The sequence below is a fragment of the Grus americana genome, chromosome 5 (genome assembly GCF_028858705.1).
Source record: "Grus americana isolate bGruAme1 chromosome 5, bGruAme1.mat, whole genome shotgun sequence".
NCBI classification, from domain to species: Eukaryota; Metazoa; Chordata; class Aves; order Gruiformes; family Gruidae; genus Grus; species Grus americana.
Genome location: NC_072856.1, coordinates 54,206,403 through 54,350,581, shown reverse-complemented (window position 1 = coordinate 54,350,581; position 144,179 = coordinate 54,206,403). Strand labels below are relative to the sequence as shown.

The following is a 144,179-nucleotide window of genomic DNA, read 5'->3' as shown; positions in this document are numbered from 1 at the left end:
TCTAGCTAAGCATCATAAGCAGATCCTGCCATTTTTTCTGCAGCAAAATTCCCACTAATATCAGGAACTGTCCATAAACCTTACAGACCGTGCAGGAGGCCATGTTGTTCTCCTCCCCTCATTGTCTTATTTTATAGTCACAGGCACTGAGACAGACAGAGATTAAGTGGATTAAACCTACAAATCCAACAAACAAATAGGGGAAAGTGAGAATAAAGATAGATGGATGATAAGTCTCAACATATGCAAAGTATAAATATTAGTTTGTGTGTTGTGTGGCTGTATACCGTCCTGCAGATAGATAACCTTTGCTAAATCTTTTATTCATTGCTTGGGACTGATAAGTGAGATGGGTTGTTGCAAAGGACAGTTCAGTTGACAGCAGGCAAAACATTGTTACAGAGGAGAACTTGGGTGGGATCTAAAAACCACGAGTTATGTTTATTATGTGGCCCATTATGATGAAGCTTTAGAAAAAAAGATATTAATGTGAAGCCTTCTCATTTCAAAATAAGTCTTTGTTCTTGATCGGATCATTTGGATCCCAAAGGGGAAGGAGGGAAAGAAATTTGTGAATTCCTCATCTTGGTGGGATCCTGTCTCTCTCCCTTGGAGTAACAGGCGGGACCTTTGGGACCCAGCCAACATCCGCGCTCAGGAGCTCCTGCCAGTGCACCTCCTCGTTCCGAGCCCCAGGCATGTTCACCACCACATCCTTTACTGCTGGCTGTCCCACCAGCTTGGAACTGCTCTGCAATGGCATAACCACCCAGAGGCACAAACTGACCCTCTCTGAGCTTCAAGTAGCTAAAGTCAAACCTCCGTATTTCAGTGAGTGGACTCAGAACTGCTGTGTGCCAGAGGTCTGGTTGTGAAACTCCCATCTGCAAGGGACAAGGTTTAAAATAAAAGAGAGTTGATGATAACTTTAATTTTTTAAGTCACCAGAAACTCAATGAAGAACAAATTGCTCTGAGTACAGTATGAGAGTAATATAAAGTTTACATACTTACTTTGGAGCACCTAGTTTTGATTGGTGTCAGAAAAAAATATTAGAAGAGATAAGCCACTTCTGTAACTCGGAAAAGTTATTCTTATTTTCACTCCTCTTGTTAAATAGATGCAACCTGATATTGTGCTTTTCACTACTGTTTGAATCCCAGCCAAAAGCAAAAACTCAAAAGAATTTATTTGAGTTGGCCAGAGAAATGAAGAGGAAGTTTCTCTGTTAGAGATAACTTGAGTGACAACGAGAAACGGTGACCATTGGGTATTGGTGGAATTACCAGAGAAGTGCTTGAAAAAGCTTTTTAGCAATCTCAAGCAGTGAGAGTGTGTGTCAGGATTAGAAAAGGACAATAGTAATGTCTCTCCACTGTGAGGAGGAAGAATAATTCAGCAAAGCGTTAGTCTGCGTGTCATATCTAGAAAATATATTTGCTGAAGAGGTCACCTCTGGGACACAGGAATGTCAGAATGACAGGCTGTAGTCAGGATGTTGCAGTTTCACTAGAGGATGTGGGCATCCTGACCTCATCTTTAGACTAAGGGAGATAAAAAAAAGACCTTGAAAAGACATCTTCAGAGTCCCAGGCAAAGGATGGATCTATGTATCATTGTGAAAATGCCTCAGGTTAACTGAAATGATTGCTAAGGAAAAAGTGCTTAAAGTAAAATTTGAAATTGAGATGGGCCCTTGAGGGAACATTATTTACTGTTGTCACAAGATATAGAAGGAGCTCATCAAGAAAATGGGACCTAAAATAATGGACTTTCCTGGCCAAACTGGTTTACAGTAGGGTGACAATAAAGGACATGGCATCCCAAAAGGAGCAGCTAGGCCTAAATCTACACAAATATTCCAGTCTTTGGTGGGTGATGAAAGAAGGGGGAACAGTGTAGAAATGATGTTATTTTAAGAGTATGGGTTTTGCATCTCCGCAGGAAGTCCGGTCCAACACAGGTCCTGCTTTGCAGCCTGAAGAGAGGTGCCAAAGGCCTCGACAGCTGTGGGTTTTCAGACGCAGCCTGCTCTTGGGTCAGGGTGGGTGGGCAAGAGACAGTTGTCCTCGGCTCTGCAGCGAGTGCTCAGCGGTAGAATTCCTGGAGTCCAGGTGTCCCATGCCCCACATTCACCCAGAGCCCTGTTCTGAGTCCCCAGAAGTCTTCAACACATACATACATATACATATATATACACACAAATACATGCATATATATACATGCTGATGCATATGGATGTACATGCTTTCCAGCTCTTCACTTTTCTGACTTGCGAGGCTGGACGTTAAGGGAAGCTATGTGCTATTATGTCAGTATAGAGAACTCCACAGCATAAAATGACATAATTGCTCTTTTGTTCTCTTGCAGAAGGGGTGAGACTTGCTTTTTTTTGCTCTGTGGTCTCTTGCAGATGGGGTGGGACTAAGGGAACCTGGTGTCCTCTAACCACAATGCATGTGAACCCATGATGGTTGACCCTGTGGCCCAGTCCATCACTTGATCATGTTAGTTACTCCTGTTAGGTTTGTGGGTGCAGGCAGCAACTCACTGACACAAGGAGTTTATCCCTCTTTAAGCTGTCTCTATGCTCATGTGTCACTGTACCAACTATTTGAGACATGCACTTGAGCTTTTCCTCACAGCCACAAGAAATATAAATGTTTTATTAAATACTGCTGAGTTTCTCGCTTTGCAAATGACAACTCAGAGATGGCACTAGACTCATTAAACTTCCTGCACAGTGAAAGACATAAACAGAGACTTAGCACTTTTTAGCTGAAATGCAAGAAGACATTAGGAGAACAGCCTTTTTCATATTTTAATAAGAAAGCATACAACAAAAATATTAACTAACTCCATATACTGTTGCTTGAAAGAGGGGGACACTTTCTACTGCCCCATAGAGAGATATTGTGCTGATCTGTGGTGTCCAATGAGTGATATTTGCTTTCTTTTCCTGCTGTAATGATGAATATATAAAGCCCTCTTTGACACATGGGCAGGACTTTTCTGTGCATGAATTCATTCTAAGCGGTTTCAGAGTTTTTGTTTCACCTTGAATAGTTTCTGTCTGAGATCTGATAAACCTTTCTTTAATAAAGATTTTAATAAAGAAAGGGACAGGGAATCTGTTTGTAATCAGCACTTTTGTAATATAACAAATTTAACAAGTATCTGGGTTCTAACTGAATACACCATAACTGCTTGTGAAATTAAGCAAGTCCATTGTGCTTTCCCTTCGATTTCAGAAGTAGCTGTATCTAAGTGGAATGTTTTCTCTTTAGCTTGTAAATAGTCAAGGTATTAAAGTGTGCAAAATGCAAATAGAATTTGCACCATAATATGCTTTAATTTTATTTGACATTAGATTTCAGCTCCTCGTCTTTTCATGATAGCTATTGAAAAGATGTAATTTTATTTTGAAGTCTTAAATTTTACCTTTGGTATGTTCCAATACATGAAATTGAGGAGGGAAAAGTTATAGTGCAGAGTTGTGGACACATGCAAATTAAGTTTTGACTTTGATTATATTTTTTGCACTTGCTATTTGAGATGTGCACTCATTCTATTTTTCTTTCCGGTGAATATTTATCCTGATGGCTATCACTAAATAATTGCTTGGTGTCTAAAGCTCTTTTCATATGACGGGCAATTCAAAACCTTGATCAAGGTCAATTGTTAAGGTGTCGAAATCTGAAAATTTAATCATCACCAAGAGTAAAATGATACTCAGAATTATGCCTTTAAGAAAAGCCACTATTTACCAAGGAAAGTGTTTTTTATATCCAGTGATCATAGTAATTTCTGAAGTGTAGCATCTTAGAATCTGCTTTGACTTATGCACTTGAGAAAATGGTTGGCTATTCATTCACTCGAGAAATTCTGGACAACTAGTCAGAAAAATGGACAAAATCCAGTCTGATCAACAGTAACTCAGGTCTTGTCAACAACTTAGAGAAACTTGGTGCACTAACCACAGTTCAGTCTGCCTCATACGCTTGCAATACACTCCAAGTCCTTGCCCCAAAATTGGCCCCCAACTGAAAACAAGAATTCACGGTCACTTTAGGTAAGACTGGTGTGAAATTATGCTAGCTGGACTGTGGTCTTCTATGGAGCCAGGCTCCCCTCCTAGATCCAGCATCAGCTCATGTAATAGCATCTGGTGATGCCAATAGTTCCTGTGCACCACACAGTTTTAGTTGGTTTGTCTGACAGTTTTTTGAACCCATCTCTGCCATAGCTCAAGATTTCTGATGGCTACTTGCGTGCACAAAATCGGTACACGGGAATCCTGTTTGTAATTACACACAGCAATGAATTTAGACATACGGGTGACTGACTCAATAGCATGCCATGGGGGCTTGTTCAGCTGTATGACAAGACCCTCTGTTTCCAGCTGGGGAGCTGCGCTTCATCCAATAATCATTGTGTTGCACTGGGAGCAGTGCTCCCATCTTTTATGATGTGGTGCCTCACACAAGAGCAGTCACTACAAAATGCACAGGAAGGTCAAATTCCTCGTACAAAAGTGACACATTTGATTGCTGACCCAGGATCTCAAAAACAGCCTAGACCTCACTTGCTTCGGTTGTCATGATGCAAATCCAGTGCTCCATCCTGTGGAAACCTAAGGACTGGCATATCTAGAGGGGGCATATTATTTCAGCAATAAAAAAAGCAATTTGCTAGGCTGGCTAGTCCAGAGCAATCCCCACCACATTTCTGAAATAATCTCAGCTGCTTAGTGAGTGCATCTCAAGTTCTTCACATGCTTTTGTTTACTTTTCTTTGTATTTTTCTTGATTTTTTTAAAAGACATTCTTAGAATCACAGAATCACAGAATAGTTTGGATTGGAAGGGACCTTTAAAGCTCCTATAGTCAAATTTGCCTGCAATGAGCAGGGACATATTCAACTAGATTAGGTTTCTCAAAGCCCTTTCCAGCCTGACTCTGAATGTTTCCAGGGACGAGCCATCTGCCACCTCTCTGGGCAACCTGTTCCAGTATTTCACCACCCTCATCATAAAAAATGTCTTCCTTATATCTGGTTTGAATCTACCCTCTTTTGGTTTAAAACCATAACCCCTTGTCCTGTCACAACAGGCCCTACTAAAAAGACTGTCCTCATCTTTCTTATATGCTCCCTTTAAGTATTTGAAAGGTCTCCCTGGAGCCTTCTCTTCTCCAGGCTGAACAACCCCAACTCTCTCAGCCTTCCCTCATAGGAGAGGTGCTCCAGGCCTCTGATCCATCTTTGTGGCCCTCCTGTGGACTTGCTCTAACAGCTCCATGTCCTTCTTATGTTGGGGGCCCAACAGACTGTGCACTGCCAGTGCCTTTATAACAATAGCACTTACATATTTGTTCCTGGTGCCTAAAGGCCTGCTTCTGGACAAAGACGCAGGGACCCCATTTGCTAGGCACTCTACATGGGAGATCTATATTCAGGTTAGTGGCAAAACAATTGTTGTTAGCACCTTTCAGTCAAAACTGTAGTGACAACCCATGTAAACATACCCGAAACAGATATCTTAGATGCTATGCATAGTCTCGGTAGCATGCAAAACAATCCATTTGCAAAATCTAGCATCACAAATGACACCAAATATTTGAGGAATAAGGTCAATAGCTCTGTGCTGTTGCAACTATTCTGCTGGCAGGTCTTGAGTACAGTAGATTAAAGATTGCTTATTTATATCTGTAGAAACCACCATCACGTCCTGGACTGCAGTGAAAAACACACATTCAATTCAGTAGTAACACATAGAGTAAATACCATTGTGGTGCTTTCAAACTAGAAAAAATATGGAAATTAGATTGTTCTAATGGCATAGAATTAAAAGACAAAAACTTCAACAAACCCCAAACCCCACAAACCTCTATCTTAGAGGTGAAAAGGAGACTTTATTAATTGTAATCACATCTGATCGAACTCCCCATTCAAAGTAGGGCCAATTTTGTTCCTCAATACTTTGTCACATTTTGAAGATCTCCAGGTATGCAGATGCCACAGTGTCTCTGGGCAATACATTTCAGTGTTTTGTGAGGAATTTTTTCTTATATCTAACTGAATTTTCCCTTGCTGCAGCTTATGTTTGTTGACTTTTGTCCTTTTCTGTGCACTTCTGAGAAGACTCTGACTCCATCTCCTTTATAACCCCCCACTATGAAGCTGAAGAAAGCAATTAGATTGTCTCTTAGTCTTCTTTTCTATAGGTTAAATAAATCCACTTCTTTTAGCCTGTCCTTGGACATCATGTGCTCCAGCTTGCTAACCATCCTGGTGGCCCTCCACTGGACTAGTTCCGATGCCCTCCTTGTACTGAGAAGCATCAAATTGGACACAGCACGCTGTGTGTGCAGTCACACTTGTGCCTAACGGAGAGGAATCATCACACCCATTGGCCTGCACACAGCACTCGCCAACGCAGCCCAGTGGGTGGTTATCATTTCTTGCCCTTGCCTCAAACACACCACCGAGGATCTTCTCCTTTGTGCAACATCCCATTAAATATGTATCAAGGGAAGAGGGGAGAAGAAGGAAGGACAGGGAAATACAAGATTTTTTTCAAAATACAACTTCCTCTAAGGACACAAAGGTAGTGCTAGAAAAGAAAGCTGGGTGCAACTCTGAAAGCATCAGATCTCTTCTCTACACAGAAGTATGTTATCTCTGTTTGCAAACGTGGGCTTTAAAAACTGACAAATACTAAATCACGTGACTTGCTCAAAGTCACAAGAGAAATTTATCAAACCGAGAGCCCCAATTACCTTGTTCAGTTCTCAGTTTAGGCTACAAAGTCACCCTTCATTTTAAAGTAATTCCAGTCAGATTATTTGAAATGTTTCTGTGACTGTTTTTTTCTTATTTTCCCACTACTGAAATGTTGCTACAAATACTGTTAGCTTAGAGCCTAAAAACACATCAAGAGCCATGAAAGCCTTTCTTCTGAAAAAAGTGTTTCATTTTCTTTCGGGTTATTTGTTTTTTTTTTTTCCCTTTGGTAGGCATTCAGCCATTTTTACTAGGTCTCTTCTTGCCACCTTAAATTAAATTCATAAAAATGTCAGAACACAAGTGATCAACATTATTTTCTCATGCATACTGTGGTTCTATGGGGAATTTTTCCCCAGATGATGCTATATGAACCTGAGTATTGACAATAAATTTATTGCCTTGTAGAGCTCCAAATGTGTGATGTCTTTTCCTTCACTTTCCTGACTTGACACTTGCAACTTTTTCCCTTTCTGGGAAAATATTGCCACCCACAAAGGACTTTTCTCCATTTAGAATTTCTGTGGTCTCTACCGTAGAAGGGTCATGTAAGGTAAGGCTTCAAGGTGAAGAGTCAGATCAAATCCATAGTAAGAAGCAACAAGAATCATATTTAAGAAAAATAGTCCATTTCCCTTCCTTGATCTTTGATGCATATTTAGTTTTTAGTAACTGAAGTTTGTTGTCATGGCTGTATAAATTGCTATGAAAATAACAGCCATATGACTCTCAGCCTACCAGTGTAAGTACCAAATGTAGAGGTATTAATATGAAAAAATTGGTTTAGCATGCACTATATTGGGGTTTACAAGAATTATTCTATTCTGAAAACAAGACTATAAAAGTGCTTCCAACACTCATGCTTTTATTGCAAGTCTCATGACATTTGGTGTTTTTCCTTAAAATGCCAACTCCTGGAGACATCTCATTACCTGTGATTCTCAGCTTTCACTGAAAAGCAATGCTTTTAGCTCTTATGGTTGCAGAGAAAAACATGCAAGTCTGAGTCTTAAAGACTTAAAAATTAGAAGGCAAAGGTAAAGGCCAAAAAAAATCCAGTTTTTAAGTTAATCTTAATTGTCTTTGGGCCTGACCCAGAACTTCTGAATGTTTGAGGCTGACAGTAGACCTCCTATAAAGTTCATGGATTAATTTTTTTTTAAATTAATTTGAATATATAACTATAAATGTATAACATATAGTTATGACTATAACTACAAAACATAGATACTTAGATCTTTATGTTTGCTGCTCCAGATTTAAGTCCTATATTATTGACTTCAAAGGTGGAAGCCTCCACAAAAATAGAGGTGAGCTAGGGGAACAGGGTATTCATATGGTCAATATAGATTTATGCCATGGAGTATTTCTGTATCTAAGACTATTACATGCGAAAATATTAGCAGAATATTGCATAAGATTATTTTGAGAATTTGAACCTAATCCATGTTTGCAGCACTTATTTTTTAAAACAGGAAAATTCTGAAGTCATACATCACAATAAGAAAAATCTTTTAATTTTGGCTGTGTGTGCAGAGCTGCATAGGAATGGCGAAAGAATGAGTGGGAAGAGGGGATGGGTATAATAGATTCTCTTGAAGGATATTTTGAAATGTTTTAATTCCTTTTCTGTGAAAAGTGATTAGAACCATTTGTGTTAACGAGAGGGTTTACAAGAAAATGAATATGTTAAAAATCTAATTATCTGTTCCTGCAGGACTCATTTTCTGTTCTCTGATAGAGGAATAAAACCAATTCCATGTGCCCAAGGTGGTTTGTCATCCAGCAGGAACTGCAACCAACAAGAAACACAGAAAAGTGCACAGTATGCAAATGATAAACATACAGCAATGTATTTGTCTTCAAATATAAAAATAGTTCGGAAATAACTTTTGATTGGAAAAATTCATAAATTACTACAATGTGTTATTATTTTAACATTTATTCATCCGTACATGTTTATATTTTACCAATCAATATTTAACTGATCTCATGATCCCACCACATTCTATTTATACTTACGTATCTGAATCAGATAAAGTTTTTACAACTATGTGGTAAATTCCAGTCATGCAGTTCTGACTTTTTTGTGATTTGCTTGAAGAAATAAGCAAGCCAAGCAGATGAACTGAAATTAAAAAAAAAAAAAAAGTCTAAGAACAATTTCTTGCTAGAAAATGAGAAATTCAAATATCTGAGTAGAATTGGCTCCAAACAAAATGTATTTCTTCTTTTCTACTAGGGTTTTTCTACCAATATAATTATAGCTTGTTTTTAAAATTGAAGTTGTAGTGTAGGCAGTGCCAAACCAAACAGAGCTGGCTACAGGGTTTTGATCATTTTCTCTGGCCCACACAAAGGCCTACCTACTGTATCTATTCCAATAGTTCCTCAGGGCGAGTCAGAAATGCCGTGTTCATTGTGCTGGTCATTAAGTTTCACAAACATCAATTAGGAAGCAGGCTTTCGCTTCCCCCCACCCCTTTACCTCTTCCCCCAGTCTTAAGCAAAATGGTCAAAGGAAAACAGTAGGAGAAAACTTTCTTTTTTATATATATATATACACACACACACACACATACATGTCCCTGTACATCTATACATTTCAGAAAAGCTATGTTGTGTTTCTGAATCCCCACTCTCTCCTGTATACAAAGGCATTGCCAGATGTGTCGGGGGATCCCAGCACCGCTGGCCGCTGGTGCCAATGAGGATGCACCGTGTGTCAGGCTGCCACCATGGCTCTGCCAAATCCTGCAGTGATGGCAGAAAACAACTTTTCATAATATTTTTTAATATTATCTGTTTGGTGAACCAGGAGGAAGCTCTTTCCCATGCTGGGATTTGACCATGGAGCCTCGGGTCGTGCCAGCTTTCCCTTGCTGGGGCTCAGGGGCTCCAGCACCCCGGGGCCCTTTTGAGGTTCTGCCTGCAGGCTCTGCGTGGAGCATGGCTTGCAGTTACCGCTCACAGGTAGCCACACTTTGGGATCACATTCTTACACAGCCACTTGCATCCACATGCAAGAACTGCTTCTTTATTTCTCTGCTATTTTCCTTCTTTCTCTATTTCTCTGCTTTCCATTTCCCCTTACTTTGTTTTGCACTCTTAATATATTAACGTACTGGGTTTTGCTCTATTAAACTAAACTTTTCAACTAAATTTCCAAGCAGTTAATCCTATTAACTTTTTTATTGGATTTGAAATGGATTTGTCAAGGAAAGAGTTTTGCTGCAATTTATGAATGCACTGTAACGCCTTTAGGAGACAACTGTCTCTGCGTTTGGAACAGGAAATTTTAGATGGAAATTGAGAGAGAATTTGTAAGATTTATTTTCCATTGCTGCAAGCCTTCAAGGGCTCAATCTGAAAAATAGATTATTCCTTTTCTCCTTGTGTCCAGGAGTCAGTGCTATAATTTTTTAATAAAGATCATATAGCCTTGGAAAGCCATTTAACAAGCTTCCTTGGGATATTACAGTGCAAGCAAAGTTCGTCTATGAAAAATTCTTAAATGTGGAAAATAATTTTAAATTTTGGACGGGCCATGGCTCACTTATTTGATTTTTTTTATGAAGTTACAAAATAGATGTTGTCCCCAAATACCCTGATCTGCAATCATTAAACTCAGTCTTGTGTGGAGGCCTGGCACAAATCCTTTGCATCACAGCTTAATAATTTATTTTGCTTGGAAAGTAGCTGTGTTCCTAAACTTGTCCCTATTTAAGTCCAAATGACTTCCATGGGAGCTGTTTTGGGCCCTGCATTTTGTGTGTGACAAAAAAATTGATTCTGCTTTGAATAAACCATGCTGGATCCAGGGCACGGTAGGGCATGGCTGTGTGGGCGTGATGTGAAATGCATTTTTATTCTCAGATAGGGTAGCTGGGAGATGCCTTGAGGTAGACCCCAGCCCCATCACCTACTGCCAGAGGACTGTAAGATCAGGCAAAAAGCAGCCTGGCCACTCCTGGGCAAATGCTTCTTGTTTCCACCCATTTGGGTAGAATTTCCTCGTGGGGAAGCTGTGTGGTGGGTGGCTGCTGGGGTGGGCAGGATGGAGGAGAGGGGGCAGCCAGGTGAATCCCCAGTAGCCCTGTGGCTGTGGGGCAGAGCAGGCTCCAGCCAGGTGGGCACATGGGGTGCTGAGAAGGACCTGTGTGGCCTGCACGAGAGAGCCAGGCACCGTTTAAGGGACCTTCAGGTAAGATCCAACCTCCAAGGTGTCCAAATCCCCACCATGGCCTCCAAAAGGGCTGTGTGCAATGAGCCGATTTACCATTGGTAACACGTTTCTTCATTCCCTGTCCCTTGGGTTGGATTATGTCATCATGCCAGGGCATTAAGCTAGGACTTGTGCATCTAAATTTATTTTGGTTTGGATTTTCTTCTCTTCTAATATTACAGCTTTGCCTCTAGTTTATAAATATTCCATTTAAGGAGCTATTTAGCAGTAACAACATTCCTGAGCTCAGTCCAAGGATTGAGATAATTATGGCTCCCCTTCAAAAATCCATCTCCGCTCCCCCTCCCATGGCCTTCTCTCCCCTGTGGTCAAAGAGACTGAAGATAATAAAGTGCAAAAAACTCCTACCTAAATAAACAGATTAATTAATTAAATACACTGTCTCTGACAGATTAGTAAATCCTAGTCTTGCAATCCTTATTTATGTGAGTCATCCTGCTGAGTGGAAATATTTGTACATGTAATACCCTGATTTTTAAGACTTATATTCAAAACCCATAAAAGACAGGAGTTTTTTTCAGTATCTTCCATAAATGGGAAAAGGAAGAGTGGCAAGTAATCCGTTTTAGCTACTCATTAGCTAATTAAAGCGACTGGTGATAAAGATACTAAAGAAAGTTCCTTGTCTTGCAACCACATAACTGTCACATTAATTTTTCACTTTTGCATCCAAGAAAAAGCGTCTCTTAAAGTATCCTTGGAAAAAAAGCCTTCTCTGTTTATAGACAGCGCAGTTCCACATTCTTGGTATATGGAACACCAAATGTCCTGGGATAGCCAGTGTCCTGGCAGAGAGCCATGCATCTTATTATATGGTAGGAGAGCCAAATTTCCTCCTGCACAGTATGTCTATAAATAAAGTGCTTCTTCCACAAGCAATTAAATGGAAGCATTTTTCCAACCAGCATGCAAATACAGTTTCTGTTTCTTACTGCAAGTAATAGCCAATTTGTGATATTAGTTTAAGGTCAGATTTATTTTAATGATGATATTAAAATGCTTTCTCCTCGGCTTGCAGAGGGATGTAAAAAAAATACACTAAAAACTTTTCCTTAAGGGATATTTCTTCACTTTTAAAGGATCTGGCATAAAGAAGGCATCCTTTAACTGTCGGTGATTAAAGTGTTATATGTATGTCTCAGCAGGAATTTAGTGTTAATTGTTAAAAGTTGCCACTCTAGTCTTGAGACTGCGTCTGAAGCCAGTCTATGACTTCTTTGGGGCATTTATGCAGTTTATTTGCACAGCACCTAGCAAAATAGTCCAATTAATATTTCCTGATGTCTCTAAGGAGGTACTAGAAAATAAATTAATATTATATGATTCTTAATCTAAAATCTGGATATCAGCAAACTGTCATTGAGCTGCTTTTATCAGTCACTTATTCAGAATATATGGTTGTATATTTACGGGACTGAGTAATCATAGAATGGTTTGGGTTGGAAGGGACTCTAGAGATCTTCTAGTTCCAACCCCCATGCCATGGGCAGGGACACCCTCCACTAGACCACGTTGCCCAAAGCCCCATCCAACCTGGCCTTGAACACTTCCAGGGATGGGGCCTCCACAACCTCTCTGGGCAACCTGTTCCAGTGCCTCACCACTCTAACAGTGAAGAATTTCTTCCTAATACCTAAAATAAATCTACCTTCTTTCAGCCTAAAGCCATCACCCCTTGTCCTATCACTCCATGCCCTTTTAAGCAGTCCCTCTCCATCTTTCCTGTAGGCCCCTTCAGGTACTGGAAGGCTGCTATAAGTTCTCCCCAGAGCCTTCTCTTCTCCAGGCTGAACAATCCCAACTCTCTCAGCCTGTCTTCATAGGAGAGGTGCTCCAGCCCTCTGATCATCTTCATGGCCTCCTCTGGACTTGCTCCAACAGCTCCATGTCCTTCTTATGTTGGGGACCCCAGAGCTGAACACAGTACTCCGAGTGGGGTCTCACGAGAGCAGAGTAGGTTGATGAAGTAATGCAGGGAAAAGGTTAGGGCATCTTCATCTGATTGCATTGGTAGCTTAAATTTAGTGGCAATGGTAAGTCTTAGAAGGTGTCTCTGCTTTTCAGTCAGACTGGCATTGTGCCACATCATCTCTTTCATGAGTGAGGACTAAAAGGAAACTAGAATGGTGCCATCCTGTTGAACCTCAAATATTGACAAAATTAGAATAGCCCAATATGCAAAATCTATATTATTACATGAAAGAATTTTTTATAACTAATGGAATGGCTTAGAGACCGTTGGGAGACAAGGGCTCGCTTCTGTTTCCTCCAAATCTCCAGTCATCATCTAGAGTAATTAGATAATGTATTTGCAACTTTCTAGCTTCTTCCTTAGTTTCTCAAGGAGGAAATCTCTATTTCTTTTTTTTTTTTTTTAAAGGAACAGTTTCAAACTTTTCTCTTCAACTTCCTTTCTCCTCCATTATGAAAGCTCTTTGCATACAAATAGTATCTCCCTTACAGAACTACTTCCAGAAGGAAATGCTTGCTGCAGTGACATCCCATATGGTAAAAAAGATGAAGAATTTACAACATTTAATCAGAACTGGAAACTAGATTCCTCGCATTACAACTGGAGGCAGTATTAAAAACAAGAGCTTTGTGAAAATGCTGACTATATTATTGAACAGTAGAAGGAGTTAATATTTTTCTTGGGATTACTTTCTGATGAAAAACAGTATTTTTTAATGAATTTTGATCTAGCGTGTGCAGAATAGTTTCTCTGTAGCTTTGTCCATGCCTCTCACTTTGAATGACAGCCAGAAAGGTGTCATACATAGACCTAAGCAGGGCCATCTTTTCTTAAGACAAGTATGTTCTTAAATAATAAATGATCCTGGCAAGTTGTTTATTACCAGCAGTTAATGATCTGTTTATTAGTTAAAGTCTGTGGCTGTTAACACTCTAACAAATCAGTCCACTCTGTTAAACATCAATTTTGAGTACATTATTGGTATTAACCATACAATGAACTAAAACTGTTGCAGACAGTTGATTTTATTGCTATGGCAGAATTGTATAATAGGAGGCAATGGTGTTTGATAGGATACCAGTGCTCTTGAAAAGAAAAATATATTACGTTACATTTGTTTGTATTGGTTAACAACTGGCTTTTATTCATAGTGAATTTGTATTCTCTTTTCCCAAATGTCTTTCAAGCAGGCTCAGTTTAAAGTCCTTCATTCTGTAATTTCCATGTTTTTAAGACTGTAAGGATTTCTTTTGTTTGCATGCATATAGTTTGGAAAAAAAATTATTTAGTGGGCTTAAAAATTAACTTCTAGAAGATGTGTGGGATTAATTGCTTGCTTTAAAAAAATGCTCAGAAACCAAATACTGCTAACACCACTTGTTTGCCAGAGCAATTGGCACTAGATCAACTGGTTTTCCAGACTAGTTGCAGCTACTGGGAGGAATAGGCAGAGACAGAGTTTGAAGATTCTAGTGTTGGCTCTGCATTAAGCTGTGCTTCACTTACATCATGTTAAAATCCCACAAGTGTCTTCAACAAAATGAAGTTCCAAATGGAAGACCTGGGATATTAGGTGATCTTGATGAGAATACTTGGTCTTGAGCAGAATGGTGCTCTACAAGGTTTTGGCTCTGCCTAGTCCCAAACCATAAAATACACGTATTGCAATTTTGCATCTGATCAGGAAACAAAGCTGTAAAAGTAGGTTCACTCCTAGGGCTCAAGTAATGGTAATAAGTCTGGCAAGGCTGGATAAATAGGTGTGAGAATTACATTCCAACCCACGAATTCAAGAGTTCAAATCTGTTCTTTCAATTTTGGCCCACTTCTCATAAAAGGTAGCTCTGATACTTTCAGCATTTAGAAATAATCCACTGATACATTAGCAGAAAGTAATCCCCAAATGCTTTTTCTCTAAAATGTATAAAAAAATTTTTTTCTGAATCTGCTTGACAACTAAAATATTAGGCTTTTTCCTGTGTTGGATCAATTGAATTGATGCAAATCCTTATATGGGCCCAGTATTATTTCTCTCAGTTCTAAAATGGCTCGTTCTGATTTAATTTGAATCTTTCTTAATTCAGCTGAACTCAACTAAAACAGAGATCAGCGGTTCATAGTGCTCAGCTAGTGCAAAGGTTATCTCCAAACAGCATTTTAAATTAAATCACACTGACTTTATATTGACAATTTGCAATGTGCTTGAGGTAGAACAAATTACTGGGAAACGTGTTGTGCCACCACAACTGTATCTGTAGTCTAAAAGGTCAGTAGAGAACAAGAATTCAGTAACAAAAGTGACACTTTGGACCCTGAACAGCAGGATGTCTAGCAGAGCTTTCTGTAATGGTATTAAAGTGTTTAGCTCTTTTCGTGTTTGCCAACCTATTTACTGCCCTGTTGAAGGAGGAATAGGAGAACCTGTGGTTTACACCCAGTGTCAACAACAAGATAATTTCCCTAAGAGTAAGTATTGCTTTCTTGAGAGTTTTAATTACTCCAGAGGTCCTGTGGTTTTCATCTATCACTGCAATTAGCCAGTTATCCTACAGGAAGGTATTTGCAATGTAATCTGAATTAAAACCTAATCCAACTCCTGTTAAAACCAAAGGTGCTGAAGATTTGCTGAAATTCTCTCGCTGTCAGTTTGGTGCCAGTGTACTTGTTTAGGGTCTTGAGCTTCCCCCCCGGCCCCGCAGCTTACCTGTCACGCAGGGGTCGTCTAACCTAGTTCAGAGCAGTCCTAGAAAACGAAGCGACAACAAAGGGAAAGGAGGCGAGCTCAGCTCTCACCCTTGTTAGGCAGTGGCACAAACTTCCCTACTTGCCTCTGGGACCACCAAATCACATTTTAATCTTGCAAAGCATGTGGAGTTTATAGACCAACGATGTGGAAGTGATCTTAGCTGAAGTCACATCACTCGCTGTAGCCCTTAAGGATTACTGGCTGCATCCGAAAGTTTCTGCAGTTGGCATTCTGAGTCGCTTGATTCACAGGGTGCGGTATAAGCACAGCATGATCACGCAAAGTCAGAATCATCCAAGGAAGAAATTTGTGGTGGTTGCCATTTGAGCTGATTGTTAGTGATATACATTTGAATGCACTGACACTTGCTTCTTGCCTGAAATGTAATGATCACTTCTGTATGTATGTTTATATGTGTTTATATATTAAAGCCCTATGTTGGGTGGCATGAATGTTAAACATGTTTTTCTTCCCTCACCTGAACAGCTTTTACTGCCCCTTGCTCTACCCTGTTTACACAGTGCCACATAGCAGTGAGTGTTTTTAATAGAAAAACCTCTAGATTTGTTTCTGGTAGTACATATTTTTCTTATCAATGTTTGCATCACTATGCAACATAGAGCCAAGTGCCAAAACAATAGACTCTTCCTGTACTTTTCTTTTCCTTCAAGCTGTAAGAGCAAGGCTCCATTTCAATCCCACTAAATGAACACTGTAAATGACACATCAGAGAAAAGCATGTGTTTTACCAGTCAGACTTGAGAGTGTTTGAAATCAGCCCTCAGTTTCAAGTGATAGGTAGAGAGCAGGCAGGCTGGCAGAGCAGAGGGAGGGTAAGGGGGGAGGTGTGTAGGCTGGAGGGGTTACTGTGACTTGAGCAATCCACAGCATACGGAAATACAAAAATTATGTGACTTTTTGTCCTATGGTTCTTTCTCTTTATGAATAGCATCTTTGTTATTGCAGTCACTCTCAGCACAGAATTGTTCCATATCCAGTAAAAAGGCAGAAAATTCAATTGCAGGTTCAGAATTAACGATGTTAAATTTGTAATTGCTAGATTTTCTCTTCTGGATTTTCAGAGAAATTAGACCGGTTCAATCAAGAATGCTTTCAGAATAACTGTATTGGTGGAATTGCTGTGTGTAGGCTAAGCCCTGGATTGCCTGAGAAGAATGAATGCTTCAGTTTTCTTCCTTGAGATCTATTCTTTGAGACTTCACAACATGCAAGTGTGGTATACAGTCCAGAAAACTTAAGACACAAGCTGAAGACTGTCCGTATATCACTCTCTCTTTGAGAACAGAGCAAGCAAATGGCATGCTAAGCTAACGTTTGTGTTAGCCACAGCCAGTTCTGAAGTCATTCTGTGCACAAGTCAGTCAGATTTCTTTCAACATAGCTCTTTCGAGAGCTTGATGTTCATGTTTAAATCATCTTAGAATTAAGAATCCAGTGTTGAGGCCAGAGTATAGGCTAGGGAATATTTGCACAAAATATTTAAAGTTATTCTCTGGTTTCCCTGGATCCTGCTAATGTTTCAACATGGGCCAGTCTCCTTTTGCTGAATTAGGGCAGGCTGAGGTTAGGAAAACCTAAAATTAGTGGGATTTAAACTCTAATTGCTAGACTAAAGCATTAGTCATCTGCTGACTGATGCCTTAAGAGGTCTTTGTAAAGAAAATATTTTACAATCAAAGGAAACCAAAACAGCGCACTACCTACTTTGGACAGACTGAGAATATGTATATTGGGAAAATTTGGGGGTTACAAAGGTTCTGAAAGTTCTCCCAAACTTTTTAAACTTCTGTCTAATGTATATTACAAAATGCAATACACTGGAACTTCACATGACACCCATCACGGGCAATTCCTTAAGGTATGCAAGAGGATAACCTTTCAGATAGATGCCCAAATTAGCAATGAAAACAGGCAGACATTGCTGCCACCAACTGCTGTTTCAAATCCATCTTCGTGCCCTGTTTAAAAGAGCATGTAACCAACATGAAGTTCAAAGGTGTGGAGCAGCAAAACCGACGTACAGACAGTCGCTGTGACAGCTGCTACTGGGCTAAAAGCTGGAGTTCTGAAAAGACCTGGAGTCTCAGTAAGACCTTTGCTACTAAATTGCATGCCTTTCCTTATCTTTAGGTCACTTCTGAACATGAAGTAGTAAAAGCCCACAGCTTACTTTTTAAGGTAAGCCTGATCTGTGAAACTATGGGCTTTCTTTAGGAGCATGCAGTAAGGTAGGGTATAGGTCTGTAACTCACCGTCTTCTTGAAGCTAGCCGTGCAGGTGCTCATGGTACACGTTACGTGATGGCTGAAAGGCTCAAAGTACTCTCAGTACAAAAAGCTTTTCCATGTGCAGATCTAGCGTAGGCCAAGAGTGCGCTATAAATTCATATTCTTCGTGCAGTAACTTTCTAGGTTAGGTCTGTCCCAAAATGCCTTGAGCCCATTGGATATTCCCGACGTGGTAGCTAATGCCTATATACTACCCTGTGGTTAAAGCACAATAAAGAATAGGCCCAAGAAATGCAGATATCCATCCGTCAAGGTTTTGAGCATATTTAATCCTCAAATCAGTTGCTGATGTATGTTGATGTATCCACTGCAAGAGGCAGAGTGGGGAAAAAGTCATTATTCCCTCTCTCTGAGAATACTTTACCAATGGCAAAAGTCATGTAACGATTCATCCTCACTCTCAAAAGCATGTAATGCCATGTCAGCACATAAACAAAGAAGATGTCATTGATAAAACTTCTGAAAAAGGAACTATCCCCGACTTTTGGCTGCTGTATCACATTCTCAGCTCAGTTCCTAGTCCAGAATTATATCTAACTGCACACCACACTGACCTCCTGAAACAGGCATTGGGCCCAGACCATGATCTTGCATATCTTACTAACACTTTGGAACAAATCCATCAAGAAAACTCAGAACTTACATTATCATAAAAGAACAGAGTTTCCTTCCAAACCAAAAGGTTGAAGGCTGGACTGCACGGAAGTAGTGCATAGGAATTAGAAAGGAAGATGGAATCAAAAGGCAAAGTGTCTTATCTTGAAGACATCTGCATATGGAATGAATATTATACAATCCCCAATTATAAAAATTCCTTATCTCATTAGATGAGATTCAAAGATTCAAAAGTATAAGCTGCAAATTATCAACTATAGGGGAACATATATTGCAGGACTTTAAAAATCTAGTCCTGCTTTGGGGGTGGTTAGTTAGGAAGGGAATAGCCATAAATTAATCTAAACTTCAAGATAATAATATCTAATGTTAAAGTTTTCTGAAGACTTTCAGAAAGGTATCAAAATTCTTAAATGTACCAACAATACAAATTAAAAGGGCTTTAGAAATAGTAAAAAAGAAAAACCCCAAGCTTTATAATATCATATAAACATAACTTTCTACTTCTGTCCTCTAGTGGTTTGGGTCTTTCATTCAATTCCGCAAATGACCTTTGCTGTAAATAGACTGTTGGGTTTTTTTCCCCATAATGCATAAATTAGAACTCAAATGGGGATATAGCTGACTGACAGTGATGTGGTTTAATCTAGAGACCTAGATTAAGGTTGAGAGCATTAGTAGGTAAGTATAATAATTCTTCCACCTCAGTTGCTTCACTGGATGATCCTGTTTTATCTGTCTAATGTAACCACTGGTCACTGAAACTGATTATAGTGATATTATTTATTTCATTAGTTCAAAATATCATCTAACCAACGTAGTAATTTTGTAATTCCTTCTGGCACATTTGCCTTGCTTTCTTTAAATCTATTACCCTTCATTATATATTTCTCTACTATAATTATCTGGGGTTTTTTTACCTTTGACTTTCATTTTTAATATAATTTCCTGTATTTTTTAAAAAAACTGTAAACCTTCATGATATGTATCGGGCAAGCTTCACTCAAAAAAAAGTCTATTAAGTTTCAGTTATAAGGTGTTTGGGAATGATAATGTGACTTTTAGCCTGAAGATCCATCTCTCTGTTTTAGTTCCAATCCAAAATCACTGGGAATCACCAAGCAGACTTCCATAGGTGTGGGATCAGGCCCCAGTTCTAGTTCCACTAGAGTAAAAAATGTTAGATTATACTACAGTGATATTCATAAACTCCAAACCTCCTAAAAAAATTAGAAGTTTCAAAAATACATCATGTATACATTACAGAAAACAATGCAATAGCTGTCTTTTGTACAGTTGACTTATTTATTTTTCAAAGCTGACTTTGTTAATCTAACTCCCTAGAAAAGGCTTTTGAGGCTCTTTGCATTCCAAATAAAGGGCTACTTTGGGTGTAATCTCCCAGAGCCTTTTCAGAGAGAGGAGAGGTTCTGGTGGCATTGAGTAGGTACAGTTTATGCTACAAAGAAGAGCTTTAGACAATGTAATAATACTTGTGTAGAATGATAAGTGGTGACCACACACAATTTCTGTGGACTTGATTTGTAGCTGTGTGTGCTCAGGATCTCTTGTGGTTTAAAATCCAGTGGGCTACATGATGATCCAAAAACTTAGTTTGATCATTGGAAAAAGGCAAATCAACAACAGAGGTCTTATATTTGCTTTATGTTTGTAAATCAGGAAAGCAGTCTTTTGCCCTTTTTTAAAAAAAAATAAAAATACTGTACTTATACTAGTATAAAACCTGGTATAGAAAGAGATCTAATAACATAATAATGCTTAACATGAGCACAGTTTATGCACAGTATATGTAGGGATTAGATACACATATATATCTACCTATGCACTGCCATATGTGGGTGTATATATAACATGGGGAATTAGAATTACCCATCCTTACAGAGAAAAACATAAGTACTACAAGGTTTGAGTGAAGCCACCTTGTCTTGGAAGCTTGTAAGCACACTGTTACAGTATGGTTCAGTTTGCAGGAGAAATTTTGGCTGTTGGCTGTAGTGCGATAGAGAGCCATTTCTAAAATGTGGGTTGGTCCTGTGTGTACAGCAGACTACTTCTGCTGTGTCAGCCTCTACAGCACATCCCTTGGCAGGAAAGTTTTTCTTAATGTAGATGTCCAGATCATCCCACTTAACTGAGCTTAAACAGATTTGATCACAATACCTTCGAGTAAAGTATCTCGCTCAGACTGTATTTGATGTTAAGCAAAATTACCAAGTAGCAGAGCATCCTCCTGTTGACTCCTGTAACTGCAGTCAAGGACCCAAAAGGTTTTCCCACTGTCCCCTTGAAAAGCTGCATTATTTTAAAAGATTCTTCTTTTCAACCATCTACAGTTTAGATGTAGATTCCTCAGTTTAGAGGAAAAGCTTTTTTCCTGCTGTGTCACTAATGTTATACCTCTTTGTTTGCCAAGTATGCTGTTTATAGGAATACATATGAAACCTGCAAAAAAACCTCTTTTGCTTTTATTCACATTCATGGAAACCTTTAAGAGATTCTACTTTCTTTGTTAGATTACATCACATCAGACTGAATCCATATCAGCTTTTGAATTGCTGTATCATCTGAATTGTCTACAACAGAACGTGTCTATGTTGACTCATTACAATTCTGAAAAAAAGTCACCTCCAACCACTAACAAAAGGGGTAGTGTATCTTGAGAACTCTGTGTATGACAAACTGACATATACAATAAATATGAATGTTACTACAGTAACAGATTGAAATTATATAGTTCATTTAAACCTTTTTCCAACTTCAGCTTAGTCCCAGCTAAAGCACACAGGAAATAAACACACTGAGCTGTCTGGCACCAGGCAACTATCCAGGTCCTGTTCTGTCTAGCATGGGGCGAGGCTTATCCATCCAATCAACATTAGGCGGTTTATTTATGTGAGACAGATATATTAGTAATAAATGGATTTATTCAGTAGCTTGGTGGATTTATACACGTACAAAATCATTTTAGTTTAAGCAGACTTAAAACTGAGTGACTCCACTACTTTTATGGACTGTATCCTGAAGCCCTTAGCAAGTTCTATTCTCCTCCTCACAAGAGAAAAGGAAAAGAAAAAAAAACACCACCAAAAAACATCACTAATTGAAGCCAATGGGATGCTTGCTGGAGCAAAAACTGCAAAAGACTTAGGAACTGGGGAAATGCAAGTGAACGTGCAGCTAGCTAAGTGGCAATTCAAAGGATTATGGTATATCTATATCTATTTTATGCAATATTCCATATATGAAAATCCGTTTTGATTTTTACAGACCAAGATAGTCTGCAAAAGAGAAACAACTGATAGAATTCAGAAGGGATATCTGGGTTTTCTTTATCACACCTATTGGTACTTTAAACAGATTTTCTTCTAAGGCATTAATTTGCCATGCAAGTCAGTCTGTGCTACGTTGAAGTCTGTTTTCACTGATTCGTTTTTTAGAAAACAAGACAGAGTTCGCTTTAGTGCTATGGTTTACCCATTTCAATCAGATAGCGAGTGGTACATTCTCACCTCATTTGCAGTTTTTAATTCCAATTGGACATTGCTTTTGAAATGTCCCTTCTCTTTCTTCCCCCCCCTTATGCTGCCACTTGAAAGTTGAAATGTAGCAAGAATGTAATGTTAGGTGCCAGTTTTCTGAATTACAGGGTGACTGCTTTAGCTGATACCAAAAAGCAAGTGTCTTTTTATACCGCATAAAAGCCTGAAATGTTTACATATCAAAAGGCTATAGGCCAATTTCTGTCAAAATTATACATGAAGTTAAGCAGTACAAGCAATTTATTTAAACACTAGTCATTGTAGAAAAATTCAAAACCATATGCTCTTTTAGCAGTTTTTCACAAATGCATTTGACCCATGACTTGGCAAGACATGCATGCTTCATAATTTACTCTAAATTTCAAATCCCCTTGACATTTAAATAAAAGATCTTCATTAATAAAGTTTATATGAATGAAAACTTTAGAAGCTGATATTGTTAGTGGGAAGCTTCAGGGAAAAAAATGCGTTTCTGCCTCGTTTTCAAATGACTGACTTTCCTAATCAGTTCAAGAAAAGTTTATTCTGGGAACAAATTACCGTAATTTTGCATTGTATGATTTTTTTTTTTTTTGGGGGGTGGGTGGGTGGTGTGTGAAGTAATGATGCAATCAATTTGAAACAAACGTGGGGAACGCCGAAGGGTGATGGCATCTGTACGTGAGAGATGTGCTGCGAAGCGCCGTTTCCGAGAGGGTTTCGCAGCCGGCGATCCACCAAAAAACTTGGATTCTTCTCAGCTTTACCCCCTCGCGTCGGGCGGGAGCCTCGGCCGGGGTCCTGCCGCCCAAAGAGAGCCCCGGCCGGGCGGGCGGGGGGTGAAGCGCCCCGGGTGCCTCCACCGGGAGGCCCCAGCCGGCGGGACCCCCGCGCCCCGCTGCAGCCCTGGGTGCCGCTCACGCCGACAGGCCGGGCAGAGCCAGCGCCGGGAAGGCGGTGCATTTTGCATCCCCGGAATTATTCCTTAATACCTTAAAATAAAAAAACCGGCCGATTTCTCAACAAGCGCATTTTCATAGACTTGTGTATGGTGATTGCTTTGTATGAAATCGTGTTTGGGTAATAATATTGAAAATCAGTGCAGTGTTTACTTTATTTCATACCTAACAGCTTGTTCAGCCCGGTGCTATACTCCTCTTTAGATCTCTCTTTCAACCCATGCTGTGACTACCCTCCAGTAACAAACAATTGCTTAGCAACACTATGCAGCACAATTTGCTTGCGTTTCATTTGTTATTACAATTTCATCCCGACATTGTGTGACAACTGATTGTTTGTTTAACGCAATTTTACGTTTGCAAAGTTAGCGAAGGGCGGATGTGAAATTAGAAACTCCGAGAGCAGGTTTCGCGAAGCGGGTATCAAAACTGAGGGGTTCACGGCAAGACTTCTAAGATTAAAACAAAACAAAAGAGAACTTCCCCACGGGGGTGACAAGTTATTTGAAATAAAAAAAAAAATCTCTAAAATAGGAATAAAGGTAAGCGCTGCAGCGTGGCGCATCATCCTTCAGCAGAGCCTTCCCGATCGAAAATCGCGTTGGGAAGCCGAGCGCTGGCACAGCCCAGGCGGCGTGTGCCCTGTCGGTGCCGCGGCTGCCCCTGGGGCTGCTGCAGCTCCCCCCTCCCCGCCCCCCCGATGCCCACTTTTGGCCCACGGCGCTGCTTTCACCTGGGAGAAGCCGGCCAGGCGCGAAGATGAAATCCGCAAGTGATGCTAAGCGCCCAAGAAATCGGCCCTGGCGGCGGGTATCCTCACCGCGGGCCTCCGCATCAGCGGGACTTCAGCGAGGTGACTCGGTTCCCGAGGGGCGGCAGTTTGGGGGCAGAGTGCTGTCCCCACCGCCCGCCTTCCTCCCGCGGCCCGTGCTCCGCGGAGCGCCCGGGAGCGGAGCCCCCCGGGAGTCCTGCCCCACGCCGCCGCCCCCGCAGAGCCGCGGCCCGGGCCGGACAGGCGGGGCGCTCCCCGCAGAGGCCCCCCAGGGCACCCACGGAGGAGGTATTCCCCTCCTCGCCGGTGGGAGAGCTGGCCGTGTCCCCGCTCTCGGCATGCCCTCGGGCCTGGCTCTCCCGGGAGCTCCGAGCCCGGCCAGCCCGAAGCCTCGCTCACCGCTGGGAGCTGCAAAGGCCACCGGAGAGATGCTACCGCGCATTGCACCAGAGCCGCTGAGGACATGAACGAGCATCCCGATGGCGGAATTAAGCAGCGCGCTGCTCTGCGTGCAGCGGGGCCGGGCTGCACCCAGGGAATTACTTACCTAAAACCCCCCAACAAACCAGCCCCAAACTGCCCTCGAAATCCAACTCCAAACAAACACATAAACAATCAAAAAATAAAGAAAAAACCTAAGCCAACAAGAACAGAAAAATCCCAAATCGAACAACAAAAAAAGCCCCTCTGTCAAATAGTTTCACTTTACATCAAATTTGCAAAATCTGCACGAAGCTTAGGTCTGAATGCCAAAGGCGGAAAGAAACTGATCGGCAAATAAATTGAAGTAAAGGAAACGATGCTAATAATTAGTCACATCACGATGTATCAATAAACTGAGAATTAAGTCCTGGCGTTCTTTTTCTTTAACGTTCATACGAGTCTTTTGCTAGAAATAGGGTTTTGGTTTAGATCATTCTCAGATGCGGTTTTAAATCCTGGAATATCGAGGACAGGAAGGATAAAGATAAAGTGCGAGTAAGCGCTAACGAGGATATTCTTTGTTGAGGAAAAATAATGTGTTCCTCGTAAACGGACCTTAATGGCTTGTTTTCATTTCATGCCTACAATTTCCTACCTTCTTTGATGGAGAGTTGATGGGGTAAATAGTCTAATCTTATTCAGTTCACCTCCTGTGGATTCCCAGTGACAGTCGTGACAGACGAAGTATTCTGCAAATCACAAGAGCCAGCTACCAAGAGAGCCAACCGTCTTAACAGGAAGAGTTTTAGGGACTTAAAACTGTTCCACTTTAAACTGAGGGAACATGCAAAATATTAAGTTCTCCGTATCATTGAAACTCTATAGGCTTTCTAAGCTAGAAAAGGAAAGTTTCTTCCTTAAAAAGAAAGAAAAAGGCACCAGGATGGATCAGAAATAAATCGGAACACCTACCAGACCCGGGGATTTGAGATGCGGTCTTTAACATTTCCACCTCCTGGCTTGTTTAAAAATAAAAAGTGATACCTGTCTGGATCTGAATCTGTTAAAAAAGTTTACAACATTCACGCGTCCTAGTTCCGCCAGGTGATCTACGAAAAGAAAAAAAAAATTACTTCATTTACTCAGTGAAGACGTTGTTTTTTCACTGCATAAAGCTTAAATCAGAGGAACTCATACTCCTCAATGCCCCTTCAGTTCTCCGAGCCGGGGGACGCAAGATTCAAACCCTGCTACAGTAACACTTGGGGGGGGGGGAGTTGCATGATTGTATCGCAGTTTATTTTTTTTAAAAGTGCTTCTTAACCAATTCGAAGCATAAATAATGAATCTGAGCTTCAGACAGAGGAAATCGCACCCACTAATGTGAACTAACAGCAGCAAAGTAGGTGCATAATAGACAAGGCTAGGAGCTGCTAACCACTTCTGCACAATGGCATTAATAAGATTAACCTGGGCAATTAGCCGGTGCAGCAGAGATCAAGCCTAAATCTGGGGCCTTTCAAAAAAACCCACTAATGGAAAGGATTACGTTAATTTCATTAATTCTCAATACACAGACCCGGGCTCCTTTCACTCCTTTGTGTAACCCCCACCTCTTCCCCACCAAAAAGGGGGAGAAAAAAAAATCAAATCTGGTTTTGTTTGTCATCTGCATATTACCAGGAACTAAATCCAGGATGACGTCGCCTGGGTATAAAAAAGGGAAGAGGTTCAGATGGATTATACTCCGAGCAGCCCTCTGGGTTGAGATCAGTAAACAGGCGAGAGTTGAGGGGGGAAAGTTCCAGGGGTGGATCCTGCGCACACACACACACGCACACACATGCACACGCACACACGCGCGCACAGACACACACGCACACTCTGCCCGCAAGCTGCCCTCGGAAAAAGCTCCGCTCTTTTCGCTCCGATCCCTTTTTAAAATTTCTCCGAAAAGTTTCGATTTCGTGTCTCTGCAGCCTCCCCCCCCACCCCCTCCACCACAACCACCACCACCTACCCTCCCTCCCTCCCCCCGGCCGGTCCCCGCTGCCCTGCCCCGGCACGGTTTGGGGCATGCCTGTGAGCATGTTCAGCATCGACAATATCCTGGCGGCCAGACCTCGCTGCAAGGACTCGGTGCTGCTGCCCCCGAGCGCTGCGCCCGTCGTCTTCCCCAGCCTCCACGGGGACTCGCTCTACGGCAGCGCCTCCGACTACGGCGGATTTTACTCCCGGGCGGTGGCACCCGCCTCCGCGCTGCCGCCGGCGGTCACCGGATCTCGGCTCGGCTACAACAACTACTACTACGGGCAGCTGCATGTACCGGCGTCTCCCGTGGGCCCTTCGTGCTGCGGAGCCGTGCCGCCCCTGGGCGCCCAGCAGTGCTCCTGCGTCCCCCCCGCAGGTAAGGAGTCCCCGCGCGAAGCGTCCCCGCATGGGACGGGGCGGACGGGCTTTCTTTGTTCCCGCAGCCGCGGGGCAGGAGGGGGTGGCGGGGATCTGGCGGCCCGTAGGAGCTCGGGTGGGCGGCGGGAGAGGGGCTTTTTCTGGGGCGGTGGTGTGGGGGGGGGGGGGCAGCAGCGATCTCATGCAAAGCCTGTCGTCGTCTCGTCTGTCTGTCCGTAGGTTACGAGGGCACTGGGTCAGTCCTGATGTCCCCTATTCCCCATCAGATGTTGCCCTACATGAACGTGGGCACTTTGTCCCGGACGGAGCTGCAGTTACTGAACCAGCTGCACTGCAGGCGAAAAAGACGGCATCGGACTATCTTCACTGACGAGCAGCTAGAAGCTCTGGAAAACCTCTTCCAGGAAACGAAATACCCAGACGTGGGCACCAGGGAACAGCTGGCCAGAAGGGTGCACTTAAGAGAGGAAAAAGTGGAGGTATTTGGCTTTCCTTTTCCCCCTTCTATCCTTTCGCATTTAAACGCGCTCGCACTGGATAGAGGTCCCTCCGTGCGGCCCCAGCCCGGCTCCGCCGGCCGCGACGAGCTGGCGGCGGGGAGAGCAACAGGTTTGCAGGAGGGAGAGGGAAAGGGTTTTTTTGGTGGTTTGGTTTTTTGGTTTTATTTTTTTAGGGTTGTCGGGTTTCTTTTTTGTGTGTGTGTATTATTATTTCCAATCGCATTTCTGGGGGCGGCTGGCCGAGCCGATCACACGGCTGCGAGCAAATGTCGAGAGGCGGTCATGCATCCCGAACGCGCTCAGCCTTTCCCACCCGAGCAGCAGCTTTCCCTCCGTCCCAGCGCGGCCGCCGCGCATCAGCCCGCCGCGGCTGCGAGCGGCTCCGGGCGAGGCAGGGCTCGGGCAGGACAGAGGTCATTTTGCGTGTTTGCATATTTCTATTTTTTTTCCCCTAATAATTTAATTTCTTAACGTAACAGGTTTGGTTCAAAAACCGCCGGGCAAAGTGGAGGAGGCAAAAGCGATCGTCTTCGGAGGAGTCAGAAAACGCACAAAAATGGAATAAAGCGTCTAAATCGTCTCCGGAGAAGAGACAAGAGGACGGGAAAAGTGACTTGGACTCCGACAGCTGATACCTCGCAGGGGGGACATTTCCCGTGGACTGTCGGATATGCTCCAGAGGATGCTACTAATCTTGCACAAGCTCTGCCTTGTTGGAGGGGGAAAATATCTGTATATAATGTACAATGCCCCGAGTTGATTTCGTGTAAATAAAATGTGTTGCGGAGGTGTTGCACAGGTAGACGGAGGCGCGTTTGTTCACCCCCGCGCCGCGGTCGAGGGGAGCGGAGAGCGGCGGTGCCCCGCTCCCCGGGCACCAGGGGCGGCCTTGCCGGCGCAGTTACTTATTTAACGAGGTTTCGCGTAGTTTGAGAGCGAGCGGAGGGCAGCGCGCTGCCGGCCGGGCCCGTTGGTCACCCGCTCGCTGCGGGCCGAGAAGCGATGGCGGATCTTTCACCCCCAAGGACAGCGGCGGACGCCCGGCAAGGCCCGGCCCGGCCCCGATGGCAGCGCCCGGGCCAGTCCCGCCGAGGCCGGGGCCGGCCGCGGGTTGCCGGGCTGGCGGGGGGGAGGGGGGGCCGCTGCCTGGAGCAAACCTCCCTCCTCCTCCCGGAGCTCCTCGCTCGGCCGCCCGCGGCGATACCGATCTGTCCGTCCGTCAGGCCCCGCGTCCCGACGGTGCTCCCCTCGGGGACCGCTGGCGGGCAGCCCCCGCCCCACTGCTCCGCCCGTGCCGCCGGCCCAGCCAAGCTGGAGGCGATGCCCTAAAGAAATATTTTGCAGTCAAAGCAAACTCGGCCTCACACTTGTTATTCTGCCTTGTTGCCCTGCGCTTTTCTCTCCCTCGCTCCGCAGTTATGCCTTGTTGAGTTTCCAGAGAGTTTGTCTTTGATCCCTATTTAGAAAAGCTATCGTGCTACATTGGTATTTAAAATTTCTATTAATAAATTTCAGCTATTATAAGATGAATTACGCTTAAGAGGAGGTACGGCCCTCGTGTGCTGCTCCTGGGGATGTTTCAGAGGAAGTTGCTAATGGATGTTTTCCCCCCTTTGAGGCAGCACCTTTGCAATCAGGAAAGCTGTGATAGCCTGATCTCATTTTACTCTTCCCTCTGTAAGGGCCTTGTAAAAGAGACATCTTTTCTCCCAATAAAATTCGCATTCATTTTCCTTATACTTTTTTTTCCTGTGACCCCCCAACTCTTGATGCTTGTCCCTTCGGAGCAGAACGACTGTGGTTTCCCCATGTCATCTTGGTTAGAAAGACCTTTCCCTCTCCTTGTCTATGACTCTATAAATTTAACACAAATGACCTGAAGGTGTAAAGTCAATGCAGATAACCTCTGGCTGGAAATCTTCATGCTGTGCCTTTCATTCAGAAGTTAAGTGGTAGTGAGCTGATTTTCCTTAAGCATGGCCAAAGACGAAACTCACCTGTACTGATTCAGCTCATCTAGCTTAGACAAGAGATTGGTTTATACAAATGTGCTCACCATTGCTTCCAGTGACACTAGAAAGGGTCAAGTGCTGTGTTGCTTGTCCTTGTGCTTTTCCTCCCTCGCCTGATATATCCGGCTTTTTATGGGTGTTGCAGTGTGGTGTTTATTGCAGGTGTTAGTGCGATAGAGCCAATCTCAGTACCTGTCTGCTCAGATAACACTTCCTAATGTACCCGTGTTTCCACATCGATGTGGTATCTCTCTCTGAGCAATCTCTCCCTGTACCAAGACGTAGGAACAGCTGCTGTGGAAGAAATTAAGTGTGGTTTTGTATGAGTCAGTCCTTTAGAGGGCTTACAGTTTCATAGCTACTGCTTTCTCAAAGAAGAAATCTAACCTTGTTCCTTAGTGCAGCGCAGGAGGAAGGGGAAAGGCAAACGGATTCTTCTTCTTGGATATCTCTCACGGTTTGGCTCTACAGAGCTATTGCATTTTCGAGATGCTACCTTGTTGCTGCAGACACATATCCGATCTCTGTAAACTGTATTGAATTACAACCCAGCAACACTGAAAATTAGTTTTCAAATTACTGAAAATTAGTTTTCAAAAGAAGTGTTTTATTATGTTATATGCAGGAAGTCTCACTGAGTGGAATTTTAATGTCATCTCCTCTGTATTTAGTCATTGTTAGGCTTTAAAGTGCATATTTGATTTGTAAATAAAAGCCAGGTCTAAGGATAATATTGCCCAGGATTTTGCAAATGCTTATATATTTTCTTTACTTCCCATGTATAATTATCCTTACTGCCACATTGGGAGCTTGGTAGGGTTTCATTTTGTTTTGTTTTGCATTTTTGTGTGTGGAGTGGTAATTTTGGAAGTCACTATTAAGTATTTTAGCCTGTAAAGTTCAATGTGGGAGTTAAACTGAATCTGGATTTGTAAGGGATGGGCTTTAAATATGTTTCTGATAACCAGTACTAGTTACTAAAGGTTGTAGTCCACATCTTCAAAGATTTTTAGACTTTTCCAATGGAAGCAAGGTGCTCAAGAACCACAGAAGCTCCAGGTCACTGAACGTGCCAATTTATGTATTTATTTAGAACTTTTTGTTTTGTGGAGTGTGGGATGTGACGTAAAAATCAAAACTCTGTGTTTCGAAACATGCATTGTATGCATGGGATTGTGATGAAGTCACCATTGATTGCTTTAAAATCACATTGTACCTTAGTTTGAGTTAATTTTTCAGTTGATTATAAACTCTTGATTACCATGAGCTTGATCTTGCAGTCACTGTTATATGTCCTTAATACTGCATGTAGCTGTAGATCTATTGGAGTTAATAATGTCACTTCAAAATCTAATTGAAAAGCAATTTTAATCCTAACCTAAAAGCTTTAGATTACTTACTAAAAATGGCATTTGTGCCCTTGGACACTAGGAGTATCTATCTAATTCTTTTTCTCACTAGTGTTTGGTGAAAACCTAAAGTCTTCATTCTCCTTCTTTTACACTACAAAATCAGATCCTATGCAGTCTGGAAGATTCTGATAGCTGAAAAGTAGTGAGAAGATGACATCGAAAGGATCAAGAAATTAGAAAACTAAATGATTGAAAGCATGAGGACAATTGTAATAAGATCTCTCATTCACTTGTACTGTTTGGTTGGCATAATCTGTCTCTAGATGTTTCACTGGGGTTTTATTTTAGGAGAATTCCTACATGCCAAAATGCAAATGCCATGTAACAACTTTCATTATTTTCTCTTTCTGTTGGTGCAGCAGGGGAAAGGCAAAGTGAGAGACCTGAGTACGTGCTATGTTCCAGTAGGTTCACTTCTAACAAAGGGGCTTTGAAAGAGTTGGTTGTGGTTGTGTTTGTTAACACTTGTCCAAGAAGTAGACCAAAAGTGGGTTTTTTTAAATTATTTTTTGTTTGTTTGGTTTGTTTTGTCTGTGTCTCGTCCACTGCAATTTACAACCTTGCATCTTGGTGCAAACCCATTCTCAGAAGATTTAATGTGACTGAAAACCCCACTTAACTAGTTCTGAAACATGATACGTGGTTCATGGTACTGATGTACTATCTAGATTTTACAGCGTGAGTTCATTTTTTTGCTGTCTCACTGATTTTATATGAAACGTTGGGCTTCTTTCTTTCTAGATTTCTGTCTGTAGAATGAATCATATTCCTTTCAGATCTCATCAGGGAGATAGGGTGAGGGGAGGATTGTAAGAAGAAACATAAGCTACTTTGGAGGTTCACTGTTGTAACGAAGAATTATTCCAGATAATACTAGGCATTATAAGAGTAATAATTGAATAATTGTACGAAAGGAGCACACACCATACACCAAATAAATCTTCCTGACACCAAGCTGGTTTAGGTTATGAAACTCTCTTGCAAGGGAAAGCTAGGGAGAGCAATGTGTAGTAAGGGGACAATGCAGAAGCTTTCTTCAGTGTAGAGGCAGATTGGGCGATCTGATACAAATCTTCACTGTGCCAGCTGCATTTAGATGGCCAAAATTTATGTTTCTATTTAGTACCCTATTTACCATATTTATTTCTGTAGTCTTGTTGTAATAAGAAATACTGGAAAGCAAAGGTCAGATTTTTTTTTGCTTGACATAAAGTGATTTATTATCAGATGAAAATCTGGACTCTTTTTTTCCTTTCAGTTTTACTAATACTTGAGTGAACTGGTTTTGAGCTTTAACATAATGGGATCCTGGGAATATAAACCATGCAAACTCTTTCTTACACATGACTTGTGAAGCAAACATTTGGATTAGTGGAAGTTATAAAAAAAAATGCAACATTAAGGTGAGTTCATATTTTTTGTGCTCCATCTGCATTTATTGGTTCTCTGGGGTTATACACCATGGAGCATAAATGAACAAAAACCTAAAGAGTTTTTGTTTTGTATTCTACCCCCCTAGGGTTTCATTCCATTTATACTTTATGTTTTCCTACTTTGGAGACCTGGTGAGTCTTGACTAAACCTAGACAGAAAAGTTTAGTCAAATTACTCCGTTTCTCTGGGGTTGCCACTTACTCTGATTTGATTAGAGTCTGTTATACAACGGTAACAGTTGTAACTACAATATGTTAGATTGTAAGCAATTATTACAAACTTTAAAGTGGCCTATCTCTGTAAAGTATCTGGCAACTTTAAATGTAGAAACCTGTATTACAATATTCTGGTTTGTACTGAAACTATCCAAAGCTGGAGAATTCAGATATAAAATCAAAAAAGGCATCAGATTTCTTCCACTTTTTTGTTTTCAGGATAGAATAGATGTCTACAGACAGACAGAGACTATATCCCTCAGGACATACAGCAATACTTAAGGCACAACTGAATGGAATAATATGGAGCAGGAGAAAGGCCAGGAAACTTGTTATAGCTTAACAGTACCTATGCAGTTGAATGATGAAAGTTACTTTACCTCTGTCTTCTAAATGATGTTTGAATAGTGGTGGTTGCATTTCTTTTCTACTCCTTGTCCGGACAGCATGCCTGCTTACCCCGGAGATTTGGAGCTTCACTTCATTACTATACCCCAAAACATCGAAGAAGTTGTAATTGTCCTTTTGCATTATGTCCAGGGAAAGGACCTTCCCCCAGAACTCTGAACTAAGCATTGAATTCCCACCAGAGTCTGCCCGTGTTTGTTAATGTAAGTACAATAATAATAAATCTTTATGCTTTTCTGTCTTTGAGGAGATTTATTCAGTGTTTGCTACTCAGTACTGCAGAGTGCTTTCTTAACATTGTGTGGCTACACCCTGGCAAAAGCGGTGACTTTGGCTATGGAGCCACCTTCCTCTGGGCAAAACCGTCTCCTTCAACGGAGCAGCTGCCTGCAGGGCTTCTGCTCCCCTTTCTGTGCAAGGTGGGTGGATCTGTGGGCATGGCGGAATTAATATGTATTTTTCCTAAGAAAAAACAGATAATTGGGAGCCAGATTCTGATGGCATCATTTCAGTGATCTGGTTTGTAGGGCGGCATCACAAACCGTTGGATCTGCGCTGCAAACTACAGTGCTGGAATAAGTTGCTGAGAACAAGGATGAGAACTGACGCTGGCATCCCTCGTGACTTCAAGGTGTTATGAGTGTAGAAGCTGACTATAACTGTATTTATTTCCTTTATTTAGGGCTTTTGGCAAACTGTCAAAGAACGTAGCTGTGAATTTTCAGAATGATCCTGAGGTGGGGAATTACTGTTACTCCATTTTACTGTTGGAAAAGCTTAGGTACCTGTTCCTCAGGGGGACATGTAGGAAGTCCTTGGCACGGTGTGGGGAAGTAGAAGTGATGCTGTATTTTCAGTGGTGAATTTTAATGCCATCACCATATTTTCCCGTTATCCTTGTGGAAATTTGACTTTCCTGGTGAAAATAAGGCCTTCATGGTTATGCTTTATGTAATTATATATATATTTTCTCTTGGTTCATGAACAAATTACACATATTTTTGCCATGCAAGTGAACTCAAATTGAAGGTTAAATTGATGGAAGATAAGTGAAAATAGGAGCAATACAGTTTTGGTGTATGAAAGATGTATTTTTAAACGCCACAAAAAGAGCCTTGACCTGCTTTGCTTGCACACCCAAAAACTCTTGCTGAGTGTTGCATGCGCAAGGAATGCAGTACCAGCAGAGTGAGCAACTTTCTGTTAAGAGGAGAGAATGGAAAAGACTTCTTTTTATGCCAGATTTTACCCCATAGTGGATAATTACAGCCAAGTTGTAAACCCCTTAAAAGCTATAAGGCACCACTATAATGAAACACATAACTGAAATTTACTGTACATGTGTAGATTGCAAGCTTACTCTTGAATATTTAGTCTTCAACTTCTTAAATTTGTAGTTTCCACAGAGGGCTTATAAGTGCTAGAATTTTGATTAACTGTCTCAAATAAACTACTGCTATTGTTATCACTATAAATCTCCCTAACCTAAGCGCCTTAAGGAGGTTGATATTTTCTGTGGAAACTGTAATGATTTAGAAGGGCATGAACCCAGTACCCTTTATTTGGAGCTTCCTGTCATTATATAGAAAGTCCCAGGCTTCGTTTACATCAGTTATTAGGTATTATTTGTTTAATATTACTTTTTCATTGGTTTTATACTGTGTTTATCATGCACATTTTTAGAACATACTGTATTTTTCTTTTAGTTGGCCTTAATGCTATGGAGACAGCTCTTCACAACAAAACTTACTTGTGGCTCCTTTAGCCTGGCTGAAAGGATAACGTGGAGGCCTCACCCAAAGCCTTTGTGAATTAATGAGGAACTTTTTTCTTGAGCTGGTAATATTTCCCACTTACATTAATGGATGAGGTTATTTTGCAATACATTCAGTGAAGATAGGGTGTTAGTCCCTGGTCAAAAGCGATAATGATTACAATTCTCGAACTGTTCTGCTCTGCCTTGTTTAGCTATAGTGGTCCTTCCCACCTTGTACAGGTGCAGTTTTATTGTAGAAAAGAGCTCGTATTACTAAAGTCACTGCAGTTAGTACTGTTGTTGATGGAATAAGCTTTAAGGATGTATCTGCTTTTCGGGGGCAGTAATATTGTTTACAAGTGTATCATTGACGTAGAAGTAGGTATTTTCCATGCAATGAGGCTTGCCTAGGGTCAGCCTTAGGCTCCCAGACCTTGTGTGAGGCTTATCTCCACCTGCACAAAGGGAAGATAAAAGTTTATTGATACCCATCACACTTGGTCTTAAAGGAACATCTGATTTACCAGATGTTTAAGAAAATCCAGAACAGTGCTCCTGAATTGGAAAGCAGCTGTGCTTTCCTCTGCTCACATATTCATTGGCACAGCTGCTTCAGATATCCGGGCATCTAAATTATTCTGACATCAGAAAAAACACTGAAACGGGGACTGATTATGGCCATATTGCTTATGACCGTTTAATGCTTTGGCTGACTGATCACTGGGAAAACTGTTCAGTCACAGACACATTGCAGTTAAGGAGCAAGTAGAATTCACGTTGAGGACTAAGAGCTAAGACATTAGGTGCTCTAGAGTCATTCTTTCTAGTATCAGTCCCTTTGAAGTAGCTGTCTTAGGAACAGAACCAGTTACCATTTCAGCTTCGCAGTCTCTTCAGATGCACACTGAAAATTTTGGTCTTGGATGGATGTATGTCAGATGACTATGAAATTAAACCAAACAACAACAAACACCCCCCCCCCCAAAAAAAAAAAAAAAAGGAAAAGACTTTATGTTAAATCCAATGTTGAAAATGGCCTTTAAAAGTCCATTAATTTGCATCTTGGCTATTTCTGCAGGCTTTTGCTGTTCTCTTCTCAGTCTCAAGTCTAGGTTCTGTTAAAAATGACTGGACATTTAAATAATGACTAGATACTAGTTTAGAACCAGTCTATTGACCCCACTCAATTTCATTTGCATTTTTTTAATCACTTTTGGCTCAGCACATAGGAGAAACACAGCTGTTCTGGAAAAATGTTGGAGGACATTTTTGGAGAAAGAAGGTCTTGTGATTATGGAATCTGATCTTCACCCCTGGAAGAAGAGCATGTGAATTGTAAGCAGTACTCTTCCAAACTGCATTGCCAAGACACTCTTGGCCCTGGATCAAGAAGAAAGAAGAGCAGGTAAGAGCCACCTCCCCACCTTCCCAAGTCAACACTAGATGTAAACGCAGTGTGTCCGTGAGTGGCTGTGGCTCTTGCTAAGAGAATTTGGCCCACAAATATAGCCAGTAACAGTTATTGAGGGTTCTGGCTAAGGATTAAAACCATTGAAGGTTTGATTGAAATTATGTTTCTACAACTGATGTTTTAAGATTTTTTTTAAAAATAATATGAGATACATTTAATGGGGGGTTTTTTTGAACAAAAAATTGAAATGCGGTTTTGTTTGTATACCGTCATGTGGTTTTGTTTTGGTTTATTTATTTTTATGTCTTTTTACTGGAAGTCATTCCACTGTTGTTGCAGCGTAAGTTGTGAAGACAGGAATTTACATTTGTAAATAACTGAAGCCTTCTGACCCATTTTAGAAATCCTAGTTCTTTCTGATAGCTCATGGTTATACAACTGTGGCATTCAAATGCTGGGGTTCCACATAGACCAATCAATTATCAGGCAGGTCAGGAGACCTGAAGGGTATGGGATGATGCTTATTATAAAACTGAAAACTTCTGAAATCTATCTTTGGTATGGAAGTGTCATTTGTGGAGAAAAAAATCAATGGAAGGTCATGCTGCAGCTAATGATACATGACTTGAAAATTGTATTTGCAAGGACTGAGGTCCTTCTTCACCCATTTCAACAGGTTTGAACCCATACCTGGCAGATACAAATTAGGATCCACTAACAATTATGAAGTGTTTAGAAAACTTGCAAGGCCTAGAGGGTAGTGTTCCAAGCTAAAGCCTTGCTAAGGTAGATGAGCCAGACACTTTTCAGTGAAAAAAATTTACAGCACAAACTGAGAATGAGTAGTACAGTCCAGTGGATAGGACACTAGCATGGAAGTAACAGAAGAGATATTATCCGTAGTTCTGCTGTTGTTAGAAACTCTTGGACGCCTATGGCCTCAGCTAGGCTAGATATGTTTCCATCTGTAAAATGGAAATCATTCAGTATGATATCCATAGATGCCAAGTATTAAGTACTATTTCTCCATCAGAGTATTTTTGAGTGAGCGTTTTCCTCTATTCACTGCAGATAGAGCTGTGGTTTAGGTTGGAAAATAAAAATATTTACATGGATTTCTAATACCAGATCAAAGAGGTTCTTGAGAATGAAAACATTGCAAAATCTGACTTAACCTCAGTAGCCTCACCAGAAGCAGGCTGATGGGTTTGTAATTAGAGCTCACTTTCCCCTCTGACATCTTATTTAAAATCCATCCTGAAGGAGATAAAACAACTTTAGATCTCATCAAGGAGGCATCTGAGCAAGTGTGAGATGCCAAGGAAAGAATAGGTTGGCCCTCTGCCACATGTGCTGCACTTCTAGGAGAGGGACAGTGTACAGGCTGTAGAAGAAGAGACTGCAATAGTAAGAGGGGAATAGAAGCGTATAAATCCATGGGGTTTTTTCACAGTGAGAGCTTGCAGCAGGTTTTTTTTTTCTGAACAGTTTCCAACAAATTGTCAGAGTGATTCAATCTAATGGGATAATTACTTGGAGTGGAGGCAGAAGATTGATCTGCCCTAGCCTGACAATGCAGAAAATGGTTGATGAGTTTGGCAGCCTCTTGATCTGTATCTGGGTGTGATATTTTTACTGGTTCTTGTATTACATATGCCTATATTTGCATTTGCAAGCAGAATAGCTTTTCTTTCAGTATTGTCAGCATCCCATTGAGGGGTCTTACAGCGTGCAGTTATCAAATGTGATTGTAATCACTAATAGCAAGTTAAATGTGATCATTACACATTGTAATTTCATTAATGTGGTGGAATCTTTTCTGGCTTGTCACTTGCTCCTTATCAAAATAAATTATAAGGCCATAATGCTCCACTGTGGTAAGGTGGATAACCACTTCACGGCAGGTGTTGAGCTGAGCTGAAAATTATTGCAACCTCAAAGCAACTATTTGGAACATTGGGTTTTAATCTATTAGTACACTGAATAGTGTCGAGGCTTTGCCCCAAAGCCAACAGTGTGTTTTATCCAAATAAGAGGATTCTTACTACAGGGATAATTCATTATTGACCAGCATTTCCCCCTATCCCCTCCTGCCTCCCAAAGAAAACAACAGCTAAGAATAAAAGGGTTGTAAAGGAGCCAAGACCTTTGGACAACTACAGGGCAACTCTATGAAACGGATGGGATCTTGGAAGGCTGGCTGTATGTGACCTTCCAGTTAAGTGTGCTCTGGAACAGCTAAGTTCTTCATCCAGGGCAGGAGACACAGCAGTTGCGAGCTGGCCGAATGTTGCAGCTTGCTGACCCTGCTCGTGCCATTACTGTGTCCCTTGCAGTAATAGCAGGAGATCAACCCCATTCCACGTGGTGACTTCCACATCCCAGAGAAATCCTTAAGGAAGTAATTAAACTGCAACAAGCTTCGCAGTAACTTGCATTTTAGCCTGTGATCTAACTTTATAACTCACGATTGAGTAGGGAGAATACTGCTGATTTCCTCCATAACAGTAAAGAGATTTACTTGCTGAATAATTTTTTCCTAGGCCTTGAGAAGATAAGTTATAAACATTGTAAACATTATAGATAAGAATTGTAAACATTAGTTGTTTATGCAAAAATATACAAATATGTGCCTATATTAAGTCAACTGGTAAAAATAATTAGTACTTATTATCGTTATTTAAGTTTACGAAGTGACCTAAATCTCTTGAAGATCAAATACAATGGAGAAATTTATTCTTGAAATGCTGCTGCTCTTTAGGGACTCAACGCCCTACAGAACTGTATGTGTTCCTATTGCGTGGTAACTGAGGTGCCTCAGGTGTGGGCTTGCAGCATCGCTTGAGCATGCCTTTTCTCATGTCTTGTATACATGATTAATATCAGTGGAAAGAATACTCTGTTCTTTGAATTTGTGTGTCTTTTGGTGGCCAGAAGGATGGTTTCAATTTGATAAAGAATACTCTTGTGCATTTATAGAATATAGTTTGTAGCAGAATTTTATTTGAACACATCTTTTGTGTATTGAATATTTCACTTCTGCTACCAGCGGTTGTATACCTGAGCTATGGGAAAGTGATTGGGGAAGGGGGGAAGCAGGTGTGTACCAGAAAAAAAATAATCTTAGTGTCTCCATGGCAGGTATCTCCTGGTGGAAGACAGACTGCCCGTATCACCTTTCATCAAGAAAGAGGAAAAATGGGAATACCCGGAGTGCTTTGTGCTTTCATTACCAGTACCACATAAGTGCAGTTGGATATTAGGGCTGTGTCATGTTTCAGTTCATTTTTAGTTTGCAGCCCTTTAGTCTTTGTGCATTTCCAGCATGCATGTCTTTACTTTTTGCTGCCTGGAGAGCTTTACAGTGCTTTTTTCCCCTGTTTGTTTTGCAGCTATACCTGTTTGCTCTAAATCAGCTTATAAAGTTTTGTTTTGTGTGTAAGTCTGGCCAGAGAAGAGGGGAGCTTCAAATAAAAAAGTAATTAGTGATTTAGGATGCATATATCTGGTAAGATTAACTACTGTTTGAGCTTTTCTTATATCCAGACAGTTGAAAGTGAAAGGACAGAATTAATAAAGACCAACTTTACCTCTTCTGAGAATTGAGCTGTGTATGTATGTGCTCAGAATGATTGTTCTTACATTAGTTTATAGGCATGGCTTTCTATAGCTCCATTTTATTGTTGCATGTACATGTATGTTGCATGTGTTGGAAATCCAGTATTGGTTTCAGACAAGGACATGTGTTCTCTTAGTGGGACATTTTGGTTACATCTCCGATAGCTGCTCCTAATAAGAAGCTTAAAGGATGTTGGCTGTGGTTACAAAACTCAACTCATGTTCTGAGAGATTCTTCCAAATTTTACAATGGTCCAAATCCACATCTTTTCTCTTCTCAGACAGTGGAGCTCCAGAAATGGGTATGATTTTGCCTAAAAGAGCATGTTTGGTGCAGTGCTTTGCTCATTTAATTTCTTTTGTCCCAAACCACTTCAGTGAGGTTCAGTTTACTCATGCGAGATATTCTGTCCCTGTGGTGGAGAAATTCACCCACTTCTGATGTGGAACAGATACAGAAAGCCAACTGCCAACATGTGCTTGTATAAATACATATGCTGGTGTGGTGATCCCTTTGTAAACATCTGTACTTGAGAACCTTGTTGGATTTTGAAAACTCCTTTGAGGACATGGGGAAGAATCTTTAACAGAACCCTAACTTGCAAGACCAAGAGTCCAAGCACAGATATTTTTTGATACTTTAAGGGAAATTGCGCTGTTTGCCCTAACCCAACATTTTAGGTGAGACAAGCAATTCAACAATATGTCATCCCAATAATAATTCAACAGCACAGCAATATATATTTTATTGGAACAAGTGTAGGCCATTTTTTGAAGTTTCAGCTAAATTTAAAAATTCAGGTACCTTAAGTTTATCATCTTAGTTGTTCGTTAGTTCACAATGTCTGTCTGAGTGAGTTGGTTTCTAGAAGTACTGAACATCTCCTGTGTAGGTCAGTGGGACTGTCAAACCCTTTCATTTCTATATGTTATCTCAAAGCATTACACCATGCCTGTCCATGGCCTTTTGAGTCAGACTCTGCTCAAGCTTCAGCAGGGTCATTAGGTGTCGGTGCACGAAAACTGGTCCTTGCATAAGATGCTTTCTATGGTAAAGGTACTACTGTTGTAAGTAAAGCATTTAGTTGATGCACAATTTGTATACTCAGAATTTGCAACAATGGTGTGTTTTGAGAGCCTTCCGAAAGGTAATATGGACTAAAGTTTGTTTGGAAAGACAGTATTAAAACTCTGGCAGCGTCAAAGCAGTTATACATCAACATGTGTGTCAGCTCAGAGCTGACCCAATAGAGATCCTCTGCTGCATGGTTATTATTGCTTTCTGTAGGTCCTGGAGATCGCTTGATTAAATCTTGACCTGCCAGCTTTGAGTAGCTTTTGAGATCTGATGCAATGAGAGCAAAATGGAAGGGATATCTGACAGACATAGTATTTCTGCATTTACTGTGTGATTCCAAACCTGGGGGAGTAAAGGGGAATATCACATACGACAGAAGACTTGAAAACAAAATCATCACTTTCTTGTTCCTGTTCATGTCGTTAATCTTCAGAGTGTTTTTTGCCAGTCTCAGCAAACGTACAAGTTCATTATGGAAGCGTATTGTGGATACATTATTTTTGTTTTATTTTTCACTTTTCTGTAAATGGTACAGGGACCATAACAGTTTTTAGCTTAAGATGAGGAGACCCTACCCTTAAGATGTTGAGAAACACTGGGACCCGACCCATGGTAGAGGCTCTGAGTTTGTTTTCTGTTTATGTCACAGTAGCATCCAGCAGATGCAGATCACAGCAGATAATGTCAGGCTCCTGCAACATCGAAGCAGAATGAAAGCAGGAGGAGAGGTAGAAGATGAAATCTTGTCATGGAGCCTGGTGGTATGCTTTGTTGCCTTTATTCTAGAAAACAAAAATAACATCTTAAAACTGATTACTGCAGCTTCAAATCAAGATCTTAGCCAAACATCAGCCTCTTTTGGTGGTAAAGATAATGTCCATATATACTAATGCTAAAATTTTTAGCATTAGTAGACAGGGTGAACTTCCTGAGAATGTATTGCAATAAACAAACAAGTGTGCATGTTTTACAGGGCGGTGATGGGAACTTACTTAGTGTAAACAAGAACATTTCCACCTGTAGATTACAGACATAGGGCATAAATTACACACAATCTCTGATATGCACAGTTTTGTGCCCATATACTTGGAGATATGGTAGGGGCCTATGTTAACAGTTGCTCGTCTGTAATTTGGGGTTCTCCGGTGATTTCATCTTGTCTGTGATATGAACCTGAAAAAATGAATTCTACTAATAAAAGAAAGTCCAACAAATTATTAGAGTTGGAGGGAAACTGAAATAATGAATATTTTTTTTTAACCTATGTGCTCTTGTAGAAGCTATGCTAGAACATCAGTCTTGCATGCACTATTTGAAATAGCAAAAATTGTCTTGTTAATTGGAGAATAACTACTGGATTTGTATTGTGTGGGATGGAAGTCAGTGTAAGAGTAAAATGAGTGCTGTGCCTTGGACTAAATTACCGTTTTGAGGGATAGGTCCTGTATGCTCATTTTTGGTTTTGGCATTTAATGCCTTCCTCCCATTCAAGTATGTAGGAGGAATCAAATGTCAAAATCTTCACTATGTATGATATATAATTTCTCTCTTGTATTTCAGTGGGAGGAACATCAGACCCCAAAATGATTATGTGCGTACTGGTAAAGAATACATAACTGCATATTTTAATGTCAGTTGTGGGAATTGCAGATGGGGTAAAATATTGTTGTCACCTTTCCCCCTTCTGAGTTTCTGGTTGTGATTTCCATGTACTTTTGCAGGATGTCGAAAACCCAGAACTTTAATTCTGTGTCTTGAGCTTTGGTCCTCACCAAAGCAAAACTCTAGAGATGAACATGTCCCAGGACTTCAGAATCCCAGTCCAGATCTAGGTCCAAAGAATGAAACCGAGCATTTTTAAGTAGAGCTTTACATACTTGAAACAATTTGAACGTCATCTTGAAAATTCCTCAATATATGCAGTAATAACACACCTATTTTACAGTTGGAAAAATAGAGTCATGGGGAAGCTAAAGGCCTACTCACACTTTACATCAGGTCAGTGGCAAAATTCATGGAGCTCAGGACTCCATAGCTCTGTGATTCTTAAGAACAACTGAGGTTCAAGGTTTTGCAACCTTTTTGTGCTAATTATATTCTCAAATAAGGTGTCAGTTTAAATTTTGGTGTCATTTACAGAGTGAATCCTGAAGTCACAGGAAATAAAGTAGAGGAAGTGTGTGGGAAACACCGAGCTGGATACGAGATAAATACTCTACATCCCAGCAGCACATACTGCAGACACCTAGTGGGTCCTTTTCTGAGGTTCCTCTGGCTAACTCTTGTGTAGACCTTGGGAGGGTGTTGTCAAAGCCTTGTCCAGCAAATGATGCTAAAGAGTCTGGGGACCATGATATGGTTTGGATGGGCTCCTGTATCTGTTTGCATTGCTCCTGATGCTGAAGAATTCACAGACAGCAGAATGGAGAGGAGAAAATGGCAGCCCTCCTCTTGTGGGCTTTGGGTTTTATGCTACGCCTCATCTGGGCTTAGCTCGCTTCCACACTGTGCTGCCTTGTGGTTGCTGTTTGTATGTTTGGTTTTAGACACAAACTTCATTCATGGTCCCACCGAGACAAGCACAGTCACTTAGGCTGCACCTACAGTTTGTAGCGGCAGATATAAGCTGCACAGAAACCTCTGTTTGTTGGTGGGATGAAGCAGGACAGAAATCTGCTCTGTGCCTCCTTACACCTTGTTTAAAACAGCAATTCCAAACAAGTTTTGTGGATAGGGCCTGATCCAAAGCCTATTAGAAAGGAATGAAAGTCCTACATCAGCTTCAGTGGGGTTTGCATCAGGCCTTATGTTTCCTTACTCCTAGCACAGTCTCTGGGAACGTTGCCAGGGATTCATTGGGAATCATTTGACTTCACTGGGACCAGGACTGGGTCCAAGATGAGCAGACACAAGGGGAATGAACAGTCTTCTTGACCGTTTCTAATTCTCTCTCAAGGCACCACAGCAATGCAAAATGGTGTAAAGCAGCACAAATAATTACATATCCTAGGAACAGTGATGAGAATTCTAAGCACATGAAGTTTTATTGAATGTTATCAAGGTTCTGTAGTAGTTAATTTGATTAAATGGGGCTCCCTGAACACTTTTTCTCTAAAAGTGATTTACAAAGTGTTTTAATATGAAGAGTTTCCAAAGGCTCTTGGATGTCAAAGAAGAGCTATTAATCTTTATATTAGCATTTTGAAAAACAGCATGTGTTCCTTGATTAGCTGATATTTGTTTGCATTCTTCTTTTCTACAGAGGATTATTGCTTTGACCTTTTTTAACATATTGTAGCTCTTTTACATACAGGAGGAGGATCTTTTCATGTTTATAAACTGGAGTTAATCTGGCTTTTCACTGGTATAAGTAGGGGCTGAAGCCCACAAAGAATATTGAAAAACCTCAGATGAGGGTTTTAATAATCTTTATCTCATGAAACACATTATTGATCTAGTTAACAGACCATATGTATGACCATCTCAGACAAGGCATGGTGGGGCCAACCCTGCCCAGTTCTTGCCCGTGCTGATCGTCTCGCTGACTTCAGCAGGACTGATCACGCGAGATGAAGGATTTCTGCCTGCTGCCTTTGCTAGTAGGAAACTCTGTCTGGTTCAAAGAGAGTAGGGCAGATAGGATTAGCCCGGTGAGCAGATTATAGGGTTTGCCTCACATTGCAGATATGCTTCTTTTATGATTTTAAGTAACTGTAAAGCATGCCCTCTAAACTGAAAAGTAATAGACATTACCTTATGTGGTGTATACTATTCAAATTCCTTGTGTATCATGGTGATTTTTTACCATAGCTTGGGAGTGTATCATTATTGACATTTCTGCTCAGTGCGTGTGTGTCTACAATACAAAAAGCCCCATAAACTAACACACCATCAGACTGGTGACACTTTCAGCTGCTTGGGACTGAGAGGGGGGCTGGAAGTTGTAAACTTAAAGGTACTGTGTGCTGTCATGCAGAGGCAAAAAGAAGGTTCATAAAGATTAATAAAAAGGGGCATATTTGATGAGATTGCAGCAGGAACTGCAAGACAGTGTCACGGAAATTAATAGCAAAGTCAGAGTCCAGAGTTCCAGCACATGCACTTGCTCTAAAATAAATAAAAAATGTACCAGGCTTGGTTGCCATGGTTAGGGCTGTTGACTTGTTGCTTTGAGATTTTCAGTGTTGTTAATTTGGGTCTATATTGATAGGTGAGAACACCTAAATTAAACATTGTTTTGAATTGCCTCATAGTATTTCTGCTAGGAAAACAAGAAAGAAAAAAGAAACCACTCAGTTAAGGTTGTGCTGCCCATTAGAATTCTGACATTATGTGAAAGAAGATATTGCGGACACATTATCTCTTTTATTAAGCAATATTATGGGCCTTTCCCATTATTCATTAATAATTTGGATTCTAGAGACCCCAGTCACGACAGAGGCCTTAGCACGGCAGTTGTCTCTTCGCCGTCAGCTGCACACCTGATTCCTGGCAGCCCCCAGCAAGCTGTCTGAAGGCCATCAGAGCTGCAGCTGGAAACAGTCAGTGTCTGCAACAAGGCTTGCAGAGGGTGATGAGGTGGGGCCTGGCTGAGGGGTAGCGCGTGAGTGGTAGCTCCATCTTTGAGTATATAAGGGAACCCTGCCAGGTACTTTGCATTTTTTAGCATGTTTCTTGATTGAGTTTCAGGCTTCTGTTGTGTAAGTCTACTTCCCTTTCTCTCCTTTTGTCTGCACAGTTCTGCTTGTTGGTGTGTGAATTTGTTGTTGTTGTTGTTGTTGTTGTTACTGTGCCTACCAGTTCAAATGCTGGTTGTCACTAGTCTGCTCTGTCCGAACTTCTGGCTTCTTGCCTTCTCAGCTCTTGTACTCTCTTCTGACCTTGTGTTACATACACCGAAGCCATAATGTATTTCTTTCTTAACCTCCCTGCCTTTCCATCTTCATCCTCAAATATTAGATATGTTAAATCTGCATATAAATTTATACTTGCACATAAATCGGGAAGATAAATGATTATTACAATGTGGAACTTGAAAATAAATAACATATGTGCTTTTCCCACCCTTGTAGGGAAATTTAGGTGGTTTGTGTTAGCACACTAGCTTATATTTGGTTAAAATAAGCACTTTACCTAACCCGTCGACCCTAGTCCCAATCCCTGTTCCCTGGAGGATTTGGGTTTGGCTCAGCAAACACCATACGAAGGGGTAATCTGCTCCCCTCTGCCAGCAGAGTGCTGCCTTAGTCTGATAGTCATCTACTTAACTGGCTTTTTTAAAGTGCAGAAATGCATGTTGGGTTGGGCCTGCTAATGGTGCGTAGAGTTTTTCCTGTAGTAAGCCCCGAGATGTTTTTAACAAAGCTTGAGGACTGTTATTTTTGCAGAGCATTTGTGCAGACAGCTAAGTAATGGTGGGTGAATTCCCACATCCCCAAATTTAGTCTGGAATTTTCTACACCCAAAAACCTTTGGATCGGCCGCAAGGCAGTAACACAGCACGTCACAAATTGGTGTTGTAGACTCTCGAAAACTTTTGGGATGCTGCCACAGATCCCACAGCCTTTTGGCTGACCCATCACTGGCCATGTACAGCAGGGATAGCCAGCTTTTGTATCGGGGCCACTGTATTCCCAAAGAGGTATTTTGGGCAGACCAGATACAGCCACGTTTATGCACTTGATTTTTAGAAACCTTCCAAACTCAGTCTGCACACTCTTTCCCTTTCCTGTCCCTCTCCAAACAGCAACATGCAGCCATGCTTGACGTGCGGTTGGTCTGGTTGAGGCTGGACACAGCTAGGTTGTGGGCCACCTCTCGCCACTGAGCTGCCACTTGGCATCCCACGTCAACTGCTCTTGCAGGGTGCCCATAGCTGGTGTACGCAAGAGCTTTCTCTCACAGCTAGCTTTACTCAAGTGTGACAAAAAGCCTGACGCCATATGGGATTTCCATTCACAGTAGGAATTTAGTACTATGTCCTGTCTGTCACTTAATTAGCTGTTATTTATTTTAATAGAATGCATAATGCAAGGATTTATTTTTGTTGTGTAAGGGACTTAAGTCGGCCTTAAATCCATAGGGAAGAGGGGAAAAACCCCCCCCACCACATCTACAAGAGGTAATAAAGTGCTTTTGTTTCCCTAAAATTATTAGTGTTTGAAGTCTGATATGCCAGATCTGGTATACTGCAGTGAAGGTTGCACTGGGACTTAACAGTTATTTACTAGGTGATTATTTAGAGTCACTTTCTTTTTAGTTCATTGTAACATTTTACATTTTTGAGGCTTGACTGGGATACTGCATCACACTTGGTTCTAGCTGTATTGCAATAATCTCTGTGTGACACGGAGCCAGAAAGCCCTATAAAAGCAGCTGTTGCTTTCATTAAAGCCATTAAAAAGGTCTAGTTGTGGTGTCCCCAGTAATAATTCTGATAATTGGTTGTTAATTTCAATTACCAGATGAATATCTTGATAGCAGAAACAGGTATACATGTTCAGTCAACCAAAATAAACATATTTTCAGTAACAACTGGCCATTTGGGTAATGTGCTAAATATAGTAATACTGTGCAGTGATGATTAATTTATAATCCTTATCAATTTAGTGGGAGCAGGATATAGTTAATGTGATGTCATTGTTTAGATAGGCCCTTTTAATGACTAGTTTATATACATATGTTTAGTGTTACAAGGTGGTGAGCCCACATTTTAATACTGGGCAGGATGCGTGCTTCACTTGTGAAGCTGTTTTTCAGGCAGAAGATGCACAGTGCCTTCACATTCTTGCTTCATTGATATATAGATCTTCAGCACAGGCAGAGCAGTAGCAAGCTACTTGGTCTTCTCCATATTGTGAGGTACTGCAATCACATAATGCATGGCTGTCAATTTTTAACGGAAGTAATATAATCAGAAAAGTTTGTTACTTACTTGAGGGCACAGTGTAGATGCAAGAAGCAACACTAGGTGGAAAAGTGATTACATCTTCAGTCTGCCACCTCTAAGTCCTGGTTCCATTGCAGTCATCCACTGAGGGGTGCTGTAGTCAAGGCTCAGGAGACATTAAAAGAGCATTGCTAAAGGGAGCAAGGTTGTAGGGGTTTTGAGTTAGTAACACGGCTTTTTAGGAGGTACATGCTGGAATGTCCTAATGGTTGGATGAAACAAGTGTACCTTCAGTTCTCTTCACCTTAGCCTTCATCTTGTTTTGTTTGGAGAATCCTGTCTTTCACTCTCACAGCACTGAAAGGAGGAAAAAAGAACTTTATTTAAGTGTGTAAGGACTGTTGTGTATGCTTCTACCTTGGCCCTCTATTGGATGGCATTAAATTCAGCTGGGTACTGCATCTCTCAGCCTACAGATATGATTCTTGTGTTCAAGTGGTGAGAAGCAAGAAGGTGAGGACACTACGTTGTTATAGTATACATAAATGTTCACATACTTATCGTAATATGAATATGCAACAGAAGAAATTGAAGAACTACTTTGGCTCTTTAAATAGCATCTCACATGTAGAGAGGTTGAGGGTGATGTTTCTTTTTTGCTCCAGTTATAACTATGTGTGCAACACATGTTTTTGCCAAAAAAGTAGAAATACAGTTAATTTATTATTATATGCAGGCAGATTAGTCAAGTTAGGAATGGCTGGGATGTGCAGAGTGATAGCAGAACTGGTTTCTCATGAGCTGGTTTCAGTTTTCCCAAGGATTTTGTCTTGTATAAACTTGGTCAACTGTGCTTTGCAGTCAACAGAGTTGCTCTGTTCCATATACTCTTGTTATATGTTCTTATTAAAAAAATTCAGCCCCTTTTTGCCTTATTTGGGATATTCCAGACCTCTCTCATTCCTACATACAAATGAGCAATAATTATGAGAGCTGATCACCAAGAAAGTCAGAATTTATTTCCTGTTCCAAACTAAAAATATAAGTAAACATAAATCACAGTAAAATCTAACCTTAACAATAACTTTAGTCTCTTTGATTGTGTTTTACATCTTTGTCCTTTGAAGTCTAGGCAAATAGAGAGAGGCTGTGGCAGAAAAAGACAAAGATACTTTTGAGAATGAAAGTTACTAATTGAGGGTGTTTTACAAAGTCTGAATTCCTCACCACAAATGGTGTGCTAACAGTTCCTTCAACATATTGATTGGATTTCAGTTCAAAATGTGCTAATTTTGAGTCCCTCAGTGAGTGAGGTCATCTATCAATTAAGAAAGTCTCATACTCCTTAGGATAATCTAACCTCAATATTTTGTGTATCTCCAACATTGTTAAAAGGTGAGAATCATTAGTCCCATGTTCTACTTGAGATGTGAGTTGGAGAGAGTTCAGTGGTGAATATGTGTATAAAAGTTAAAGCCCTTCCATTTCACCATTCTGGCTCTAGAGAATACCTAATTGGGGTAGAAACACATGATGTCGGAGTAACGTATTTGCCCACTTCCTCTAATTGCTGAAATTCAAACCTAACATTTTACTGGAAAATGAGTGCAGTGGTTCTCGCTCTAAAGTTTTGGTTATACATTGGCTTTTAAATATTTATTTTAGAAGTTCTACTTGTCTATTACAATGTGAAAAAATAGTCACATCAGGAGACATGGACTCTCCGCATTTTAATTCTATTTTTTATAAAATACCTGTAGCTTGCAAATATTATTCATGGTGCAGCTTTGGAAAAGGTAGTCTGAACATGGTTTTAGGTTGCAGACAGTGCAGTCATGCTCTTCTAGAATAAATGAGGTGTCACTGCAGAATACCAGCTACAACAACCAGGGGCACTTTTAGCCCTATCTGGGGCCTACTGCATGGTCAAAAATTATTTATATGAATATTCTCACAGAGCATGCAAACAGTGGAGGTTACTGCTGACAGATATTTGGGCCTGTCACTATTGTACATTAATCCAAGCACACCTCTTTATCCATACATATCTAATACGCAAAGTAGCTACAAGATCCTTTCAGTTCAGATCACTTGCAACCACTGTACACTTTCATATTTCCAGTAACAGCATTTTTTTTCTGTTATGAAGTCATATTTAAAATGCAATGATTCAATACAAGCAGATAGATTTTTAGCTCAGTGTGCAGAGATTTAACTGCCGTTTCTTATTGATGCTAATGCAAGTCAGGTGGCTAATACTCTGTACAGCTCACTGAAGATTCGCCCCAAGATGCCTTGTAAATTGCTTTTCATTGAAAGCACATTCAAAATTCACTTTTCTGTATATGGTTATTGCTACAGCAGTCTTAGTATAGATATTAAGCTTGTCACTGAAGAGAAATCATAAAGTCAAACAGGGCTTTTAAAGAAAATCTCATGCAATAAAATTTTAAACTCTAGTTGATCTCTTGAACTGCAGCATTTCTCCACTGAAGGTCGTGACTGGTGTGCATTACAGTTGGCTCTGCACCTAGACTGTTTTGTCCTTTCAGTTGGGCACAACCCAACTTTATCTGCATTTGCTGCCACGAGTATTACAGGATCAGATTTGGTTTCTCCCGTTAAACAAGAAAAAAAATAACCTTCATGCAAGATAAATGACCTTTCAGACTAGAATCCTTAATTAGAAAGAAGTTCATTTTCCAGTGGCTCAGTATGTTAAGCCATATAGCACTTTCTTTTCTTCCTTCTTCCAACTACGCATTTCTATGGAAGTTCCCTACCTTTGTGTAATTACTGTTTCTGAAGGTTGTGCTCTGATAAATTTAGAGCTACATCTTTCTTGTGGCTGTGTTGATGATTACTGGATGTAAAAGGATTGTTAATTTAGATCCAGAAGACTAGTAATCCAGCGCTGCTGCTTGAAGATGAACAAACAACTTGACCACGTGTCTTTCTGTGGTCCCTACTGCTCCTCTCAGAGAGAAGCTGCAGAGGAGAGTAGCAATTTCATGGGCACACCTGACTCTTGTGATGGTCAAGGTCTGGTAATGGAGACAAAATGACCTTTATAACAACTAAACAGAGGTTGGCATAGGTGCCCTTTACAGTGGACATTAGAACAGTCATTTCTGTGGTTTCTTTGTAATTTGAGAAAGTTTCTGGGTTTGGAAAGAAGATCCTTCTTTCTGAGCACCCCAAGCCCTTTTGTGCGTCTGGTGAAAACTGCAAGGCTGCAAATGATATGATGCAAAAGGGTTTTAAATTCTTTAGCACGGCACTTTAATATTTGTACTCCCATGCTTTCTGCAAGTGTGGTGTGGGTTTGTTTTTTAGTGGGGGTGTGGCAATATTGTTGACTGTTCTGAAAAACAGGGGTGCTGCTTGTGTTCGTTGTTAAGAATAATGGGTTGGCAGGAGTAGCTGCAATTACCTATTATTTTAGTAAAAACAGCAACATCAGTACAGAACTCTGTACTGTCCTATCCATCTGCGTCAGACTTGAGTAAATAGAACTACTTCTGACTTTTGAGGGGAGAATCCTGTCGCAATTTGTGGTGTTGAATTTTACGATTGTATTGGGTTTGCGTGGCAAAGTTTTGGTAGCCGGGGGGGCCACAGGGGTGGCTTCTGCGAGAAGCTGCTAGAAGCTTCCCCCACGTCCAACAGAGCCAATGCCAGCCGGCTCCAAGACAGACCCACCGCTGGCCAAGGCCGAGCCCATCAGTAACAGTGGTAGCATCTCTGGGATAACATAGTTAAGAAGGTAGAAAAACAAGCAGCAGTTTTTGCAGCCAGAGGGAGGAGTGAGAAGATGTGAGAAACAACTTTGCAGACACCCAAGTCAGTGAAAGAGGAGGGGGAGGTGGTGCTCCAGGTGCTGGAGCAGAGATTCTCCTGCAGCCCATGGAGAAGACCATGGTGAGGCAGGCTGTCCCCCTGCAGCCCATGGAGATCCATGGTGGAGCAGATATCCACCTGCAGCCCGTGGAGGACCCCATGCCAGAGCAGGTAGACACACCTGAAGGAGTCTGTGATCCCATGGGAAGCCCACGCTACAGCAAGCTCCTGGCAGGACCTGTGGACCCACGGAGAGAGGAGCCCACACTGGAGCAGGTTTGCTGGCAGGACTTGTGACCCCGCGGGGGACTCACGCTGGAGCAGTCTGGTCCTGAAGGTCTGTACCCTGTGGAAGAGACCCATGTTGGAGCAGTTTGTGAAGAACTGCAGCCCGTGGGAAGGACTCACATTGGAGAAGTTCATGGAGGACTGTCTCCCATGGGAGGGACCCCACGCTGGAGCAGGTGAAGAGTGTGAGTCCTCCCCCTGAGGAGGAAGGAGCAGCAGAGATGACGTGTGATGAACTGACCGCAACCCCCATTCCCTGTCCCTCTGTGCCCCTGGGGAGGAGGAGGTAGAGAAATCAGGAATAAAGTTAGGCCTGGGAAGAAGGGAGGGGTGGGAGGAAGGTATTTTAAGATTTGATTTTACTTCTCATTACTCTGTTTTGCTTGGTAATACATTAGATGAATTTTTCCTAAGTTGAGTCTGTTTTGCCCATGACAGTAATGGGTGAGTGATCTCTCCCTGTCCTTATCTCGACCCACAAACCTTTTGTTATATTTTCTCTCCACTGTCCAGCTGAGGTGGGGGAATGATAGAGCGGCTTTGGTGGGTCCCTGGACTCCAGCCTGGGTCAACCCATCACAATGATGTGAAGTTCCACAGAGGGGAAGGAGAAACAAGCAAACTTGGATTTCTGTTATGGAGTTAAATCCGTGGATAATGGAACACTGCTCATTTAAGGCTATTTTGATCATGTGTGTTTGCCAGGTCCATAGACAGTGCTCAGCCAGTACATGTGTAGGTTCAGCAGAGGAAGGCCTGGCAACCTCAACCATCAGGCCAGAAGCTGCTTGAAAGTTAGTGAGGTTATGCAGCCCTTCTGCCTGGTTTCGTCAATTCAATCACTTCTGTGTTTTTCTGCCTTCTCTGTTTTGACAGGGATTGAACTACACAGGAGTCCTTATACTTCCCTGGCTAACTTCTCCTTTTCAGTTGAAACCTGTTTTAAAGATATGAGAACATCTACTCAGCTGAACTCCAAGACTGTTGTTTCAATGGGTCACAGAGAGTAATGGTGGAAGAGACCTTGAAAAGTTACCCGGCTGGTCCTCTGGGCTCAAGCTGTGCCCAGCTATATTAAAGTGTCAGGGATGTTTTTGCATTTGTGACTAGGTATTAAAAGCCACAGCTTTCAAAAGGGAAGGGCTTTAAAGTTCAATTTGACTGGATTTGTTTCTCACCTATTAATTTTTTTCTGCACAGAATGTGTATTAAAGCTGCTTACTCAAACACCTTACACTATTTGCTTGCAAGTGGAGTATATCTCTCAATGCCTATTAAATAAATCCCAGTGGTAAACGGTGACTGAGAGGGGAGAACCAAATGAGTGAAGACCTGGAAAATTAACTCATGAATAGCTTCATTGACTTAGAGGTACAAATCTCTGAATGGGCAAACGAAGAGGTGCACAGTGTAGGTCAGTACCTGTCCACAGAAATTGTTCATACAAGTGTCAGATGTCCACCTTCTCCCACACACCTTGTTTCTGAAGCTTCAGCTGTGCAATAATTCTCCATGCATATCAAGCCTCAGCCTGGACTGTCTTGACTACCAATTTTTCCATCTACTGCATAAACCTATGGGTTAGTCGAGCTCAGTGGGGTAGTGTGCTAGGAAAGACTCTCTTTCCTTTCACTTCTAAAGGATATTTCTACTTGCCTGTCCAACTAAAATCATACTTCATTGTTACACAGCTATGCAAGAAATTAAGATGGTTTCTGGAGACCTTTTCTAAGAAGAGAACTTATCAAGAAGATTTTATTTTTCAGTGCAACCCTCCCCCCCCCCATTTTTTTCCTTATTTGGATGAAGACAAAATAAATTTTGTCTACGTCTTTTGCACAATGTAGGTAATGGTTTTGTACCACAATAGGCACTTCAGAAGAATGCAGATTACTAGCTGTATCAGTGAACCTTTCCATATTTTTTTGACTAATTCTGGGACTGTCTCATTTTTGTAGAGAAAAAATAAGTTTTGTTTTGGAAAATCAAGTTGCACAGAGTACAAGCCTATATATTTATATTTTAATAAAGGCATTCTTCTCATGCTTGAAGCTTGTTTAAACCACCCATTGAAGTCTGGATTTGTTAGACTGATGCTGGAACGGAAACTGGGAATAAGCCTTGGCCATGATGTAACCAAAGATTACTGATCTCAGGGAAAAAAAAAAATCTTCTCTTCTAGATTTGGGCTTTAGTAAGCCCACTGTGAGCCAACATATATATACAATATTAATGAGACCTTTCCTGCTAACTGGGGGACTTACAGTGGTAACAGTGTACTTGGCCACTGTCTATTAGACTAGAGGTCTTTCGTCTAGTGGCTAGAGGCAAAATATTTTTTTTTCTTTTTCATCTCTACATAAAATAACTCACACACATGCATTCCTGTATTATTTTTTTCTGTGTAACCATTTGAATATGGTTTCCCTCCTTCTAACTGAAGTTCTTTTTCATATATGCTTGATAACTAATTGCAGTTATAGGATTACTTCCAGTTACCTCCATGATATGGCTTGCCAGGGTTGCTTCTGCAGGCAGCTCTTCCTTGAAGAGATATTCCAAAGCACAGAGGAGAGCATCAGGTGAGGTCATGTGCCTTCTGCCTTGGGTGGCTGTTGAGTGGACATGGAATAGTCTTTCAGCAAAGAATATAGTTTTCTTCCTTGTACACCTTGACTACCACAGTTGTAACTGTAACTAACCTATTTGTTAGATATGCTGAATGCCCGCAACCTTTATCTTTGGGGGGAATTTTGGAGTGTCAGCATCTCCGAAAATGGAGACTTCAAACCTCTTAAGCTGTATGCTGTCTAGTGTTTGTGCATAGTATTTGTGCATAGTTTGTGCCCTGCACATTGTAGTGCAGTGCACATACTTCATAATAATAATAATTTGTAATAAAGCAGTCAGAGACAGGGAAAGGTACCACGCATGTCCTCATTGTTCAGGAGAATGGGCTTTGAATACCTACAGTGTAACCCTGCAACTAAAATTTTTCCTTTCCAGAATGTAATTCAAAATCTCACTGGCCCACAAGCACTTGAATTCCACTGTGGTTTGCCATTAATACTGTTGGGGAGAGGGAGGGGGAACAAAGGCTACAAGTGTCTGAAAAGTCCTGTCCTACGCATATGTTAATGGTGAGTTTTTAGTTGGTTTGTAATCCTGCATTGGAGGATGCTGCTGAGCTGTAATTACTATGAGAACCAGGGCTCAGAATTTCCTGAATATTGTGGGTTTCAGTTCTCAACAGTAATATGGCATTAGTGTGTTTTTTTGCGCTGAATGTCGAGTATGCAGGCAACTGCTCTTCCTTTATACTGGTGGAAATAGTCAACTATATATAATTAGTAACATTCAATCTGCTCTCCAAAATACCAGAGATTGCCTGGGTCTCAGATTGTCAAGGTTTATTGCAGGCAGTCCAAGACCAGAGAGTTCAATTAGAAAATTAACTTATATGTTATTTTACCATATTAGAGAGTTGATTTCCTTCCAATTTGAAACAGATGATACATTGTTATAAAGGGTTGGGGTTGCACTTAATATTCTCCTATAAAAGAGGTAAGGACATACAAGACTTTTCCGCTACATTGGGTTAGGGCTTTAAAAATAATATGCTTTTTACAAGCCTAACTGCAGTTTTTATTCCTCTGAGTCACGTGTGCTTGGTGGAAACCATGTACTTTCAGTGCTTCTCAAAGCATAAAATGTGCAATAAAATTTTTTAAAAAGAATTTATACTATGTTTAGCTTTGCAAGGGAAAAAAAAATTAGTAAGTTTAATCTAATGTCATTAAATGTTGTGGTTTTCAGGTAATTTGTAATCCAGAAACCTTTAGTATTGGGGGCTAAATGGTAACAGAAAATTAAAGCAATAAGGAACACTGAAAAATTACCAGGATTACATTTTGTGGGGCTAAATATTGACTATTAAAATGTTTGTACTTTCAATAAAGTGGTGTGACTGTTGGCTCACCAAAATACCTAAACTGAACCTGTACCTTTCTAAATGTTTGAATAATAAATTAAATGGACCTCCCACCTAGGTGACCTTGCTTCTGTAGATGGCACCAGGAAGGAACCGATAAAGGGAAAAGAACTCGGGCAGAAACAACATCAGATGGAAGTTCAGTAGGAGCTGCTTAGGACAATATACCATGCAGATACCTTTTTCCAGGGAAGAGTCAGGACAGCTGAGCAGTCCTAAATAGCTTCTAGATTGCAGCTCCCTTTTTCAGAAGCGAGTCAGTATTTCTATCGGGGCTCATGCAAGTAGGCAACCATGGACCTGAGATATGCCCTAATTTTTTTATTTTATTTATTTTATTTTTTTGATGGGGGTGGTGTCAGCTTTTACTGCTCTTCTACAATATGACACATCAGTCAATACATAAAATTCTGGGAGTCGTTAAGCATATAAACAGACCGATTGTTGAAGGTTTATTGTAGGAAGCAATGACATCCATAAGGGGCCAAGTGGATGCTTAGAGGGTGTGATGAGAAAAGATAGAGGAACCTCTTTCTCCAGGCCTTAATGCACATAAGGCCAGTTGTGCTTATAAAGTAGCTGAGTGGATGAGCTATTTGAGGGAGTGTGCCAGTAGCGTCACCTTTTGGGGACAGAATAAAAAGATATTTCAAATTGAAGGCAGATGAATAGACTCCTGAGCCTTTGTGGAACCCTTCCAGAACAGTTTCTTTGAATCTTTTAGAGTTTTCTTTGTCATTACTTCCCAAGAGTGAATTCAGTAATGTGTGCCCCATGACACAGAGTATAGAGCACCTGGTGGCATATTATGAAAATAAAAATAACTTCATATCTAAACCATTCTCCTTATTATGTCCCATAACAGCAATTTCTGTCTGCAAATTTTATTTCACTTGGGGAGTTCAGATTACCAACTTTCCAGCACTTTTTACAAGTTCTGTCCAAAAACAATCCTGTTTTTTATAAGTTAATAAATGGATAGAGTACTTTTAATAAGGGACCCTGAGAAGCCAAAAAAAAAAACAACCCAAAACCAAAAACCCAAAAAAACCAACCCACCCCAAAAAAACTGGAGAAGGAGATCAGGGGAAATTATCAATCTGTTGAGTGTATGATGTTGCCAAATCCAAAGAAGAAAGGAAATCTTGATGACCAGAATCCACCTTTTGTACTAGCAGTCACAGTCTGATGGAATTCTGAGTAATCCCTCTGCAGGAATTACTCGACTTCAATTTGGTCCTTTCCACTTCTGATACATGCTGGAAGCAGGCAGGTTTAAATAACAGGCTTGAAGCATGCACTGTTACTACTCCAAGCAGTTACACATGCACATCAAAATAAAAAAAAAATATATCAGTTACCACAGCTTTGCATCCAGGAGGGAAAAATTAAATATTTTTATATGATGTTAGAATGGCATAACTGAAAGAGTTTGGTTTGGTTGGTTTTTTTTTTTTCTCCTGTCAGGAAAAGTACACACAGGACTGTTAAATAAGGGAATGGTGTATCCCTTAGCACTCATATAGCCATTCTTTTTAGTTTTCTTGGTGAGGTTCATGTTTTCCAGCAAGAAAGCAGCAGTGGTAAATGATATAAGCAGAGAACATATCTTAGACCTTGGTAACAGAACCATTTCACTGGATAGCACTTAATGTATCTGTCATATTAGAAAGGAGAGCAGAATTTGTTCTGTGCATTTCTATCTTTCAGAAGGGGTCTGGTCGTCCCTTACATATGGGACACCCCTGGGAAATAATATACCCATCTTTAAAAGTACTACAAGCTTGATAAGATCCCATGCTCTCTTATTTGTTTGCAATAACCAGCCTTTCCTTGGCCTCTTGCAGGGGAGTGACTGAAGAGAGACTTTTCTCTGCAGAGGAATGGAAGGGGAATGAATCCAATTGTCACAGAGCAAATTGTTATGGAGATCCTTGGGAAAATTTATAATCCATAGTTCCCTGTTTTCCACTACTTGCAGGTCACTACAACAGAAAGACAGAACCACGACCCAGGAGAGAGGCTTCACACAAGAAAGGGCTATAAACTGTTCACTAGAGGGATATATATCCTAGCTATGCAAACATCAAGTGCAGGCAGCTTGAGGTTACAGTTGTTCCTCCAGAGAAGGTGGGATTTCCATGTTGTTTCATGGGTAGGTGCTCTATCTTCCTCTGATATCTTGCAGTCTCAGCCTAGCTCTCCTGGCAGGACAAGACCTGTGGTCTTAGGCTGGGGTCTGGCACCTGGGTAAGCGCAGTCCTTTGAAAAGTCTGCGTGAGACTTCAAGCAGATGCACAGTTCAAATTTCCCCTCATTTTAATTTTTTTAAGGCCCATGCCTGTAGTCAGTCAGCCTGGGACCAGAAGATGCTGTGCTCTGAGAAAGAAGAGGTTGGCTGAGGAGACTTGCACTCGGGGTTATTTCACTCTCTGGCAAGTAGCAAAGTGATATGAGAACTTCAGTGGCTCTTGCAGCTAGCAGGCAGGTTTTGCTTGGAGGCCTTGCTATTATTTCAGTCTAAGAAGCCTTACAATTTAGCCTTAACAAAGGTATAGAAGCTTTATAGGGAAAACTTTTCTGTATGCTGTTGGGCGGCAGGTATTATAGGCCTGGCTGGTGTGCAAAGGTGTGGTTTGCAGTTTTTGTACCCTTGTGTGTTTTTATATCAGCCTGCAGAAAAGTCAGTGCCTTGGCCAGGCACTGAACTTTGCTATTCCATCACGTAACTGGAGAAGCGGCTCCACTAAAACTTATACTGATGTCACACTCACTGGAATGAGAACTTAGACCAGCACAGGTTAATTTTTTTTTTTTTTTTTGTGCAACTGGGAGTAGATCACTGAGGATGTGACATGATTTGTGTTATGAAGTGTACAATATATCTATTGCTACTTTGCAGTCTTATTCACCCAAACCAGTATGGCTTGCACCAGCATTTATCACATCATCTGCTCTGCTGTTTTCTGCATTTTAACAGAACAAAATTACAGTGAGAAATTTAGCTCTTTGTTTAATGTTTCTTTATCACTATTTACAAGAGCGAGATCATATTTATTTATTTATTTTAGAATTTTAAAAGAGGGGGAGATCTTTTTTAAATAGGCAGGAACACCATCCTCCCAGTATAGAGGTTGTTTACAGGTCTCACAAAGAGTAAGAGGTAGCTACTGAGAGAGCTAGTAAAAGAGAGCACAGATTCTATTCAAGTAAATTCTAACCTGACGTGCCTTGCCATAAGATAGATTAAAGACATTATAATATTGATTTATTGCCTCTTATGATTCTAAGAGTTAGCAACTGGAACCTATATCTTAATAAAAGTTTTCGGCATAGAACAATCCTCATGTCAATTAAATCATGGGTGTGTTTTTAGTAAGTGTGGGAGTTAGCTGGTTAAGTGTGAGCTACTGAAAAGAAAAACTTCAGTACAGTTTTGTTGCATTTTCTTTGTAGGCTGACAAGTAAAGTGAATATTTCTTCAGAGCATACTTCCTAGTATTTCATGAACCAAATGTTGAACAGATGTACGTAAAGTGTGGAAAAATTAAATGAAAGGCACATTTAGGATTTATGGAGCTGAAAACCAAAAAAACCAATGGAAATTAGAACTTTGATGAACAGAAACTATGCTGTTAATGCAGAAATTTTTACTGTAAGTTAAAAAAAAAATTGGCTTCTAGGTCCCTGAACTGCAATCTGGAATCGCATAAATTATGGTTAGAAAATGATGCAACACTTGTTCTGAAAAAGGTAATTTAGCTCTAAAATATGTTTTTATATTCATTTTAAATTAACAATGACTAGTGCAGCTCCACAAAATTGTATTTCTCCCCAGAATCATGGAAATCCCCAGAAGTCTGAGAGCTACAAAATGTAGACTCTTTTTCCCCATTTTGAAATCGTGCAATCAAGACTACAGATGACACAGAAAAGCCAAAGATTATTAATTCACTAACGACTCCTTGTCACAGCTGCTGCTGTGAGGAGTAAGCACAGTGGGTAAACTGCACTGCTGAAGAGTATTCACTTCACCCAGGTATGGAAGCGTAACAGTGTGCCATTTATTTCAGTAAGACAGGCGCATATTTCTAAAATGAGCTGTGGCCTTCATTCAGAAAAAACACCCCTGTTCTGGAAAGCAGTCTCTGTAGACGATCACAGTTACAACAACTCTACTGCGGAAAGCATTTGAGCCTGGGACTTTGGGAATTAAACACATGCTTAAGTACTTTTCCTTAATAGGGATACATTTAGACATGTGAATTGAGGCTTGCATAGACTAGTAAACAAGGGAATTTTCAAACAGTTATCAGCCATCTGTATTAAGTAATCCACAGAATGAGTGGAGTTTTGGAGATTTATATCAACTGATACTGTGTCTTGTACTGGGAAAGAGCTGCTGAAATTAAGTTCCTCATTAAAACAACCATGCAATCTACAATGTAGATTGTGCTCAGATGAAACTCTGCTGAATATTACTATGTATTTTGTTTTCCTAGCTCATGCACTTATAGAATCATAGAATGGTTTGGGTTGGAAGTGACCTCAAAGATCATCTAGTTCCAACCCCCCTGCTGCGGGCAGGGACACCCTCCACTAGACCACGTTGCCCAAAGCCTCATCCAGCCTGGCCTTGAACACTTCCAGGGAGGGGGCCCTCAGACTACATCAAGAGGGAAAGTGATTTGAGAAGTGAGGGCTGGAGCAGACTTTGGTAATACTTTGGGTCTTGGGTTGTCTCATTAGCTTTTGTCGACTAGACCAATCACTTCTGAACAAGTCACATTTAGGCACCAAAATAAGTGGTTTGATATTTTCTGAAATGCTGAAGAACTTTGCGCAACTGCTATTATTTTGATAGATTTACTAATACGATTAAGATAGCTTATATTGCCAATAGGGATTTACATTTTTAAGCCTTTGTTTCCTATAATTTAGGTTTGATGGGTCCTCAATGATGAATTTTCTTCTGCCTTCACAGTCTGTTGCACCTCATAGGCCCGAACAGACAGCAAGCCTGTATTTGTATCTCTGATTGTCTAAAGTCTTTCCTGCTAAGTTAGACTGTTGAGCGGATAGGTCAATATCAGAAATACAAGCTCTGACGAACTGAACTTGGGAGAAGATATCCTGTGTCTAGTGATGCCTAGGTTGTCACCCTGGTGATGCTACTGGCAGAAATTGCACTAGACTTCCCAGGTGATGCATAGCTCCCCATCTGGCCACTGCACAGCCAGGAAAGATGGATCTTACTCTGTTTATTCCTCAGCCCCTGGCTTCTTTCTTCAGTGCTACTAACTGTATTCTTACATAGCACCAGCTCCAGGATTTTGCTGAAATGACACATGGTTTCAGTTCCGTTTATCTTTGATTATGTGTTGACTTTTACTATTGAGGATGTCTGCAAAGCTTGCCTTTAGGAAAGACTGATGAGCTGTGCTTTGGTTAATACTCAGCGTAATAGCAGCTATATTGCTGTGAGACTCCTGACCCTTCCTGTAAGGGAGGTGGCGCTGCATCAATACAATGCTAAGCTGCGTTGTCCTGTCATGGCTGTAACTGTAGTGTGCCAAATGACGATACGGAGAGGGAGGTTGGACAGGTGGACAGGTGCCCTGAACGAAAATGTTCTGATACTGCCTGCAGTCAGAATGGGAGGCAGGCAGGCAGCTCAGCCAGCTCTGCAGACTCCCAGAATGGGCTGCATTTGAAGCTAGAAAGCCGTCTGTGGGGAAAGGGAGGTAAAACAGTACTGGAAGAGGAACACGTCGTAACCTGGGTTAAGTATTGTGCCTCTTTTCTTCACTGGAACAGTCGAGACAAGTGATGGGAAAGATACTCCTGGACAATTTGCTGCCACGGAGCTCAGAGGACCACTGTGGAGGAGACCAGCTGTGTCTGTCGCAGAAGCACTGGGCTATGGCATACATAATTGTGCTGCTACTGAGCTATTAAAGTCACTGCAGTGGCGGGAGTAGAAGAGTCCTCTGTGTACTTTTTTCTCACTGAAACAATTATAAATGTATTTGTCTGTCTGTCCCTCCAGGCAGCATGTGTAAGACTCATTGTGTATGTGTTAACTCACTTTCCTAAAAGGGATGGTGTTTTGAAGGCACAATCTCTGTCATCTTTACCATCATAACTGGTAGTCATTTACTTACCCAAATAATAGATTAGCTGGTCAACCTAAAAGCCATATTGTGCTGTCAAAAGGGATTTTGATTGAAAATTGAGGATATAATGTGGTCTACTGGGGAAATATATGTGATTTTTTGAAGGCTCCAAAAATTAAAAGGCTCACCGCCTCTCCTCCCTTCACTTATTTATGTATTTATTTTTAAAATGTCAGTATTGTTTGTTGCTGTTTTCCCATTCATTTTGAAAAGCATCCATTTCAGAGAGGTGTGTTAGGTTGATTCATCCTTAAAACACATAATTTAACATACTATACCCAGACACTAACCTCAGAGAACATTTAGTAATCAGGGTGGGCTATTTCTTACAATTACAGAAAGAAAACTAACCTGAAGATATTTAGATACTGGTGGTACTCACAGTTAGCCTGTATAGCCGTACTGTTCCTTTTATTGACACCACCCCTTTCTATTTAGTATCACAGCCCCATGTGGTTCCTGCTCTTACCGTTAGGTATGTGTTTGCAAAGATCTCTATCCAAACAGACCTTTGTATTTTTCCAAAATCTGAATGAAGTCATTAGGCTTGTGTACAGGCACCAGAGAACAGAGTGTATTCTTTGCCTTTATAATCAGCAAGATTGGCAACTTTCTCACGTTATCTGCCCAGCCAACGGACCAGAAGAAAGCTGCAATCCTATTTGTGACTTCTGTACGTCAGTGCAAATGACTGAGCACATGGAGATGTTATGCAGAGCTGTCTAGCTGTCTGTGGTGGCCTTGAGTCTTTAGCAGCAGCTCTTTTTCCTATATTGCGTGGTCCGATAGTGACAAAACAGTTGAAGGTCGTCTTTAAAAGTCCATTGTAAGTTGATGCCAGAGTTTTCCTTGGTCTTCCTGCTTCAGAGGAAGTCTCAGAGAATTCTTCATTTCTACAACACTAGGGCTTGCTGTAGATCACATGTTTTAGGCACAAAATGTGCTACAGTATAAAATCTAAAATGCATGTTATAAGGCATAGGGTATAGTCATAACCATGAATCTGACAGAGTGGTACCCTCCTGAGGCTGTACAGCACGGATCTGAACATTAACTGAAACCTAAAGAGGATGCTTCCTGTATCAGCACTTTCCATGACGACTCAAAGGTAGTAAGTGATGTACTCCTGCTTTGAGGGGAATAGGAGCTGAAATACTTCATTTTCAGGATGAGATTTATTCTTCTGCTTGTACTTACCTATATCTCCTGATGGGTCACAGTGTGAACTGCATTCATGGCTTTGTCTACCTTTCATATCTTTCATGGTCTTTGCCTTCCATTTGTGTTTCGGAGTGTATCTGCTTTCCCTTGGTTGCAGCAGCTTGCTCTGAAGAGAGCTAATACATCTGTAAGGGGAAATCAGAGAACAGCACTTATACCTGTTTAAGTTCTTTGTGTTGCAGGACAACCAAAGCTGCTATTTACTGTCAAGGTGATAGATAAAAGACTAATAAAGTGCTATTCTAGTGCTTAGATAATACCAGCATCACTTAAATAAATAAAGGGTAGCTGATCACATAATCTTTTACATCCCACCTGGTGAATGTGTTTCATTAGATGAAATTTTTAGACACAGAACACAGGTCAAATTTTTAGACTGTGGTTGCTGATACTGAAATCCTGTAAGAATATTTTGTAAGATTTCCCAAGATTTTGAATTATGAAATCTTACAAATTCAGTTGCTCTTCAGAGATTTCTTTTGAATCAGCCAAAAATAATTAAGACAACAAACCTCTCCTTTTTGATGTTTTTGGCTCTAAACTAAACCCATGAAAGTAGGTTTGTATGTGGAGCTTCAGGACATAGTGCATCTTTCTGAAGTTCACAAAGATTCAGGTATGACATCTACATTTTATCCCTCTCACTTAGGAAAATGCAAAAGGTGAAAACAGCAGCTAGAAGAGCGTACACAGAACTACATATTCAATAAAAAAAAAAAAAAGGACTTGCTGTTTAGCATTCAAGCTGTTAAAGCTAATTCTAGTTTCTGTAGTAATAGTATCAATCTGCAAATAGTATTACAGGCAGTGATTTCAGCTCACCTATTAATTCAGACAAAAAAAATCTTACATTTGTGAGTCAATAACCAGAGGTTTTTGACATGGTGTCCAGAGAAACTGGAAATCAAATACTCTTCCCCGTGAAGGATCAAGAAGTTGTATCGAGTGTACTGATCACACTGCAGAGCCTGATGTGATGCAGCAAGTGGAATCCTTAGTTCCAGAATTCATAGTTCACATGAACTTCATTATTCATGTATGTCATTATTGCAAGTTCGTTTTGCTTTACAGTTCTAGTAGCAGACATCATCGGGAAGGTTCAATGTGGAACGGAGATCTAGTTGCTGACTGTGTCACTCCAGTACCACCTCATCAAAATGCTCACATTCAAAGCACAAGCATTTCAAGTTGTACAGAGTACAAGATCCTTGTCTTTGTGATTGCTTCACAAAAATTATGTTAGTCTTTTAAAATAAGGTTTGACATTAATTTGTTCAACAATTTAGAACTTCTCCTGAAACACTGTTTAAAATTATCATATATTTGGGCTTATATGCTACATTTATTTTAAAAAGCACTTATACCAAATAATTGATGCTTATTTAAAGCAATTATAACTGCACCTATTTGTAAGGTACTAGATTATCTTGAGGCACATGAAATATTTTATACCAAAATTCTGTATGTAAGAGATATATTGTCCTGCCAGTGATGCAGTCACTTGGACAAGTCATTGCTGTATCTAATATTCTTTGTCTATAAAATGGGATAAGAAAGTTGTTAACTGGTTTTTAGGTTTAGAGGTTAACACACAAAGTCTTTGGATGAAATGTGCTGTCTGAGAGGAATATAATAAGATTAAGTCGAGTCAGGAAGAAGCTGATGCACCAGAATCATGTCTCTTTTCTAAGTTTCCTGTCAATAGTATGTTTTCACATATTCCATATCTAGGTCACCTATTTGGAACAAGGATTGTTGTCTTGTGAAAGAAATACATAGTGCTTGAAAGAGAAACTACAACATTCTGGTATGAGACGTCCCGCTATGTGTCACCCTTTTGTCTCCTTTCCACAGGAAGGACTGGTAGTCTTCTTTAAAGTGCCACTATGGCATTGCCATATATCAGCCCTTTTCTAGTGGAAATGGGGCAATGAAAATAGATTGCAGGATTTAGATGGTTTTTGCATTAAAAGGAATAATCATGATAATAAATGGAAAATCGTATGTTGAGAAGCAGAATTAGCTACTCTCCCTTGTCATTTTGAGACGTGTGCTAAAGTCTTTTCTTCCATGTGCAGGGTGAACATCATCAAAAGTATCTTATTTTCATTCTCTTTTGTTCTGTGCCAGCTCACCATTGGCATCAGTACTGTGTCTGCTGGGTGGATCTCACCACTACTTTTTTATTGCCTTTATGTATATGAAAGCCTATTTGGCACTATGGGAATGTAGGTACCGGACAAGAGAATAATGGTGAAAAGATCTGCCAGACAGATCAGAGAAGTGAAATTATTTCTTAAATTACAGTTTAATTCCTTTTTGTACGTAGGCTGATAACTTAGTCTGGATATTTCTTCAGTGCATACTTCCTATATTTCATATGGCAAATACTGAACAGATGTACTTCTAGTCTGGATAAATTAAGAGGCACACGTTTAGGATATGAAGCTGAAAATTTAGAAAGCAACAGACAATCAAGCTTTGAGCTGAAGCTTTACAGTGACAACAGACTTTCTGCTATAATAGAATGCAGCATTCAAATTGCAATAGCAGTATATCGTGATTATAATAATATATTCACCATATTATTATATTATATTAGAATATGATTTATATTATAGTAGAAGTGTTATAATATATTCCTCACAATATTATATTATATTTTAATATTTTATATAATATTTTATAATATATAGTGAATATTATAATATATTCCTCATAATATTATACGAATTTGAGTTATATGGCTTTGCAAAGACTAGATTTCCAAATCTCCCAGAACTCACTGCTGCATGAAATCTTTGTTCAAAGAAGCACTAAAACTGCAGTAATGTAATACAAAGCTGGGAATAGAAATGAAGATAGTATTTTGACTCCTTGAACCCAGCTGCACTGTCTCTCACTGGGGCAGTCGTGTATGGGAGCGGACTTCCATACTTCTTGTGCCCTAATGAATGCGTCTCCATTGTCACATGATGAGAGGAACACATATAATCGGTCACGAACACGAGGAATGACCATGGTGCTAAGCTGCTGCAGGCTTTTTCAGGAGCGCTCATAGGATCATAGGGTAGCTGAGCTTGGAAGGGACATCAGGAGGTTGTCTAGGTAGAAGTTCGTGACACAAAATATGCAGGCATTGACTCAAAACACGGAAGTGCAAATTCATGATCCAGTTAAAGCATGATTTGAAGTTGGGAGGTATGCTAGACAGAGAGTAAATCTGCTGTAAAGAGCGGCGTGAGCAGGACTGCTTTCAGCGTGAGGCTCCGTGACCTTTCTTTCTCCCGGCACATGACGCTTGGCACCAGAGGCACTTTGCTATGTGTGGCACCAGGCTGCCCAGCAGTACTGCCACGTGGGGTGTCATTCCAGGGCCGGAAAGCTAACCTGCAGATGTGCAAGTTGTGCAACCAGTAGTTGAACAAGTTTTGAGGGTAAGGGCGCAAGGTCTTAGAAAATGATAGCATTGATAAAAAATTAGTTCAAGCTATTGACTATTATGTTAGTACTGTAAATGGAATTGTTTCCTGATACTAAACAAAGAACACAATACTTTGATGGGCTATCAGACTATTTAATGTGCACAGAAATGTGATTTTGGCATGATTAGCAAAAGAAAAAAAACATTTGAGAAAGCCATCTAATCCTGCTTCTTCCTTTTAACTCTGGACAACCAGAGAAACGGTAGCATTTGAAATTGTGATTTCCTCTTTCGTCTAATTATTATGGGAGCTGGAATGATTAACAAAACAGAAAACAAGCACTTAATGGACATATAAAAGCTGTTAAATAGACACAAAAAACACTTATGCTCTGTATTTGCTCTGCTGTTAGTGGTGCAATTTCAGAGACACTACCTCAACCTTACTATTTAACACATGAGTTTTAAAGATTCAAACAAGAGCAGACAGGTTTTATTAACACAGGAGGTCCCTGAAGAAATAAATATTTATTAAACTTTCAGTGATGTAAAAAAGTGGGGTTTTTTTAACCACACTTCAAGTGTTGGTGTACTGCCTGCCAAATACATACCTGGTGAGCTATTTAGAAACTTCCTGTTCCACATGTTAATTAACAGTCTATGAATTTTAACTTAAATCAGGGTCACATAGCTGAAATGTATTTCAGAGGAGGCCTGCAATTGTCATTCAAAGGCATTGCCAAGGTTTTAAGGCCTTGCTATAAAGTGGATTTCACAGCCTGAAAAACTAGTTCTCCAGTAACAACTGGGTCAAAACTGGGAGGAACCCTTATGCAGAGTCACATGAGGTGCATTAGACTGACATGTGAAATCAGAGTTAATCCAAAACTGGAACATCTAGCATAAACCTCTTTGAATCTCGTGGGCAGTGTGGCCTTGGATTCAGATCCCTACACCAGGTCATGTTTCTCTGCTTAAGTTGAAATGAGATTCATTGCACAGGTAGCAACATTCCTGGGCAAAAATCCTCCTCTTCAGTGTATCTGGGCAGATTTTTTGGGGAGCAGGAGCTAAGATGACTGTAGTGTCTCCCACCCATGTTCAGTGCAGCATGGACAGTGCCATACCCAAAGCAGGGGTGCAGCAGCATGACCCCCTCTTCCTACCACTGGCTCAGATGCACCTTGCAAAGAAACAGCTTCCTGATATACAGATATCTTGGTTAGTTTGTCTTTAGAAAATATTTTTTAACTGTTTGCTAGCTGGTGGTATCTGATTTCCAAATGTTTTTCTTAATCTACTTTCCTTACTCTACCCCCTAGGTAGAATTATCTCGAGTTGTTCTTTGTTATACTACAGCTTCCTAACTAAGGTTTCGCTGCATAAATTGTTTTAACTTACATTTACATATTTTAGTGTCTATGCATCTTAATAATTTTAAAAATATATTGCTCCATACTTTTATAATTGATTTGGAAGATGAGATTCACTCATTATTAGACAATACCGCTCTGTCCTTTCCATCGTGTATCACTTCCCCATTCTTTAGCTGCAGCCTTGATGACTTTCAGCCATGGGTACAGACAAACAAGAAGTTTTACTTTGGCAAATTGGAGGCTCAGCTGTCTAGGAAAAAGGCATGTGAGCCACATCTACATGATGTGGCTTTTATCCTGATAGCCCAGGTGCATCTTTAGCTGTATGTGAGTATCTGGGGAGCTAAATGACCCAGAATCAGAAATGGAAGCAGAATGAATAATGGCAATCCAGGGATTCAAGGTTAGGCCAAGCTTGGGTTAACAGCAGTCAGAGCAAAGAGAGAGAGATGTGGAGGAAGTGAGTCCGGGATACAGAGTTCATTGGAAGTGCTGAGATTCTCTGCTTTTCTTGTTACCTTAGGCAGGGAGCATGGGAAGGGAAGGGTGAAGAAGGTAAGGGACGTACGGCAGCAGTCGCTGCTGGGAGCTGCTAGCCTTCGATCCAGCTGTTCTTGCCACACGGCACCTATGATTCCTTCCTTGGCAGTAACAGCAGTAACAGGCATGACTCTTCAAGGCCCTATTTTAGTAATATGTGTAAGGTTATGGCTGTTTGTCTCCTCCAGAAGTCTGGAAACTACTTACTTCACCTATGGATACAGCGGTTCCTAACAAGAAAGACTCCTGGATGTATAGAGTGGAGAATATTAAATAACTGTGTGGAAGCTATATTACCTCAATGTTTGGTACCTGGGATCATGTCTGGATTATGAGGTCAAATTTTGGTATCCACAACTGAAGAAAAAAAAATAATAAAAATTGGGCTGGGTTCAAAGAGAACCTACAAGCATGATCAGAAGGGTTGGGAAATATGTTTTCCACTCTGAAAATGAGTACTTCATTCATTAAACAAGAAATTAAGTCTTTAGAGTTGGACTTACTCTCAGTATACAAATAAACCTAAATGGGGGTCTAAATTGGTTCTTCTGTCTGGCAGATAACGATGTACCAAGATCTAAATATTTAGTGGCAATTAAATGTTGGAAGCTTACCAAGCTCCTCACTATTGGAAATGTGAAACCAAAATTCAGGCGGTTTTCTTAAAATCATGTTGTAACTCAGCCATAGAGGTTGGAGTCAAAGGCATGAGTTAATCCAGGAAAGTTCACTTCCCTATTGTGTACAAGGGATTATCCTGATTATCACTGTAGTCTCTTCTGATCTTCAGATCAATTAGTCGTATACCACAGGCCTGCTTACTCTTTGAAATACAGCTGATCTCCTATGTATTAACTCTCTTCCTTCAAAATTCTCCAGCTGGTGAGTGCGTTGCAAGAACAGGGAGTTCTGTGACCGGGATTCTTGTAGTGATCCCATGTGTGGATTCTCTGGCATGTAAGAAGATGCTTCCACTCATTCTGCATCCTTTCCCTCCATGGAAACATCAATAAAGTGCCTCTGTCCTGGCACCTGTCTTCAAGAAACTTGCAAGAGTGGGACACATGGAAAGAATATAATCATACAAGCCTTGTTTGCTTAAGGAAACAACCTGAAAAAGAAAGTAGTTCCCTTGATTATCACTAACGGTGGTGACACAGGGACAATAAAATATGAAACTAATGATCTGATGTTTGTCTGAATTTTCAGTGACGTTGATAATATATCCCACTCAAGCTCCACTGTGCCATCTGGATTTGTAAGGATTCAGCCAAAAAGCCTACCGTATTTCTTTGAAATGTTTTCATTTTCAAACAGTTGAGAATTCTATGGAAGAAGTTCCCATTTGGAATTCAAATGGGAGAAATGGGTCAGATGGCAAGGAAGCAAAGAGCCAATAGAATAGCCAATAAAAGTGGCTTTTCCCTTAGTGCTTGCACAAACTGTGTGTTGTAATTGTGGATTTTAGGAACTAAAAAAATCAGCTTTTATTTTTGGCCTCAAATATATACTCAACATAAGAAAAATATCCAGTGACTTTAATAAGATTAGCGTTTGACCGAAGGTTTTCATCTGCTCTTGACTATGTCTCTGGATCTTCACCTCTAGTACTGATATCTCTAGACTAACTCCATGACAGAGAAGGAAAATGGGTCAGTGGTCAGTACAGCTCTCAGTGTTTTGTTTTGGTTTTAATATACACATTTGTAATCTTTAATTTGTAGAATATATATGCAGTGCAAGCAGTGTTTTCTCTAGCATGACATTCAAGGACAGCTTTATTGGGTGGTACCAGCAGTCTGTCTAGGCCCGGATCTTGACCTTGATACTTAGAGAAACTATTAACGGTGGGATCTTTAGAGTAATCCTTCCTTAACAGACATTCCTTGCATCTGGTAATTGGTGATTTATAAACTTCATGAGATGGAAGTTGCATCTGGGCCTTCATGTTACACAGTCATGGCTGGACCTGTCTTCCATGAAGTTGTTCAGTCCTTTCAAAATCCTTTCATACTTTCTGTCTCCATGATGTTTTATGGCAATGAGTCCTCCACTGTAGCCGATTACTGTGTGAAAAAGTATTTATTTTTATTCACTTTAAAGCTCATGCTTGATAATTACATAGATGCCCACTGATTCCAAGATGATAAGAAATAAGTAATTGATTTCTGTTCGTATTCTTTGTATCACTCACAATTTTAAAGCTGCCTATTATATCTTCTCCCAGTTATCTCCCTTCCAAGCTGAAGACTCATAGTCTAACTGATCTTTCATCAAAGGGAAAAAAGTTTCATATACCATTTGATGAAATTACCATCTCTCTAAATGTTGTACACTTTCTGATTTTGCTGTATCTTCTGTTGTCATTGTATATTTTCTATTTTTTTCTATTCTTTTTCTCTCCCTCTGCCCCCCATTCCTTTTTGTGTTTTGACTGTTGCTAAGCAGGGAGCTAATGATTTCAGAGAACTCTTTACAACAGGCTTGTGTCTCTTTATGAATGTGTAAGTAGTTGTTCCCACCACCTGCATTGCACATAGTGACATTGAGTTACGTTTGCTGCTCAGTTGCTCAGACATTGTTTCATAAGATTTTTTTGCAGTGAAGTTCATGCTCTGTGACCTTCTGCAACACCAAGACAAGGTCACAGAGAGGTCAGGGATAGAGGAATTAATATGCTAAAGTGAATGCCAGCCAAAAGATTATATGTGTGTATTTGCATACATGTGTGTGGGTGCTCATACACTTTTAAAAGGATGAAGTTGAAGTTCAGCATTGTTTTCAAAGGAATCTGAGTTTAAGTCAGGGCCAGGACTGATCATGGCTTGCTTTTAGAGATAAGCATTCAGCATGTTTCTGAAAAATCCTGGCATCTTGCTGGAGTATATGAGATCACAAGGAATATATTGAATAGTCAGGGGAGGAAAAGCAAAGGAACTGCAAGACTGGGAGTACAGAAAAGATAAGATGTAAAAAAGCAGCTCCTTCTGGTCCAGTCTCGGATGATTTGTACAGTGTATTTCTTTAGGCCTAAGTTTGAATGTACTCACCAACTTCATCCCAGTCTCCTAATATTATTCTGTGTATTGACCTTCTGGTGAAGGCAGAGCTGATAGACTCCATACTCCATGTTGTCCAGATCAGCCAACAAACAGCCTGGGGCAGACATTATCTGGAGGAGATGTATGGACTCTGTGAAAAGGAGAGATGTGCCCAACGTAGACCTTAAAGCTTTGTAGTTGGACGAAAGTGCTTCAATGTCATTTTGTGAAGAGATGGGTTATAAAGTATTGCTCTCAAGAGACAGGAAAAACCTTCTTGTTTTTTTTCTCCTCTTTTGTATTATTACATTTATTTCCAAATTTTTGTAATATCATTTTAGAATATTACTTTGATTTTTAAATCACTCTGTAGTTTTTAACGCCTGGAAGGACGAAATACTATTTGCTGTGCTGCCACCTAGTGTTTAATTTTGAATGCATTAATCTTTTTTTTTTTTTCTTTTTGCTTTTAAGAGTTTTCTTTTTCAGGAATCGGCCCTAGACATACAAATCAAGTCTTCCTCTTGGTTTGAAAAATATAATTGCAACTTCGTCTTATCAATCACTGCAGAGAATTTGGGAGGAACACAATCAAGAGATGGTCTTTATGTAGGAAGAAACTCAAAGACACCCTTTCACAGACGAGAGTGAGGTTAACGGGGGACGAGCCCTACAATCCTGAAGGAGAGCTGTTATTCTAAAGTGCCGGGTTTTGTCTGTTGTTTGCTTTGCAGAGTTCTTCAATCTAATGTCTATTGACTTCCATTTGGTAGGCAAAGAAACATTCACAAGCACAAATGTGCTCAATGACTTTTTTGTGTACAGCAGGTATGATACAAACCACAGTTCAAACTACTCCCTGAGGTTAAACAGAGTTGCGGAGAAGACATTATAGAAGGGATGTATAGCATGTAACATACAGCAGAGTGCAGTGTTAATACAGTTTCCATTGTGGTCTGTTCTGTTTCCAGGTTTTAATGTTGTTATGGTTCAGGATAGGCAAATGGAGTCAGAAAAAAGTGAAAACCAGCCTGATGTGTTCCCCACCTCCAGAGTCAAACCTTTTGGGATGCCTGTGAAGGTTGTATGTAGGCACTTGTAAGACCCAGCAAATCTTGCTGAACTATCTCTTTAAAATTTAACAGTACACCAGGGTCTAGCTGCAGTTTACACCCCCTTGGCCCCCTTCAGAACTGTAAAATCTTGGATCGTGTAAGATTTGTTCTGCCTCCTTCCTGAGGGGTCGGCAGTTTTTGCAGGAAGGAAAGGTGGGATCCGTACGTGTTGCAGGGTTTTATAGTCCACCTGCACTTGCTGGGGCTGGCCCAGGTTTGGAGATTGCCCTTGAGTATTGCTAAACTTTCAATGAAAAGTCTGTGGAGCTAATGGCAGGACTGGTGGCTACTGCCTATTTTGCTGAAATGTGGGAACGGGCAAGTCAAAAGCTGCCATCTCCTTGGAGGGGAGCAGGTCTGGCCACCTGCTTATTCAGGGGTAGTAAAAAAAGGGGGGAAAGTGTTTTATTTCTAGTGAAAGCTTCAGCAATGTTCTTGCCATGTCCAATGGTTCAGTTCATGTCAGTTGGAGATAGAGGGAAGACCCACACATAGAGGGTTTAAGGGAGAGGTTTTTATCTATACAACACCTTGCTTGCATTTGTCTGCTCACAGGAAAAATGCATTTAGAGAGCAGATGTGTCTTTATACTTTAAAATAAAGCGTTGCTTTTTATTCTCCTCCCCCCCCCCCCCCTTTTGGCTATTATAAAAACAATATATTCCTGCTTGTAATGCATTCTATAGTTGCTTCAGACATGTATTTATCCTGTTATGTTTTAAAAATTAAATAAAATTTATTTTAAAGTAGGAAAAGTGAGGAGAGAGCAGTGAAAGACAAAGGCTTAAGTCTTTCTCTACAGTCTGTCTGAGTAGTTTGTGCATTCTGCTAAGGGGATGGACAGGAAAAAAATAAAACAAGCAGAAAATGAATTATATGACTTTAACGGTTTCTTATTTGTCAATATTTGCACATTTAACTTTTAACAGTTAAGCCCCACCCCTACCCTCAGGACCTGACTTCTGCTGCATGTGAACTTTTCAAATCTAAAGGAAAGGAAACATCTGGTGTATCATCTGGCCAAAAAGGCCATACGCATTGCACTGCAATAAGTCATGACAATACATTTGATGTTTTTATTGCATATATGAATAATGTATATTGCTTTGTCTATATATTTGTCATTATAATTTTCCTGCTATAATTAACCCACAAATCATGCTGCAGAAATATATGGATGACTGAATTAGTCAGGTGCCCTACTAATAGTTTGACATCTGAATGTGAGAGTTGAAGATGGCTGTTCTTGGAAAGTACTGTACCTTCATAATTGTTAGTGTATCTCAGAAGATAAATTTGAATGTATCCCTTAATGCTTTTTGCATATCATCTGTATTCTTTACTAGGAAACTATATAACTTTTATGTCATCTCTAACATTTAAACTACCTCATCTGATGTTACTTGTCTGGAAAATGTTTTTGTAGGACAAAGGCAGATTTGCCCTTCATGCAGTCTTGTGGATGAAGAATGGTACTGAGACATAGGAAATTGCTCTTGTTTCTGCTTCTAGCTCCACGAATATCCACAGTCTGGCCCAACAAACTGAGTCCTGAGAGTAAGGGCTGATTTGTGTGTGTTAATCAAATGTGTTTCCAGCCTTGGGGCACATAAAGAGTGCAAGATGCTGGTGTGCATTGTATTTCTGTTGATGTGGCTTGCTCCTTTATGGGGACTGGAAATAAGCTTGAGCAGTATGAGACACAACCTTAGCAGAGTGTGGAATGTATGTATGCTATGGAATGGGCTAGAGTAAGCATTTCTGTTAAAAAAAAAAGAGTAGTGACAGACCTACTGAAAATATTTATGGCAATACAACAAGTCATGAGGTCCAGGCCTTTGGGCACCTGCCCTCCATCTGAACTGGCTGCACTTGCATAAATACACAGCTCTTTGTAAAAGAAGTCTGTGCTACATGGCCAGTAAAACACATTCTTTGTGGCCAGAAGGCCCACAAAGATAATTTTATAATTAATGAAAATCTAGGTGCTAGAACATCAAAGTGACAGCAAAACCCTGAAGAGATTTTTACTGATGCAGACAGATGCAGCCAAGTCTTTCATATCCCAAAGTCATAATTAATCATCAAAGCAGTACCATTTCATTGTATTTAAGACTTTTTATTTATTTAGGATTTTCCTTGAAAGTGAAATGATGCATTTTGTATATTTTTGCACTATTCGACAGCAATCTCAGAAAAAAGTCACATTCAACCTCTATTTATAAGGCTTGCAGAAGTTTGTCAGATCAAGACAGCTAAAGTAAACATGACAAATGTCATTTTGTAGTGCTTAATACCGTTAATCCTTAAAGCATGGAACCAGGAAACCCTTATTCATACTGGTATTTGAAACCTGTAAGCAATCTCATGTTTCTAATGCTGATTTTCTTTTTATTCCACAAAGAAAACAGTATCAAGGCATTTTTCCTGGAATATTACTTGAGGCTATTCAGAAAAAAAAAAAAACACAACAGGAAATTTGGCTCTTTAGCCCTAATAATGGTCTCTTTATTGAAAGGAGACTTGCTTTTTTTGTTAAACAGATTTTCTTATGAAAGGGTTAGAAGTGAATAAACGACAAGTTCAAGCTCATCTGATTTCTTTTGATTTATGTTGACCTTGAAAGAGAGAGAGGTCATGCTGTTGGCAGGCAATAAGAACTAATCTGTTACTAAGTGAGTAATTAAAAGTGAGGCCTTATATATTTTTGTAATGAGTTGACAGCAATTCCATCCCCATGTCATACGGTTGCTCTAATCAACGTGGTCACTGCATTTAGTGCTAAATGAGAAGTTTACAAGAAGTCAGATGACAAACTCTGAAATGTGCAGTTCTTTAAGATGTGCAGATGAATAGACTGACTATATTGTAGATGAGGAAAAACTGCAATAAAAATTAACATCAAGCTGATGTGTGCAATTAAGAATTTTACATTTTTCTAATGAATTGGAGTGGATGCTTATTAGTATGTTCAACTGAAAGATGTAAAGTTGTGTTCAATAAAAAAAATAATCCGTGTTTTGGCAGCTGAGGGACTGTAAGCTTCTACTGTTTAACTGGCATGACTTAAGACTGTTCTGACATTAGGCATGACAGTATTGACTTCCATGTCACCAAATAACCTAAAGAACAGTTGTCTGGTTTAACCTGGCAGGCAGCCAAACACCACGCAGCCGCTCACTCACTTTCCTCCCCAGTGGGATGGGGGAGAGAATTAGGAAAAAAAAGTAAAATTCGTAATAATGATAGAATATACAAAACAAGTGATGCACAATGCAATTGCTCACCTCCCACTGACTGATGCCCAGCCTCTTCCCGAGCAGCAATCACCACCCCCTGGCCAACTCCCCCAGTTTATACACTGAGCATGACATCATATGGTATGGAATATCCCTTTGGCCAGTTTGGGTCAGCTGTCCTGGCTGTGTCCCCTGGCTTCGTATTCACCTCCTCACTGGCAGAGCATGGGAAGCTGAAAAGACCTTGACTTACTATAAGAATTACTTAGCAACAACTAAAAACATGAGTGTGTTATCAACATCATTCTCATACTAAATCCAAAACACAGCACTACACCAGCTACTAGGAAGAAAATTAACTCTATCCCATCCAAAACCAGGACAACAGTCATTAAGAAGTCTGGCTTTTTTTAATTCAGGGTAGTTTTCTAAGTTGATTCAGGGCCTGGATATTCCTGCAAAGTACTGGATGCCTTGGCCCCAATCCAGCAAAATGTAGCAGCTATGTCTTCAATGACTTTTAAGAGTGGCCTGAAGGCTGGGCTTGATCACTCATACTTTTCACTGACAGGAACTCATTGAAGTCAGGCTTGGAGACAACTGGGAAGAGAACCTTAAACCTGTTCTCTGTGTTTCCCATCTGGCCTTTCAAAGACATTACAGAAGCAATGTTGGGCAGGCAGGATGTCCTAGGGAGTGGATAGGACAATGTCATGGATGAGATGTCCCATAGCAGGATTGCCTGCTGTGAAGACAGGTAGGATTTACAGGCAGTTCAGGTTGCTGTAATAACAAAAAACACTGATGGATCGTCTTGGGTATCTGGCCTCTGACAGAATCAGTCATCTGAGTGTAGTTGCCACCTGTAACACCTGCTTAACTATTTTATTTTTCTTTTCTTCTTCTATTTTGAGGTCTTACGTCAACAATCACACAGCTCATGGCTTGTTCTCATGTTGCTTATAGCCATGTGACATCAAATATTTGAACTGAAAATCTAATGTTGCTTAAGGTGGGATTAGCTGAGTATCACTGTCCATCGGTCAGCAAAAGCTGGGGCCACTTCTTTGCCTAATTTCCTTAGATTACTAAGCAGCTTCTACCACAAAACACCAGAGCTACAAGTGCCTATAAAGCACTTTTCCCATTATCCACTCATTGCTCATTTTGGCTGTAAGTTTAGTTATGTGTGATAAAATCTACAGAAATATGAGAGATCAGTGTGATTGGCGTTACAGTCAGGCCAAAGATATTTCCTGCGAGTGGCAACAACACAATTGCATCTCTCAGCCAGCATTTGCTTGGGTCCAAAACTATTGTGAAACAGGCTGGAACTGTTTGTGAATGGGTGATTCTGCCTAACAGATGGTTATACGTAAAGGCAGCCAAGAGACCGTGTATGAGCATTGTGTGTTTGTGGGGGCATGAGTTGTAGCCAGAAATGTCTATAAAGAATCTGCCCTAAGCTTTCTGGTCCAAGATTAAGCAGATATGTCATTTCTAATCCAGTTTTGGGGTAAACTCCTGAAGTATTAAAAAAGAATGTTTCTGCAGCTGTTTCTGCACCAAAAAAAAAAAAAAAAAAAAGTCCAAAAGAAGAACTCAGCAATGTGGATCAGGGAGCTTGAAAGGGCTGATTTTTTAGAACTGCATTTTTGTATTTCCTAGTTAGACCTTTGGACCCCAGCCAGATTTCTGCTGAGTAGGTTGGCAGGGCACAGGAGTGGGATACACAACAGTCTGCTGCCTTCCATGCCCCCCTTCCATGTGTAGTGGTCCTGCTGCATAAAGCCATTAGTGACCAGATTACAGAAAACATAGGGTTTTGTTTCATAGCTTTTATTTGTTGTTCCATTTCCTGTTTCATTCCTATTTAACCTCTGCTCTTTCTACTTCAGACATAGTATCAAAGTGAATTTGGAAATGAACTTCATATGGATGAGAATGAATTGTAAACTATACACGCTATATCCAATATCACTTTTTTTTAAAAAAAATAAACCTTATAATTATTTTTTAATAAACAGAATGTTTTTTATTAATCTAGTAAGTTTTAATAACAGTACATTTCCCTCTCCCTCTTCCAATATTTGTTTCCATCCAAATCATCCCCAAAATTAATCAAGAGCTGCATGTCTTATTACAAAGTCTTTTTGGGGCAAGATGCCTTTGAATTGCATAGATAGACCCTGTAATGGATTGGGGAACTCGACATTTTGATCTTCACGTAAGGTGATTTCCTAGTATAAATATATCTCAGTGTTTGGATGACTGTCTACAATATCAGAAAATCACCTGGAATTAGATGGAAGGTAGCCTTTCAAGAGTGGCAATATTGGAGAGAAATATGTAGGAGGATGCTCTCTGAACGCTATCAGAAGGAAGTACAGTTACCCTTCACAAGTAAAATCTTCTTGAGGAGCTCCTTTTCTGCAAAGCTGAATTAAATGTGTTTGTAACTTGGCGTTACAGTTTTATGAATCCCTCTGTTCATGATTTTAGGAGTTGCCCCAGTGGCTCAGACTTTATGTCCAGGGGGATGGAGCTGAGAGCACTGAGTTCCAGGTGGCTCAGAGAACAAGGGGAACACCCTGCAGTAGGCAGCGATGGCACTGTCTGCCTTGTCACTAGACTCTGTTTTATCTACTAGCACTTAAGAGATTGCTTAAGGCCTGCTGCATGCTCTCCACACAGTTTTTCAGGGTTATGTTAGGGAACTGTTGCTACCTACATAAATACCTAGCTGATTTTTCATCTAACTTCTCAGTCTCATTATCCTTCTGTAGAAAAGAGCTCCCAAATTAGCCATTGTATACACACACATTTCCTTTTACTGTATTTAAATGTCCCAATTTTCAGTTTGTTGTTTTGGTTTAGTTTTGCTTTGTCATTTTTAATTTATATATTTATTTTATTGAAATACTTTTTCTTGTGTTACAAAACATGACACAAAGACCCTGGGTATCTGATACTTTATTATGTTTTCACTTGTTCATCTTCTTTCGAGGATAAAGCAATTCCAGTCTTTTCTAGCTCTTTTCATAGGTTTTCCAGGCACAAGCTTATTGCTCATATTCTTTTGCCCTCTTCTTTTAAATTGTCAGGCCTGTGTCTTTTTGTCCTTTTCCTTGTCACCTGTCTGTTCTGCAGCTGAATGTTCAACATATCTAGGATGTGACTTTGCTGTACTTACTTACCTATAAAGATTGTCTACTTTGTTCCGTTCCTTGTGCAAAATAGCATCTTAGTTCTTGTCTGCAATTTAGGTGAATCGTGCACAGTCAGTCAAAGCCCTTTCTCAGAGTCATTCTGAATTTATAAACCTGCAAGTATAAAAAATTCAAATAGAAAGGATCTATATTTTAATTTCAGAGCATATTACACGTACATACTAAAACTGAGATAACTTTTATTTCATGTTGTTAGAAAGTAAGTTGAGTATTTTCAAGGTAAAAGATGAAGACTTCGAACTTTGTTGCAGCAAATTAATGTAGCCGGTGAAGAGAAGGGAGGAGGGGTGTGATGTTTTTATGGTAGATTGTGCTGTTCATATGATGTCCTGTAGCATTTTGTGCAGTTGGAACTTCTAAATAAACTTATAGCTTTGTACCAAATATAGCGAACTCGAAAAACAGTCAGCTTATGCGACCTTGGAAGTGATGGCTGCAATGGTGAATTCACTGCTTATTGATATTTATCATTAGGTGTCTTCAGACTGAAGAACCCCATTCACTCTAACAGGACTACCTGGACTGATAGTCTTTCTCAGGTGTTTGAGTAGTATTATGCATTGAGCTATATATACTAAATCCTATGTACATCTATAGGAAGAGATAAACTCTCATGGTCACTAAAATGTCATTTACAGTTCCTGGCCTTGGATGCAGATTGTTCTCTATGTGAGATATAATCTCACTTACGTGATTCTGAATACAGTCTAGGGCTAGCTTTCCTAAAAGCCTGCTCAGGAATGAAAGGTTTGGTCTACCATATCAAGGAATGCTTTCTTCTGTGTTTCTTTGGCTGTTGTACATTTCTGGCAGGCTTGCTGGCTGTATTAAGACCTGACTAGCATAAGATTCCTTGGTTTTTTAGGTGAGGAAGGAGATGGGTTGGAGTCACAGTGCTTGCATCATGACTTCTTCATACTGATACATTCAACTGCTTAAACAATTGCAATCAATTAGGTGCATATCTTCTTGTGAGTGCCATGGACAGAATGCTTATTAGCTTCACTGGAGCTGATGGGACATTTTCCCTGGCTTCTGCTGCAAACTAAATTACACATTTTTAGGAATTAATTGTATTTTATTGTGTCCGTCTCAGCTCTTGTTCTCTTCCATTAGCACTTGAACATAGTTGTTTATCTTCTGCTGGCACACATCTTTGTGGCTGATGATGAGGAAGGGAGCCAGTTAGTATGGCTAATACACAATAATAATGATTCACCAAATCATCAACTCTTTGCTGTGTGGATTCTGTATTTCTGTCCTTTAAGTTGACTTAAGATTAAGTGTCCTGCATTCTTTGTCATGTCCATAGTGTGTTGCTTTCCTTGAAATGAGTTTTAAAAAGTGACTGAACTTATTTGAATTAGATTCTTGAATGTTTTTTGCTGGACAAGAGATGATTCCTTAGTGCTATCTATTAATGCAGTCTCTTCCTTGAATGGAAAGAAAAATCAGAGTTTATGGGTTTGGATTTCACCAGGATAAAACTGATGCACAGACAAAAAACTAGGAGAAAGCAATATTCTAATGCCAAATAATCCTCATCATTTGAATAAACAGCTTGAAAGGGATATGCTGAAACGGAGTGAGAACAGTGAAAAATCTTACATTTAAGACAGAGAAAATGCAACACAGAAATATAATGGGAAGCCTAACAGAATAGGCCACAGTTGAATAGGAGGAATCTTGGGATTAGTGGTTCACAGCTTAAATTTAAGTCAAGTATGTGATGTCTTTGCAAAACCGCCAAAAGCAATTCTGGAATAAATTTACCAAAAAGGCATATGGAAGAATAGGAAATAGTTATTTTCCTAATTTGGTATTGGTGAGACCTCATCTGGAGTACTGCCCGGTGTGGAACATCATTCTTTGACAATGACTAGAAAAATTTTAGGGTGCCCAGAGGTGAAAATAAAAGAAATAAAAGCTCTAATCTAAAATCTTACCCTATGCAAGCCTGAGAACAATTATGAAAGACATTGTAATTCGTAAATATTATGACAAGAAGGCCAACGGTAAACTGTTACCAGTGTTGGCTGAGATAAGGCCAGAGGTAATCAGTGGAAATAGACAAAGGATATCCAGATTAAATACTAGAAAAGTCTTTTTTGTAGGATATTTTAGCAGTGGGACAGGTGAGATTTTGTGGGCCGTGGAATCCCCATCATTAGAATTTTTAAGAACAGATGAGTGTCAGGGATAGTCTGAGTTTATTCACTCCATTTTCATAGCTAGGAGTTAAAATAGATCTCCTGCTGTCCCTTCTCATCTAAAATTTCTGTGGTTTGGTCTCTATCATCTTAATGTTTTAAAGGCCTATGAAAGACTGCGCTTGAGATGTAGCATTGGCATGAGACATGTGAAAGGCTTCATGAGCTGGACTAGAGGTGGCTTCTGAAGGTAAAAGGGAGAGAAGTGAACTTTAGAGTTTAGACATCTGTCTTTGATAATGCGTGTGTTGAACTCACCCAGAATGACAGATCTTTCTTGAGTATTCCCATTAAAGTACCACTGGCCTCACCTTTAGATTATTTTTTTATGTGACTTTACATTGGATTTGTTTCTGTTACTAAGTAAATGAATCCGGTAGTATTAGTCTTACATAAGGGACCTACCTATCTTTTCAAATGTGATGTTTGTGGAAAAGATAGGTAGTGTGATGGGAGATGGTTTGTCCTGCATGTGTGGGGTGGAGAGTAAGTTGGTTAGTACATGGCTTGAAATGTCATCTAGCTGGATCTCAGTGATGCAAGCTACAGTGGATGATTTGTGGCTAATGACTCAGATGTTGTTTGTTGTTGGCAGGTCTTCCATTGATCATCATCTTTTTTTTTTTTTTTTTTTTTTTTATATCTGGTTCTCTTCTGGATTTGTTTCCCTTTTTGTTCAGAGTTGTACATGAAGTTGATCTTCATTTTCTGGGCTTTTGATCTAACTGTTTACCAAACCGTTCCCTTTTTATGTTATCTCTTTGCTGTTGACATACATAAAATTATGATCCTTTCTACTTAGTGGCTCAGGTCTTACATGAACTGTAAGTAATATATATTAAATAACTTTGGATAACCCAAAAACTTCTTAAAACCCGCTGTTCCAAATTGCAATAGCTTTGTCTCTGAGGTGAGAGCCTTTCTCAGCAGAAGGTGGCTGGTTTTTGTTATGAATGTCTCATCAGAAACTAATTCCTGCTTCACCTTAAGTAAGTAGTACTTTATTAATGATTTTGCAAGGCTGTGTGAAGAAACGAAAATCAGGGCAGGTAGAGCGGGAAGGTGGCTTATATAAGGACATCAGCGGGACTTCAAGGAGCCTGCTCTTGTGTAAAGCAACCCAATGTTTGAACACCTTGACTCAGTTACAAAACTACTATAATATAGTAATAGGCAAACACTCATCAATGGCATAAAATATATTTACTCGGAAGCTATTAAGACCAATTAAGACTGATTTTGAATTGATCTTCCTGATTTCACATCTGTCTGTCCTCTCATTGTAGCCACGTTGCTTTCATACACTCACAGGGTTTCATAAATAACTGATGTAAGGCTATGCTGCCTGCAATGTGCATGCCCAGCTTTGCCCTGGCTGTGTGCTCCTGTCTCTTCCTTTGCATTAGTTCTAGCACTCATGAGGCCATGTGTGCAATGAAACTGAATAATTGCTAGGGCTGAGACCAAGTATGGGCCAGGACTGCAATAGGACCTGCAGAAAAGGGTGGGACCGACCCTTTTGCAGTAGCCTGCAGGTAGATCAATTTAAGGCAGTTGTGAGTTTATTATGCCTACAGTGTGCTTCGCAGTTTGTGTAACACACATGGTAAATGACAAAAATTCTGTTTGAATTTCCTTTTTATGTGGATGATTTAATTTTAGTGTTCCTCTGAAGTGTTTAGCATATTTTTATAATATTAATCTTGCAATTTGTAAATAATCTTGTTTGTTTTTTATCAGATAGTTACATCTCTTACCATACTCATTCTGCTACATGGAATTACTTAAGTCTATCTGGTTTTGAATCTCGCTTCCCTCCTTTTTCCCCTCATTACTTCTGTTTAATAAAGCTTATTGTCTGAGTTAACAGCGTTATTTCGAGTAACAATGAAACTTAAGAGTTTTTGTGAGAAATTGCCCCAAATCATCATGTAATAAGTGGGAGCCCAGCCCACCTCTGTTTGTTTATTCTCTTGTCTATTGTGCCAAGTAGGATTCGTTGCTTGGTCTGGAAAGAAAATGTATCACAGTTTATGTCTATTATATTTTCCTACTGTCCTAATTAGCTATGCTGCAAACAAGCACCAAAACAGAGGAGACTAAACAAGTGCTGTGTAGAGTCTTGGAAGCTCCTGAATTCTAGTTGCAGTTTGCCAGAGTAACTTAGTCACTCAAATTACTTTCAGCTCTGTCTTCTACATTAAGTGTTAAACATCAATGCTATTGTTTATTTGTCTGCTATACCTGATGTTTCAGTGGCTAAAAATATTGGCACGATGAGGTGCTTCAAAGATAAAAAATGCAGTTATTTCCACTCTTAGTTTTTGCTTTTTAAGGATTTAAAGATCTTGTATTGGGTTTGCATGGCAAGGTTTTGGTAGCGAGAGAGGCTGCAGGGGTGGCTTCTGTGAGAAGCTGCTAGAAGCTTCCCCCTGTGTCTGACAGAGCCAATGCCAGCCAGCTCCAAGACAGGCCCGCCGCTGACCAAGGCCAAGCCAATCAGTGCCTCTGTGATAACATATTTAAGAAGTAGAAAAACAGCTTGGGGAGAGCTTTTGCAGCCGGAGAGAGGAGTGAGAAGATGTAAGAAACTCTGCAGACACCAAGGTCAGTGCAGAAGGAGGGGGAGGAGGAGCTCCAGGCGCCGGAGCAGAGATCCCCCTGCAGCCTGTGGTGAAGGCCATGGTGAAGCAGGCTGTCCCCCTGCAGCCCATGGAGGAAGGATGAGGGGGTGTAGAGATTCTACCTGCAGCCTGTGGAGGACCCCACGCCGGAGCAGGTGGAGGCACCTGAAGGAGGCTGTGGCCCGTGGGAAGCCCACGCTGGAGCAAGTTCCTGGCCGGACCGGTGGACCCGTGCAGAGGGGAGCCCACGCCAGGGCAGGTTTGCTGGCAGGACTTGTGACCCCATGGAAGAGACCATGCTGGAGCAGTTCATGAAGGACTGTCTCCCGTGGGAGGGACGCCATGTTGGAGCAGGGGAACGATGAGAGGAGTCCTCCCCCTGAGGATGAAGAAGCAGCAGAAACACCATGTGATGAACTGACCGTAACCCCCATTCCCCATCCCCCTGTGCCGCTGAGGAGGCGGGAGGAGGTTGAAGCCGGGAGTGAAGTTGAGCCTGGGAAGATGGGAGGGGTGGGGGGAGGTGTTTTAAGAGTTGATTTTATTTTCTCATTCCTCTACTCTGTTTTGCCTAGTAATAAATTAGATGAATTCCCTCTCTCAGTTCAGTCTGTTTTGCTCGTGACAACAATTAGTGAGTGATCTCTCCCTGTCCTTATCTCAACCCATAAGCTTTTCGTTATACTTTTTCTCCCCTGTTTGGTGAAGGAGGGGAGTGATAGAGCGGCTCTGGTGGGTACCTGGCCCCCAGCCAGAGTCAACCCACCACAGATCCGTAATCATTGATGCAAAGATTTTCTTCTTCTAAGTTCCATTCTTGTGCTTACTTTAAAATCTTTTTTCTAGCTTAGACCAAAGGCAAAGTATAATCAGAAAGTTAAGTCCTACTAGTATCAGTAATACTAGAGCAGGTATGCAAGTGCTTTGCTGAGAATGGTCTTTGCTTGATTTTTGCAATTCAGCCATAGAAGTACTTATGGGGCAGAAAGTCCCTTTGCATGGGTCTGGGAAACATCACACTGAATTCCTCAGCCAGGCAATTAAGTCTGCCTAGAATGCTCCAGATGAGAACAGCGTGTTTAACAGAATGCAAAGTTGCATTTCATAGATCTGGTTATTTTAATTCAGAGTGAGGTCATCAGCGTGAATGTTTCCTTCAGCATGGTGATGACTAGAAGCCATTACCTATTGTACTGTGACTGGCCTTTACCATTTGTGGTTTTAACCAAATTCCAGTTTCTTGTATATCTGTCCTCCTTTATATCAAATATTACAGCAGAAATATTGTAGTAGTAATACCTGCTCAATTAGAAAAAGAAAGGCCCTGGAAACTTTGAAAGGAAAAATATGGGCTCATTTTCGTATCTACTTTCCAACCTTCAGCAAAGTTAGCAAAGCATGTGGATTATGAGGTATGTAATTGTACTAAAGCATCTTCTGGTATCCATTTGGCACCTCATTTCACAGTAATCGTTTAAAATAACTGGTAATAGAAATCAGCTGAAATGAAGCAAATTTTTAAAGAAGTTCAAGCGTAAAGCCAGTAACCCCCTGAATCTTGACTGTTATGCTGGTCTTTAAGTGATAACATGAGTAAAGACAAATGACAATAATTTCATTATTTGGAAGTATTATAATGTACTTGGATCTGTGCTCATACGGTTCCTGGAACGGTTGCTTATGGCCCTCTTTGAGAGCGTTCTTCAGCAATTTCTGAGTGAGGACTTGGCACTCCTTGTGAGTACAGTCAAAAGAACCAAGAAAGAACATTCAGGACTCTTTTTGAGACAATTTCCAGAACCTGCTAATCTATTCTGAAGCAATTTCTTTCCAAAAGGTAAAAAAGACTTCAGCTTTTCCAACAGGAAGAGGGTAGCCGGGACCTGGAAGTCATGTCTGGAACATTCTGCAAGAAAAATGGATACTGCTGATTGAATGTCATGCATGAATAATTTGTTTTGGAGAAAGGTTTTGGAGATTGATGTTCTTGAGATGGGAACCTGAAATGACTGTTTCCTCTTAGAAATAGTGGAAGTTGTTCTGTCTAGGCAGCGAAATTACTGTATTCTAGTCTTTCAGTGTGCAAAGGATCATGACAAGTGTAAGAAATGGAATATCCTGTTACATTTTCAATTTGCTTTGCTTGTGAGACAGAGCCAAAAAGATTTTTCCTATTAAGGAAAAAAAAAAATTTTTTTTTTCATATAGGTGGTCTTTGTTTTGGTTTTGTTGGGGTTTTTTTCCCCAGTGATCTAATCTGCAGTCTTTTTCTGTTTAAATGACCTATGATTCACTATTCTCAAGGACTTTAAGTCTAGAGCAGTATCATATGATTCCCATTAAACCTCTGTATCCAGGGAACAGGTTACAAGTCTTCATTATAACTGAAGTTATTGTGTTGCTTATTTGAAAAGTATTTTGGATATGCTTATTTCCACCCATGTTAAGGAACATGAACAGAGCAACCGCTACAGGAATATCACCTGTGTCAGCTGTGGAGACAGTTCTTTCATAAAGGAATAAAACTGAGGGATGTAAAACCTTCTTGGTATTTCAGACATTTAAAAATGGGTTATTTTAAAATATTGCATAGTTCAGGAGATTACTTATATATCAGTGAGAAAGCAAGCATTCAACTGTCCAGAATTAACTCTTCATCCCAATTTCATATAATTAAAAAAACCATTTCTCGGTCCATGGCTGTAGCCTCTGCTGACATCTGCACTCTGGCTGCCCCTTCACTTGGGTCCCTGGGTTATGGCTGACATACGCCCACCTCTGAAAACATGCCTATGTCTGTGGAAGCCTGTGATGACCAGAGGTTCCAAGCGTGAATTATCAGTCAGTGTCCTCTTTGGAGGACTGGCAGAGAAAAATGTTCTGTTCTCGCACAGCAACAATTGCATGTCCTTATCACTATTTGCCTGTTCCCAGCTGAAATATAGACCATATGTTTCTCAAAAGAGGGAGGATGGGAATCTGGTACTGTCAAGTCACCTAGCTTGTTTCCCTGAGTTCTCCTTTGCTGTGTATCTCTCAGTTCATTTCCTTGGGTGTTACCCTGACAGTGCTTAAACAACAAACAGAGGTGCATAAAGATGAAGTGCAGGGCTGCTGGTAGCTTGCATTCGCATTCCTAATTTTAAGTGCATTCATACTAATTGTGGTCAATGAAAAGTGTGCAGTTTAGCTAGTCTCTCTTGCTCCCTGGCAGTCCCAAACGTACATGCCAAGCTCAGTTGTGAAAGACTTTTTCCAGCAACAGCACGGGGCTCTCTTTGGCAAACTCCCACCAACCATTTTGTTGGCAGCTGCTAAGTAGCCTCTGGATCTCTAATGCAGAAAGGCTGCTGATGGGCTTCTGATCTACATATTGCTCTGAAAGCAATTTCTTTTGACCTACCTTTCAGTTCTGCAAATGCTCATTTGCTTTATATTTATCTATTTGGTTCCAAACCCCACATATGTGTCTCAATGCATATAGAAAAGTTAAAAGAGAAATTTTACATGCCAGAAATCCATGCTGTTCTTTGCCCTTAGATTTTTCACTTGTACACCATATTTTCATTGTGCGTCCATAAAGGCTCTGTGTTCTCCAGAATTCATATCCGGTGCTCCTTTCTTGGTTAGGATATATGAAAATTATGGGCTAGATGCTGGCTGCTTTTGGGTATCAGCTTGGTCCTTCATCTTTTTTTGTACTTCTACAGTGGCAAGCCAGATGCTCCCCAAGATTATTAGCATAGCTAGCGATGACTAGAGGAGGTGTACCAGGCATGCCAAGAGATATCACAGAATCACAGAATGGTAGGGGCTGGAAGGGACCGCTGGAGATCATCTAGTCCAATCTCTTTGCTAACGCAGGATCACCAAGAGCAGGTTGCACAGGATCATGTCCAGGCAGGTTTTGAGTATTTCCAGAGAAGGAGACTCCACAACCTCTCTGGGCAGCCTGTTCCAGCGCTTGGTCAACCTCAAAGTGAAGAAGTTTTTCCTCATATTGAGATGGAACTTCCTGTGTTCCAGTTTGTGCCCATTGCCCCTTGTCCTGTCACTGGGCACCACTGAAAAGAGTCTGGCCCCATCCTCTTGACACCCACCCTTTAGATATTTATAAATATTGAGAAGATCCCCTCTCATCTTCTCTTCTCCAGGCTAAACAGACCCAGCTCTCTCAGCCTTTCCTCATAAGGGAGATGCTCCAGTCCCCTAATCATCCCTGTAGCCCTCCGCTGGACTCTCTTCAGTACTTCCTTGTCTTTCTTGAACTGGGGAGCCCAGAACTGGACACAGTACTCCAGATGTGGCCTCACCAGGGCAGAGCAGAGGGAGAGAATAACCTCCCTCAGCCTGCTGGCCATGGTCTTAATGCACCCCAGGATACCATTGGCCTTCTTGGCCACAAGGGCACATTGCTGGCTCGTGGATAACTTGTTGTCCACCAGGACTCCCAGGTCCTTCTCTGCAGAGCTGCTTCCCAGCAGGTCAACCCCTAATCTGTACTGGTGCATGGGGTTATTCCTCCCTAGATGCAGGACTCCACACTTGCCTTTGTGGAATTTCATTAGGTTCCTCTCCACCCAACTCTCCAGCCTGTCCAGGTCTTGCTGAATCTGCAGCCTTCTGCTGCATCAGCCACTCCTCCCAATTTTGTATCATCAGCAAACTTGCTGAGGGTATACTCTGTCCCCTCGTCCAGGTCATTGATGAATATGTTGAACAAGACAGGACCCAGTACTGACCCCTGGGGCACACTGCTAGCTACCGGCCTCCAACTAGACTCTGCGCCGCTTATCACAACCCTCTGAGTGCTGCCATTCAGCCAGTTCTCAATCCACCTCACCATCCACTCATCTGACCCGTGCTTCCTAAGCTTGCCTATGAGGATGTTATGGGAGACATTGTCAAAAGCCTTGCTGAAGTCAAGGTGGACAACATCCACGGCTCTCCCCTCATCTACTCAGCCAGTCAAGCCATCATAGAAGGCTATCAGATTGGTCAAGCATGATTTCCCCAGTGCTAAGCCTGATGGCATTGCACCTGTCTAGCAGGATGTGAGTAGTTGCATTTCATACCCTTTCCCAGGATACACTTTGCTCTCCCCTTCTTGGCACAGGAAATGCAAAACTAACTGCCCACCTCTTTTAAGTGCTGACATTTGTATAAATCTGTCAACTTCCACTTCCTGCTGGCAGCCATTGCTCCACTCTGTGTTTTTATTTGTCATTACATAAGACAATCTTTCCATGGCTGTCTGCTCCTTAGAAACATATGTGAATTAAACCTCAAAATATTTCTGTGACTTAATGGAAATAACCCTAGATTATATATAAGGGAAGGTGGAAATGCTGTGGAAGCACAAAATCTATATTAGACAGGAGTTCCTAATTGCCGGAATAAATTTCTCTTTGGGCAGAGCAGTGTTCCCTCCATTTTCTGGTACTAGATTTTTAAGAATGAAGAAAACATGGATGACAGGTAACAAATTTCAGATAGCCTCTGTTGACCATAGCATACTGACAAACACTCTCATCAAAAACCTGCTATACTGTGTCTTACACCATGGCAGGTACTTTCTGTGTCATTTTTCTAACAACTGTACCATACAAGTTCTTCCAGAAACCATAAGGAGGTCTGGAATGCTGAGGAAAAGACTCCTCCCAAACAGAGTTTCAGTGCTAGCCTCTGGGAAAAAGTTTGCTCCACGCTATACTTCCATAACTTCTCTGAAGGTAAAAGTAGCTTCTTGGGTGAAACTATGAGCAGAAATTTGTCCCTAAGTCCCTGGAAATTACTGCACCTTCCAAACATAGATTTCAAGGGGAGTGAAGGTAAACAATGCCATGCGAGTATTTTTAGAGTTCATATATTCCTGCTGTTGACTTTTCACATGTATTTAGTAGAAACAAAGACAGTTGTCCATTGGCTTTTTGTGAGTTTTAGACATGTTTCAGGCAAAAAGCAGATCTATCATATTTGTCATCCATCAATGCACAACTTGAGTCCCATAGCAAGTCATTGTGTAATGTGATGTTGTTTAACACGATGCCGTCAATAAAATCCCTCCATTTAGAGCAGTTAGTCTCCCAGGTAAACTTTGGACTCTCATTTTATCTTCCTCACCACCAATTTTTTTTTTTTTTTGCTGGCCTGAATGAAGATACCAGTATTATCACTGAAGTATTTTTACTCAAGGTGAGTATACTTCTGTGAGGTGCTAAGTTTCATTCCTTACGATGCAACAGAAGTGTGCAGCAGTAAGATTTCTCCAGCGGTGAAACCCGCTGAAGAGAACCCAGTCATCAAGCTCCCAGCTGTATCTGTTTTTGCAGCCTGTCTAGACGGGAGAGCTGTGTGCCCTTACGTGCTTTGAACTGGTGATTGCAAACACTGAGCAGATACTGTGGCTACAGGGGGAGGCGGCTGCAGCTCGGCACACCACTCTAAATAGCACACTACAGTACGAGTGCTTTCTGCTTTAGTGCTGACTGAACATTATGTAAATCTGCAATCCGGGCATAAAAGCACTTTCTCTGGGTAATTAGGAATCTTAAAGTTCCCCCCCACCCCCCTGCCCCTGACGAACTGCTGCTGCTCATGTATTTGGCTGGAGATCAGCAGTGCCTGCCAAGCCAAGTTACTGGAAATTAATTATCTGGAGTCTGATCTGGAAGTTTTGACTCACCTCTTCAGTAGGTCCATTCAACCCAATGTGATTATTTGAATCAATATGGATTTGGAAATGGGGCCCTTGCTTTGTCAAGTTCCTCTGCTCCATGTGGTGAACAGCCTCACCACATCTTCAGCTGTGTTTCTGCTCATTTAAATCATGGCTTGAGAACATGTAAGGCTACAGAATTTCATTAACTTTCAGGCACATATTAAATGGACAGAAGGTGCCATCAAGCAAACTTCTCATTGACAGGAATCCATTGACTTACAGTCACTGTTGCTTCATGTACACTTAAAACAGATGCTTCATATACTTACAAGTACAAACTGTCCCTGGTAGATGGAATGTGTTCAAGGAAATTTTTAACCAGCATCTGTAGAGCTGTTATTTAGAGTGGTTTTCCTCTCCGCATGCAGAAATGTTCTGATATTGTCTAAGTTAAGTAAATGCTAAAAGTGGGGCTTGCCCATGAAACTATCTCCAAAATACCCTGCTCCCATCAGGAGTACTGACATTATGCTGTGACTATTTCATAATGTTTGTAAGTACATCGTGAAATAAATCTACATTGTGCTCAGAGTCGAGGCACCAAAATGTTGTGGGTTTTTTTCTTTCTGAAACAAGATTGTGGTGCAGTCAACAACTATGGTGGCAAAGGGTCAGAATACATATCACATGGAGGGGTGCTTACTTTGCATCAGGAATTTTGTGTCTCCTGGAAAGAAGTGGGTGCTCTCTGTAAGCACATCCCACTTCATTTCTGCTGCTGAACAGTTTGGCCTGTTTTTATCATTGCAGCAATCTCTTTAGAGTCTCTGCTCTCATTCTGTGATTTTTCAGAATCCGTGTTTTGTTTTTAAGACAAAGAGCTGCAAAAGCAAGTGTCCAGAATTGCTATTGATGAGATTGAAGCTACCATGTTTTTCCTCACGTACGCAAAGGGTTAGGAGCACGAGATCAGGTAGCATAGCTAAGTGGTAAGTTGTTAAACTGGGATAACCCAATTGCTTTTGATCCTTTGCCTGTGCCTCAAGATTACAGGGTCTTAATATCTGAAGTGAAAAGAAATGTTATTGAATTAGTGGTAAAAAGGGATTTAGTGGTGGAATAAAAAAAATGCAAAGTTAACATCTGAGACATCAGAAAACTATCTGTGAAATGCAACTTCTTGAGTTTCTTTCACAACCAAAAAAACCCAAAACCCCATGCAATTTTGCCAGTTTTTGCAATTCCATGGAAGTAAAAAAAGCAAGCAAGCTATAAAGTGGGAAGCTGCTGTTACTGTGATCATAGCGTGGGAGTGAAACTAATGGTTTAAATATGTATTAACTAGCAATTACCCTGGCTTAAGTTAAAACTATTGCATTCAAAATATAGGGAGATCACAGCTGTATGTTTCTTTTATTGATTTTGCTAATCATAAGATCTACACACATGCAAGCATTTCTGGCACAACCCATTTTGCAAATGGCACAATCAGTCTTGTAGGTTACTGTAGTAGTAAAGACCAAGAAAACCACCCAGTATCAGCAACATCTAAGCTGTGGAAAAAAAATCAAATGAAGCTGAGAATGACATCATAAAGTGTTTGGATGTTCACATCACAAAACCTGGTAGGAAAAGTACAATGAAATGGGTGAAGTATTTTCCAGAATCGCATCGCCAAAGGTATTTTCAATTAAAAAATCATGCTACAGAATGCTTAGTAGAGAAAGAAACAATTCCTGAATGTGAAAAAAGAGGAGAATCAGTGATCAGGCAAGTGAGAAAAGGTGCAGAGTGTAGTGATGGAAATCAGACATCACATCCTTGAAGTTACAAACCTGTCTAAGGAAGTGGCATAGCTCCTGCTGCCATCGGAAAGACCAGAATCTTAATCAGGTGGCTTATTAGTCTCAGTCTTGAAGTAGTTTCATATGTGTTTGTATTTAAATTTGAGCGTGCTGCAGGGTGGTCTCGTTTTCCCACTCGTTTTTTGTTTACTTTTTAAAGGTGAGAAGTAGGGAGCAAGGTGGAGGAAAGATTTTATTAATTCCTAAATAAAGGTGTTTAGGGTTTTTTTTTAAGATTCTATTGACCTTTGACAGAAGCTGGTGCATGACATTGTCTTAAAAAAAACCCAAGCAGAAGTTTAGATTGATGCCATCTAAAATACCAGTGAGGAATCCAAACTGATAATAGTAAGCTCTGATTTTTCTGGGGAGGCCATTGGAAGAAACAGTACATCAGTAGACATTTTTACCTGTCATTTAGCTAATGATACAGCCCAATGTGAAAAGTTTAGAGCTTGCTTCAGGACATAGTGTATATAATCAATGGCTATATGGTAATGGCATACTGTACACCTGCATTGATGGAGGAAAACAGGCAGAGTTACAGAAGATTTTTGAACACCCATTTGGGCGCAGTCTTACAGTCTGGTTGTTGCCTACGTTATATATTTCCCAGCGGCACCTCCTTTGTCGATTCTGAAGGGCTGGAAGTAGAAGACCAGCAGGAAGGAATGCCGAGAGTTTGAAGCTTTTTGCAGTTTGTGTAATGGAGGGAAGAATTAATTCATCAAAAAAAGAAATATATATCTGCATTGTTTCTCAGGAGTGTTCCCTAGAGGCTGAGACCAGGTTGGCAGTAATGTGTTCATTCTTTTATTGCCCTGGGGCAGCTGTGGGGAGGGCATTCACCTTTGGGCAAAAAGGTAATGTTACGATCCAAATTCTGCTTGTAGCGGTTTTCCTGCCAAGCTCAGTGGGACTTTCTTGACCCCACTCACTTTACTCAGGTAAGCAATAACTTTACATACCCGTGTGATAGAGAGTTACTGGCAGAGGACCTCCTCTAGAGCCAGTTTTCTTCTTTCCAAATAATTCCATTCTGTATGGAAATTACAGCTGGACACACCAGAGAAATGCTTTTGTGAGATGCCTGATTGATTGTTCTTTCTATATTTTTTGGCTGTCGAATAATCCAGCCAGACTAAATGTTTCCAAACAGCAAATCCTCCCAAAAAGGGAAAGATCAGCTAAATATAATTTGAAAGTGTATTAGGCTGGCTTTCTTGTATTTCCACTTTTTCAGATTTAAATCTGATTCACTTGGACATCAGAATGAGCTAGTTCAAGAACTTTGACATTTTCCTACTTCAGGAAAACAAAATGAAATGGTTCTCAGAGGATTCTCATAAAAAACTTTTGCCGTGTGCTTAATCGCAGGCAGCAGGAGGTGCAGAATTCCAGCACGGTGCCTGGGGAGCTGCACGTGTCACGTTTCCTCTGCCCTTTGTACGCGGACTCACGGGCATGCACGCTTCCACGTCGCCTCCTGAGCACTGCACTGCTACTTCATTATATTCACATTGTCTCGGCGGCAGCTGGGGAGGGTGAAATGGCAACCGGAGGGAGAAAGGCAGAGGGTTGTTCTTAACGGTATCAGCTTATAGACTTAATTGTATGTTTACTTTAGAACTGAATTTTTAAAAGGGACTTAGAATTTTGAGTGCTCAGTTTGAGAGAGTTAGGGCTTTTTTCTTTTATTCAGAGGTCATCCAGTGTTTGCTGTTTCTGTGAATTACTGCTGGAAGTTTGGGGGCTCAGCCAAGTCCCCCTAAGTCCCTTTTTAAACAGCACGTCATTGGCATTTAACTGCAGCTATCCAAATGTCTGCAGATACTGGGTCATGTCTCTGATCTATTAGCCTTTTTAGTGTCTCATTTCTGTTGAAGCATACCCCAAATTAAAAGCAACATGAGGCCATTTAGAAATAAATCATCATCTTTTGCTAAGTTACTTACATTGCAAATCGTACTTACAGTGACTTCCCCACCCCCTTTTTTGTGTTGTGGTGATTTTGTTAAACATGACAGATAATTACATCTTAGTTGATCCCTTGGCTATTGTACTTAAAAATGGCTGGTTTTGCTTAATTCACTTTTAATTCAGCCGTTGCCTGCAGCCTACAATAAAAATGAATGCAAACTATGTTTAAAAGCTTTAGAAGGCAGATCTGACAAATGCAACATAGGATTTAAAGACAAAAGGCAATTGGCCACTCCTACCAAATCATATCCCAACTAATGAGAGGGTTTCGGATCGTCAGAACTCTTTGGTAATTTGGAGCCTCCTGACAGGCAGCTAAATCTCCTGCTGTCAGAAATTGGGCACCATGTTGAAGTCAAAGCAGAGGAACGTTCTGGGAAATGTGGGAACAGAGGACTAGAAGGGATTGCCTGGGTCATCAAGTCCAGTTTTCTACTGTTGTAGACATCCATGTTTCATAATCCCTTTCATTAAGTTACCAAGTTCTATCTTAAAACTAGTTAGGTCGTTTGCCCCCACCGCTCCCCTTGGCTTGCTGTCACAGAACCTCTTTCTTCTGATGGTTAGAAGCCTTCTAATTTCCAACCTAAATATATTCATGGCCAGCTGACGCCCATTTGTTCTTTTGCCAACACTGTCCTGAAGCTGAAAAAAACTCTCTTCTCTCTCCTTCACTTCAGTCCCTTGATGCAGGAGATAGCATGTCCCATTTATTCATTCTGTTGCACTATTCAAGCTAGGTCTTTTGGGTTCTTCTCTAGTAAAAACATCTCTATTCTCCAGGGATGCCCTTTTCTGAGCAAGCTGGTCACGTTTTGAATAGTTTTGACAATGACTAGCAAGGTTTGACCACAGTATGCCAGCGTGAGATCTTACCAGTGCCTTGTACAAAAGGGGCAGCCCAGCCTTGACTCTGCTGTGAACACCTCGGTCCAGAATAGTGGCTCCAAATTAAACTGGTAACTCAGATGTGAAACAGCATGTCTGCAGCTGTCAGAATATGAACATTGCCGTTCATAAGCAAAAAGATAGTGCAAGATAAGAGATAGTTTTTATCCAGTATTCAGACTTACTGCATTAATTTAAAAATGTGCCTTTGAGATTTTTCAATAGAATCTTAATAATGTCACTCTAATTAAAGCTGCCCGTGAATTAATTTGTCCTATATGATTCTGTTGATCATCCTCAGTCAATGTGAACAGAGTCTTCTTTATTAGACAGGGCATATATGAGATTGTTTGCAAGGAACTAATACGTTTGTGTAAGGTGAATAATAAACTGAAATAGATTTAAAATAAACTAGCTCTGTCATAGATTTAAAGTATTTAGGATCTGGAAAGCCTTGCTTTACCAGTAGATGGCACAAATCAGCTTGTTTTGGTTTCAGAACATGTATAAAGAATACATTGAATAAATAATGAATTGAAATTGTAATAAAGTTCTTCTATTTATGGTAACTAGATGACAGTAAAAATTATGAACAGGAGAGTAACATTCCTATTTTGCATTATATTTCCCCGGTGGGCTTTTTGTTTAAAATAATTTATCTGCCAATGCACTAAACTCTGCATCTTAAGGGATTTTGACCCGATTTTGGCCTATTCAGACCTAAACAGAAATGCCAAGACAGGCAGTGGGTTTGGATCTGGTCCTGATTTCATGAGTGCAAATCATCTTGTTTTCTTTATACACTTTGCCTTGCACAGAGTGCAAATTTGAGCTTATTTCGTTGGTAGGGTAGTTGATTTTCTTCCAAGAGAGAATACACTCTCACACTAAATCTTTCATTCCAGCTGTTTAAATACCAGTTGGTGAAGAGTTTCATCCATTAAATTGCCAACTCTTTTTAATTGGGCTGGTTTTAGCTCAGGGCATTTGGTACTTTGGAGGACAGCTCTGTATCTTGGAAGGCACATCCCACACTGAGATGTGGAGGAGTGATTCTGACAAAACTCTTGCCTCATTCTCCACCCCTCCCTTGCCAACCATGTGGCCACGTTTTTCATGGGGAATCCCAGCCCTGGTGACTGGACAGATTGGCTCCTTACTTTACAAAACAGGGCCATATTACGGAGCAAAGAGGCAGTCCCAGATCAGCCAGCTACCTCCTTGTCCTTTCAGGTGTTGCCTCCACCCTGCTAGCAACCAGGGAATCATGGCCCATTTTCTCTCTGTCTCTCTCTGTCTCCCCTCCCTTTTCTTCTACCAGGTGTCTTCGCTGTAGGTTTCCTGTAGGCACCATCACAGCACATGTGCTACAGAGTTTGTAAGGATGGTAGGTTTTTCCTTACAAGACCACAGCATTTGTATGACTTAGTTGAAGAAGTTTCTTGCAACAGGAGAGAATGCAAGAAAGAAAAAAAAATTGGATATGTTAATTGGCCTTGTTTGAAAGTTGATTTTGTCAGCCTTATAGGATTAATTTGATTCTGTTATCCAGCACAAAAGGAATTCCAGTTCAACCTAGCTATTCTGTAAAAGGTCATCAGTAATTGGATGAAAAAAAAGCTGTTTTGGTAGGAGGACTTGGAACAACAACACAGGTTCTTGAAACAATTTTATATTTTATTAACTGAAAGGCTGATCAATAGCTAATTATTGTTGGGGTAAAAGAAACCCTCTTAGCCACTTTCTTCCCTCATAAATAAAGTTACAAAAAATCTCCTTTGAACTGTAATGAATCAGTATAACTTGGACAGACATTTATCCAGTTATGAACTGTTAAATGAGGAGGTTTCCTTACCAGGCAAAATGGCACATGATGTTGTATATAGGAAAAAGAAAAAAAAAGGCAAAATAATTGCTTTTCTCCCATTTCCTTTAACTTCTCTGTGTGTAATGAATATATGACACCTCAGCCAAGCAAGTCAGTGGGGAAAGTAGGATTTAGCCAACAGCATGTGAAAGTCGGGTTTGAGTTATATTCCAGCTTGAAAGCTCTTTTATTCTTAAGTACTAGAGGGAGCTGTGTTAGGAACTCTGCCAGTTGTGTGTTGCTGCAAAACATTGTCCTGGAGGAGCTTAGGTGCCAAAGGAGAAGTGGTCAGGAGTTGTGTTCGTCCCCAAATGACTGAAAAATCCCCCAAAGGGGCAATGCAGAGGTGAGGATGCTACTAATGACAACAGCCTGCGGCTGATGAATTGATGCCTCACAGCTCTTGGAAGGCGACTCCGACTTGGCTCAGGTGTGGAGGACTGGACCTTGAATTAAAAAAGAGATTTGAAATAAAAGAGGAAGGCGGGATGTGTTTTAGGAGCCGCAAAAGTAAGGAGGCAAAAAAACCCCCAAAACTTGTCTTTGGTGGTGTGGGTGTCGTGGGTGGCTGCTAGATGGCACTAGCACACGCTCGTGTGGCAGGGGTGATGGGCATCTGTGCAGGCAGATTTCTTCTGGGACTCCTGCCTGGCTTGTTCTGAAAGCACGATGAGACGGTGGCTGCTTATATCCCGAGACAGACCTCTGCCCTCATTGCTACTTTTGTGACTGGATTTTAAGGATGGGAAAAAAGACTTTCCCTTCATGCAAACCGGAGCCTGTATTTCAGTGCTTTTAAACTTTAAAGGCACTTTGTGATTCTTCGGGGCTGAAGGATTTTGTGCAAATTTAATTACTGTTTTGACACTGCATAGTGTCTGCACAGCGTAAATCCTGCCTGGGTGAGACTGGGCTTAAACATGAGAATAGCCCTTCTGTGCTCAGCTTTGAATGTTTTTATTGATGAGACTATTTTTTTAAATGTTCATAGCAGGTAGAGAAAATTAAATTCAGTCTTACGAGACTTACTGTGTAAATGGAGAGAGAAAACACGTAAAAACCGTCCTGGATGATCATCAAAGCTTGATAATTATTTTTATTAGTTGTGTAGCACCATTTCTGATTGCATTGGCAAGCTCAGTAAAAGGCGGTGTGCGTTTTAGAAGGGATTAGGATGAAAAGAGGGTGTCTGCCTTTCCCTGTCCATGAGCTAGAAGGTGTTTCGTGTACAAGGAGCAGGCGGGAAGTGGAGGCAGAGGGAGTTCCCGAGGAAGCAGTGGTGCCAGAGGCACTGGCATAATAATGGAAATGAAGAATAGGAGGAATTAAGAGCGGAGGTGTAGGCAGGGATGGACTTGTGCAGGGTCTGGAAGATTCCCTCTTGCCTCTGGTGTTTTCCAGGCAAATGCATAGTCATCTAATCTTTGTTATGGAGTGTGAATATCACTCTTAAAATGTCTGACTGTATCTAAAAGTTCTGCCTTCATTCTCCTTCCACATGACCGAAAATTCAGACTGGGCTCTCCAGACTAGATGTTAACTTCCTTTTAAATCTGCTGCTGAGCACTCACATCATTTTTACACACTACTCACGCGTATGCACGCCTAACACAGGAAAGGGGAACCCATGATACACATGGCACCCTTGGCTCTTATGTTATGCTCACAGAACCCTTTGTGCAGTGTTATATTCATCAGGTTAATTCAGATATTAGCAGTCTAGTTATTACAAGGATATATATTCAAAGGAGTGTATGGAGTTACAGTGATGATGAACTTAACCCTGGTCTTTCCCAGATACTGATGTGGCAACCAGTTTTGGAGGGTGGTATGAGATTGGTACTAAGATACCCTTTGGGGAAGTTCCACCTCTGACACTTCAGTCAAAAGAAACGATTAAAAATGGAACCTCCTGAGAGTCCGAATTCCATTCAGAAAACTCTTAAGAGTAACCAAAGTGTTTGCCTTTCAAGGTAATGCTGTCTCAGCTGTGCTTTAATGCCTCTGAATACTTGCTGTCCAGGCTTCTGCCACAGGGCAAATCTGGAGAAGCAGGATATCTTATAGCACTGCTAGACTTGTAGCTCAAGGCTGTCTGTGCGTTTTTGGGTCAGGTTTATGGTAGTCGTAAATGACAACCTTGGTAAAAGTACTTTAGGGATCAAGGCGCTGGTTATCTGATCATGATAGGATGGATTTCTGCCCTGTTGCAGACCGGGTGCTTTTAACAGAGAACTGGTCTGGGATTTTTCAGTGAAGTTATTTTGTTGCTGCTGTTGTTTGAATATACATCAAAGAGAAAATAAATACCAATTTCCTCATCCAAGATGGAATATCTGGTCTGAAATTCTCCATCCATGAGTAGCCCGCCAGCTAATACCAACCAGAGACACTCCACCGGAGCTCTTCCTGGGAACAGAGAGATGCAACTTGCTAAATGACTTTCCTGACAGCAGCCACTCTATGCCTGTTTGTTCATGGTCATTTGTTTTAAACCTGGGCTGTACCATGGCCTGTTACACTCAAGTGCTGTTTTCTGCACGGTTTCTCTCTTTCCTCTGCCATCAAAGTGAGAGGTTGATGTGGAACCAGCACTTAGCAAAGAGTTATCTCCATTCACCTTTTAAGAAGAGACAGAGAACACAGGACACAGAGTTTTGAGACACTGGCAGGAGGCATTTATTTATAAATGCGATCAAAACACTGGATAGAAAAAACAAATATAAACTTAGAGATGTTTTTCTTTTAAAATGGTAGATAATGTGCAGCTTCTAAGTTTGTTTCACAAAATATTTTCCCAAATACTTTGAATTTTCTGCATTTTGATATCTTGTTTTCCGTCATGTAACTTACACTTATAGGCAAGTATTGTCAAAAGTATGTGAGCTTATTTTCTGTCTTTTCCCTTTTTCCCTTCTTCTCTTTTTCCTTTGTTCCTCTCTTCATTTTAGTTTTCTTCTGAAACTTTCTAAAATGTTTAACAATTCTTTAAAAGCTTTTCTGATTTAAGAAATGCTGCAGTGTAGTAAGAGGGAGTAGTAATTTTATAACATTCTGCAACTTTTTATACCTTTTAAAATTAGTTCTGTTTTCCCTAAGGGTTTGGGGTTTTTTTAAGCTTCCAAACTGAGAAAATATTCAAAATCTATTGGCCTAAAAAGAGAAGAAGGAAGGATGAATAACCAAAACTCATTTGTTGCATTTAGTGAGCAAAAAGAGAAGAAGGGAGGACAGAGAAAAAATGAAGAGTCAACTGTCTTTTTGAAAGAAATCTGAAGACTTTTGTGAAAATGAATTGGCTTCACAGACGCAGTATTTTCTTCAAATTTTGTTTTAAACATTTAGTTTGTTTATTTGTATGATCTCTACCACTCTAAGGTTTAATCTATGTATAATATTTTTAGGGCTATGCTAGTTATAGGTATAATTTAAAATAAATAAATAATGGTAAAATTTGTGCTGGTAGATTCCAAGTCAGAATCTGCTTACAGCAGTACAAAAATATACTTCATCTATACAGCCTCTTACACAACTGTGCCCAATCTAGGTGCATTGAAAGTCTCTACCTGTATGTTTAAAACTACACAAGTTTATGTTGTGAAACAAATCTTGTGTTAGACATGCTCTGAATGTTCCCATGGTGTGAGCACACAAAATGCATAGCTTAGCTGTTAGGTACACGCCTGGTCTGTTATTGATGTCTAATCTCCATAAACAATTCTGCCTAATTATGATCTAATCTTAATCTATCTAATCTTAAATTGTATTTTATTTTTTAAACTCATTTTTTTATTTATCCTTTTAAAACTGTTTCTTATATCATAGTCTTTCTTTGGAAGATCTGTGGATTAATTAGAGTAGAAGATTTTCATGCATATTGTAGAGACTGTGGCTATAAATGCCACGGGCTTATGCTTAAATGTCACTATGCGTAACCAACTGAGTTTAATAATATTATTCTTTTGATGTGCAATGCTTTTTAATTAATACAAGTATTACATATTTTACACATAAAAAAAGTAGCATATAGTGGTTTTTAAGGTAGTTTGCTTGTCCAAAAATATGTGTAAGACTAAGCAATTGATACACTCAGCCTGGTACTAACAGCAGCGCAACGGACATGCTGTCTTACTGTTTGTCTATTTGTCTTCTCCACCTGTCATCGCCCATAGTCTTATTTCTAAGCCTTTTGGTGTGGGCTACTATTTTTTCATTGGCTGTATTTCGCATAAGAACCCTCCTAGGTGCTATTGCAGTGGGAGTACAATAATAGGTAGAGTGTACACTTATTTGGAAATAATATCTGTATTACCTCCCAACATTCATTAGAAATCAGTCAAATGCTTCTAATTCTAGTTATCATTTGTGGAAGTGGACATCCGTAATGCATAACTCAGTGCTCTGGAGAGGACATTGATAAAGACATAGCTGTTCTCATACTGGACTCTATCTGTATCCTTGAGAAAAATTTCAGCTGTGTTTGCTAAAGCAGTTAAATTGCATCATCATTGCTATCTATTATTTGTTTGATTGGTAAAGCCAATGAAGAAGAACTTAAAACACAGGAAAAGGGGAAGAAGTTGTTTATATGAAAAATCTGTTATGAGTATGGTTTTGTTTCTGGTTGTTTTTACTAATGGTTGTGATGCAGGGTCATAGTAATACTGTGTTAACTTTTTATTGCCTGGCATCAAGAAAATTTGGGTAGTTGAAATCAGGTCACTCGTTGCATATGAAATTCCTGTATCTGATGGGTGACATGGTTTGTGAAGAATTTACTGTCCTTCAAAAAGCATGGCAGTTGTTCGACAGTATACTAGTTCTACAAATGTCTTTAAGAAGGATTTAAATAGACACAAAGATAATGGAAGAAAGATGGATCGTATAGGAGGGAGTGCATGGAACAGAGAAGGAGAGAGAAAGAGCAGGTGAAGGGAGTGGTCCCTTCTACTCAGCATGGGTGAGGCCACACCTGGAAAATGGTGTCCAGTTCTGGGCTCCCCAGTACAAGAGAGATGTGGACCTACTGGAGAGGGTCCAGCAAAGGGCCACAGAGTTGATGAAGGGACTGGAGCATCTCTCATATGAGAAAAGGCAGAGAGAGCTGGAACTGTTCAGCTTGGAGAAGAGAAGGCTCAGGGGGGATCTTATCAATGTATATAAATACCTGAAAGGTGGCTGTAAAGAAGATATTGGAAATATTTTTGAGGTATTCAAAAGCCACCTGGACGTAGTCCTGGGCAACCTACTCTAGGTAACCCTGCTTGAGCAGGGGGGTTGGACAAGGTGACCTCCAGAGATCCCTTCCAACCTCAACCATTCTGTGATTTTGAGTAGAGGAACACTGCATGAGGATGGAAGGAGGGCTTGTTGAGGAAGCCTGAGATATGAAGACCATCAGGCAGGGAACTGAAGCAAGCTAAAAAGACAGTCCTGGAGAGGGGGAACTTGCAAAGTCAGATGTGCAGAGAGCACCATTTGGATTTTCTGATCACCTCCATCCCACGGTGCCAGCAACAAACTTGCCTGTGATTATGCCTATCAGACCGCGAGTTTCTGTATGTCAGGAGCTGGCTCCTCCCTGGCATTGTCCTTCTCCCAACACATATACCCAAGGAGCAATACATTGGTTCCTAGTGCCCCTAAAGTGGTGAAGTAAGGTCAAACAGTGCTTGACTTTCTGGTTAGAAGGGTTGTGCAGCAGGACACTGAGGAGCCAGCAGTGGCATGTATGTAAGTCATCTGCAGATGAGCAATGCCAGAGTTTAGGAATAGCAGTGATAAAGCCTTGTAGATAACCAGAAATGGGACTACGCCTAAAGGAGGAGAGAAAACAGGAGGTACTGCTGCCAACAGTGTTGCTCCACCCAAAGGTTCCAGTTGAACAGGATATCCACAAGTCCCTTCTGTGCCGTATGCAACAAAAAGTTTTGCAGAAGGGAATAAGAAGGGGAATGTCACAGGTATACTTAGCAGAACTCATAGGAAGTGGTGTAGGAAGTATGTCTATATATATGTATACACATGTACACACACACATACTGCACGGCAGATACCAAGAGATCTTAAGCAAAACTGAGGAACAGCAGGCAGCATGGGTGTGCCTGTGTACCAGTTTGTTGCAAGATGCAGGAGAACAGAGCACCCAGAACATAATTTTTACTGTGAGCACCACGAGGCAAGGTATTGCAGTGATAAGAGCTGTAGAGATGTTCTACAGTGCCCTGTGTATCCCTTCTCTCATGAGCTTAAAAAACAGTAGATGTGCAGCTATCTGACAACGGTACCACGTTTCTCCTTACAGTAGGCTGTTAGGAGCAAACTGAGAGACCTGTTGGTGGCAAGCAAGATTCCTCATGATCAGTCCAGCTCTGATTAGTTCATTCATACTGTGATGGTGTGGTTATCCAAATGTCAATCAAACTACACGTGTGTGATCAGCATCTTCATTATTGTCTCAGCATTTGTGTTGTGGTATAAATTCTCATGCCAGATCAGATACAGGTTTCACAAAAAACTACGTATCACACATGGAATGAGTGGAGGAGCCTACTTCTTGTCCCTCAGCATCTCTTTAAAAGTCTACTTTTTGGTGGGATCGCTTGCTGAGCTTCTGTTTGTTAAGGGCAGCTTATTCACTAGGCCACTGCTGTACACCTTCATTACCTATAGTTTGATGTTCATGCATGAAATTATTATAGGAAACCTCTTTTCACTGATGAAGGCCGATGTAGCTCTGTTCTTTTTATCATAGCACTCTCTAGCTGCCAATCCTGGAGCCAAATATCATCCTTTCACCTGACAGTGGCTGGATGTGTTTGCATCTCTTTTTTCATCCTCTGCAAAGCAAAAGGGACCTTCAGAACACAGTAAGATGTTGGGAAAGTGGCCAGATACTTTCTCCTAATGAAGGAAAGAACTGAGAGCAAGGAAAAAGGCAAATGTTTCCATTGAAACTGCCTTGCAGATCATCTTTCTTCCTGCTGTGTCCCAGTACAGATCTCTGACACAGCAGTCCATAGAAAATGACTGCCACCAGCATATCATCATTTTCTACTATCCCTACAGCTAGAGAAGTAGTGAAGCAGTATGATAAATAGAGCGAACCAGCATAGAGAGAGGCAAATACATTACAAACTGCAAAAAGATTAATCTTCAATTCTTTTAATGCACAAATGAACCTCTGATGCATAGTGTTTATATTCAGTCAGTTCATTTTCTTTGGTAGACAGGGGGTATTCAGTAGATTGATTTTTTTTTTTTTCAGTAGGTGCATACAAAATATGTAACTTAATTTTGTGCATGGTGGTTAGCTCAGAAGGTCTGGTTGCTTAAGTAGTTTTGGTGTGCCCAGGATAAACATCAGTTGATGATGGCAGTGATTTGGTGTTTTGATAACTATGTGATGCTTCACTAGTGACGGGCATAGCTCTTATCACCAGACTTAACTTGTTTCATGGCTTTTGATGATAATATCAGCAATGGAGATGCTGAGAATTGCAAGCTTTTCCAAGTGGTATTGCCTGATGCATCTGATGCAAGATTTCAACCTACATGAAAACATACTCCTTTTCTCTAACAGTGTTTATTGCCTTCCCCCCCCGGCCCTTATCATGACATATTCTGCAGCCAGTCGGTAAAGCACTAGACAGAATAGGTTACATTTTTGGGAGCCAGTGACAGCAAGGCTTTGACTTTTTCTTAAATCTCTGAATGTTTTTCTATTTGAAATACCAGAAGGAAAGATCTAGAAGTCATATGTCTAGAACTACAAGTCATATGTAAGGATCCCGAAAAATTGCAGCCCTGGGGATATTTCTTCATATTAGGAGCAGCCTGGAGATGGCACACACTGCTTGCTTGCAGCTTCCAGCTCACTGTTCTCTGGGAGAGGAGAAAAGCAAACATCAGGAGAAAAGTAGAAGCAGGTGAACTGTGAGACACTTGGTTGACAGCTTTTCTGAGGCTGTGGTAAATGAGAACAGAACTCTAACTCCTAATCATCCTAGAGGATCACTCTAGCTGCAAGAGACACTCAGAAGGTGCTATAATGGCTTTAAGTCATTTTTACCTTAACTCCAACAGTGTAAGGCATAGCATAGAATTTAGCCCACTGCTCATAGACATAATGATATCTCCTGGATTCAAAAGGTTTGCATGTGTATGCCTATGATGAATGAGTTAGGAAATAGGGCATGTCAGCCACTTGTGTACACAAGTACCTTCACTGGGCAGACGTATAGCTCCTGTGCCTGCCACATCAAGGGTTTTGAGCAATGTTGATGTAACTGGGAGGTTTGCACATAGCTGACGGTGCATGGGCAGTCCTGAATTGGTTTTTCTGTGATGCTGGAAAAAAATGTCTGGAGAGGAACCCCTTTTTTGCAGTAGCATAGTAGCATGACCTTCCTTGGCACCTGTGTAATCATGCATATACCGAATATGAGCACAGTGTATAAAGTGATGACAGCATGACCAACGACAACGTTATTCATTAATGCAAGCTGTATCATTTGGATTGCTGAGAAATTGGAATGAATCACTCCTATTGTCTCTGAACTTTTGCAGTATTCCTTATTTGTAGATGTTACGTCCCACTTAGGATTGGCACTTCAGGAGGTAGCATAGTGTCAGTAGACAATACAAATTCTTGTCATGGAGTATATTGCTTCTGGAAAGTGTGGTGCTCTAAGTAGATGATTAGTTTAATTTCTATTTGATATAGCCCAATCAGCTATATATAGCTGATTTGATGCAATCAGCTTTGTAAGTAAAGAGCCTGCTTTCTTAAAAGTGATTAGACTCATCAGCTTGTTGTTTGTTTAGCCTCTAACTGCCTAAAAGAAAAGGTACATGAAAAAGAAAGGACTTCTCTGGCACAGGTGATCATCAGCAGTCTGCAGTTAACACAGTGGGAACAACTCACCCGTTTTCTGAAAGTTTCCAAGCACACAGTAGGGTCAGTGTATATCCTGAATGATGTATGATTCCTTAATGACTGTAAGTCCATATCCATACGATGTGTACTACATACAATAGTCGTTCTGTAGATCCCTGTGTGTTGTCTCTACGTTTATGAAAGACTAAAACAATTGAACCTTCCAGTTTTGTTGAGACACTGTTTCTACAGATCACATGTAGTGGCTGCAGCTGCTGAGTGAAGATGCAAGCTCTTTCTGTTCTTTTCCCATGTTCCTTACAATTCTGTATGGACTTGGTGCTGTCATAAGACCAATCATTCCGTGCATAAACAATATTTTGATTCCACCTAGTGAAATAGCAATGGGTACTTTCTTGGAATCATGAATACCTTCATTATGTTGGTAGCCCCATCACTGTTAAGAGGAGCCTGGGCTTGGCTAATTATGGCATTGTCATTCAGCCTCAATTAATTAACTAATGTATTTGCAGTCTGGGGGGTGGGGGGGAAGTCCTACAGAAATGCTGACGTACTATTCTGAGGGAATAGCTCCTGGAGCAGCATTTAATTTGCATTTATTAGTATTATGGTGATGATTGATGTTTACCATTTGCATAGAATTTGCACAAAACACTTGGCAAAAGAGGTGAAAAATACCTGACCCAGTGAATTTGTAATCTAATTTTAGGCAGGTGCCACAGTGAATTAGAAAAATAAGAACTGAAAGGAATACAACAATGAAGCTCAATGTAGTAAGACCATGTAGCAAACAAGCTTTGCCTTGTGTACTTCTTGTTCCTTCTCTCAGTTTATTTTCTTTAATAGCATGGAAAACATGAGGCTGCAGGAAAGATCTAACTGAGCAAATAGTACTGTGTTGAACAAGGATATGACAACATCCCATCTGCATGCAAAATGTGGAAAACAGTAAAAATGCAATATAGGAAACAACAAAATATTTAGCAAACCACACAGGAGGTGAAAGTGCACAGGAGTCAGGTCCTCTTGGTGGGCCACTGCAGCAGTGTAAGAACTTGTCACATTCATGTTTCCTTTGACTGTCCTTCGCTCACTCTCAAGCCTCAGTGAGGATGAAATTCTTACCAACGTTGGCGGAGAAGGTGATAATCACAATAGCTGCCTGTAATATTCTTTATCAACAGGCAGGTAGGAATGAATCACAAAGATGCTTGCTCATCTGGATGTTGTTGCTGCTTTCGAGTGTTTAAGGATGCCATCTTGCAATATTGGTATCAGTAATTTCCCTTTCTATCTTCAGTGAAATCAGACATGGTTCTTGTGCCATATGTATTTAGCATACTTGCTCAAATTAGTTGCTCCTCGGGCCTTGCATCTTGTACCGTGTAGTGGTATCTCATCACTGTTGTGGTTTTGACTTTGCTAATCACAAATACACACACACAAAAGACTGTGCCTAGGAACCTGAAGTTTAATTAGACAAGAGAGGAAAGATGAACGTAGGCAGGCTGATGAGCAGCAGTGGCAGCAATGAGACCCTGCTGATTAGCGTGATTTGCAGTGTTCTCACTGAATGAACGTTGCCACCATATGAACAGCGTAATGGCTTTTCTCTACCATAGAAGCACCATAACAAAGGAAAGTATAAGGAAGATTTTAAAAAGAACAATTAAATGGCCGTGTCAATAATTACAGGGAACTCCCTCAAAACATTAGTGTCAAGATGGGAGAATATATGAAAGTGCTTGTTTGAAAATGTTCTATGGGAACAATGGGGAGGGACATAAGGGGCAAGAGTTGTCCTTTGACACTGAATGAGAGATTTAGGGAGTAGAAAGACTGGAAAAGGCTCTGAAAAGAAGATAAAGAGTTCATATTTGATATAATTAACAGGAAGAGAGAGTGAAGATATGCATGGGGAAGGTCAGTGTGACATTTTTGAAAATGAGTTTTACCTTTTTTTCCTTTTTGATTCTTTTCCACATCCAATGGGAGGTGGGGGAGTGACCAAACAGCTGTGTGGTTGCTTTAGCTGCCTGCTGGGTTAAACTGGAACACCAGGCACATATTTCCTGGGAGGAAAGACTAGGGCAGTTTTAATCTCTGTGTTAATTTTAGCTGGTGTGGTGTGTGCTTCCATGTTTCCCAGTAGCGTCATGCCCTCATGGCTGTGCAGACATTTAGACTATAGCTACCTCCGCTCTGATATGTGCATGGTAGGCAGTAGTGAAAATTCCTTTTGAGCAGTATTTAAGAGTTTTTATTTTGCTGCACTGAGCTCGACGTGGAGTCTAGGCAATGAAGAGATGACAGAGAGACAGGCTAAGATTTCAGCTTTGCTAAAAGGGCCAAAGCTGACATTCAGTACTAGTGTAACTGCCTTTGTGTGTGGATGAAATATCCCAGGATGAGGCACAGAGGAGAAGGAAAACCAAAGCCAGTATTCTGTAAAAATCCCCATCAGAAATTAGAAGGGTGATAGTATAAGGTCTCAGACACGTTCTTCAAGATAAGGTATTTTCTTTACATCGTGAACTATCTGTGTTTATATCTGAGATTACAAGCTTGATTTTTAGCTTAGCGGTGATCACGATCTTCCTGTGATTTCCCTAGATTCCCATGGGGCTGAGGTTCTTAAGGGTGATGGCACAAACACAGAGGATGGTTACACAGAGTTAATATTAACACACATCCTGTACAGTGAAACAGATCTTCTGAAGGATAATTGGTTTCTCAAGACAGCAATCTTCCTGAAAACAAATTTACTTAAACATGCTGTAGGAAAAGATTTTAGAACACTGAGTCATCTGGAAGATGTTGTAGAACAAATAGGGAAAATAAATGGGAACATCACCACGCCTTCGTCCAAATATGATTCTAGTCTTCTTTAAAAGGTTTTGGGTAGGGGAGGATCCAGGGAAGTGTGCACCACCAAGTACAAATTTTATACCAAGCAAGTTATTAGGAAATATAATAAAGGATAAAATTAGTGGACATCATAGAAATAATTATGATGTATGGTAAAAGAACCAGCATAGTTTATTTATAAGTGAATCATGTTTCACAGATTAATAGATCTGGTTGACATACTCTACTAGAATTTCTGAAAATTATGTGACAGAATCTCTCAATAAAGACATTAAATTTCTTTGAGCTGTTATGAGTAAAGAAGTATGGACAACATCTTTCATGGTTCAGGTCTGTCATGCAGAATGTCTTACAGGATGAAGGGGAAGATTTGAGTAGGTGGGAGGTCAGGCAGAAGTGTAATTTGAAAGCCATCCCATTCCCTCTACTCAACCCAATTTTCTCAGAATCTCTTTCCCTTTGTATTTTCTCTACTGCAAGAACTGAGGGGAGCCCAAGTAAATTACTAGGTGCCAGGTTTACAACAAGCAAGAGGAAATAGTTCCTTGCGCAGCACGGAATTAAATACTGAAAATCCTTGTGACAGGATGCCAAAAGTATAGATGAGTTCAGAAACTGAAAAAAATCATATGCTTTTCTTCTTTCAAGGGCTAGTCAACTCTGGAGACAACCTCTGTCTCAGGAAATTCCTAAAATACTGATTACCACAAGGTGGGAGGGAAGTGTCAACTCATTCTTATATTGTATCCCTAAAGAACCAGTGCTGATCATAGTTAGAGACAGAATAGTGAGTTGCATTTGATCTTACAAAATGTCAGTTGCATATTCTTAAGAGAAAGCAAATTCAAGGATAATATGAATAAAAAAGAATTTAAGAAAAAAAATGGAGCTGTTTGCTTGCTTTGTTTTTTCACAAGTTCTGACTAGGGGAGGAACTGCTCAGGTGCTCACTGCAGAAGGATGAATCAGCTTTGCTGACCACAGATGGACTCTCTGTGTTTCCCAAAGAAAGCAAGAATTATCAGAAGAGGCATTATATTTAGGAAGTTTTTCTTAGAATTTGTAACCTCTGGCTTTTGTCTGTTAAGCAAAGCAGTGATGTACAAGAGCTCAGTAAAACACTTCTCTCCTGTTTATCTTGTGCCTTTGGAGTTCAACAGTAAACACAAATGCTTGTACAACCCCTTAGAGTTTGGAAAATGGTATCCTTAAGTCACAGTAGAATTTTAAAGGCATGTACATTTGGGACAGGCTAATGGAATGTGGGGATGATCTGCATTGCACAAGTTTGCCTGAAGACCCAAAACTGAAGGGTGATGCATTGATAGATTCCTCAAGGATTTGTTTGGCCAAAGACCAGCTATCAATTTGGTGAGTAGCCCAAAAGCAGATGTTCAGCTAGACTTTGTTGCAGGATGTCATCTTTGAGAGACATACTGAAGGAATAATTAAGGAGGTCAGAAAAAGAACCAGAAGAAATCACAGAAATCGAAAGAGAACAAGACTGTCTTTTGCCCTCAAGGCTTTGGATGTCCTGTCCCTCACATTTTGTTTAGTTTCTATTAATTTAGGGCTAAGTTCCTGCAGCTACACAGAACCCATCACTCCTGCTCAAGTTTCCTGTTCATTACTAATGTCATTCTATCCAGCCTCTGATTCTGATTTCCTTCCTTGAAGGCCTGGTTTCCTTTGTTCTGCTCTGCATTTCACGCAGAGTAGTTATTCAGCTGGTTTCTTTAGACTTCATCCAACTAATTGTGCCAGAGCTCTTTGAATAGGTTATCATTAAAGTTATAACAACCCATTATTGTGCTTTGTCTGGGAGGGATGTGATCCAGCCTTTATAAACAAATGGTGGATTCTCCATATAATGAGGCCTTCCATGATTCAAGAGTTTCATAACAACTGTATAACATCAACTAGAATGTATAAGTTGTACACAGATTCCCCTCCGCTTTCCCATAAATCACAGGTTACTGATGTACCTCTTGGCTACAGGAGTATTATTAAATATTCTGGTAAAAACAGCTTCAGTTGCAAAGGAAAGGAACCACACAAGGAGAGAAGCCCCAGGTAGAAACTATAAAGGTTGTGTTCAAAGAGCTTCAGAATGAAAAGAAGATGGAGTGATACTGATGAAACAAGTTGGCTCAGGGTGGGATGTTTTTATAATGGGAGTGGTCAAAGCAAGCTCATGTGAGGGAATAATCTGAGGGAGAGTGAGAAGTTACGCATGGTAAAAGGGAAGTGATGAGGAAGTATATGATGGAGATCGGGAAAGACAATGCTATAAAAGCAGGTGGAGATTGGAGCGTACAGGAAGAGGGAGTACTGCTTCCCCAGCTGTTTGCTTGTTACGAACTGACCTGAAGTCTTGCTTTCTGTGCTTTTGGAGTAGCACCCCGTCTCTCCAGATATACATCGGTCTCCACCAGAGTCCTACTGGTCTGGAGTTATCGCTTGTGAGAACCGTGCAGTCCTGTGTTCCTCTGCGTGTTAGGAAGCATGTAACACACTTCCGCTGTTACCATAATGCCAGCAGGCAAGTTACGGGTATTTGCTGCATCAGATGATATCTTTGGGCCTGATGTTGTTTGCGCCTTACATTGCTTTATCTGCTTTGAAGTTGATATTGGCATGTATTTTTGCCATTTGTTTCTGTTGTGGGCTTTATCTTGCGGCTTGACCTCTTTTCATGCTCCTTGGGCTGTGCCTTCCCCCATGACAAGGGTGTGGGCAGACCTGTTAACTTGTGCCATAAACACATTCCTTCCTTCAGGGTGGTACTGAGGATGAAGCAAGAGTTTAATAGGAACTTCTTCAAATAGCTATGGAGTTTTGTCTGGCGGGATGCATACTGTGCTGTTGCGCCTATCCTGCTGTACTGGCCCTGCATGCCTCACTTAAGTAAATCTCTCTCCAGTCATTGATGCGGGTGTGTCTGTCACTCCTGCATCAGGAGGGAGTTATAGCTGAGCCCTTCATCTATACGTAGGGATTGCCTGTCTAACTGTAGAGCTTGAACTTGGCTCTGTGCTTGTTGCTTTATGCCCTTGTATTGACACAAAGCAGATGATTGTAGCTTTGTTGAGGTCATGGCAGGTTTTGTTCTCTTTGGCCTTTCATACTACGGATCTCCGTGTAGTATGAAGGGGTTATTGTGTTGAGCGTTGTTGCGTCATGAAGTTTCCTGAATGACCAGATGTTTGTTTGTTTTTCAAGCCACAAAATTCCAGTTCAAAAAGAGAGAGTTCTTGGAACATACAAAACTAATCCACATGGAAAAAAGTCAAGTTAGCAAGTGAAGGCAGTGATGTAGTTAGTCAGCCAGTTTAAGACTGTGTGGGCTGGAAAATGCAGGCATTCCAATAAACACTCTTTTACTTTTCGGCTAATCCCTCTCTGCTCTTTATTACTTTTTTTTTTTTTTTTTTTATCCCTGACTCCTTCTCCTGTTAGCTACTAATTGGTGTAATACTATACAGGGTATGTCTTTGATCTGAGATATATATTGAGTAAGAAGAGTGGATAAAACATAGTAACACATCATCCCAAAACCATTTGGTTTTCTACTTGGTGATTCTACTCTCTTTTCTACTTAAAAATATCCTTTAGCATTTGAAATGATTCCTGCAACACTTACTTAGCTGTGGTAGTTGCTGTCTCGAGGGTAGAGCTCTCTAAAGAGGAACTGCACATTGTCAAAAGTCTGGCCACAGATTTTTGATCTTTAATGGGAAAGAGAGTAATGCTTTTAGAACTAAATATCAACTGAATAAAAGTTGCGTCAACAAAACATGTCTGTAAGTTCAACTGCAAAGTGGTTTATTATACAGATAAATTAACATATATACTGATAAACATGCTCATTTTTGTTTATAACACTGTTGATTTTGTAATGCTTCACTTAAAAATACAGCTATGTTTGAAAAATAGAGCCTTTTTTAGATTCATGAAGTTTCGTAAAAAGAAAAACAAAATCCCAAATCCCAAGCAAATTAAAAAATACCCTCTGAGTGTTTTGTCTTTGGCTCATTTACATGATAAAATATATGTACAAAGCATAAGAAAAATGAAAAATTACATAGTTTGCCTAGTTAACAGAGTTCCAGAATCATAAACTGAGTTTACTACAGAGGGTAGTGCTAGGTCATTCAGGGTATAACCGTGTTTTATTTTTGGAGGGGTTAGTACCACAGTTCTTGCACATCTCAGCTCTTTTTCATGCTAGGGACTGAGTTCAGAAAGATTTCAAAATCAAACATTTACTTTGGAAAACCAGACTCTGGATTTCTATTAGAAGAATTTAAAAGCAGTTTTCAATTTTAACAGAATGGAAAAGATAATATATTGTTCCAAATAACTTGCTGCTTAGAGCTAAATTTTCACATATGGCTTCTAACTTTTCAGTTATTTGCAACAGTGAAGTATCTTGCACTTTCTATAACCATTTCATCAGGCACAGTTTCCTTGTTTTCTTTGAAGAGGGAAAGAATATCCATCTCCAGGCAACCCAAGGGACACCTGCATGGACAAATTACCATGAGGCAAGTTGGGGTGTGGATTTACAGCATGTTACCCACTCCACCCAATGGCTTCTCTTTATGGTACATGTAAGGCCTTTGCCACCCATCCGTTGAGGTGCAAACTGCATTACACTCAGTGGGGGTAAGATTACATGGGCATCCAAGCAGTTGCTGCTAACGTACCATAATTTCACAATCCGTGTTATCACTTAGCAACTTGTTTGTGTGGTATACATTTACGATAGCAAAAGGTTGTACACAAACAGTAAGGGAGCTTAGAAGGGTATTACTTGCAACCCAATACTCAGTATCGTCTCAGTAAGAGCCAAAGTGTATTTGTATTTGTGTGTAATGTAGTGCATTTGCTATTGTGAAACTCCTTTGTGGGGTGAAATGTCCACCAGGAGTATTTTGGGAAGAGATTTTTAGCCAAACAGTATTTTATGTTGACTTTTTACTGAAATGTTTTAATACACCTAAGTTAGAGACATCGATTTATTCAGTTACTGCAGGAAGACAACGTATTATACTTCATGCATTAATGAGAGATTTGGAGGGACTTCTGCCTCTAAACCAGAGAGTGATCTTTTATTTTATCTCCTTTTACAAAGTTCTGCATTTTTAAAAAGAAATTAACAGGACTGTAAACAGTTTGATGTTATTTTGTATAGATATGAAACTGACTATATGAAGTGTGGCTGACATATTTAACCTCATTTTCAGAAGCCCCTTTTCTCCTCTTTGTCTCCCCTTCTAACTTTTCCCTTATTGTTCTGTTATTCACTCTAACTTGCTGCCACTCACCTTTTCAGTGGTTCCACTTCGTTTTCCCTTAAAATGTGTTTATACTACTTGCCCAATGTTGTTTGGTTCGTCAAGCAGGAGAGCTGAAATTGTATAACATAGTAAAAGAAATCCAATTACATCCACACCTATAGTTATTAGTGCTGAAATATCTGTATCTATGGCTTAATTATTAAACTGTATGCTCTGTGGGTACCTAATTACTGGAACTGTATTTGTAATTTCAGATTTCCTTTCTCTTTTTGTTCCTTTGTTCTCCTTTACTTCTGAAAGATACAGCGAAATCTCAATAAAAATATTTTAATATTTGAGAATCCAATTCCTTAAAGCATTGGAACTGTAGCTTTCGAGGAATGGATTTTTGAAAATGTTCATGCACATAAAAATAACTGCCCTTTGCTTCTAAAGTGCTAAAATTGGTTACAAGCAATTGTATATGCTGATGAAAACTCAGATTTCTTTGTATGCTAAATTCCTTTGAAAATCTGACTTGCTGGAACTTCATTCACTTTTGAAAATGGGACATAGGCTCTGAAAACATTATGGCATTTCTGAAAATATTACCTTATGCCTTCACATCAATGTTTATCATGTTGAGCCAAACTGCAGAGACTGCTGACAATGGTTGCTCTCTCTGGACAATGTGTACTTTGGCAAGCACAGGTTTTCTTTTAGAAAAGTGCAAAAATTGGAATGGTATTTTTAGAAGAGCTATGAAGGGAATCCCATTAAGCTTCCAAACCCATCAGATAAGTACCTTGAAACTGGCAGGAGTGAAGAAATGTGTCTTTTAATGCTCAGAGTTATTTAGAAATATAAATTAATCATGACTGGATGTGAAAAATAGCACTGCCATACCTTTTTATGTGTAATATGCGGCCCACTTTCTCAAGGAACAGGTAAAACCTAAGCCAGTAATCCTGGAACTGATCTCACAACAAAAGCAGGAGCTGCTGTCTGCTTTTTTCCTGTGTTGTATTGTTTGCACTGGAGTATGAGAGCCACCTTGTTGGACGCTATCCTATGTATATTTGCTTGAGTGACCACTGTTACCCTGCAATAAATGAAAGGTAACCTGCTCCTACATGAAAGAAAAGTAGATTAGTGCATTTTTACTGCAAGATTTGAGCATTCATACAGGGACTTATCAGAGAGAATCTGGTGCCAACAAACTCCCAGCCTTGCTTATCTTGCAGTAACCTGTTCTGATTCCCATAGGTTCACGAAACTATTGCAATGGGCAAAATTGTGAACAAAGCTTGTGATATATGAAGGAAACTCCAAGAGACTGAAGCTTGATTCCCTTGAAAAGCCTTGAAAAAGCAGCAACATTTGGTGTTTTCTCTGCTGACTTCACTTGGGTTTAGATTAGGCCCCATCTTTTGTCCTTCAGCCACGAAACTAGGCTGCTGCAATCTTGCAGGGGTTCAGAGATACTGTCTTGAGATTGCACCAGGCTGTGAACAGCTGAAGCAAAACGTAAAGTCTCAACAGCATTTTGCCATCGTGCAAACCATTTGTGAGTCTGCAGTTTGCCCTGCAGACGGTCGGGAAGTGGAGCGCAGCAGGCGCTGCAGTAGGGACTTGATCTAGACCCTGCTGAAATCAGGGAGGAGGGCTCCTGTTGTCAGTAGCTTGCTTGGATGAGGCCCTCTCCAGGAAGCAGCAGCCACCACCAGACAAGTCCAAAATGTGAGTTCCTTTGTATTTTTTCTGTCCTGCATTTGCTAAAGCTCCTCCTGCTATAGTAGCTGTTGCGGAGTGTCTCTTCATTTAACAGCTGTTGAGCAACTGTTGGTTTTTTCCTTCCTTTCATGCCACAGCCCATTATTAAGCAACTTTTAAAATACATACATACATACATAGATCTATAATATATACATTCTTCAATGACTGGCTTGTACATTGAATTGAAGAGGTAGAAGGACACGTGTCTGTGGGAGGTTTCGGTCTTGTTATGGTCTGAAGAAAACAAAGTTGCTTGATTTTCTGTTTTCTTTCTCTAGAAGGTATGTCTCTCACCTCGTGATGCTTTGGAATTTTTCCTAGCAAATTCACATTTCTGGTATCTACGTGTCTTAGTCTTTTCTGTGGAAAGAGGGTTTGTCCCAAATGCCACTCCGTCAGAGAGACCTCTTGCTGGGCTGCTCAGGCACACGTTTGGCAGATAGAGGAGGTGACAAAGAAAAGTGCCCAGCATGATGAGGTGGTGCCTATGCATGATGCATGCAGGATCCGAAATGGAACATCCTGTTTGTGGAGCAATGGATGTGCCTAGAGTAAGGATACCGAATCCTCCGACCAGCAGTGAAGTGGGAAGCACAGCATTTGTGCTGTGCCGCTGATCTGCCATCATGGCTCTACAGAACATCCTAAGTCAACCAGCTTTCCCATGCCCAGTGTCGATGCAGTTATGATCTGTCTGCTTCCAAAAAGGTCTAAAGGCATATTTAGCTTTTGAAGATTTTCATAGATTGCTGCCAAAAAAAAAAAAAAAAAGCACTTGTGGAACAATTGAGCTGAATCATTTGGGGCATACACCATCTAGTGTGTGTTAAATGGCAATTATGGTGAAGGCCATTCCCTTTTCATTTAGTGCCACAGTTGTAACTCACACTGCTTCTCCAGCGAGACGCATTTCTGTGTCCACTGAGTTAAACCATTATAGGTATGATTTTCATCGCTAGACCTTTTCTCCCCACCTTGGACATATTAGCCTTCTAATGGTGTTGCAAACAGTTCCAGTCACCCAGAACCAGTTTACTAGTTATGCTGACTAACCAAGTTCAGTACATCTCTGAGGTCCTTTGCCTTTTGGACATGTAGCTCCCTCTTCCAATATCATTACTATTGGTTCCTGTTGTTTATTGTCCTAGAGCTCATTTTCTTTGGGCAATTGTCAACATTGCCTAACAGAAGCCTTTTCAGGAAGAGCAACAAATCTCTTCCTTTGTCTGTCTGTCTGTCAGAATTTGAAAGCATTGTTTAATCCTTAGCATATATGTCCATCCTTGGATGGTGATCTCCATAGATCACTGAACATATGCTCATTATGATCATTAATTTCTTTTATAAGTGTGATTTTCGTCATGATCATGAAGTGACAGACGCGCCCAGCATCCTAAATAAACAATTTAATTTCCTTAGAGTTGTGCAGGCCTACAGTTCCCTTGGCTGTAGCTTAAAGATGTTAAAGGCATTCAGACTGATTGTTTTCTGCTAAATTAAATATCAGCACATAACAAATCCCATTTTGCTCATTTGTTTGCTTGTTGCTAAACAGTGCAAAGTCCAGATCACAATTTAACTTTTCAGCCTGTCAGAGTTGAGATAATGGAGTTCAGCCTTTTGAATACAACTGCAAATAGTTGCAATAGTGTAGCTGGAAAACAGCATATCTCCTGAACAATGGGTTGGTGCAATGGACCAGTAGAACAACCACATGGGCAGCTGTAATATTTCACCCTAAGGCTATTTCACAGGAATCACTGAAAAAAAATAGATATTATTTTTCCAACCAGTGTGAATAAATCTTCACTTGCAACTTTCCAGAAGGGAAGAAATTGCTTCTTGCTGAGGTATGAACTGTGCCCTGCTAAGAAGTATGTTCATTTAAGTTCAAATATGTCCCATTGAGAGGTCACCTCTCAGATCTAATCTGCATTCCCAGGGAATGCTTTGCTCAAGGACACATGCTCAAGATTTTTTGCAGTTGTTTTGTCTCATTTCCCTTTCCAGTGAGATCGTTGCTCTAAGACTGGAAAGCAAGGGTATAATATATATTTACAGATCCTGCTTTCAGGAAGAAGTACACTATTTTTCCCCTCCATTTATTTATCCATACCTCTAATTCACACATTTCCTTAGTGTGCATCAGCTTGTTGCTGCAAACTTTGAATTTCACTTGTGTGATTTCCACTACCCAAAGATTTTCTTTAGTTGCAATTTCAGAGTTTTTAACATCACATGGGTCTGTGCACCAGGATCCAATTTACAATGAGCAATGACCTTTCTGTTTTCTAATTGCTAGTAATTCATCTCCTGGTGCAATGTTGTCTAGCGCTTCTATGAATAATGCATTTGAATTAATAGTCAGAAAGGACAAGGACCTTACTATGCTATACAACTGCTGTGGCTTGTAAATTCTTCCAAAGTTGTATAATCAATTGCATTTTTGCTTCTTTTTTCGTATTGTAACATCTGTATTGCCTTGGGCTGGTTGTTACAGGAGGCATCAAGAGCTAGTCTTGCCATATTTGCTTACTTTCTCAGCGTATGTCTACTCTGTGCAAAGCAGCTGTTTGCAGAGATATCTAAGGGAGCCCTGGATGAGCTAGGTCAGGTATCAGAAGCAGTGGAGTCATGCAGTGTGGCACCCTGATACAGGATGTCTTTCTGATTGGAGTTCCCATTTTGGTAGTACTGTGTATTCCCATGCATGTCTGAGATGGAGCATGCAAGGTACTGTCTACAAGATTAATTCGGGACCGCACAACTTCCCTTAGGGCAATGTTGGAACTACTACCTAGGGCTAATTCTCAGTCCATTCAGAACTCTCTCTCTGAGCTTTTCTATGTGTTAAACTCCATTCAGAAGGATTTTTTGGATGAGAGGGTTGGTGCTTGTGTTCAATTTGTGCAATGTGATGTCATGCTAGACACCTAAGTTTGTTCTGAATAAGCTGGCATGAGTATATGGCAAGCAACATGCCGTGCAGAGGTCAATTGTCACATTTAAACAGTAGCACAGCTACATCAGCATAATTAGCCTGATGACTAGCGGCCTGAACAGCAGTCACTGCCTCAATTGCCTTGCTTTCAGTTCTGGGACCACCAAGGAGTCTGTTGCACAGCATAGCAATCTCTAGGGCTAGGTCCCTAAATGGAAAAGTTTGCTTTTCATCCCTACTTTCTCACAGCTCTTTTCTTAGTTTTATTTTCCCTTTGGTCCCACAGTGAAAAGTCTCTATGTTTCAGTCCTACAGTACTTCTTGCTTTCTGAGACACAGCTTCTTACTTGCCCTCCTCAGTTTGTAATCTCTGTAACCGCATGTCTAGCAGAAGTAGTTTGAGAAGGTAGCATGCTGCAGTTTAGGTTAATCTGTCATGTTTCCCCTCTCTCCACCCCCATGAGAACTGCTTATGGATCAAGCAACTTCAAATATACCGAATGAACAATAGTTGGTAACTAAATTCTTACACCTGTTTCCAGGTAATTTAGGTAATTGGTACTCAACAGTAGTCAGATAACTCGGCATTTAACCAAATGCATCAGAAATTGATCTTGTCCAATTAAAAAAAAAAAAGGATCTCATGATGACTGTCATCTTCTTCCCTGGTTTCTGTTCTTTGTGCTGACAGAGTAAGCTGCTGTCTGCATGTTCTCCATGAAACAGCTGTTGATGTTTCTTTGATGATATGAAGTGCCTTGAGATTTGATGAAAAATGTGCTAGGGTCTGGTGACTGAGTGAACACTTTTTTTTTCAGGTGCATGTTGCTAGTGTCATGCAGGGTACTATAGTTTGGGATTGCCACTAGTCTGGCTGTCTGTGCAGGACACAAAATTCTTTAGTTTTGTTTATTTTAAGAAAGCCATTCTCAACGGAAATCAAATCTAGAGAGAGGAAGTAAGAAAAAAGAATCAAGATATTCTTGGGTTGATTGTCTGTGTATAGTTTATTAATTTAATGTTGAGAATTTTCTCTTTGTGGTCAGCTGTGAATCTCATTTTGAATATAGGGGGATTTTCTTCACTGTAGTGTTTTTGCCTCCTCATTTATTTAAAAGGTCAAGAGCTGGTGATAAGGACTGACAGTAGAAAGCCACTAACCTTGGTGTCTGCTATCAAGCTGTTAGTGTTCTGGGACAATGAGACTGTTGAAACTAAGAGGAAAAGAGTATTACGCAGATTTTCTCAGCAGACAGAAACTTAAAAGCTGTAAAATTTCACCAAAGGCAAATCAAAGAAAATTTGCAAGGGCAAGCCATTAAAATTGCAAAAATTACGAAGTATGGGACAATGATTCACAGACAGCTTAGAAAGAGAAAAAGGAAAGGATCTTTCTTTTGTAGCAGGAAAGTCATATTTAACTGAAGGACGTGCTGAGGAGGAAGGGAGCTAATTTCATGGGAGAAACAGTTCCCTGGCTTTGAGGAGAAGCCATGAGCAGTACTACTACTAGTTTTTCACTATGATGGTTCTTCAGCTTTCTTGAGGCAAACTGCTACCTACTTCTTGTCCTCACCTCTCCCTCTTCCTTTGCGTAACATTGAAGCTAAAGGAGATGCTGGAGGTGAGGGCAAAAGGTGTCAGTGGAGCCGAAGGGGACCTAGCGGTGAGTCATTTGAGGAGGTGGTAACTGGAATGGTGTTGGTGCTGGAGGGCTTGTGGTGGTACGGGGTGAGGGATTTAAAGGGGCATGAGAAGAGAGGGCTGGAAGGACACTGGATTTCAGGGGAGGGCTGTGTGTGAGGGAGTGAGATTTGGTCTCTGACTTTCCTGGCACCCTTGCTTCTGGCTAGAAAAGCAAGAACTGCCAAAAGGGGAGAGTGGACTCAGGAATACTGTACAGCTCTGTTGAATCCTTTGCAGAAGAAGGGATGTCAGGAGAAGTTGGGTGGGATCCTTCCCTACCTCCTCTCCAGGGAAAGAGAGGTGGGGAGCTGGGGGGCAGGGAGAGAAGAGCTGCCAAGCCACAGGTACTTCTGCCCTTCTCCTGAAAGGTGTTCTCATTTCTGACAAAACACTGCTGGCTTTGGGAATAGTGACCTAATTCAGGAAATGCTTGGAGTGGTGTTACAAGAGAGTTGCATGTCTTTACATACAGTCATGCATTTCCAGTGATACGTAAGGTATCACTAAGTGTATCTAGGAAATGTTGAAGAGTAAATTGTGTTTATTTGCTTGTGACTAGCACAGGTCTTTGAAGAGTGAATGTAGGCAAAGGGCAACTTTGAATCTGGAGGCTCTGAAGAAGGAGGAGATTGAAAGTTAAGGGAATCATTGACCAGGATGCTGGGGACATACATGTGGGCTGCTGTCTGTTCCATTGACTGATGAAAGAGAGGATTGAGAGATTGAGAAAGACCTTTGGAAATAAAAATGAGACACTGAAGGAAGAGAACACTTCAGCCTTTGGGGGGTGTTTGTTTGTCAATTGTTTGGGGTTTGTTTCCCTATAATTTTTTTAAGGGAGCTTAATATAGGCAAATCTATTTGATTGAACTCAAACACTGCATGCTGCTGAGACTCTAGCCCAAATGATGCTGTCAGGATGATGCTCCCAGGTGGAGAAATGCTTCACATAATTTTGGGACCAGAAAACATATAGCTATATGCTTTCTGGAGATGCCAGCCCACTTCAACCTATCCCAATCATCAAGACTTTGGTGAATTCTTCAACCTGCTTGCTGTGTAGTGTAATGGATTCACTGGTAGGAAATCCTGGGACTAAAGGGATTGTGAAAAGTCCCATAACTAAACGGAGATGCCTTGGAGTGTTTTCTGTCTCTGTAGGTCATCTTTAATAGTGCTTTATCTACTGAGCAATAAGTTTTGAAAAATTCCTCAAGGTCTGAACCATTTATAAAAGACAGCATTTTTGTTATTGTAGGGAAATAGGTGTCCTAAATCAGATGGGTCACACCGTACAGGTTACATAGGCTGTACACTCTCCCCTATTACATTTTCAGGAGAAAGTGCTGCCAGCTCCAGAAAAGTATAACTTAATATAAATTTGTTTTCCAGTTCCTGTTGCCTCCCTTTTTAATTATGGTTATGAGGAAGTGCTTTAGTTTCAATGGGACAACAAATTAAGAGATTCTTCCATCTCTTTGAAGGTATATACACACCTGGTATCTGTGGTTAGCACAGGCTAAGGAGAGGCTCTGGGGCCTTGTTTATGCAGTAGAATTCCCTAGTCATGCCACCAGTGGTTACTGGATATAGCAAAGAGATGAACCTTGCATAAACAAACCTCTTTCAGCTTCTTTGCTCAAAGCAGATGTATTTGCACTAAATTTTGCCAGCTGGGGCTTAAGCACATACGAACAATTTAGTGCTAGCTGTGTTAAGAGGCATGGGAACTTTTAGAAAAATCCCCAGTGTAGATAAGGGAATTTCCTGTTCACTGTCCATATCATATCTTCAACACATGCAACGTTACTCTGGAATATCCCAATCTTCAAAATTGAACATTGGCTGAATTGAATTGACTGAATTATTTGTAAATCAGTATTCTGCTTATAGTTATGAAATAAATGATTGTTTATAGTTGTTGAAGCTTTTTCATCATATACAGAAATTATGCAGTTGGGTGAGGAACCTTTTCCTTTACCTTTCTTCCTCTCATGGCTTGACAGTGGAAAGACATGAAAGACAAATTTGGACTTTCTTTAATACTAGTGTCCAGAGATACACATTATTCATATAAATTGATCCTGTATTGATTTTTGTCTGCTCTTTCCAATCACAGAACAGGCTTTTCCATGTTCAGTAGCAGGCTTTCTCCTGCAAGTGTGCTGAGGTGTGGTCTAGGTGTGTTCAAATCTAGCTTAGTCATTCATCTGTCACCTTGTCATTAGCATGGCGTCTATATTTAATTGGGCTTCCTTCCTTCCTTCATCAGAAATCAGTTTTTATATACCATGAAAACTGCAGCCCATTATTAAAAGTTAGCTCTAAGTGAGATTCTTGGCTCTTATTTATACAAGAAGCAGTGAAAATAGTATCTCAAGTACTCTTTCAGATGAGCGCTATGCATGAAGAACACATGATGTGTAAGCCCAGTATACTGCCTCAAAGCCTTCTATTTCTCAAGCTTTAGTTCATAACAACTTGTTTAAGAGGGGTTTTTTGCAATCTGTTGAGTTGCTTGATAGGTCATAATCATCAACAACTTTCACTGGTTGCATCTTTGCCTCCCAGAAAATATTGCTGAGTTATTGTTGTGGTTAGTATTTCAATTGTGCTTAGAAACAGCATTGAGATCAGCATTCCATCTATTTTGTGTGTAGTAAGGGTTGTTCCCTCCCCGAAAATGCTTGCATTTTGGAAGGAAAATGAGAGAAAATATTATCCTAGTTTTAGAAATGAGACATGAGGTGCTGTACTTGGGGGTCTGGGTGTCCTAGTGGACATCAAGTTGACCATGAGCCATCAGTAAGCTCTTGCAGGAAATGCAGCCAACAGTTTGAGCTGCATGAAAAGCATCACCATCAGATCAAGGCAAGTGAACCTTCCTCTCTACTCATCCCTGGTATGCGCATCTGGAGTGCTGCATCCAGTGCTGGGCTCCCCAGTGCAAGAAGGATGTGGGCATACTGGAATGACTCCAGTAAAGTGCCACAAAGCTGATCGAGGGATTGCAGCATCTAATGTATGAGGAGAGGCTGAGAGAGTTGGAACTGTTTAGCCCAGAGAAGAAAAGGCCCGTGGGGATCTTACCAATGTATATGAATACTTGATTTTTGAGAGGAGGAGTAATGTAAGAGATAGCCTCTTCTGAGTGGCATCCAGTGACAGGACAAGGGGTAATGAGCACAAATTAAAATACAAGAAATTTCATTTAAATGCAGATAAAAACTGTTTTAGTGTCAGTGTCGTCAAACACTGAAACAGGTTTCTCAGAGATATTGTGGAGTCTTCATTGTTGGAGTAAGTCAAAACCCAAATGGACACTGTCCTGAGCAACTCACTGTAACTGACCCTGCTCTGAGCAAGGGGTTGGACTACATGGTCTCCAGAGTTTCCTTCTTCAATAGTTCTGTCATTCCGCACCCCAGCAGTCGTGGGAGTTTATTGTAGTGAGTAGAGCAGAGCACAGGATACCAGATTGTCTGATCTGACCCAGCTGAACTTGGCACATGATCAGAGGGGCCTGCTCCCCACGTCCCAGATCACAAGATAGTAATCTGGTCTAAAGACTTGCTCTATTTAACACCCATGTTCCTAGGCTTCCGCCCCCTGTCCCCAGGCCATGCTTGTAACAGGGATCACCTGTGTGCGATGGCATCCCAGCCGCATTCCTTCTTCCCCAGGCGCAGGGCCATGCAAGTGGCCCAGGAGTCGCTATCACAGTTCTTGCTGCCAGCGGATTCCCTGTGTGGGAGTGGATAGTCAGGCACATTTACGGCAGCATTTGCTAATGTAGCAAAACAGTGTTTTAAGACCTGCACCTATTAGAATCATCACTGGCTTCACCTGGAGACAGTCAAGCCCAGGCATGGACATGCAGGAGACAAGCAGGCTAGGTCACAAAAATTCAGATTGTCCCAGTGCATCAAGCCTTGTCCTCCTGCCTTAGCGGCAGCAACGCTATAGTCACTGGAAATTATGTTCAAGCTATTTCTCTGTAGTTACTACTTCTGATGACTCTCTTGTTCATAAAATAGTAGATTTGGGCAACTGAGATGTGTATGAATGTTTGATATTAAGAAACAGTAGGTTCAGTTTGAGAAAAATTGGTTTGAACCTAACCAGGGCGATCAGATTGTCATGAATAATAAAAAGTCACGTGTGAAACATATATTCAGCAAAGTTAGGTGTCCAGTAAAACTAGTTTCAACATTGTTTGCACTACCTAATCTCTAAAATTATAACGTGTGAGTCACAGCCCTTAGATGATCTTAACCTTTACTAGAGGATACCCTGCTTTGTGTTCAGCAGCACAAACAACTGAGCAAGGACCTGTGCAGACCTGGTGAATACAACAGGACCCTTTTGTCTGTACCGTAAGTAATGCATTGTTTTTTCTGTGGAAAAATTGTCAAATGTTTTATGCAGGACAACAGTTTCTGAATAATCAATTGAGAAATGACCATGTTCATATTTAAGTTGCAATTTAAGGCTTTTTGTATTGTTTTATTACATTTTTGTTGTGGGTTGTTTTTTTTTTTAATAAAAAGATAAGTCCTCTGTGAGATAGGCATATTTGTATAGTATAACTCTCTTCAGGAAAACTGCATCTCTAAATGTTTTAGAGAGTTAAATGACGTAAATGGATGATAATAACAAATGTAGGGCATGAAATGAAATGGAAGTGGGAACTTCAGAATTTGTCTCGAAAGCTTCTACAGAGTTTGGAAAAAAGGAAACTGTGGATAGAGGTAAAGGCTAAAAGAATTAGAGTAAGAGTGATAGTGGAGCAAGTCACAAACAAATTAAAGAGCTCAGATTTAAATGTGTTCTAGATATGAAAGTGAACTGTCTGAAAGTGGTTTGTCATGGGGCTCAGGCCCTTCCTAACGATAGTAGTATTACTATAACCATGATATTCAAAGGGTGTGAATTAAGGAATATTTATAGCATATATTATTAAAGCAGAGATCATCATTCTGAGTTCACTAGATTTTGGAGAACCAACACGCTGGAAAGTGGAGAACAGAAATGTGGGGTCATGGTAGGAGCTGATAAGGATTCAATGATTTTACAAGGCACGAGAGTCTGAATACAATTTCTCATTGCAAATCAGAAACCTAAGATATTTTTCCCCTTTGAAAATCCTTACCTTTTCCTTTAGAGAGTACTTTATAAAAGATTCTGTTGGTAGAGTGATCATATACCACAGTAGGATGTTCTGGATTTCCAGATATTCCACATCTTTGCTTCCTTCTGTCTGTTGACAAAAGTTGTTGAAACAAGTGTGGTGCAGTATTAATTTCTAGAGTTAAGAGTATTGCCATATTAAAAGTTTCCATGATGCTCTAGAAAAGGCTTTCCTGTTCTATTGGTATATTTATATCTTTGTTCCTCCAGAATTGACTCATTCATCTTCACATTTTACCATTGCAGCCTTCTCTGACAAAATCACCCTTTGCTATCTTTCTGATGATAAGCAGCATGATTGTTCTAGAGTTTCCTCTTTTTTTTTCTTTTTTTTTTTTTTTTAATATTTTTAAGTGAAGCCGGACATGCCTTTGCATGCAGCAGGCACACTTGTTTCCATTTGCTGTTCTATGTACACACTCATTTTCCCTTTCTTAATAAGCAACACTATTTCCAGGGTCTTGATAAATTCCTAAATGCTCAAAGCATATTTCTCTCTTTTGTTAGTTATGTGGAAGTGTGTTTTTTTTTTTTAAAAATGGTGCTCAATTGTTCCAAGCTTTATGGAATCACTGTAAATGGTTATCACTTCCTCTTTAACAAGTGCATTTACTTTCTCTATGATGCCTGCCTATATGTTTACATGCAGCCCATGCATAAATGTGTATTTTAATTCTCACAATGGAGGAATATTGTGCCTTTCTTCTGCTTTGAATTTTCACTTGCTAAATTTAACTGACTAGCTTTGACTGGTTCCCTTACTTTCTGCTCTATAGACCTGTACTTTTGACTTACAGTTTTTTATCACTTAAAGCCACATCAAAAACAGAACACTAGAAACAAAACAGTTTCAAAGGAATTGTAGCCTAACCTTAATGAGGGCGTATTTGGTATTACTTCATTCCTCTTTAACTTTAAATTTTATTCTTTCATAACTTCTTCAGTAGGTTGAGTAATTTTCCAGAGTCTGCTTCCTTGAAATAGAAAGCTGGTATCCCTGAATTCAGATGGCTTGGAATCACTGGTACCAAGCCAGCTCTGTGCAGTGAAGGGATTGATTTATTGTTAAGCACAAGGTAAAAGAATTTGTAAGCCAAATGTCATTTTTATTTTCTTCTTTTGCAGAGCTGTAGAAACATGAAGATGTTGTTTTTCCTGTGTCTTTTAATTGTTGGGATTCATTCCAACAGTTATTGCTGTGAGCCTAATCATCAAGGTGTGAGAAACCAAAATCAAAGAGGCCAAGAAAACCGAAACATGCCACAGCAGACTGTAGGGAACAGTGTTTGTCGGTTCGCATGTTGTTTCTACAAAGAGATTTCTTCTCGTGAAAACAGTGGGAATATTTTCTTCTCCCCTTTGAGCATCTCTACTGCCTTTGCAATGCTGACTCTGGGCGCCAGATCAGACACTCTGACACAGATTCTTAGGGTCCTTAGCTTTAACCCAAATGAGATTTCTGAAAATGAAATACACGAAGGTTATCGTCAACTCATGCAAATGGTAAACAGAAAGAATAAGGGGTTACAGCTGAATATGGGAAATGTCCTGTTTGTGCTTGACCGACTGAAGCCACAAGATAAATTTTTAAGTAATCTCAGAAACTTCTATGAAGGAGAAGCTTATCCTATGAACTTCAAGAGGGCTGATCAAGCCCAGATAAAGATCAACGAATATGTCGCAGAAAGAACCAATGGGAAAATCAAGGACCTCATAAATAACCTTGATCCACTTACTGAAATTCTCCTTATTAGCTATATTTATTTTAACGGTAAGATATACATATCATATTCTCCTACTTCATACATTATTTACTCAGGTCAGTCTTGGACTATGGTTTTGCAGATGGACTCATATCTTATTTTCCTTTTGGTCCTCAATTACACTTGATTATAAACAAAGATAATGGAAATTATGTTCTGTTTGACACCGATGATACCTCCTAGCAAAATTTATGGCAAATTTTCCTATATCTTTTAATATGTACTTTTCTTTCCTGCTGAAGATTAAGTGAAGTACACTTTGAGGAAGGCATCTCTATTCAGTAAAGCATCTAGTCCTATACAATCTACTGCAATTTAAGCACTTTCTTAAGTGCTTTGATGGCTAGGAATTAATTTGAAACCCACTTTAGCTATTTTTTTGTTTAGCAAGTTCAGAGTTAAATTCAAAGAACACCGTTAAAGTAAAACTTAGCATCTTACCTAAAAGAGAATATGTTTACTCCATAGTTCTGCTGTTACTGAGATGCTCATGTATCCAAAGCTAAACATGTAACAGTACCTTTAGTTTCACACTCACGTTCTCCTTTTTTTTTTTTTTTTTTTTTTTACTGATAGTATGGCTGTAGTCCTGATGTGTCTAGAGGCATAGGTTTTCAACCTTTTTTTTTTGATTTGCAGATTCTAATATTTTCCAGTGAAGAGGTGGACCCACCAGTATCAAATACAAGCCTAATGACAATAAGCTTGTTTTTCTTAATTAACTTGTGCAGTCTGCTTAGATACAGTCTACAGATCTTCCCAGAGCTTTTCAGACTGCTGATCTAATGAGAAGAGGAGCAAGGCTGTAAGGCTCAATCAGTGATCTAATAACAGATACTGTGTCTTCTTTCAAACCTTCTCTCTGTTACTCATTTTATCCTATTCTGACAACAGAGCAAGTATACTCAGAAAATTAATATTCTGTAATTTATCTGACAAAATATCATTAAGCTTTTTAATTGAAATGGAGGAGACGTATTAGAAATGCTATTTTTTAAAAAGAAATGCTATTCTTTTAAAACTATTAACCTGGATGCTTCCACTCTCCTCCCCAATATGAGGCTTCCCCTGAAAGTTATTCAAAACCCTATTTTCATTTTGTTTTGCTCTTTATCTGTGTCTCTGCTCTTTCTGTTAATCTCTGAAGATCTGGCCACATCTAAATGGAGCCGTTTGGAATACAGATGATTGATTGATGTTTCTTAATTCTCTTGAATACATACTGGTTTGTCTCAAATAATGTTTTCACGATAGGCTTTTATTTAGCATCAGGTACATCTTTCAAAACAGGCAAAAAAGCTGTTGATTCTTCTTTTACTGAAAGGTGTTTGGAGAAGGAACAATAGATTTAGTAGCACAAGGGGGACAAAAGCCTGAGAAACCCTGTATTAAAGATCACTTTGTATTACAGATAACTTTTACACGTTCTAAAAATAAGTTTTGTTTAAAATTAGATGTTTGTTCTTATAGCTGAAATGATTTCCCAGCTCCTCCAAAGATGGTGGAGATTCAGGCTTAGCTCTTCAATTTTAAAGAAAATAGATTAAAGAATAGCATTAATAGCAACAATAAGAATTTTTATCTTGAAACTGAGAGTAGGTTAATGCTAATTGATCTGGAGGCTGGGATTAATCTGGAGAGGATCTCTAAAGCTCAGGTACCTCTATAACCAGTCTATACTTCTAGGCTCTTGTCTATTCTCTGTGCATTACAGCCTTCCTTGCACAGTATTGGTGACTCTCCCCTTCCCCCCCCCCCCACCTTTTTTTGTGGTGTAGCGTAGTGTAGAAGTCCTTCCCTAAGGACAAAAGTCTGGCAATATTTTCCTGGCTTTCAGCCAACGGGCACATGATTCCACTACAGTACGCCAGTCCCTCGTCATGCCCTAGCCAAGCTGGTCACCACAAAGTATCGTACTTCAAGGTTCATTTTTCCACTTAGATGCTGTGAAGCATGTGAGAAAGATGCCATCCCTCGAAGGCAGCATCCTAAGAGAGAGGAGAGCATAGGAATAAGAGTTCCTCTGAAACAGGAGGAAAGGATTAGTGAATATCATCTCTGTCTAATCTATGTGTTAAATCCTAACATCCTACTCAGTTTTTAATCAAGCAAAACTGTTTCTGAAATCAGTGGGTGTTTTCCCTGAGTTGAGAACTAGATAAAGGTTGTTTGAGTGTTTCAGGACTTGTGTCATTCATGTTTCTGTGATTCATTCTGCTTTTTTTTTCCTTAAGCATATCAAGGCAGAAGTCCTGCCTGCTATATATCTGATGATAGAAGAAGTCACTGTTAATGAAGAAACATGAGTAGCAACTTTTCCCATTTTCAGAGTATTGACAGTTGTCAAGTTATATTTTCAGAGCCCAAGACATGCGCTGTCTCATTTTACTCTTTCCAAATACTAAATAAGTGCTGTTTGTGTCTATTTCACAGATGGTGGAAACAGCAGATGATAATTATTTCATTTGTACCAAGCTGCCTAGTAATCATTGTTCAAATAGAAATCAGAAGTCAAAAGGTGTTGCATCTTGTTTCATGTTTTTCTTGATGGTACTTATTTTATGTAGCATCGTGACTCTACTTTTGCCCACTCAATTTGATAAAAATTAGTTTTATTCTAGAAGGCAAAATTTACTACAGAGCAACACCTCTTTCTTAAAAAAAACAAACAAGCAAAAGAAAAACAACCAAACAACAAAACAAAACAACCCTACTCCCCAACTTTTCCTCTTTTTAAAAATCTACTCAGCCTCTGAAATAGATGAGGTGGATAGCTGGAATTTGGCTTAGCAATTCCTCTCTGCTGAGGACAAGAATCTTTCAGAGTTTCAATGTAGACATTTTCTTTCACTATGACTAAGCGAGGAGCTTTTGGAAATTTAATATTGTGAGCATGACAGTACAAAAGGTTTCTGGTTTTGTTGTTTTGTTTTGCTTTTTAACCCAGAAGTCTGGTAGAATTAAGTTCTTCATGACTTTATTGGCCATCAACTAAAGTGGCATATAAAACCCTTCTCTCTGCAAGTAACCTGAATCCTTGCATTTCTCTGGAGAATTCATCCCTCATGTCACCCTTCAGAAGTCTTTTTTGGTGTGGGAATAAGGAAAGGAGAGAAACTTTCTTCTTCTGAGCTGTTCTTTAAAGGCTGCATCATGTGAGGTCTTTATAGGCTCCTTAAAACTGTTGTCATAGGGGAAAATTGCATACTAGAATTCTTGGTGTCTCATCTAAATGAAGGATATTGCAACCTGCTGTAAGATCTGAGGGAGTTTTTTTACATCACACTCTACCTACTGTGTGTTGCTATTGAATTATTCTGGGTATTCAGTACGATCAAGTGCTTATTGCAAACTGGTTTATCTTTGAAGCTGATCCAGCTGTACCAGTTCCTGTCATCTATGAATAAGTCCTATGGTGATATGTCCTATGGTTTCATGTCCTCAAAATATCCTGTAACTCTGTCTCTTGTATTTCAAGCTGAATGGGAAAAACCTTTCGATCCAAAATATACTAAAAAGAGCAAATTCTTTGTGGATGGGAACAAGGCTGTTGAAGTGCCGATGATGTTTGGGATGGGCCTGTTCAAGCACGGCTATGATGAACAGCTCTCTTCCACTGTGGTGCAAATGGATTACAAAGGAGGTGCTTCGGCTTTTTTCATTCTGCCTGATCAAGGAAAAATGAGGAAGCTGGAGAAAAGACTGTCTTGTGAACGTATGTCAAGGTGGAGGACATTAGTCTCAAAAAGGTAAAATTCTACAGTTCTTGGTTCAGATGGTAGGCAAGGAGACACATCAGTTTCAATCTGCTGGGCTATGCCACAGAATCAGGATGCTATTTTTAGTTCTGTTTTAATCTACAGAAGAATTCCTACTGACCAAAGTTGAAATCTGTCTCTGGTGTCCCTGTGTTTTCACATTCAGTAATGCACAAAGTGAAAACCTTCAAAGCTTTAGGACTTTTGCTGTTTCCGCATATCGTTTCCCATCTTCAACTCTCCACAGCCCCCAGTTCTCTGTCTTAAGACCTTTTCTCACTTTTTTTTGGGGGGGAGGTCTTCTGCCTTCTCCTATTTTCAAATAAATTCCTACCACTTTCCTTCAGCCTTTTTTCCTGTCTCTTGCTTCCTTTCTGCCTATTACAGTTACCAATAATTGCACGTCTAATGCTGAAATAACAACTTTCATTTGGCAATTGTGAGGATAAAGCTCAGTGATAAGGGTATAGAGCAGCTGGCACATCGCAGGGTGCTATATTCAGGCTCTCTGAAGGCTTAGAAAGGCAAACCTGGAATAAGCTACACTTGCTTCAAGGTAACTTTGAGACCAGATGGCAGAAAGTTTATATGCTTTCTAAAACCAACTTTAGACTCCTTCCATTCAGTGTCATGTGTAGTAGTAGCCTTTGATGGGACAAAGAATGTGTGCAAGCAGAGGCACAACATCTTTACAGAGTCAAGCCCTTGTGTTCATTCATGAATCTGATGTGTCATGTTAGATACCTTCACATGTACACATTTAAAAATTGTATTTTAAATGGTCAATTCTGAAAACAAAAATGGCATCCCAATACAGAAAACCAAAACTAGTGTCATGCTCTTAACTCTGATTCACTGTTAAATCTTATCAAAAGAATCTATTTTTTTTTTAAATTAAAAAAAGACAGAAAAAAGTATGTAATTCTCTGTGCACCTTCACAGTTTTGAAACTTCTGGGAACAGTTATGTGCTTTGTGACTACAATCACTATAGGACAAATAAGATGGTGAATCAAAATACTTATGAATCATTCTTGTCAAAGAAACACAATTGCCTTTAAAATCAACACTAAATACAATTGGGAGGATTTATATTTCCTCTCTCCATCCTCTCCCCCTTCCTCAAACTGGAATAATCTACCTAAAAGCCATGAATGGGAGATGTAAATCTGATAATATAAAAAGGCATCACTGTCAAAGATGAGCTTGTTTTGTACAGCTCCCCATTTTTCATCATGACAATTCTCTCCTGCAAAACTAAGGACACGAACTCCTCCTTTTCCAGTTTTCAAAGCAGCTGATCGCCATTGCTATTATTAGAAGTCTCTGGGAGGTCTTAATAAATGGGTTTGATGTAGGATGTGGAATGATTTAAGGACTGTGGGCAAGCTGGTTTTGTCCCTGTTTCTCTGTCTGCAAACACAAGTTGCAGAAGGATTGTGAGGAACATTTTTAATTACTGTTGGATGCTAAACAGGGGATAGTGCCAAAGTATTGCCAGTACAGGCAGCTGAGATCTATTTAATAGCTGAACTGTGGAGAAAACATCACTTTCTCTTTTGGAAAGTGCATCCCAGTGCTTCCTGCCTGGTTGCATTGTTGCTGTGTGCCTACAGCTTTCCCTTTCCTGCATGCTGAAAGCAAGTGGGGCTTGTGAATGAGTGACTTTATGTGATAGCAAGACAGATAATTCAATGATAGTTGCATCCTCCCTTGAGACAGCAATCAGCACAGTCAAAAATCAGGCAGAAGTAAGAGATCAGCAACCTGTTATCAGTCCACTAGCACTGTCATTTTTGGGTACCAGCCAGACTTGGCATGAGATGCTGTGCTACGCTGGAGGTATGGGCCCTTTCCTTCCCACTTGTCCACTGGATGACTGGCTCTTTGGCCAGCTCCATTAGGTGTTCCACATCTCCCTGACCTGAAACCCTGGACAGTTGTTCTGGTTTCTCACCAGAAAACAGTAGCTACTGTCAGCATTATCACTAACCTCTGTCTCATTATGCTGCTGCTAGCTGTAAATGTTCAGTTTAACCTTTGAAAAGGAATTGTTAGATCCTTATTGAAAGAGCAGGGAAGAAATGAGTCAGAAATACAGAGCTGTGATTAATTTATGGAAAGCAACAAATGATTCACTTCAAAAAAATTAATAAATCAGACATTGGTCTTGACATAGAAAAATAAGTATCTATCGACTAAGTATATTCTGTCAATGTGCTTTTGTTTTTTACTTTGTCATCCATACAATCACCACCACATATTGTCCTGCTCCATTGGTATACCTTTTTGTTTTCTCTGTCCAGATTTATATGATAAACACACAAGGCCAACTTTTTTTTTTTCCCCCAAAAGTAACCAGTAAACTTGGATGTGTTGGATTTTTTGTGTCCAGCCTGAGACTCCTAAAAGAATTATTTTTTTCACAAGGTGAATCCTCTGCATCCTCAGTAATGGGGCATGATGAAGATACTTCCAGCAGAATGCACAAATTATCACTAACTTCTGAAAATGTCAGATGAAGATCCTTAGGGAGGTACATCTGTACTGTTGTGCTGAATGATCACTGGCTCAATTCACTGTTCGTGTGTTGGCTTACTGCAGATTGTGAGCCAGCAACCGACAATCCTATCTTCTCAACCAGCATTCCAACATTGTTATAAACCCTTTTTTCTTTTCCCCAAATAAATGTCACTATACATCTGCCATGTAAGCTAGAGAGACCCTGCAAGCAAAATGTCTTTGGGGAGAAAGCAAAATGAGTTTGTCTCTTGGGAGTCTGTGTTATACTGTGATATCTGATCAAAAGTTTCACCATATTCTTGCACTTCTTTCCTGGCAGCTCAGTAAATTTGTATCTTCCGAAATTCACTCTTTATGGGACATATAACCTAAAAAATATGTTATATAAAATGGGCATCATGGATGTATTCACTGATAAGGCTGACCTGTCTGGGATCACTGGGCAGCCCCAGCACCGAATTTCCCAGGTAAGTCATACTGGTTTTTGCTTTATAGGCCCATGGTTACTGATACTTACATCACTTTCTTTACAACTATTCATGATGCAAAACTCATGTAAAGAGGCTTTGCTTCATATGAAAATGTGGCTCTTGACATACAGAGCATTTCACCCGTCATGCTTGCACTGTCAGTGCCATTTAGTTGGACCAGGTTACAACTCTGTAATTTGTTAATCTAGGAGGCCTTTTTGATCTGTGTGAGGCAACCTTATAAAACAGACCTGACCAAATCGTCAGCCCTACACACCTGGGTACCCTCCTGCAGCGTGTTGTTACAGTCATTACATTGCTGCTTCTGTTTGTGTCTCCCCTCTTTAGCCTGTCTGTGGGCAAGTAGGGAGCTGTAGGACATATTACTGCTTGTGTTTTATGGAGGGGAGAAGAAAAACACTGCTTGCTTTTAAACTGTTTGGGGGGAAGGAAAATGCAGTTATTAAAAACATTTGGCTTCAAGCCTATAAGCAATGACTCTCATTAGTGCCCGGCCCAGGCAAAAGCTACAGATAAGTCAAACTTCAATGAACCTAAAGTTAAAAGCTGACAATCAGTGCAAATTTCGTTGTCTAATATGAACAAAACAACTACCTTCATGACCTCAGGTGGAAGTTGGTGAATTAAAATCTGTGAATGTCTTGATTTTGCAAGCTAAAACCTACATGTTTCTCTGCTCTTGCTCTCCATTTCTGGCCCTTCTCCTTTGCTCCCATTTTTTCCAAGACATTAAGGAACATGGGAAACATAATTTCAGGATGCTATTCATTGTGCTAATCTGCATGTTAATTCTTCAACTATATGAACTTGTAATAGACACTTAAATGTGATCTTGCTCTGTTAACCTTTATTCTAGGTAACCTTTATCCATAGATCTGCACAAGTGCGAGCAAGGAATAAGAAAAGAAACGTAGCAAATGTTTTCACTAGCAGGGACACACTCCTACACCAGGGATGATGGGTTTTTCCTCTCTGGGGCTAAGATAGATATGCTGCATGTAGCTTGCCAATTTTTTTTTTTTTTTCAAATGTTGCTCTCTTTGTGAAGTGGACTCACACCTGTCCATCTGATGCTTGTTTCTTACCAATAACTTCTTCAGGCACTTTTAGCTTAAGTTCTTATCTAGGTGACTGGTTTTGTACCTCCTTGACATGTCTGTTTCTTCACAGGCTATTCATAAGGCTGTGATAAAGGTGGATGAGACTGGCACCGAAGCAGCAGCTGCCACAGGCATGGAAATAGTGCCTATGTCTGTTCCAGTTACCATTACATTCAACAGGCCCTTCCTAATGGTCATAACTATGGAGAACAATATACTCTTCATGGGAAAAATTGTGAACCCTCTGAAAAAAGATTAAGTTGATGTACAAATTAGGTATGCGGTGATCACCACTGTTAAATCAAGTGTTTGACCTGATGAGGATGGCATGGCTATGGAGGGCTTTCTCCACCTCTTAACTGATGTTATTCACTGTTTTTTGTAGATGAGACTCTTCATCAATTTAAGTTGTCATAGCTGCATGTTTGTTTGGGCCTTGTTTTTTTTTATTTTTTTTTTTTAAAAAGAAGGTTGCATTCAGGCAAAACTGTCATTAGATCTGGGACAAAATAGGCCTGTGTGATACTGACAGCATAGATACATCTTCTAGCAGGGAAGATGAGGAGCATGTGGGTGGAGAGGGTTGTGTAAGCCTGCTTCTTCACTCACGGCTGCCTTCTCACCCTTTTTTTGCGTTGACTGACAAATGGGTACAAGTTACGGCACTTTACTACTTGTGCCCATTTTCCTACCAACATGAAGTTCATATCTAGCATAGATCTTAACATGCATAATGCTTACTACCTTGCATAGTACCATTGTTGTCCAGTGAGTCTATTACATCCTTCCCTTCCAGCTGTCGTCCCAGCTAGGCTGCTGCAAAGGGGTCCCAAAGAAGGCGTGTTTTTCCCCCGCAGATACATACTGGCCTGCCCACTGTTTCTATGAGAGTTTATGATCCAGACTCATTCCAGGGCAAATGTTAGAGAGTCTAAAAATTGAGTCTAAGAAAAGAAGAGGTAGATCAGATCTCTGCAGTTCAGAACCCTGGAGCCAGCCTTTGTGAATCAGGTATATAGCTCAGAGCAGCCAAAAAACTACTTCTAGCCTATGCCTGCACCTAAACCAGCTTTTAGAAGCCCCCAAGCAGCAGGAAACACAAGCCATCTCCCCTTGGTGCCAGTGCCTGTACCATTACCATCTGGCCCTGGGAGATTACCCATGGTAGTAAGCACCATTCCAGTATTGTTTGTAGGATCAAGCACCCTACCAGTAACACCTATACCCCATCAGTGACACTTACCGTGTCTCTTGACATAACCCCTTCTGTTCCCAGACTGTCCAGCAATACAACATTGGTACTCTATTTCTCGTCCGCTTCATGGTTAGTATAGACACAATATTATAAAGATCTGTTTTCACTATTAAGATACACAATACTAAAAGTCACATTCATAATGCACATGCTTATTTATTTTTTCTTGTTTACTTTCCTATTTTTTCTTCTATTTTTCACAACATCTATCAGTATTTTATTTCTTTGCTCATGTTCATGGTATATATCTGATCTCTGGTTGCAGGAGGGGTAAATTATTGACTAAAATGGGTTAGTCTGTTAATAGGTATTAAGCATTAACACCAGTCTTTGTACAGCCTTGAAATTTGCAGACAAATGTACTATGGTAGAAGAACGACAATGAATAAACATGACATTAAAAAGTTTCTAATTTTGCTACTTTATTTCTATAATTCAGAGTTAAGATATAAGTATGGTTCAAGCAGGTTTTTTAACTGGTGTCAACAAACAGTTTTTAATATACTGCTCATATACATTAGATCAGCATGGTAATGCCAGTAATGAGAAAGCCCTCTGCCTTTGGCGAGCAGTAAATCCCTGTTCAGCATATAGTAGGTTATCTCTGTTAGGAGGAGAATGTTTTGGGAAGGTTAGCCATTTCTTTGATGCAGAGATGTTTATTTCAAAGGCTACAGACAGCATGCTGCTTCTACTCTATTAGTGTATAGCTTCGTATGTGTCTCTCATCATATCTCCTAAAAAGCTCTTTCTTGACTCCCTCTAATAGCTATGTTACCAGTTTTGGCATGTGTGTTGAGCTGTGGTTCCTGTTATTCCATAAACAAAATATAGGCCATCTGGATCATACTTTTTTTAATAAATTGTGACAGGGAAACAAGAAAAGTGCTTAGAAGCAATCAGCATTTTGTAGAGGAACCCACTTCCAAATTAAAATCACAGTGAAGAAAAATTAATGTGTGGCATTCAAATTGGGCAATAAGGAAGAATAAATTTAGCATTTCCCAAATTGAAAACTAGATGTACTCAGTTGGTTTTCATTTGTCTTTGACTGCATCACTGAATCCATAGCAAACCTTGACAGAGGGTACTTTTCTACAGGTTCTTACAGATCTTTGTAATTTATATTGATATGGAGGCACTGCAGATCTTGCTAGGTCACAGTTTTCTGACATAACCAGATCTTGCAGCTTGCTTTCCTGTAAAAATATACAGTAATGCATTTGGATGTAAACCCAAAAAATCTAACTTAAAATGGAAAAAAATGGGGCATATTTACACAACAAAGTAAATTAGAATTAAGAAGAAAAACTTCAGAAAATGGAAGTCACGATTAAATCGGGGAACATCCCCTGCCAAAAAGAACCACCCCACAACATTAAATCTAAAACTGTAATAAGAGAGGACAAGGACAGCTTGGAGAAAAAAGCAAACAAACAAACAAACAAAACCCAAACAAACTTGCATAAGTCATAGCATACAATAATATATACTTTATCAAAGACATCATAAACCTGCCAGAGAGCCTGAGGGGCCAGTAGATGGTCAAAGTGTTAAAGTGCTCAGTGGGGCAATGGCAAAACAGAAAAGCTCAATCCATTGCACATGTTCTTCCTTTGCAGTGGTTGAGCCTGGGCAACTATTTCAAGTTGGACTAAAAGAGAAGAGTTTTTAGAAAAAAAAAATCAAAAAGCGAGTAACAACAAATTGCCAGGACTGTTTAGTATGCATGCAGAAGCTCTTAGCTGTCTCAAGAAGAAAAATGTTAAGCTTTCCCCTGTGATGCATCAGTTAGACTGGTCTCTGTTCCAGAGAAACAAGAAGTGACACACGTGACAAGTTTTTAAAAAAAGACGCGAGTGAACATGCAGTGAATTGCAGAACAGTTAGTCAGGCTTTGGTATTTTGGAAACTGTAGAATTTATAGTTGTATGGATAAGTATGACAAAACATTGAATAACTAACATGACTTTACCAAAGGATTCTTTGAAAGAGTTGATTCATGTGTCAATTACAATGGTTTGCATGATATATGTCACATACTTCAGAAAAAAGATAAGATTCCTCAGTGAAGGATCTTAAAAAAACCCCTAAGCTAGTAGGAGAGGGAGGACCTTTATAAGCAATAAATTCAGACTTATGTTATTCAGAGAAGTCAGAGATCACGTAGGAATTTAATGAATTGTAAGAGGACACATTTTGCTGGTGGTCCCACCTTGTTCATGGGTAAGGATTTCATGGTACTAAGTGACTGGCTGATAAAATGGCAGAAGAAAATTACTGTCAATAAATACAAACCAAAGAATACAAGGAAAGAAGCCCTGGTTTTATATATGGTGTTTTATATATGCCTCTTAAGTTAGACATTGCCATTCAGGATAGTGATGCTGGATAGGCCATTGAGTATGTCATCTCCACGCTCAGTGCTGGTCAAAAAGAAAACCAAGCAGTGGGAGATATGAAGAAAGAAAGCGAGAGAAAGAAATGAAACATCAGTGTGCCCCTGTGCCATCGTATGCCCACGCCATAAATACTATGTGCAGCGCTGGGTACTGAACTAGGTGAACCTTTAGTCTAAGTGTGGCCGTTTATATGTGTGGCCTTATAGGATAATGTTATCTGTGCTTATACTGTGTATCTATGGGCTCAATTAGGAGACAAAGCCTAAGTGTTTATTTCCTTCAGCTATGCCCGAGGGTGTCTGAGACAACAGTATGGGACTGGCAGCTAAAAGCATTTTTATTTCCTGAATTAACAGCAGCACTTCTATCAGCTCAGTGGTTCAGTAGGAAAGAACTAAAACTCAAAGCCAACTTACGTGACTCAGTAGTTTAGGAGCATTCATTATAAAAAAATAAGTGCTTTTTGGGGGGTAGTTTACAAAGGTCTTTTAATCACTTCTTTGAATGATTGAAGTGAATTTACATTTGTATGGTTATCTACAGTTTTGGTCTTTTTGCAGTCATTGATCATACTTTTTACAATCACATGAATGCCTTGCTATTTACCAGCGTACCTTCACAAAGACTCCAACCAGATCTATCATATCTCTTATTTAATGTTTCTGGGTTTTGTTCTTTTATTTCTCTATCAAATATATCCTCATTTTTTAATGCGAATATCTCATTATTAGATGAGATATACCATTACTTTCTGTCCAGTCACTCTTTTTCTACAATAGCCTCTAGATAATGTCTATAGTCCCATATCAGTATTATCTTCACATCCATTAAATGACATTTCTCACTCAAGAGAAATTTCAAGATGTTGAATTTTCCAACATTGTAACAAAAAATTAAAATCTCAAAAATTTTCCTGAAAATTATTTTGAAATTTTCTTCCATTTTATTGGTAAATGGTAGAAAAGCTTATCACTTGATAGCATCTGATGAAATAAAAGTTAGTGTGGAACATCTTCATCATTTCTGTTTGAAAAGCCAAATGCATTCTGTTGACAAAGCCAATGTATTCCTGAAAATGTTCTGATTTCTCTGACTCTGCTTTCTTACATGGAAATTGCTCCCTCAGACAAGTTCCAAGAAGTTTTCCTGAGAAAGGATTTTTAAGGACAATAAGGGCTACAGGAAGAAGCTGGGTACTTGCACAATCTATGAAAGCTTCTCAGATGCAGAAAAAAGTTGAAGTGAACATTTACGAAGTAGTTTGTAAGTAATATAACGCTGAAGTTCTAGCTCAGTTATAAGCTTACTACCATCAAAGATGAAGTGGGATGGAGTGGGACCCCCCAGCTCAAAGGATTGATGGACTTAGCTTTGGCTGTGCAATGAGTGCCCATGGAGCAGTAGTAGAAATAACTGGTTTTACAGTAAACTATGAAGGGAAGAGTGTTTAGAATGTGCTGGTAAAAAAATGCCTCCTTTGGAGACAGGGAATCCTCTTAGGCTTAGTCCTGGCTTGCAGGATTCTGTTTCTGGTGAAGAGATCCTAGTCATTGTGCTTCATAAATTACCTCAGGAGGGATCTCAATAGTTCAGAGATCTCCGAAGAGCAGAGGATGCTAAGTGTCATCTGTGCTGTAATATTTGGGTGTTGGGTTTGGAGTTATAGCAATTATGAGTGTGGAGGCGAATTAGAAAAACAAATGTGTTTGTTAAGAGATTAATTCAATCATCATTAGTAGGAGAGTTGGAGCATTCACAAAGGCTGGAGACCAGTTCAAACTGGTTTTCATAATCCCCACCCACCTAAGTTCTACCAAAGGCATTAATTTAAAAACGTTGCATCATTGAGGAAAAAAAAAAAAACTCTCACTGGCTGATCAATGAACCTGAGAGCAGGACATCATCACCTAGAAGTTCTTGTGACCTGATTAACCTTTTTGCTCTCTACAGCTGAGCTCCATTCTTGTTGACCCCAGCCCTAGGAGTGCCATAATGCTCTGCTGTTCTATGGAAGAAGGCACCTGGGTATTCTGTGAAAATCAGTCTGGGCTTTCCCTGGTCCCCAAATGTTGACTTTTGATGAAGAATCTTGCTCTGACTCCTTTGGGAATACCTTCCTCCATGATTCTTCAACCGGCTCTATTCGCCATTGCTCTCCAAGCTGATGGAAGGAGCCGGGGGGAGAGGCATGGTGTGCTAAGGGGATGAGAGGGGTCCGTAAGTGACTGTGGGTGTGTAAAGAAAGGCAGAAAAAGAATATCAAAGCAGATATCAGTATACAGGAGCCAACACTAGACATGGTATTGACTAGTTTGGGGTAGGGAAGTTTTGATCTTTGTTGAAATAGTCACAATTCCAACTGTTTTCTGTAAAAACTAACAAATTTGAGATGCTTGTGTAATGGCTGATTACATGGAAAAATGGCTTTTTTTTTACTTGTCTGGATATCGATCTAGAGTAGGATTTTTAAAATCTATGTGGTGCTGGCCTAAATTTTCTCCCAACACAGTTAAAAGCAGTGGCCAGAACAAACCTTAATCTATACTATATCCATTAAAAATAAAATTGTAACCTGCCTCCCTTCTGCATTTGTTCCCTGATGGACTCCTGTGTTTGTACCCTCATTTTCAACAGAGCTGTTCTGTATGAGAGACTGACAAGGAGTAATAAACAAGGTAAATTGCCTCTGTGGCTTGCAAGACCACTTTCTGGGTCCTTTCTTTGAGCATTAGGCCAAATGCATATTGTGTGCCTGGGCAGCTGAGTCACTGAATAATGTCATTACTGTTTATTTCCATCCGCTTTGATCAGCCTTACTTGATCAGCTGTGTGATTAAAGGTAGGCACTCGATTCGGTATCACTCAGGCATACAGAGGAGGTAAAGGAAGAAGTTCACGTGAGATGGTCCCAGATAGCAGGGTCAGTGGACCAAATGGGAAGGTGAAGAAGAACTTTTTAATGAAGGCTTTCAAAATAATGTTAGTTGCTTAAGTCTTGAATTACTCATTGGGATGGTTCTTGTTAGCTATATTTTCATGTTGTATAGACACACATTTATTACAATTTTAAGTACTATATTGCTGTTGGAAACCCATAATTAATTGATTAATTTCTTTCTTTCTTTAACGCAAGAACATTATTAGGAAAGAAGGATGGGCCAGTAGTTACACAGCATTGGGCTGGGACTTGGGAGTTTCTGCTTCCCTTCCCAGCTCAGTCACTGGTTCACTTTACATGAACTTAGCTTCCTGTCTGCTCATAGCTATCCACTGAGGATGATCATCCTTCCTTTCTTGGTTTAAACAGAGTGGGATTCAGGTACCTTACCATAGGTAAATAGCATGATTTTAAAAGCACAACACTGGACTGGCAGTAGATGAAGAGGTTCAGGTGAAACAACGGCATGGTGCTCGGGGCAAACTGGAAGGTGAAAAAAACTTTTCAGTGAGCACAATCATCTTATCCCTCTCTATTTTTCTGTACAAGATTCTTGTGTTGTAGGTACTGGCAACAGATATGTGCATTTTCTAGTCACGAAAAAAATTTTCTAGTAAAAGAGTTGGCTTGGGCAGTGTCATGCGCTGCATGCAGATTATTAATACTTGCAATTTATGTGTGCTTAATCACCTCTCCCCATGCTGTAATATAATTAGGTAGCTAGCACCTTTTGGATGCAAGCACTAAGCACACCAGGAAAAAAGACACTTTCTGTAAAGTTTAGAGGACTTTTTATGAAAGCTTGCAACTGAGGAACATTTCCAATTTCACTTTGAAGCTGTATAAAGTTGCATCATGCAGACCACAGATTTCCAAATTGTGTATCACTGTTACTGAGGGAGGTGTCGTGGTATCAAACTGAGAAAAAATGATCCTGTCTTCATTAAACTCAATAAAGAACTGAAATGATGCTCAAGGCCATTGAAAGTAACTTTGCATTTTCACATCATCTTATCTCAATGAGGAAGTTAGATGTGTCATTTTTATCTTATAGATCAGAAAACTGAAGCCCATCAGACAGTGTTAGTGATATTCCCAAGGTCAAAGCTGAGCTGCTCAACAGAGCTAGCAATCTATCCTGAATTTTCAACGCAGTGATTCTCTCATCATGCAGTCCATTCCATCCTGAAGTCATTCTGGTATCCTGAACAGTATTTGGGCAATGGAAAATATTCTTGGAGATCTTTATAGTCAATAAGATTGCAACATGGTTATTTGATCAACTATTTTTGAGCTTAGAAGGAAAACAAGACAGAATGTACGCTGTTCTTTCACAAGACCTCTGCTGGAAATCATTCAGATATGAAAATCTCAGAAAGCTATTTTGTTACTAATATTAGTATTACAGAAACACTCAAGTCTCAAAAGAAACTCCATGGTGAGGCTTTTATATGCAGAAATAATGAAAAACAGGCCTCCTTCTAATGTTAGAGCAACCTACCTTCTCTCCTGCCCCTTTTTCAGGAGGGATCAAGTCTGCTATAGGTCCTGTGTCATATCTGCCAACCTGCACACTTCTGAAGCAGCAGTAGGAGGTTTAGTTGGTGGTGGTCCACCATAGATGTAACATACCTGCTACATTTTAGTACGTAATTTGTAACTGGCATTGGTTTTCCAACCAAAAAATGGTGATGAGTGTTAACTATGGGTCATTGTCATTGGTATAGTATTTTTTTTTCTTTTTTAATTCTAGTCCTGGCTTTATTTAGTTCATACATATTATTAATGATACTAATTCAAATGAAAAACAGTTCTGTAAGCAGAACTTCCCTCTCCTCGTGAATGTTCTTGTCACTATATACAGACTGTATTTCATCACTATTTCACATTCCCTTTCTAAACTCATGAATTTTACCTTCCTGGAAGGACAGTTGAGGAGATTCTCCAAGAAGTACTGAAAGTACGGCATGATGACTGTGTGCAGATTGGGCCTTTTTTCTTCATTAGATACCTCATCCAGACTAGAAGAACCATAGTTCACCAGACATACATACATCTTCAATCTTAACAATTTTCCCTGCACTCTGACTGCCTGATCCTTCTCAAAGTCTATTAAATAACTTGAAACTATCAGGGGGTAAGGAAGAGGAAGGCAATGTCCATTTCCTTACTAATTCCACACTCCATTTCCTTCATATTGCTGCTATGCCAATACACTTGTGGTTACTGTACTTTACACTTACAAAT

General features: G+C 40.3%; 2 protein-coding genes across 4 annotated transcripts; both read left to right on the top strand.

The window, feature by feature from the left end:
* The first annotated feature begins 26,440 nt into the window (after nucleotides 1–26,440).
* On the top strand, nucleotides 26,441–27,986 carry GSC (goosecoid homeobox). The gene is made up of 3 exons (XM_054827903.1): nucleotides 26,441–26,771; nucleotides 26,993–27,252; nucleotides 27,753–27,986. The coding sequence occupies exons 1-3, from the start codon at nucleotides 26,441–26,443 to the stop codon at nucleotides 27,903–27,905; spliced, it is 744 nt and encodes a 247-aa protein (XP_054683878.1). The 3' UTR covers nucleotides 27,906–27,986.
* A 34,724-nt stretch (nucleotides 27,987–62,710) lies between these two features.
* Nucleotides 62,711–136,977, top strand: LOC129207017 (alpha-1-antiproteinase F-like). Of its 3 annotated transcripts, XM_054827318.1 has the most exons (6): nucleotides 115,602–115,850; nucleotides 124,822–124,889; nucleotides 126,829–127,474; nucleotides 130,945–131,215; nucleotides 134,066–134,213; nucleotides 135,408–136,977. In XM_054827318.1, exons 3-6 carry the CDS (start codon nucleotides 126,841–126,843, stop codon nucleotides 135,594–135,596), a joined length of 1,242 nt encoding a protein of 413 aa, XP_054683293.1. In that variant the 5' UTR covers nucleotides 115,602–115,850; nucleotides 124,822–124,889; nucleotides 126,829–126,840; the 3' UTR covers nucleotides 135,597–136,977. The 3 variants fall into 3 exon arrangements, with proteins under 3 accessions (XP_054683291.1, XP_054683292.1, XP_054683293.1); XM_054827316.1 differs by lacking the exons at nucleotides 115,602–115,850; nucleotides 124,822–124,889 and adding an exon at nucleotides 62,711–62,909; XM_054827317.1 differs by lacking the exon at nucleotides 124,822–124,889 and having other exon boundaries at nucleotides 115,592–115,850.
* Nucleotides 136,978–144,179: the final 7,202 nt, after the last annotated feature.

Excerpts from the sequence above, each read along its gene's own strand:
- GSC (XM_054827903.1), top strand. The coding sequence starts at position 26,441 with ATGCCTGTGAGCATGTTCAGCATCGACAATATCCTGGCGGCCAGACCT. Across the intron at positions 26,772-26,992 it reads CTCCTGCGTCCCCCCCGCAG|GTTACGAGGGCACTGGGTCA; the intron begins GTAAGGAGTCCC and ends GTCTGTCCGTAG. Across the intron at positions 27,253-27,752 it reads TAAGAGAGGAAAAAGTGGAG|GTTTGGTTCAAAAACCGCCG; the intron begins GTATTTGGCTTT and ends TTAACGTAACAG.
- LOC129207017 (XM_054827316.1), top strand. The coding sequence starts at position 126,841 with ATGAAGATGTTGTTTTTCCTGTGTCTTTTAATTGTTGGGATTCATTCC. Across the intron at positions 131,216-134,065 it reads AGGACATTAGTCTCAAAAAG|CTCAGTAAATTTGTATCTTC; the intron begins GTAAAATTCTAC and ends CTTTCCTGGCAG. Across the intron at positions 134,214-135,407 it reads CCCAGCACCGAATTTCCCAG|GCTATTCATAAGGCTGTGAT; the intron begins GTAAGTCATACT and ends GTTTCTTCACAG.